The sequence below is a fragment of the Gnatocerus cornutus genome, chromosome 1 (assembly GCF_029298725.1).
Source record: "Gnatocerus cornutus isolate USDA-ARS CGAHR chromosome 1, icGnaCorn1.1, whole genome shotgun sequence".
Taxonomy (NCBI): Eukaryota; Metazoa; Arthropoda; class Insecta; order Coleoptera; family Tenebrionidae; genus Gnatocerus; species Gnatocerus cornutus.
In genome coordinates, this window is record NC_142233.1 from 24,341,709 (window position 1) to 24,485,000 (window position 143,292).

General features: G+C 34.6%; 11 protein-coding genes and 1 pseudogene across 17 annotated transcripts; 5 read left to right on the forward strand and 7 right to left on the reverse strand.

Annotated features, from left to right (window-relative positions):
* The first annotated feature begins 14,724 nt into the window (after window positions 1-14,724).
* On the forward strand, window positions 14,725-18,844 carry Erk7 (Extracellularly regulated kinase 7). The gene is made up of 5 exons (XM_088050102.1): window positions 14,725-14,855; window positions 15,012-15,293; window positions 17,424-17,627; window positions 17,702-17,982; window positions 18,035-18,844. Exons 2-5 carry the CDS (start codon window positions 15,034-15,036, stop codon window positions 18,745-18,747), a joined length of 1,458 nt encoding a protein of 485 aa, XP_087906228.1. The 5' UTR covers window positions 14,725-14,855; window positions 15,012-15,033; the 3' UTR covers window positions 18,748-18,844.
* A 1,838-nt stretch (window positions 18,845-20,682) lies between these two features.
* On the forward strand, window positions 20,683-27,460 carry Polr2A (RNA polymerase II subunit RpII215). The gene is made up of 7 exons (XM_088050101.1): window positions 20,683-20,831; window positions 21,205-21,625; window positions 21,679-22,132; window positions 22,295-23,364; window positions 23,415-23,713; window positions 23,773-25,527; window positions 25,583-27,460. The coding sequence occupies exons 1-7, from the start codon at window positions 20,754-20,756 to the stop codon at window positions 27,203-27,205; spliced, it is 5,700 nt and encodes a 1,899-aa protein (XP_087906227.1). The 5' UTR covers window positions 20,683-20,753; the 3' UTR covers window positions 27,206-27,460.
* A 100-nt stretch (window positions 27,461-27,560) lies between these two features.
* On the forward strand, window positions 27,561-29,424 carry LOC148180904 (uncharacterized). The gene is made up of 2 exons (XM_088037680.1): window positions 27,561-27,897; window positions 27,946-29,424. Exon 2 carries the CDS (start codon window positions 27,950-27,952, stop codon window positions 29,219-29,221), a length of 1,272 nt encoding a protein of 423 aa, XP_087893806.1. The 5' UTR covers window positions 27,561-27,897; window positions 27,946-27,949; the 3' UTR covers window positions 29,222-29,424.
* A 143-nt stretch (window positions 29,425-29,567) lies between these two features.
* Window positions 29,568-33,147, forward strand: Nsun2 (tRNA (cytosine(34)-C(5))-methyltransferase Nsun2). The gene is made up of 11 exons (XM_088044275.1): window positions 29,568-29,773; window positions 29,821-29,901; window positions 29,947-30,146; window positions 30,193-30,370; window positions 30,420-30,772; window positions 30,821-31,008; window positions 31,060-31,204; window positions 31,268-31,884; window positions 31,931-32,098; window positions 32,239-32,313; window positions 32,920-33,147. The coding sequence occupies exons 1-10, from the start codon at window positions 29,717-29,719 to the stop codon at window positions 32,301-32,303; spliced, it is 2,052 nt and encodes a 683-aa protein (XP_087900401.1). The 5' UTR covers window positions 29,568-29,716; the 3' UTR covers window positions 32,304-32,313; window positions 32,920-33,147.
* On the reverse strand, window positions 32,365-36,824 carry LOC148180906 (centrosomal protein of 104 kDa). The gene is made up of 11 exons (XM_088044267.1): window positions 36,580-36,824; window positions 36,369-36,533; window positions 36,096-36,319; window positions 35,834-36,041; window positions 35,574-35,785; window positions 34,505-34,806; window positions 33,974-34,459; window positions 33,791-33,922; window positions 33,520-33,733; window positions 33,173-33,471; window positions 32,365-33,122 (listed from the first exon to the last, which is right to left on the reverse strand). Exons 1-11 carry the CDS (start codon window positions 36,617-36,619, stop codon window positions 32,720-32,722), a joined length of 2,685 nt encoding a protein of 894 aa, XP_087900393.1. The 5' UTR covers window positions 36,620-36,824; the 3' UTR covers window positions 32,365-32,719.
* Window positions 36,825-36,885: 61 nt separating this feature from the next.
* On the reverse strand, window positions 36,886-52,776 carry LOC148180907 (uncharacterized). 3 transcript variants are annotated; one of them, XM_088044256.1, is made up of 14 exons: window positions 52,711-52,776; window positions 52,105-52,304; window positions 51,903-52,052; window positions 47,410-47,660; window positions 47,173-47,362; window positions 46,951-47,126; window positions 46,755-46,902; window positions 46,570-46,701; window positions 40,610-40,710; window positions 40,378-40,561; window positions 39,700-40,326; window positions 39,429-39,652; window positions 38,800-39,380; window positions 36,886-37,278 (listed from the first exon to the last, which is right to left on the reverse strand). In XM_088044256.1, the coding sequence occupies exons 2-14, from the start codon at window positions 52,292-52,294 to the stop codon at window positions 37,140-37,142; spliced, it is 3,093 nt and encodes a 1,030-aa protein (XP_087900382.1). In that variant the 5' UTR covers window positions 52,295-52,304; window positions 52,711-52,776; the 3' UTR covers window positions 36,886-37,139. The 3 variants fall into 3 exon arrangements, with proteins under 3 accessions (XP_087900382.1, XP_087900372.1, XP_087900377.1); XM_088044246.1 differs by lacking the exon at window positions 52,711-52,776 and adding an exon at window positions 52,455-52,571; XM_088044251.1 differs by lacking the exon at window positions 52,711-52,776 and adding an exon at window positions 52,455-52,570 and having other exon boundaries at window positions 52,105-52,400.
* A 248-nt stretch (window positions 52,777-53,024) lies between these two features.
* Window positions 53,025-55,551, reverse strand: CCT3 (chaperonin containing TCP1 subunit 3). Its single transcript, XM_088044285.1, has 7 exons — window positions 55,425-55,551; window positions 55,302-55,363; window positions 54,772-55,146; window positions 54,483-54,719; window positions 54,348-54,431; window positions 53,697-54,020; window positions 53,025-53,648 (listed from the first exon to the last, which is right to left on the reverse strand). The coding sequence occupies exons 1-7, from the start codon at window positions 55,459-55,461 to the stop codon at window positions 53,115-53,117; spliced, it is 1,653 nt and encodes a 550-aa protein (XP_087900411.1). The 5' UTR covers window positions 55,462-55,551; the 3' UTR covers window positions 53,025-53,114.
* Window positions 55,552-55,587: 36 nt separating this feature from the next.
* LOC148180909 (UMP-CMP kinase pseudogene) lies at window positions 55,588-56,182 on the forward strand (annotated as a pseudogene).
* On the reverse strand, window positions 56,182-62,264 carry Fancm (FA complementation group M). Of its 4 annotated transcripts, none has more exons than XM_088044228.1 (12): window positions 62,088-62,264; window positions 61,891-62,029; window positions 61,249-61,842; window positions 61,074-61,198; window positions 60,782-60,900; window positions 60,609-60,730; window positions 60,338-60,562; window positions 59,787-60,291; window positions 59,560-59,739; window positions 59,427-59,513; window positions 56,520-59,377; window positions 56,182-56,472 (listed from the first exon to the last, which is right to left on the reverse strand). In XM_088044228.1, the coding sequence occupies exons 3-12, from the start codon at window positions 61,792-61,794 to the stop codon at window positions 56,293-56,295; spliced, it is 4,947 nt and encodes a 1,648-aa protein (XP_087900354.1). In that variant the 5' UTR covers window positions 61,795-61,842; window positions 61,891-62,029; window positions 62,088-62,264; the 3' UTR covers window positions 56,182-56,292. The 4 variants fall into 4 exon arrangements, with proteins under 4 accessions (XP_087900354.1, XP_087900345.1, XP_087900339.1 ...); XM_088044219.1 differs by having other exon boundaries at window positions 60,782-60,894; window positions 62,080-62,264; XM_088044213.1 differs by having other exon boundaries at window positions 62,080-62,264.
* A 207-nt stretch (window positions 62,265-62,471) lies between these two features.
* On the reverse strand, window positions 62,472-65,972 carry LOC148180911 (DNA mismatch repair protein Mlh3-like). Its single transcript, XM_088044031.1, has 6 exons — window positions 65,883-65,972; window positions 63,431-65,837; window positions 63,112-63,381; window positions 62,881-63,065; window positions 62,704-62,830; window positions 62,472-62,656 (listed from the first exon to the last, which is right to left on the reverse strand). Exons 1-6 carry the CDS (start codon window positions 65,970-65,972, stop codon window positions 62,472-62,474), a joined length of 3,264 nt encoding a protein of 1,087 aa, XP_087900157.1.
* A 51-nt stretch (window positions 65,973-66,023) lies between these two features.
* On the reverse strand, window positions 66,024-67,728 carry Rbsn-5 (Rabenosyn-5). The gene is made up of 3 exons (XM_088037992.1): window positions 67,551-67,728; window positions 67,087-67,500; window positions 66,024-67,040 (listed from the first exon to the last, which is right to left on the reverse strand). Exons 1-3 carry the CDS (start codon window positions 67,684-67,686, stop codon window positions 66,286-66,288), a joined length of 1,305 nt encoding a protein of 434 aa, XP_087894118.1. The 5' UTR covers window positions 67,687-67,728; the 3' UTR covers window positions 66,024-66,285.
* Window positions 67,729-68,162: 434 nt separating this feature from the next.
* tup (LIM1_Isl and LIM2_Isl domain-containing protein tup) lies at window positions 68,163-113,344 on the reverse strand. 2 transcript variants are annotated; one of them, XM_088041524.1, is made up of 6 exons: window positions 112,275-113,344; window positions 88,401-88,593; window positions 86,644-86,951; window positions 80,763-81,067; window positions 73,018-73,218; window positions 68,163-69,067 (listed from the first exon to the last, which is right to left on the reverse strand). In XM_088041524.1, the coding sequence occupies exons 1-6, from the start codon at window positions 112,402-112,404 to the stop codon at window positions 68,900-68,902; spliced, it is 1,305 nt and encodes a 434-aa protein (XP_087897650.1). In that variant the 5' UTR covers window positions 112,405-113,344; the 3' UTR covers window positions 68,163-68,899. The 2 variants fall into 2 exon arrangements, with proteins under 2 accessions (XP_087897650.1, XP_087897643.1); XM_088041517.1 differs by having other exon boundaries at window positions 73,018-73,230; window positions 112,275-113,342.
* Window positions 113,345-143,292: the final 29,948 nt, after the last annotated feature.

Consider the following 143,292-nt stretch of genomic DNA (forward strand, 5'->3'; position numbering starts at 1 on the left):
CATCTGTGTCCACAAAGCACACTTACATTAATCGTTTATTAAAGTTGTTAATTGTAAATTATACGCTAAGAAAGTCTGCATTAATCCGCTTCGTTTCTGTTTTATTTACATCGATCTTCCCATTTTTCATTATCAAAGCAGACAAAGAACTCCGGATAGATCGTCGTGAAACGAGTATAGTCCTGAAAATTGTCTGTTGTTTTATGTCAGTTTTTCCCCTAGCAATTTCCGGCAGCCAATCGGAACGTATATTGGCCGACGCCGCAGCCAATAAGCGAACGCGATGAAACGATAAAAATACTCCGGCTCCATTATCAGCCATGATAGCAGGGCTGCCTCGCTCAGACTGATTCGTTTCATAAATTCAGCTGATATGCGCTCCGGAACTCTGTCAGTTATTAATAAGCGCGCTCATCGCTCCGGTGAATCCGGAATCCGGAAGGAACGAACTCGAACTTAATTGATGCTTTAATAACGATCAAAGCCGACGGAAGAGGATTTTTAAGATGGGTTTTGGCCTAATTTACTATTATGGGGTGTGAAGTGAGGGTTTTTAGGCGAAGCTGGGACGGATGCTGTCATGAGTAGGTATAGATTTTCTTGTATGAACTAGATTCGAGGAAATTTCGGTAAAAGATATTTATCGAACAAAAATATTATTATTGAATTAGGCCAAATGAAACTAATCAGAACTAGATAATAAGTATCTCTACTTAATAAAATTATTTTTACACAATCGATACATAGTCTATATGGGGTATTCCATACCAAATCGACCACTTTAGACCCCGACCCTTTTCGATTTGGGTGAAAGTTTTTAATCTTTTTCTACTCTATGAAAAACGGTTCTCAGAATTTTTTAAAATTTTTGTTCCCAACCCAAAAAAAGTTATAATTTTTTCCAAAAAGTGCCTTTTATACTTTCAAATAGCTATAACTTTTTCAAATCTTAACTTATTGGAACGTTTTTTTTTCAATTTTTGTTTTAAATGTACTTTTTAGAAAGAAATACAAAAAAAAATAAAATGATAAATTTTATGAAATTTAAAAAAAAATACAAAAAAAAAATAAAATGATAAATTTTATGAAATTTCTGCCTTTTTTGAGAAAAAAAGTTATTTTCTCAAAGTTCGCAATTTTTTATTTTTTATTTTATTTTCTCAAAAAAAAAAAACTTCAATTAATTATGCGATCAGTACCGCATATCCTAGAGTGGGTCAATTTTTTTTCAATTTTTGTATTGAATTGAAAAAAAGTTTCATTTTTAAAATTTTTATTTTTTTTAAGTTATAAAAAGAATAAAAAGAATGCAATTAAACGATTTTACAGGGTTATATACTCAATTTATAGTTTCATTCTACAGTTGTTATAGTTATAATAACTAGGATTCAAATTTAATTTATTAATAGGCTCGATAAGCTGGGGCATGACAATTACAGATTTATCTACAGCCGGTTTACTAGACCCACGCGAATGTTTTATGTTAGAAGTCTACGACTCTTATATTGTGAACACAAAATATGTAAAATATTTAAACGTCACAAAGGAAACTAATAAATGATTTGGTGCATTATTTTTAAAATCATTGTATGAATGTTAATTATATCCAACATAAAACCTAGTCATTATACAGGGTGTCCCAGAACTCGCGCCCCAGAGAGCAAGGGAGGGTGCCGACAGCAATACAGATGGTAAATTTCAAAACAAAAATTGACTAAGTTTAATAGTATTCGAGAACTGATAAAAAGTTGATAACCAATCCCAAAAGCTTATTCGAGAAGTGGAGTAAATGGCCATCCCAATTTCCTAGGCAACGAGAGTCTAATGCTTAACTGACCAATGGATGATAGTATGTGTCCATAGTTACCAATTTTCAAATTCTGTTCGACTTCGGGATTGGCTAGTTTTTTGGTCTTATCTCGGTTATTTTTTGAGTTAAAAAATTATGGTTTCAAAATTTTGGTTCAGAATTGTTGCCTGCATAAGCCTTTTCTCTCTGGGGCGCGAGTTCTGAGACACCCTGTATTTGTAGAATGAAACTGTTAATTGCGTATATACATAATTCTGTAAACTCGTTCAATTGCATTCATTTTATTGCATAAACAAAGCATTTAGAAAACAAATCATTTTATTAATTTTTATTATTATTTATTTATTTATTTATTTTATTATTATTTATTAATTTTATTAATTTTTAATTAAACATTTTTTACAATTAAATAAAAAAAAATAGAAAGAAAATCGGCCCACTCTCGGATTATGCGGGAATTATCGCATAATTAATTGAAGTTTTCTTTTTGAGAAAATAAAATAAAAAATAAAATATAGCAAAGTTCGAAAAAATAACGGTTTTTCTCAAAAATGGCAAAAATTCCAGTGAATTTATCATTTTAATTTTTTTTGTTATTCTTCTGAAAAGTACATTTTAAAACAAAAGTTTAAAAAAAAACGTCCCAATAAGTTATTTTTTAAAAAAGTTACAGCTATTTGAAAATAAAAAAGACAGTTTTTGGAAAAATTTATAATTTTTTTTGAATTGGGTAAAAAAAATTGAAAAAATCTGAGAACTGTTTTTTATCGGGTAGAAAAAGATGAAAAACTTTCAGCCAAATCGGAAAGGGTCGGAGGCAAAAGTGATCGATTTGGTGTGGAATACCCCATATGTATTTTGATTGTGATTTGATTTAATTTCGAAATAAATGTATAAGAACACGATTTTAAGCATCGGTGCCTAAAAGTGATATACGAGGGCGGAAAAGTAACATAAGAGTGCGTATAATAGTTATTTGTTACATATTTTGAATTTAAAGACGCAAAAACCATCTTAAATAAAAAAGTAGGGTTACCGTGCCTCGCGTTCCGTATCTTACTTTTTAATTGCTCCTTGCTATTTTCCTTAATAATAGCTTTTTTGCATATTTTATTTATCTTCTTTTTTCTTTGTTATTATCTTGTATCGATGTTTATTTAGTTCTGTTACATTAAGACAAGTATCTTTCATCAAAAAAAAATTGTTTACAAGTGATTGCTATATCAAGTTTTCGATCACAATTTAACAATTTGGTCAAGTGATGCTGCAAACAATCTGAAGCAATGTTTTCTACTTGGAAATAAAATCTGGAAAGTGTGTTGGTCATAATAAACAAAATGAACTGTTTCCTCCAACACGGAAATAAAGAAAATAAGTCTTATTCTGAGCATCCAAGAACTTAATAAATATTCTCCAGAAACCTCTCAAAATAAATAATTTGCTACTTCCGACTGACTTGTTCCTTATCTGAAAATTTCGGACGTTCTAATAAAAGTTTTCCGCTCAAAAATTATGTAAGTCTTATCATAAAACGCAATAAACCGAGTGAATTGCCTTCGAACCGTGAAACGCTTCATGTAATAAAGAGAGATAACCCCGCGTCATTCGTATTCTACCCCTATTTGTATAATGAGGTTAACATATCTCTATTATCATATAATGTAACGTCTGTTGCCCTTGTCACAACACACAAATAATAACTTTGTAATACACCCCGATATTTTATTGAAAGAAATTATTCATTGGTAATCTACAGATAAATCAGGCTAAACGAGTCGGACAGCCGAACGAAATGTTGAAATATAATGCCCAATCAACGACCAGAAGATAAATATTTTACAGTGAATTTTGGAATAAACACAAAAGGTCTAAACTTTTATTGCACTACCGGTAGCATCCGAAATTATGAGGCTATAAAACGAGAGTGAGCCATAAAAATATAAAATCATTTATACTTTCTTCTGGACGGTTTACCCGGGTTGTTAGCGGAACAAATGCGGAGCCCAACTTCCCAGAAGAGAACAGAAGAACAGTTTTGAGAAGGTGCTTTAGTTCTGGGGTTTCTCATTTTCGCAGGTTGGAAGCTTGTCTGCAGACCACAAAGCTGATAAGAATGATAAAACAGTAGCCATTATACTAGTCGACAAACTTTGATTTGGCTGCATTAGGTCTGAATTCAGAGATATTCTTAAAAAATTATGATTTTAGGTTCTGTTGTGTACAAAATTGTATATGGCTTCAGTTTTTCTTGAAAGCATGCAAAGATATAAAAAGGTGGACCAATGTTTATTGAATCGATTTTTTTAATGCATCATTGAAAAAACTGACATCTTGCTTTTTTTGGCAACCTGGCAAATGCATTTGTATCTCTTATTGTTTAGAAGTTAAAAAAAAATAACATTGAGAAATATTAAAAAAATTAAAAAGCATTAGATACCTACTTTTAAATTCGTAATTTCTTGGCACATAGGTATTTACTTTTGAAATGATTTTAATGCGAACGCAGCCTAGAATAAAACATTTTAGAAAGCTTTTTGATGATATAAAATGAGCAGAGGGTGGAATTCTTGGAAAAGAATTGTTTTGAATTTTCTGGAAAATTCAATGAGTGACTACCAAACACTCGCCAATCTGTTGAGAAGCCGAAACTATGTATTATCTTAATTGGTACGCAAACATCTTCAAATCTAATTTAAATATAAAAAGTTTGATTTTTTAACAGTTGCTGTATAATTTTTATCTATGGTCTTCCAATCTGACCAATAAAAATGATTTAGAAACATGAATTTTTTCGAAATATGTAGGTACTATAATTTTATGAAAAGTTAACGAAATGTTTTTTTTTCTAGAAATGAAATAATGTTTTTTGTCATGTAACTCCTAAATGACAATAGATAGATAATAACGTTGTCAAAACCGCGTTAGAAAGCAGAGAACGCAACCTTTATTATAACGTAATATGAGAAAAAAATATATAAACCAATTTAGGAATTTCATGCTAAAAACTATCAAAAAATTATTAAAAATCGTTTTCGAAATCATTAGTATTTTTCATATATCTATCATATATCACCTCCATAATCGTCTTTAACTTTAAAGTTAAGTAAAAGTAAGTACAATTTTGAAAATTTGCATATGCTCATAGTTGACAAAGCTCTAGAAGCTGACGCAAAAATTTGTTTTTTATCACGGTTTGGTTGGGGTCATTGGGGTTTTGAAGACAATTTGCGTTGAATCTAAAATGACAACTGAGATATTTATATTGACATTTATATTGAAAAAAAATTACATTAAGGGTTGATATCACAAACCCTCACAATTAACTAATAATTACATTTTTAAGGCGTCGCGACGCCAAAACTATCAGTGATAAAAAACAAACTTTTGCGTCAGCTTCTAGAGCTTTGTCAACTGTGAGCGTACGCATATTTTCAAAACTTTATCTTTAAAATTAAAGACGATTTTGAGGGTGGACACAAGTGTTGCCGAACCCTGTATAAAGTGATTTTGCAAGTTCAATCAAAACTGGAAAAAAACAAAAGTGAACGTGGTATAAACTAAAAAAAAAACTGTTTTACTGTAAGTCCCGACCTGTGGTGTAGCAAAACCGGTCTCAGAATTTAAAATTCTATTTTAGAAATGACTTTTGACTGCTTAAATTTGTTGACTAATTTTATGAGTAATCAACAGAAATACCTAACTACCCCTATAATTTTAATATGACCATGTTTTCATTTATTTTAGAGATTTTATTCTATCAATGTGAAAACCCGTATAGATTCCCTTCCCATTCTTCAGTTTTCTTAAAATCATCTGTAATAATTCTTAACAAAACGGCACGCTCCCGTCATTCTTCCCCCGTCAACAAGAACAATATTGTGACATTTCACTCCAATAAATCTCATCTTTACTGTTACTCTCTTTGAATGCGAAAGTGAATTAGGGCAAGGGCACTTTTTTCAAAAGCGAAACTAGGTGACTGTCATAAACTCAACAAAAGCAACCATAAACAGTAGCAAAAGCAGAAAATTTCTGATAAACTCCAATAATGAGTGGCACCGTTTCGAAAGCGGCGTGATTTGTCGTAAGGGGATGAAAAATTCTATACAAGTCGATATCAAGCGAGGGCGGATTGTCATGTTAGGAGTTAGTGGTGTCGGTATAGGATATAAAGGAGGTCGGATAAGACTTATTTACAGCTTAATAAGAGAACGCGCTGCCACCAATCTGGCGGCTAAATTAACTGATCGCCTCAATTTATTGAGGGTAAATTACGGCCAATAAGTCTATCAGGATAAACCGTTAATTCAACGATATAACGCATACAATATAGCGACTTTATTAAACAGAAAAAAGCGATCGGATTTTGATGTGCCAATTTATTAAAGCGGAAATGGCCAAAAATAATTCCTGTTGCACCAATAAATTAGTTTTCGAATGACGCATCTATCTGCAGTAGTTATCTGAAAAGGATAAAAGGAAAAACTTGGACGTTTGATAGTTTATAGGTATTTTGGAAGGAAAACGCTAGGGGTTGTAGCAGGGGTAGAATCGACCCAGCAACGTTTATATGCATGTAATCTAGTTCGCGAAATAAATAGCCGTAATAAATTGTGAGCTGTGCTCCCATCGCATCTGAGCAACAAAACTCCGGTGCCACCGCCTTTGCCTTTATTTAGATTTAAATTATAAAGTAGCAGCCATACAACTATTCCGATTTTGTACACACTTTGTAATCTCTTTAGAAGTTTAAATTATTTTCCTTGAAATATATCAGGTTTTTATGGTTAGTCGCGTTGCAAATTCTCAATTCTATTTCTATGCAACGAAACAACTGCTCTTCCAGAATTACAATGCAAGCAGATAACTACTCTCAATAAAATTTTAATCATTTTGCTTTACAACAAAAATTCGCCGTTCGCTCTATTTGGAAGAAGATGATTTACAACCCTAAAACTGTATCATAACTCTGTCACATACAGTAGTCCTCGCCCACAAAAACTAAACGATCCTTTAACAAGAACTCCATTTTTATAACAGGTGATATTAAATCATTACAAACTTCGTTGAAAACTCGCCCTTAAAGTATTGCTCCCTAGGGAAACTGTCTCTACAGATACGACACGGAGGCTGTTTATTTTACTTAAAGGACAATATTTTCAAACAGTGTCGACAGTTTTACAACTTAACTGTGTGCAATAATGTCGGCAAAGTAAAACGGTCTGGGACAAAACACCGGCCTGAGAGACGAACCCATTTCGTCACACTCGCTGGAAATTGGTCAATAAAAGTCAAAATACTCAAATATTGTCCCTTAATTTGTTACAGTAGCTACTCATCTGTATTGTTGCGATGTGAGGATGTCAACAAAAATTATGGCGATCTGATGAAGCGTTGTGGATTGAGAGGCTTTTGAGGGGCGCTAATCCCGGGAATAAATCAGGCACCTGATACCCGGTCCTGGAGCGTATGTATGTTTGGGATTTATAAATATGATGCTGTGAGTGTCGGGTTTATTATAAAGTCGAATCGTTTAATTCAGCTGGGGTGTGAACGTCAACACTCGTATTTTTTAAATTAAATTGTAGGTACATATGTTTCGTACATATCGTCGGCTTAAGTTGTTTCCATTTTGTAAAAAAGCTAACAAAAAAGTTTTGCGTTTGATCCTTTTATGTATTATTATTTCAGAATAAAAAAGCATCCTTTTTTCAGTCCTCAGGTTTTCCAATCTCATATTTGAAGACAAATATGCGAAAAATAAAAATTTCTCGAGCTCCCGTAAAAAAATTGAAAATGGACTTGGCAACTTAACAACTTAAGTCGATGATATGCATTTTAAATCTACTCAAACAGGCGCACTTTTAATTAATTAAAAAAAATTGATTCAAAAACATATTTTTCTGGTGATCGTTTCTTTCTGAGTTCTATTAATGCATGATTTTTCGGCTGAAATCATGCATTAAAGTGAACTATTAATGAACGTAATGGAATTATGATCTAGCCCCATGTTTGTTTACTAAAACCAAATCAAAACGACGGTTTTTAGAGTTCACATATAGACTCCTAGTTATTTAATTAACCATAGTTACTTATTTTTTAAATTACACTCAAATTTGACAACTACTTTTTTTACTAACTTGACACATCCATCATCTATCATACACCTAACCTCACTTTAGTCTCGTCTCGTCTCATCTTTTACCAATTCGGTAAATTTTTCAAGTTTTGTAACTAACTCTATGGTTAGTGGTCGATTAATAATCTCGCTTAATTATTAATATCTTATTAATATCTTAATAATTAATCGCTTTCATTAACCAACTTGTTTGAAAAAACGCCCGAAGCTAGAACGCTTGTAGGTTTTTTTTTCCCGTTTTAGTTAATTAATAAACTTTCTTTATTTGCTTGAAAATTACTTATGAGAATATTGGTGCGATCAAAATATTTTGAAACATTATACATATACAGGGTGTAACAATAATATACTTTTGTTTTTCAAATAGCATAATATTTTCTTGTATATAGACCTTGTTTTTATAAATTTAATTTAACAATATGCCACACCCTGGTGGCACACCTACCATGTAGATACTTGTGAAACTTAAACAATTCAATTAAAAAAACAATGTGTTTCTGGTTTAAAAATAGGTTTTTATTTCATTGAAAATCTCAACTAACCCTGATTTACCCTACAAATCTGAGTTACGCACACTAGCACGCGATACATTGTTAAAAAAAAACTGTGGCAACCTCTAGGATAGGTGGTCTTGACCTGAACAATGTCAAAAATGTCAATAGTCTTTTCTCAGATTTAGATTGTACATGATTACTATTACTAATATAGTTTATCCGTGTCGCAGTTTGATTTAATCCCTACCACCAAAACTGGTGACCCCGACGTGATTAATTGTTTGGTGGAAAGGATAAAATCATAGACAATATCCGCATCGGTACAAGAAAGTGACGCGAGTGAAGAGTTCCGCAATAACATCATGCCCGATACACCACCACCAACAGGACCAAATCAACAAACGACGACAGTTGCAGCTATCGCACTACCTCCATTTTGGGGAAATACCCCCGAGATCTGGTTCCACTTGGCCGAGGCAAATTTCGACTTAGCCAACCCTAAAATTACGAGAGAAGACACGAAATTCCAACACCTGTTAAAAGTTCTCCCGCAGGAGATCGCGCAAGAAGTGTTTGATGTCATTAAAACCCCTGACCCGACACGACCATACACAAATTTAAAAGAAACAATAATAAACAGGACCTCATTGTCGGAAACTCAAAAACTGAAACAACTTTTGTCCGGACTGGAACTGGGCAACAGAAAGCCATCTCAATTACTCAGGCATATGAGGAATTTAGTGGGTGATAGACAGTTCGTCAACGATGGTGTACTGCGCGAACTATTTCTGCAGCAGATGCCGTTGCAGTTACAACCAACTCTGGTATCTTTAACCCAATATGCCCTCGAACAAGTGGCAGACATCGCCGACAAGGTTTTGGAAACAACGCCGACCATCGTAACAACGGCAGCAACAGCAGCGCCATTTAACTGGCAGAAGCCAACGACAATGGCAGATGAGGGATATACAACCCACTATGACGTTCCACCCCGACCCCCAGTCATGGCACCATCTACCTTTCATGCAACCAACTGGGCAGCACCACCACATGTTTCGGGAAACGTAACTAACGAACTATTGCTCACCTTACTAAGAAAAATTGATACCTTAGAGACCCGAGTGCAGTCACTACAAGAAGACAGACGTACCCATTTTCGAAACAACTATCACAATAGACCAAGAAGCTTTAGCAGAGGACGAAAGAATACTAACATCTGTTTCTTCCATGCTAAATTCGGCGACAACGCTAGGAAATGCCAACACCCGTGTTCATATCAAAAAAACGACCACAGAACGCAGGAGTAAACGCTACTTCTGCAACATACCCAAAGAACTTTAGGTTGTACGTGTGTGACCGTGTTTCAAAAATCAAATTCTTAGTTGACACTGGATCGGACATGAGTGTGCTTCCTGCTAAATTCAAAGACAATACAACAATTATAGGGCAACGATTCAAATTACAATCAGCCAGTGGTTCTAACATTACGGTTTATGGTGAAAAGACAATTACGCTAGATATCGGTTTGAGAAGAAAATTTCAATGGACGTTTATCATTGCCGATGTAACAGATCCTATAATTGGTGCAGATTTTCTCCAACACTTTCAGATCTTAGTCGACATCTACAACAAGAAGTTGATCGACACAAAGACATCTTTACAAGTTCAGTGCCCAATAAAGAACGCTCCGCATACGGGCATCCGCGCCGTTTTCAGCAACAATCCACAATTCCAAGATTTATTGAAGGAATTCCCAAATGTTATGAAATCCTCCAGTGTCGTACAAGAGCCTAAGCATAACATTTTGCATCATATTGAAACGAAAGGCCCACCGGTTCATTTCAAACCAAGACGTTTGCCACCAGACAAACTAAAAATCGCTAAACAAGAGTTCCAAGAAATGTTAAAAAATGGTATAATTCGACCATCGTCATCACCTTGGGCAAGTCCACTTCACTTAGTGCCGAAGAAAAGCGGCTCGTGGCGACCCTGCGGTGATTTCCGCGCTCTGAACGCACAGACAATTCCAGATAGATATCCGATCCCACATATTCAAGACTTCAGCCATACGCTCAGAGGAACAACAATATTTTCATCTTTGGACCTTGTTAAAGCATATCATCAAATTCCAGTTTATCAAGACGATATACCCAAAACTGCAATCACCACCCCATTTGGTTCATTCGAATTCCTGAGAACTCCATTTGGTCTTCGCAACGCAGCGCAATCTTTCCAAAGATTTATGGACCAAGTTTTACAAGGGCTAGATTTTGTCTATACTTACATCGACGACGTACTAATTGCCTCCAAATCAACAGAGCAACATGTCCAGCATATCAGAACGGTTTTGCAACGTTTCAATGAACACGGCATAATACTAAATCCGAATAAGTGTATTTTCGGCATGCCAGAGATTCAATTTCTTGGAGTAAAGGTTTCCGCAACGGGTATTGAACCACTACCAGAAAAAGTAAAGATCATCAGAGAAACACCTTTTCCTCAAACCTCCAAGCAGTTACAACGTTTTTTGGGTATGGTAAATTATTATAGAAGGTGGTTACCGAAAGCTGCAGAGACACAGAAGCCCTTGAACAGTCTGTTAAATGGATGCACCAGGAAAAACGTGAAAATCACACCGCGTGAAGATGCCATAACAGCATTTCAGAAATGTAAAGAAGATCTTGCCAACGCAGCAATCCTTTCGTACCCAAAACCACACTGCAAACTAAGCATCGCAACCGACGCCTCTGATAACAGTATTGGAGGAGTTCTTCAACAAACAGAAGAAAATGCATACAAACCAATTGCTTTTTACTCGAGAAAATTGTCAGCATCAGAGAGAAAATACAGTACATATGATAGAGAACTACTAGCAATTCACCAAACGATAGTTCATTTCCGTCATTTCCTCGAAGGCAGAACATTCACAATTTTTTCAGATCATAAGCCTTTAATTTTCGCGTTTAAAAAAAATCCAGATAAATGCACACCAAGACAAAGCAGACAACTCGATTACATCTCACAATTCTCAACAGACATACAACACATTAAAGGCGAAGAAAACTGTCCCGCTGATTACTTATCCCGAATTGAGTGCATCAACACCACTGACTTCGACACGAAACATTTAGCTACAGCACAACAGAACGACATAGAACTCGAGGAACTCAAACTAAATAGCAAATTCAACTTCGAACAAACTACCACAGATCAGGAAGATATTTTAACATATGAGATAACTAACGGCAGAAGACTGTATATACCAAAGAGTTGCAGAAGAAATGTGTTCAATCTCACTCACAACAACGCGCATCCAGGTGTAAAAAACACAGTCACCTTGGTTAAGAAGAAGTTTTTCTGGCCAAATATGAAGAAAGACGCTGCAAATTGGACAAAAACTTGCCTTCAATGTCAAAAAGCGAAAATCAACAAACACACAAGAACACCAATCGGAACATTTAATACTCCTGATGCACGATTCACGCACATACATATTGATATCGTTGGACCACTATCACTATCCGACGATTTTAAGTACCTTTTGACGATAATTGATAGATTTTCAAGATGGCCTGAAGCCATTCCGATCAAGAACATTACGGCAGAAACCTGTGCCAAGACATTGGTAACAAATTGGATTTCAAGGTTCGGTGTACCAGTACAAATTACTACCGACAGAGGAACACAATTTGAGTCCGCTCTACTTACACAGCTACGAAACCTGATGGGCATCAGCAGAATTAGAACTACAGCATTCCATCCTCAAGCAAATGGTATGGTAGAGAGATTCCACAGGAGACTTAAAACATCCCTCAGATGTCACAATTCTAACTGGACCGAAGCTTTGCCTCTCATATTGCTGGCAATCAGAAATGAAGTAAAAGTAGATATCGAAGTCACAGCTTCCGAAATGGTATACGGAACAACGCTACGACTTCCTGCAGACCTAGTTGAAATGCCAACTACAATAAACACCACCATCGATCCATTAAGTTTCGCCTCCAGAATAAAGGAACATATGAGCCGAATACAATATTACAGAGCAAAACATCACGGAGAACACAAAGTCTACGTACCACCCGATTTGTATTCCTGCAAGTATGTATTTCTACGCGTTGACTCGGTAAAAAAGCCCTTAAGCAACCCATACGAAGGTCCATACAAAGTCCTAGAAGCGTCACCGAAATACTTCAAGGTCCTAATTAAGAACAAACCATCGACGGTTTCAGCAGACCGTTTGAAACCGGCTTACATCGAGGAAGAACCTGTAAGAGCCACAACGTCAGTTGCTCCACCAACTGTTCCCACCTCGAAAAGACAAACAAGCCAAACCGCCAAACCAATGAATCACCAAACTACGAAGAAAATTACAACCAGAGTTGGTCGGCAGGTCAAATTTCCCCAAAGATATGGCGACCTAGTGCAATTTTTTTTAAATTTCATTCAATTTTATTTCGTTAGACATAATTTTTGTTAACTCTTCTCGTTCGTCTCTCTCACTGGAGAGGGGGTAATGTGGCAACCTCTAGGATAGGTGGTCTTGACCTGAACAATGTCAAAAATGTCAATAGTCTTTTCTCAGATTTAGATTGTACATGATTACTATTACTAATATAGTTTATCCGTGTCGCAGTTTGATTTAATCCCTACCACCAAAAAACAAAGTTGAGTATTGTTTCACCCTGTAGATATACATACATATAAGGTTGATTCTTTTTTGACCACACCAAAATTGGTGTATTTACTTTTTGGAGTTATCCAAATCAGATGAAAACTGTAAGCTCGCGGCGTTTTTTTATCAAACATCCTGTATATTAGTCTCAAGTCTTATACAGAATAACCCAGAATGCTCGCACTTCCTTTTAATGGGAAATTCTCCATCAAAATCTGAGTTGATTGCCGTATCATTTCAACCCTGCAACATTTCAAAACTCTATCTTTATGCCTTATAGCATTACAACAGATTTATATTACCATTTAGGTGTTGTCAATTTCGAAAAAAAGTCAAAAAGACAATGACAAAAAGTCTCCAATTAAAAACCAATTCGACCTGTTGCAAAAATTTGTTTGATAATAAAATTATGAAATTTGTGCGGAACCTTACACTACGTATAAACTATTATACTGATTTTTTACATTTTAAATTAAAATTTTTAACCTTTTATATTAAATTACATATAAATATTTCTTGGACATTGCATTTGGCAGACCAACCGTTACCAACCAACAAAAAGACAATTACTAATTTCTAGTTTCTAAGGTATATGTATCTCTTTTTTTTGCCAACAAATTATATTGCATTTTGTGTTTGTAAAGAAATTAAAAAAATTCAAATGATGGCCCATAAGGTGTAAATCTCAAGATTAATTTCTCAACAGTTGCGTCGCTCATAAAATCCATAATAAATTAGAAGCATTAGGTATTATTTTATATAAACTCCCATTTAATTGCAGTAGAGAAAACCACTTAGAATTCCATTAGATCTTTTTTTACTACTCTTAAAAATAGACCTCGGCAATTAATTATTAGTAAATGTACTCAAGACAAATAGAATCATAATATATTAGCCTTAATGCGGCAGTGCTAACGAGCGAAAATTTTTCTCACGAAATAAAAACATGCCAATCTAAAGAACTAGAGACTGCTTCAACTGGAATAAAGATAAACTTTCTTAATCTAACCCCCATGAACGTCACCATAGCAACCCCTGCTGTCATTACTGGTCCTTCTCAAGATTGATATAAAACAACTTCTTCACAACCCTTCCCTTCAAAGTATGAAATTTTAACACCTTCATAAAAAAATGATGATTTCCAGGCCGTGGATTTTTTTAGTACTTTGTCGTGTTTCTTCTTATTTCCTTTTTATTTCTGTCAAAAAGTAGGGAAAAATGAGACGGCATACAACCTGTAATATTTACTTATTTATGGCAGAAAATCTAGACCGAGTGGCGGCCTCTAGTTAACTCAAGAGAAAGAAAATCAACTAGAAATAAACGTAGAAGTCTTTCCACTAACTTAAAATTAATTAGACTTCACTAGTTGTAGTTATGACAATTATTTAAAATAATTAAAAAAAATATATTAAAAAAAGATTTGTTATTTAACAGATTAATGAATAAAGAATCAATGAGCGACCTCTACGTGACAATGGCAAAAGCAAACAGTGGTGCCACCACTACTAGAAAAACTAGAGCTTCCACCGCTAGAATTAGAAGGGCAGATGTCGCCACACGATTCAAATTCGAATGAACTCCCCTCAGGTATAATATGATTGATTGTCGCCATAGCGACGATTACAAGTAAAATGTGACGAATAAACAAACCAATTTTATATTTTATTTCATTTAATTGATAAAACTTTCTGTGATTTTTGTGCTGGTTTCAACCATATCGTTTTTTCGACTTGAGCAGTAACTATCATTTTTTAATTATTTTATATTTCAAATTAGTTAAATCCAGATCAAGGATAACCACGAAATTAAACATTTATGTCACCCAAATACTGAAACGTCAGCGTGACATTTTTAACATCGATTTAGAACATGTTTTACTTTACTTGTTAACAGTTTGGTCTCCTCTCTGAAGAAGATGCCGCAACCGAAAGAAAAAATCTTCGAGATTGACGAACACATTTCAAAACGTTTTGACATTCAAAAAAGACTGGGAAAAGGAGCATATGGTATTGTATGGAAAGCAATAGATAGAAAAACTAGAGATGTTGTGGCTGTGAAGAAAATATTCGATGCTTTTCGTAACCAAACTGATGCTCAAAGGACGTTCAGAGAGATTATGTTTCTACAGTCTTTGAAGAATCATCCCAATATTGTCAAGTTGTTCAGCATCCACAGGTACGAAACATTTTTTTTAATTAATTATGATGATTCGTGAGGCAAGGGATATTTTATCGATAAAAGTGGGTTAAGGGGATGGTGATGTAGAACCACAAAGGGCTCGGGTTAATACGAAGTCGTAACGTGGTCGATTAATGGATTGATCAATAGTTACTTTCCATAAAGAAGAGTAATTATATTGACTTTTATTATCATTATGCATGCAACAGTTAGGCAAGTTTGAGTCATCTACTGTTGGAGACAGAAGTTCAATAGTTACACCTGCATGCAAATCAAGCAATTTATAAAGGAAACAAATCTTTGAGATGTTTAATTAAAAATAATTAGTTACCTATAAATCGTCGGCTTAAGTTGTTAAGTTGCTAAGCGCATTTATGGACAAAATGCATTTTAAAATTTATAAATAAAAAAAAAACAAAAAAGTCAATCGTTGAATTTTTTTATGTGATATGATTTCAGAATTAACGAATATTTTTTTTCATTCCCCAAATTTTTAAATCTCAGATTTATTTACAAATACAGTAGGGCCTCGTTAATCCGGAGAGGCAAAAACAAGACCCTTTCCGGATTATCGAGGCGTCCGGATTATAGTATGTCATATTTGACGGTACTAAAACACATGTTTAACTTTAGTTTCTTTAATCAATTTTTAAATGAAAGCATAAAGACAAAAATGTAATGTTCATGTAGAAAAACAGTAAGTTAAATTACATAAAACATTAGACTTTACATAAACAAAAGACTGACGACGCATTGGCTCATGGCAGCCCGCACCTACACCCGCCCCCGCAAAGCTCATTGCCCGGCCGGATTACAGCGATCACCGAACTAGCAGGAGTCCGGATTACCAAGGCTCTACTGTATGTAAAAAAATAAATATTTGCCGATCTCTGTTAAAAAAAATTCAAAATGAACTTAGAACTTAGCAAGCATAAGCAACTTTACTCGACGAAATATTAATATGAATTCCTACTAATCCTCTATACTAAAAATAAGAATTTATTAGACTGACAGTTAGAATTTCACATTCATTAAGTTCTATTAGAATGACTCAGTTGCTTAATTTTTTATGTTGACCTAACTCTCTAGTTCAAAGTCAATATTACAATAATAATACAATTATAATACTTTTGAAACCGAGGAATTGAGAACTTTAAAGCTCTAAACTTCCAAATTTTAAAGTCTGAATAAAATACAGAATTTTCTAGGTTTTTCAGATTTTAAAATATGTGCTCACTGTTTTACATATTACATTGTTCAAATAGTCAGAAATGTTTTATTCTGTACACAGTCTAGTTCTCAAATCTTGGATTATGGACTGATAGAAGAAAGATTATTATCAAGGGCCATTTATATTCTAAATCAAAAATACGAAAATGTATTGTTTATTTAAATCAATACAAATGATAATTTTTAGACGCCGCCGTCGGGACGGTTGACTGTAGGTAAGAAGATATCAGTTTTTGCATCAGATTCTAGAAACTGATAAACTATAAGGCTATGCAAATTTTTATATTTATCTTTCATGATTTTTTTATTTCTAACAAGTTTAAATCAAAATATATATTTGAAATATATGCGTATTAAAAAATAACAGACATCTCTTGAAACCCTGACATTTATAAATAAAAACAAATATACTACTCTAGTCAACAAAATGTTGTACTGGAGCAGTAGAAAATCACTTCCTATTTCTGAATCCGAAGCCCATTTTACTCCATCAGGTAAAAACTCAAAGATATTTGTAAAATAAGTATATTTTAGTACACCGTGTTTATTTTTATTTCTCAAATGTGGCTTAACAATTTACAAAATTATTGAAATGGTAAATTAAATAACAATATTTGAGAAAAACTAATCAAAATTTGGAAAAACGAAGGTTTTTTTCCATACTTTTTTGCATAGAACTCCTGAATTGATACTTTGATTTTTTAATGTTACCTTTACATCATAATAAAGGTTAAGATTTCTGCTTTCTAAAGCGGTCTAAAACATGTTATCATTTTTCAAAAATATTGCTGAATCCGGATCAAATTCATGAGGCTATTCCGCTTTAGAAATGACTTTCCACTACATCAGAACATTTTTTTTCCCAAATTTGTTGAGTAGTGCCATTATTCTATTCAGAGCTGCCAACAACAATGATATCTACCTCGGCTTCGAGTACATGGAAACCGACCTTCACAACGTAATAAAGAAAGGAATCCTTAAAGACATCCACAAGAAATACATCATGTACCAACTCCTCAAAGCTATAAAATACATCCACTCCGGAAATGTAATCCACAGAGACCTAAAACCGAGCAATGTACTTCTAGATATCATGTGCAGGTATGTACCAGAGATAACATGTTATCTCTGTAAGCTAAAGGGATTTAAAACGAAATTTATTTTGTTATGTATAGGTGCAAAATTGCCGATTTTGGCCTGGCGCGTTCTTTGAGCCAGACATCGGACGGCACCATTAATGAAACCGACCCTACTTTGACTGATTACGTGGCAACAAGATGGTACCGTGCACCAGAAATTCTTATAGCTAATAGGCGATACACGAAGGGTATCGACATGTGGAGCCTTGGATGCATTTTGGCTGAGATCACAGCCGGAAAACCCGTTTTCCCTGGGTCCTCAACAGTAAACCAAGTTGAGAAGATCATGGCGACTATACCAACACCGTCCCAAGAAGGTACTCTTGTCTATGTTGTTTCTTTCTATGATTATTAATACTGTTATTATAGATATTAACATGGTCTGCGTATCTGGGGTGGGTATGTCGATGATAAAGAACGCTTCGTCGGCTGAAAAAGTACCACTTCATACTCTCGTAGGAAAAAACGCATGTAAATCAGCAATTTCTCTCATCAACAAGTTGCTGGTTTTCAACCCAATTAAAAGACTGACTGCTGAAGAGGCTTTGGAGCACGATTATGTCTCCACTTTTCGTGATCCTGACCAAGAAATAGTATTATCGCACGACATTGTTATACCTTTTAAAGACGATGTGCGTTTATCGGTAGAAGACTACAGAAACAAGCTGTACGAGATCATGTCAACCCACCATACCAGAAACAACAAGAGTTCCAGCAAAATCAAAAGCATAACCCCAGAATTACCTTCAAGAATCTCAAGAACTTACATCAAACCGTCGCCTGTGACCAAAGAACCAAAGTCATGTGGAACTCTATCAGAACCAAAAATCAACTATGGGAGAAGCAATGGCAATATGGTATCGCTAATCAAATCCGATTCTAAAGTTATAACAAAGCAGAATATTCAGTTTCCTAAGAACCACAGTAAGGTGTATGTGAATGATAAAGAACCAAGGGAGAATGGGAAGAAGAGATTTACGAATGTGAAAAACGGATACTCAAGTTTTAATAATTATAATCAGTCGCATGGGATCATAAATCAGAGCACTCTGATGGGACTGAAAGCGTCTGGTTTGCGGTAGCAGTTTGATATACAGGAGTTTCAATTTTAACACTTTTACACAGTATTATTTACCGATCACTTTTTGATCTATAAAATATGCAGAAGTGTTATGCACTTTTCATAAATAAAGCGTTTTACTACAAATTTGCTTTTTATTAGATCAAAAAAGATCTACAGGTTCATTCATGATTGATTGCGTCAAGGTTTCCTTCCGTACGAAAGTAGCATTTATGCAACCAAATATACAACATACACCAAACAAAAATTAATTCCCACCGTCTTAAGTTTAATTTGAATGTTTATAGCGTTTTTGAGTTCCTAATTCTAAGTAAAAAAAATTACATTTATTTTAAACTCAAACCAGTCGCACAATATCAAGTTTTCCCCTTAGCACTACAAATTAATGTTCCACTCTTTTCGCCGAAAACTTTTACAGACATTACAAAAACTCTAATATGCACATATCTATAGATAATCAAATGTACTTTACATGTAACATTAAATGGAGTCTTTCTCTTTTATCACCTTTTATCGGCAAACACGAAGCCGCATCGAATAAATTTTTGGTTGGTGTCAAATCAGTAATAATACCTACGTTTGAACTTTTGTGATCAGTTTTTCATCCTCATGGAATTTGAAGAAACTCCTAACAAAGATCTGGTTTTTCTAAGAAAATTGTGCACGTCGCAAAAATAGCTTATCTTATCTACGTAGGAGGAGACGAATTACTACATCCAGAACTGGATGTATCTACCCTAAAACCACCGAACACAACTTCCGCCTTTTTATCTGCAGTACTGACTATCACATGTTTCCTAGCAATTGTCAAATCTTCGTTTTTTGATACACGTTATTGGAAGCAACTCATCACGAATTTAAAAAAATTTGATGAGACATTAGGATGTAGTCAAAATATAACGATGTCTTCAAGTTTTTACATTAGTTTCGTCGTCCAACAAGTCATGTTTGTTTTGATTGTGCTGTTCACTATCTACGTTAATCAGGTAATATTGAAAGTTCCCTTCTTCAAAAGCTCTGGAATAAGCTACATTCAGGATATCTATTACGAATTTATGATTATGGTTCTAATGACAACTATTATCAACATAATAAAACAACGATATGAAATTTTGCACAAAGAAGCTCGAAAAATTAGTGATGGACCCAAAGTGGTTGAAAATTTTAGAAATTTAGTTAAATGTTACACGGCCTTGGGAGAGACTGTAGAAGCTTTCAACGAATTATTTGGTTCTGACATTTTGCTTTCCATACTGCAATGTCTTGTGCGGATTTACCATTGCTTGATTATAACGTTTAGTTTTATAGGAACTGGTGATCCCAGTCCTTTTGCTTTACTTTCAAATTGGTTGTATTTAGAACTGGTTTCGGTAAGTCAATAACAAATAATATACAAACATTCGTTTATTTCTTCGTTGTAGTACAACTTCTTTTTGCTTGGATTTCCCATGGATACAGCAAGTAAAGAAGCCAGACAGTTTGTAGATCTTTGTTATAAGAATCAACTTGAACACGATGTTGGATCTAAAGAAGTTCAGGCCTTTCGACAGTACGTTAAGCATACAAAGTATTTCAACAGAAAATTCATAATTGCCAATTTCAACATTGAAAAAGTGGCATTCTTTGGAGGCTTAGCAACTATTATGGTCGCAGTAATATATTTAATGATCACGTTATAATAACTGTATCCTTTAAAAAATCGAGACCAGAATATGTATTATTTGTTTGAATAAAACTGCGATTATTTATTATAAATTCAATTCTCAAAAACACAAAAATTTAGTTGTACAGCGGTAAAATGTAAAAAAAAAACACCAAAAATCTAAATGTTCATTAAGATGAATAATTTCCACCTCCCAATTATTTCCATCAACCTACGCCACTGTATTTTCAACTACGCATGCGATCAGTTGGTGGAGGGGATGCCAAAGTCGGCTCCCGCTACAGCGCACAATGCAGCGCAATTGCTGAGGAAACGATCGCAGGAGGCTTGCTTTTGCCACCAAAATGGCAGCAAGTGACAGTAAAGCTCCGCTTAGAACAGTGAAAAGAGTGCAGTTTGGTATATTAAGTCCAGATGAAATAGTAAGTAAACGACTCCTAAGGTCATATGCTACATTTTGAGCATAAAATTTTTCGGAAAAACAATAAAATAAGCGAAAAAACCTGCAATATTGCAACGGTCTTTGGGAAACCATTCCGAATGTAATAAAGTGCGTTGTCGTACCTGGCTCACTAACCTCAAATTTAAGACGCAAAATAGAGTTTACTCTTCAAAAACTTCGTTCTCGACATGCACTTCGTCAGAAATGATAAAATCACAATATTATGCAAAATGGCTTTTTGTTGCCTAGAAAATTTCCCAAACATCTGACGTCGTTCAGTGCTGCCAACTGGCAAAGTTGAAAACTAAAAGTCACTTACCTTGGCACCAATTTTAAATGTTTTCTCCTTGTAGCGACGAATGTCCGTCACTGAGGGCGGCATCCGTTTTCCAGAAACCATGGAAGCGGGTCGCCCCAAAATGGGCGGTCTTATGGACCCTCGACAAGGGGTTATTGACCGTCATTCCCGATGCCAGACCTGTGCTGGAAACATGACTGAATGTCCTGGGCACTTTGGACACATTGACTTATCAAAACCAGTATTCCACGTCGGATTTATTACAAAAACTATAAAAATCTTAAGATGCGTCTGCTTCTACTGCAGTAAACTTCTCGTCAGTCCTAATAATCCAAAAATTAAAGAAGTTGTCATGAAATCAAAAGGACAACCCAGGAAGCGCCTCACATTCGTATACGATCTCTGCAAAGGCAAGAATATTTGCGAAGGGGGTGACGAAATGGATGTGGGAAAAGAAGGCGAAGATCCCAATCAAGGTACCCCATCTCAACCATCAACCAATTTTTGTTTTCACTGTGTCTTTTACTAGGGAAGAAACAAGGTCATGGGGGCTGCGGTCGTTACCAACCAAACATTCGACGAACTGGACTTGATCTCACAGCTGAATGGAAGCATTTAAATGAAGATTCACAAGAGAAAAAAATTGCTCTATCTGCTGAAAGAGTTTGGGAGATCCTCAAACATATCACAGATGAAGAGTGTTTTATTTTGGGCATGGACCCTAAATTTGCTCGTCCAGATTGGATGATTGTCACAGTTTTACCAGTGCCACCACTTCCAGTGAGGCCAGCTGTTGTCATGTATGGATCAGCCAGAAATCAAGATGATTTGACACATAAACTAGCAGATATAATAAAATCCAACAACGAACTACAGAAGAATGAAGCTGCTGGAGCTGCAGCTCACGTGATCTCAGAAAATATAAAAATGTTGCAGTTCCACGTCGCCACATTAGTAGACAATGACATGCCTGGGATGCCAAGGCAAGTATAATTTTACTAACACCACTTAGTTTTTGAGACTTCTTATTTTCACTTTCTCTTCTCAGTTTCTTATTTTCTTATTACGGCGTTCTAAGCTGTACTAGTTATAACTTTAACATAATACTTCTTTGATAAATTATTAGTTACTGTTATCCTCTTCAGGGCCATGCAAAAGTCAGGAAAGCCCCTAAAAGCTATAAAAGCACGATTAAAGGGCAAAGAAGGTCGAATTCGTGGCAACCTCATGGGTAAACGTGTGGATTTTTCCGCACGTACCGTCATTACTCCCGATCCAAACTTGCGGATTGATCAAGTTGGCATTCCAAGAAGTATCGCCCAAAACTTAACATTTCCTGAAATAGTCACTCCTTTTAATTTTGAAAAAATGTTAGAACTAGTCCAGAGAGGAAATTCTCAGTATCCAGGAGCCAAATATATTATTCGTGATAACGGAGAGAGAATCGATTTGAGGTTCCATCCTAAATCCTCAGATCTACATTTACAATGTGGCTACAAGGTCGAGAGACACATCAGAGATGGGGATTTGGTAATTTTCAACCGGCAGCCGACCCTACACAAGATGAGTATGATGGGGCATAGAGTAAAAGTGCTTCCGTGGTCCACATTTAGGATGAATTTGTCTTGTACTTCGCCATATAACGCTGATTTTGATGGGGATGAGATGAATTTACATGTTCCGCAAAGTATGGAAACGAGAGCTGAAGTCGAGAATTTACATATTACGCCGCGACAGATCATAACACCACAAGCCAATAAACCTGTCATGGGTATCGTACAGGATACTCTGACGGCTATTAGAAAGATGACAAAACGTGATGTTTTCATAGAAAAAGAACAAATGATGAATCTGTTGATGTTCTTACCCATTTGGGACGGCAAAATGCCAAGACCGGCGATTTTGAAACCCAAACCCCTCTGGACTGGAAAGCAAATCTTCTCTTTGATTATACCAGGAAACGTAAATATGATAAGAACCCATTCAACCCATCCAGATGACGAAGACGATGGTCCATACAAATGGATTTCACCAGGGGATACCAAAGTCATGGTAGAACACGGCGAACTAGTTATGGGAATTTTGTGCAAAAGAACGTTGGGTACCTCAGCCGGATCTTTGCTTCATATCTGTATGTTGGAGCTGGGACACGAAGTCTGTGGCCGGTTCTATGGTAATATTCAGACTGTGGTCAATAACTGGCTGCTGCTTGAAGGTAAATTTATTGATATAAGCAAAGAATTTTTGCTAATATTGGTATTACAGGTCACAGTATCGGTATTGGTGACACGATCGCCGATCCTCAAACCTACTTGGAAATCCAGAAAGCCATCAAGAAAGCCAAAGAAGATGTAATAGAAGTTATCCAGAAAGCCCACAACATGGAGTTGGAGCCCACTCCCGGTAACACTCTCAGACAGACTTTCGAAAATCAAGTAAACAGAATCCTGAACGACGCTCGTGACAAAACTGGAGGCTCCGCTAAGAAGTCATTGACTGAATACAACAACCTGAAGGCTATGGTCGTTTCAGGTTCTAAAGGGTCCAACATTAACATTTCTCAGGTGAGTTTTTCGTATTGGCATTATTTAACCTTTTCACATCTTTTTTCATTCCTTTATAGGTTATTGCTTGTGTCGGTCAACAAAACGTTGAAGGTAAACGAATTCCCTTCGGTTTTCGCAAACGCACCCTTCCTCATTTCATCAAAGACGATTACGGTCCTGAATCTCGTGGCTTCGTCGAGAACTCTTATCTAGCCGGTTTGACACCTTCTGAGTTTTATTTCCACGCCATGGGAGGTCGTGAAGGTCTTATCGATACTGCTGTCAAAACTGCCGAAACTGGTTACATCCAACGTCGTCTCATCAAGGCTATGGAGTCTGTCATGGTACACTATGACGGTACCGTACGTAATTCTGTGGGACAACTTATTCAGTTGCGTTATGGAGAGGACGGACTTTGTGGAGAAATGGTAGAATTCCAGACCTTACCCACTGTGAAACTCTCCAATAAAGCTTTTGAAAGGAAGTTCAGATTTGATCCGAGTAACGAAAGGTATTTGCGACGCGTATTCAATGAAGAAGTTATCAAGGATTTGATGGGTTCCGGCGAAGTTATTTCCGAGTTGGAAACGGAATGGGAGCAGCTACAGAAAGATAGAGAAGCGTTGCGTCAGATATTCCCGAGTGGAGAGTCAAAAGTTGTACTTCCATGCAACTTACAGAGAATGATTTGGAACGTCCAGAAAATTTTCCATATTAACAAGAGAGCCCCAACTGATCTCTCTCCTTTGAGAGTTATCCAAGGCGTTCGTGAACTGCTCAATAAGTGTGTTATTGTAGCTGGTGAAGACAGATTGTCGAAACAAGCGAATGAAAACGCCACTCTCCTCTTCCAGTGTTTGGTACGGTCGACTCTTTGCACAAAATGCGTCTCAGAAGAATTCAGATTAAGCACGGAAGCCTTCGAGTGGTTGATTGGTGAAATTGAAACTAGATTCCAACAAGCTCAAGCCAACCCTGGAGAGATGGTAGGGGCTTTGGCTGCCCAATCTCTTGGAGAACCCGCCACGCAGATGACATTGAACACTTTCCACTTTGCTGGTGTGTCTTCAAAGAACGTAACTCTTGGTGTGCCTCGATTGAAGGAAATCATCAACATTTCTAAGAAGCCCAAAGCTCCCTCTTTAACAGTCTTCTTGACTGGTGCCGCAGCTCGTGATGCTGAAAAAGCAAAGAATGTGTTGTGTAGACTTGAACACACTACTCTTAGAAAAGTGACTGCAAACACCGCCATCTATTACGATCCTGATCCTCAAAATACCGTCATTCCCGAGGATCAAGAGTTCGTTAATGTTTACTATGAAATGCCGGATTTCGATCCGACTAGGATCTCACCTTGGCTGTTACGTATTGAACTGGACAGAAAGAGAATGACTGATAAGAAACTGACCATGGAACAAATCGCTGAGAAAATCAACGCAGGTTTTGGCGACGACTTGAACTGTATTTTTAATGACGACAATGCAGAAAAATTAGTGTTGCGCATTCGTATTATGAACAGTGATGATGGTAAATTTGGAGATGGTGCTGATGAAGATGTGGACAAGATGGATGATGATATGTTCCTGCGGTGTATTGAAGCCAACATGTTAAGTGACATGACCTTGCAGGGTATTGAGGCCATCTCAAAAGTGTACATGCATTTACCACAAAACGACTCAAAGAAGAGAATTGTTATCACAGAAACTGGAGAGTTTAAAGCCATTGCTGAGTGGTTGCTCGAAACAGATGGAACCAGCATGATGAAGGTTCTTTCTGAAAGAGATGTGGACCCTGTCAGAACGTTTTCCAACGATATTTGCGAGATATTTTCGGTAAGTTCAGAATAATAAAAAAATAATTATCTTCTGAAGAATGATTTGTTTTCAGGTCTTGGGAATAGAAGCTGTCCGTAAATCAGTCGAAAAAGAAATGAACGCTGTACTTCAATTCTACGGTCTTTACGTAAACTACCGTCATCTTGCTTTGCTGTGTGATGTTATGACAGCAAAAGGTCATCTTATGGCTATTACTCGTCACGGTATCAACAGACAAGACACTGGCGCCCTTATGAGATGTTCCTTTGAAGAAACAGTTGACGTGTTGATGGACGCAGCCTCGCACGCAGAAGTGGACCCCATGAGGGGCGTATCTGAGAATATTATAATGGGTCAACTTCCTCGTATGGGTACTGGTTGCTTTGATCTATTACTGGACGCCGAAAAATGCAAAATGGGTATTCCTATCCCTCAAGCCCACGGTGGAGATATTATGTCCTCTGGAATGTTCTTCGGCTCTGCTGCGACCCCAAGCATGAGCCCTGGAGGTGCGATGACGCCATGGGCACAAGGCACAACACCTTACGTTGGTAGCGCTTGGTCTCCTCACAATTTGATGGGAAGTGGTATGACACCTGGAGGACCAGCATTCTCTCCTTCGGCGGCTTCCGATGCTTCTGGAATGTCTCCAGCTTATGGAGCTTGGTCACCAACTCCACAATCTCCAGCAATGTCGCCGTTCATGGCTTCACCGCATGGCCAATCACCGTCGTACAGTCCGTCGAGTCCTTCGTTCCAACCGACATCACCATCCATGACACCTGTTTCACCAGGATATTCTCCGACTTCTCCTGGTTATTCTCCAACAAGTCCTAACTATAGTCCAACTTCTCCGAGCTACTCTCCGACAAGTCCCAGCTACAGTCCTACATCTCCTTCATATTCACCAACATCGCCAAGTTACTCGCCGACAAGCCCGAGTTACAGTCCTACATCTCCGAGTTATTCACCTACGTCTCCGAGCTACAGTCCGACATCTCCGAGTTATTCGCCAACAAGTCCGAGTTATAGTCCGACTTCTCCGAGTTATTCGCCGACGTCTCCGAGCTATAGTCCAACATCTCCGAGTTACTCGCCGACTAGTCCTAGTTACAGTCCCACTTCTCCGAGTTATTCGCCGACGAGCCCGAGTTACAGTCCCACATCTCCAAGTTATTCTCCGACTTCTCCAAGTTATAGCCCTTCTTCGCCGAGATACACTCCGGCGTCTCCGAGTTATTCGCCAACATCTCCAAATTACTCTCCTTCATCTCCACAGTATTCTCCAGCTTCGCCGAGTTATTCTCCTTCGTCACCGAAGTACTCGCCGACATCTCCGAGTTATTCTCCAACCTCTCCATCGTTTGCAGGAGGCAGTCCTCAATATTCTCCAACTTCACCAAGTTACTCACCAACTTCGCCGAGTTACTCTCCATCAAGTCCCCAGCATACACCTGCTGCAAGTTCGCGGTATTCGCCGTCGTCACCGAATTATTCGCCAAGTTCCCCGAGTTATTCGCCAACGTCACCGCAATATTCTCCACACAGTACAAAATATTCCCCGACGTCGCCAACATACACTCCGACGTCACCAAGTTATTCTCCGGCTTCACCGACGTATTCACCACAACCACCTAGATATTCGCCGTCGAGTCCTAGTTATTCTCCTACAAGTCCTAGCCAAGATCAAGACTAAGGACTTGGTTTTGAATCTTTACGTTTTTATATTGTGTAAACTTATTCTTAGATTTGTAGTATTTAGTTTGGGATATTTATACGTTGGAGTAAGATTTTATAGCAACAGCACTACTGTAAGTAAAAGACTGTATTTTTAGATTTCTATGTTCAACATTTTGTCATCATGAGTTTGAGCGAAGGTCTCATGTATATAGAATATATTTTATTATTATGAATGTTAAAAATTATTCAATAAAGTTGGATATTTAAAGATTATTGTCAACTTTTTTAAGTTAAATGGATTTTACTCAAAAAATTTAATTACAAAGTAAAACATCCAAATACAAGCTGAAAATGGACTAAAATCAATACTCGGCGTAGTGCCAACTGTTCATTTTACATACAAAGACAAACAAATTTCCGAAACATTCTTTAAAAAGTGTTACAATGAAGAAATGTTTGTTAATTTAAGTTGCAAACATATTCAGTTTGATTTATTTAATTGGAAAATACTGATAAACAGTGCAATTGTAAGTGCTACCATCTTATAAGTCGGAAGAGTAGCATGTTACATAAACCTCAAAGCAAATGGTAATGTTTGTATGAAATCTGCAAAAATGTCTTTAATTTCGTTCTACAACGCCAAGTACTTGTTTTGCTCATATCATGGTAATTAAAAATACAACTGATTCTATTATTTATCAATTATAGGTAAGTTATTCATGCTCAATTCTTGGTCCAATTAATTTAGCCGTTTAGACACATGGGACCAGTCGTTGCTCAAAATGTCACAGTTTCAACCCCTGCTTCTTCGCCGTTTCAACAACGTCCCCATCGCAAGCCCGGGATGTTGGAGAAAACTGTTCCAAGCACAACTTGTGATCTTCTAAAATCTTCGAATTTACCTTTATATCAAAAGAGAATTCTTTCTCGGAATTGCTCTACTCCTCCGTTAGACTTCAGTATTACCGTGAAAGAGAATGTAGCCTGTCCACTTGACTTTTCTCTACATCCATCCTCTGCACAGACGTCTCCACTATGCGAACCATACAAAAGACGTTCAATAACACCTCCCATTGAAAGATATCAACGTATGTCTATTAGTCAGTCATCCACTTCTTCTATTTGCACAGGGTCTTGTACGAGCGGGTCAGAATCAACGCATAATTTAACTTCATCATCAACGGAATGTGAAGAAACTCCTTCATCGGAAGTGGATTCTTCTCCAACATACTGCTCAACATCTTCAAGTAGTTCGTCTTCGTTACAAACTTGCGCCTTTTCGTCCCCTAGCAAAAGTATAGCTTCTACAAATAAGCCTCGGAGGTATTTGCCACTATCTCCCAATTACTCACCATCTACATATCCAAGGAAACTGTTCTATGAAGATTATTCACCTCTTTCACCAAGATGTTGCTCATCTTCAACAATTTCGGTGTCATCTCAACACAGTTCCAGTTCCCCAAATTCTTCATTTACACTCCCTAATTACTCTGTTAGTACCGTTAAACAAAAACCTCCGACTATTGACTATTTTTTAACATCACCACAATCTCCAGTTTATTTGAATTCTTCTTTTTTATATTCTCCCTTCTCCTTAAGTGATGTACGCATATCACCGATATCGAACGATAATACTCAAAGATCTCCAACTTTTATTGATCATTCTCCAATCTCCCCAGTTTGTACCCCACCTTCGTCTTATCGCCCTATTTCTCCAGATTACTCTCCCAGTTTAATGACGTATTTTCACAGTCCTGAATCTCCCAAAAAGAATAAAGCTGCAACGTTTGGACAGTATACATGCAATTCTTCAATTTGTCCATTTGGGAAAAATTCAACAGACAATTATCAAAATTCTACTGGGTATTTTCCACAGTCGTTCCCTTACATAGAAAATAGATCCTCTCGTTATCGCTGTACATCCCCAAATTATTATGCCCTGTCTCCAGAATATATTCCGTCAATTTATAATGGGAATATTCCAGAAGATATACCATGTATATGCTGTTCGCCGTCCCCTTCAATGTATTAAAAAGGTGCAAAATATGCAATATTCACCGTCAATGTATTGAAAATGTGATTAATCAAGAATTTATCAGAAATGGGTATTTGATGTTTGTAATGTATTTTTCTGTGCGTCACAGAGCCTGTTATTGCATGTTGTTGTATTATCAGACCAAAATGTTGGAATATTTTTGTGATTTTTTCAATATTTAATAAAACACTATTTCACCATTTCTAACTTTCTATTTTTAATATTTAAATGTTACAAAATTTGTTCCTTTTCCGCCTCATTTTAAGTGAAACTCATGGCTACCAACAAATTATGCCCCAAAAAGTCCTAAAGTACATAGTTGATGTTGGTGTAAATTACGTTCTGCTATTGGTGCCCCTGCTGTACCACGTTTTGTCAATTTTTAAGTTTGACACTTGTGGAGGTTAGTTTTATTTTTATTAGAAACAAATATTTAGCAGTATTTCGGGGTATCTTTTAATTCGAAATTTGGTAAAAAGCCAAAGTGTTGTAATGGGGCGCAGAAAAGCCGGTTTTAGAAAACACCACAAGTTTTCTAATCAAAAACAGGTGAGTGAAAATTCTAACCTCATTCAAAAATATAATAAAATAATTAGGGAAATGACGATGGAAAAGACACGCGGAAGCCGTATTCGGATATAATAAGAGAAAATGAAAAATTCGTGAAATATTATGAGGTAAATAGACATTTTGATCTTCCGAAATTACGTTGAAATTTTTAGACCCAAAATGTTTGTAAAAAGGAGGAATACGACGATTTTATAAGTAGTTTAAAGAAAGATTTACCTGCAACATTCCGTATAACGGGATCCAAGGGGGAAGCATGCAAAATGTTGGAAATTGTACAAGGAGAATTTATCAAAGATTGTTTGAAGCAGCAGAACAGTGAAGGAAAACCCCCAAGCATATTCTCATTGCCTTGGTAATGTTCACATTTTGGCGTATTTTAAATTAATGTAATCCCTCAGGTACCCTAATCAATTGGCGTGGCAGTTGGAACTCACCCGGAATGATATCAGACGCTGTGAAGCCTATTACAAACTGCACAACTTTTTAATTTCTGAAACAGAACATGGAACCATTTCGCGTCAAGAAACAGTCAGTATGATTCCACCATTGCTATTGGATGTGCAGCCTCACCACAAGGTAACTTATTTCTTCAACTTCATTGGCATTTCCTAATTTCTATTTGCAGGTTTTAGATATGTGTGCTGCTCCTGGCTCAAAAACAGCCCAAATTTTAGAAATGCTTCATGCAAATGAGGAAGCTATTCCTTCTGGCTATGTGATAGCCAATGACGTTGACAATAAAAGATGCTACATGTTGGTGCATCAAGCTAAAAGATTAAATTCGCCTTGTGTTGCTGTTATAAACCACGACAGCGCTATTTTGCCAAACTTATCTGCGTCTTTGCCTGATGGTTCTGTTGAGCAGGTTCAGTTTGATAGAATTTTGTGTGATGTTCCATGTTCTGGTGATGGGACACTTAGAAAAAATCCAGATATTTGGATGAAGTGGACTCCAGCTAATGGATTAAATTTGCATGGGTATTGTTGCTTAGTTTGTCATTATCATGCTTGAAGAAAAATTTTCAGGATTCAGTCCAGAATTTTGAGACGTGGAGCGGAATTATTAACAGTAGGGGGGCGATTGGTGTACTCTACATGTTCCATAAATCCTGTTGAGAATGAAGCTGTGATTCACAGACTTTTGGCTGAAACTGATGGCGCCATGCAGTTGGTGGATGTCAGTACTTCATTGCCGGGGTTAAAATTTGCACAAGGTTTGTACTTATCTTTAAAATTCTTCAATTTTACTTACTGTGTCACAATAGGAATGGAACACTGGTCAGTGAGCAGCAGAAATTTGGAGTTTTATTCGTCATATGAAGAAGTGGACGAAAAGTGGAGGACCACCATAAGACCCCAAATGTTTCCGCCAAATCCTGAGGATAAAGAAAAGTATCACCTAAATAGATGGTAATTTATTTCATACTAACATATTTACCTGGAATTGCTTATTTTTTTATTTTATTTCACCAGCATACGAATTCTGCCGCATCACCAAAACACTGGGGCCTTCTTCGTTGCCGTCCTAGAGAAATTAAAGCCTCTCAGCTCCAAAGAAAAATCATTCAAAACTAACGAACATGCCGATTCTGCAGTTGCCAAAAAGCGAGAAAACGAAGACAACTTGCCCCAGAATCAAAGAAAGAAACGACGAAAAGACGGCTACAGAGAAGATCCGTTTGTCTTTTTTACCGACAATGAACAAGTATGGAACGATATTAAATCGTTCTATGAAGTATCAGACGACTTTGACTCGAAATGTCTTTTAACTCGTTGCCACGTCGGCAAGAAGAAGAATATTTATTTAACTTCAACCGCTGTTAGAGACTTGGTCGTTCAAAACCAGAGCGTTATTAAATTCATCAATACAGGAGTTAAAGCGTTTGTTCGTTGCGATAATAAAAATATGAGATGTGCCTTCAGGATTGCTAATGATGGATTAGAGAGTATTTATCCATATATTGGAGAAAGCAGGAAAGTTGATATTCCTAAAGAAGATTTGGTTACCTTGTTGATGAACACGAATCCTGAAAAGTCGCCGCCGATATCTTCGCTATCGGAGGTGATACAGAAACAAGTGGAAAATTTAAGTAAGTCAAGGAAACGCGTGAAAATGGAAGCTTATATGAATTTTAGGTCCTGGAAGCTGCGTGTTAATTTATAAGGAAGCCATTGAGGGCAGTAATGTTCCATTGGTTATTCACATAAGTGGGTGGAGGGGCACTACGTCTTTGAGATGTTACATGGCACAGTATGGAACTGTGCACCTCTTGAGGCTGTTGGGGGGAGATATATCCCAATACGGTACTGATTTTTACATAATTTATATTTTTTTATGATTATGACGCAATTTCTATTGTCGCAAGACAACTTGAATTTTAAATTTTGTCTCCAATAGTGTTGACATTTTTTTATTTATTTATTCGTTTTTGCTCAATTTTCAGACGTGAATAAGTTTAAGAAGACGGAAATGGAAGAGGACAAGGAAGAAAAAGCAGAAGCCGAATAAAACCAACCAGGTTAGTAGTAGTTTTAATTATGTATTTGGAATAATAACGAATTATGTACAGAAGAAGCATAAAATCCTCCGAGAAGGTTACAAAATTGCGTATTAGTGTCTCACTTTACAGTTATCTCACACAATATCACAAATAATTTGATTGGTATTTAAAATTTAGAACATGTACCCTCCAGATCCTTAAGAGCACTCCAACACAAAAACAAGTACAGTTAAAAATATCAATTTATTTATTAATATGCAGCGAACGAGTGCAAATAACATCTCTAACAATTTTCAGAATGGACGAATGCTTTTTAATTGACTAAATCTAAATTGGTATTTTACAAAAAGGACGGTTAAAGTATAAAGGAAGTCGTGAAGTGAGTCTACTCGTAATATTAAAAACGTGCGGGAATAAATGAGATTTAAACTTGAATAGTGACTTGTTTTTGGACTTGAATTTTAATCCTTGTGTTCTTCAAACATGGTTTGTCTCCCGTAAGGTGCTTTTTCCAACAGAGTTCTTCGTCTTCGAGGTTTTCGTGACAAAGAGGGCACCGGTTGTATCCTTCTAGCATTCCGCGACAGCTATTAACATGATGTTTGATCTCTGATATTTTTACAGCTTCAGAGCATTGAGAGCATTGGGTGTAGCCCTCTCGACGTTCGCATTCCATGAGAAGGTGCTCCGTTAACATAGCTACTTCTACCACTTGGCTGCACTCTTTGCATCTTACCAGCATGGGACAGGAGCGCCAATAGTGGGAGTTCATGGAGTTGCACACGGCTAAGATGCTGCTCTCGGGCTGGTTGCAAAATATACACTGTCTGAAATATAAAATACCATCAGAAATTTCTTTTTCTTTCTTTCAACTCACTTTTCGTCTTCTTCTTTTTGGGAGTTGTTACTAGGGGTAGAAATGCCACTAGCCGAACTGGAGCTCCCGTTTTTAGCAGTGCCGTTGTTGTGAATGTTACCACCACTCAAGCTTTTGGAGAGCGTGTAATTCTTTGTTTGATTATTGACGTTGTCGTAGTTAAATATGTTTTGGATGTTAGACGTGCTCGGGCACTTGTTTATTTCATTAGGGGTTGGTTCAGGGCTTAAAAAATCTGAATTGGCAGGAACAGTACATTGTTGGATGACGCGTGTTTTCTCCAACATTTCTTTTTTCCTCTGAAATGGGACGTCCAGTCAGTTTTCAGACCCTTTTGTTTTGCTCACCTGGAGATCGATTTTATCGAACTCGTGAAACAGTTGTCGATACAGAAGATTTCTCCTTGTGATATCATCGTCTGGTGGGAGCTGTTTCCTTACCAATCTCGGATTGACTTTGTATACCAGCACCAGAATGCGTTCTGAAACTTTCCTTACAGCTTCTGCAGGGTGATGCAAGCCGCTTGCACCAAATTCAGATAGGGTTCTACAGGTTAAACCGCTACAATGCAACAACAGAACTGAAGCTCTAGTTTCGCCAAGCGCTAGATTTTACTACCTTTGCTTATCAGTCGAAATCCCGTGATTAATAATGAGCTGTTCGACCATCTCTGCTCTACTTAAGGCTAGTCTAGGATGAGTACTGCTGCTAACTGGCCTACTCAAATGAACAGGGATAATATGAAGATCTCTACAATTAACTCGTTAAGCGAACTTCTAAAGTTTCGTGACAAAAACTCACCTGACATTCTTGCAGTCAGCCATTGTTAGAATAGTATGAACTGCCATGTGATGTATTCTAGCACTAGTATCACCTGATTTTGTGAGGAGTTCTGGGAGGAGTTTGTCCACACTGCGCGAAACTTCTGCTGGAGAGACTCTGCCAGGGACGAACTGCACGAAGAATAATCTAATCACCTCGTTGGCCAAGTTGTATACTGAAAAAACTTTATCTCGAAGGGTACGATGCAGCAAAAATATCGCAGCTCGCGCCGTTTTATTCGCAGTGTGCATTCTGGAGTTATCATAACTCAGTAACTCCTCCTTCAGAAGATTGAGGCCTTCTTCTTTGTCACAGTAATGCTTGGAGTAGTACTTCTCCACTAAATCATTGCCGAAAACAACAATCGGGAGTGCAGCTTGTTTCTTCTCTCTTTCAGTGAGTTTCGACGTTGCTTTGAAGTCGTTATCCATTTGGCATTCTCGAAGAAACTCGTTGGTTTGCGAGCTGAAATGTTCAATCAAATGGGCTCAATTATATTAAAAGCCGTACTGTCTTAACGCTGGGAGTGGTTTCTCTTCGTACATCTCATAAGTCGATTTAACTATAGCTCCCGCAGACTTGTTCCGACGACGGAAGGAGCCTCTTGTGGTGATGTTTGTGGGGCTTCCGGTGCTTGGTGAGCCTTTTTTTGGACTTTGGTGTCTTGGCACGTGTAGAGGAGAGACTTGTGATTGGTTGGTTTGGGGGGAATTGGCTCTTTTGTCGTTGGCGACGCGAAGAAGGGTTGGGGAAAGAGGGTTTTTAGAGGGGGCGTCAGGTTCGTCGTTGCATTCGTCGTTTTTAGGGCAGTGCTGTAACATTTGAGGTTGTTTATATCCAAACTTCTTTGCTTTTTAGTAATTAAGAGCAAATTATTGGAAGTAATAATTAAAGTATTGATCTTGACCCAACTAAATGTGATGAATTAGAAAAATAGGTAACACGATCCAATCAATAAAAACAGCTAGAGCAGACTTAGCAAACAGCTCTTAATGGTTTTTTAATGTCGTGTTTGATTGTCTATTAATAAACTAATTGACCCAAACGAGTTCGATGCAATTTTGTAAACTGACTGTTTAATAGATCGCTTGACAACTGTTTCATACAAGTGGATACAAACATATTGAATAATTGTAGACCACGTAATCTAGACAAAAAATCGTTGTTGAAAATCGAAAAAAATGAAGCAGAAGTTTTTTTCTGAAAATATGTAAAGGAATAACGAAATACATGAATTCTTAATACTGCAGTTATTGATGTATTTCAAAATCAATGCAACACATTCAAAGATAAATATGTCAAATAAATCTGACAATTGACAATTTATTTTTGAGAATATCAGAGCTGTTTTTGTATTTTAAAACAATATCAAATTAAATCAAACTATTGTTTATTTGATTTGCTTTTGTATCTTAACCCGCCGAAAACTCGCATTAAGTACTCGTGGGATTTCTGTTGCCTTGTCCAACACGGCAGTTTTCGTGCTCGTTATGCAATATACTGTTGTATAAAACTGAAACTTCCGTAACAGTAACAGGAGAATTTTACAAAATTTCATGACTTGATATAACATACTTACACCGTCAGTTTCTAGGAGTTGTTGAACACAAAGTTCCTGGTAAATAGTCACTCTATAATCATCCATTTGATTCTTTTTATGCCGAGCGCGTTCGTAGTCCTCTAATTCGATAGCATGTCTCTTTTCAAGCTCGTATTTGCCGAGTTTTTCACCAGCGGTTCGAAGACTTTCCATTGCAAGTTTAAGCTTGCGTGCATATTCGAATCTCTCATCTTGAAACAGTGTTTTAAAAGAGAGTTTCCTCTCATGGGACAACTTACTTATCACAGCCAGACGCTTCTTTGTTTCCATTTCCCGAATAATTTTAGCTACATCAACATCCACATACATTTCAAAGGCCAAGTCATCATAAGGCGACCAGTACTCTGGATCGTTTACTAAATCGTTTAGTTTTTCAGCATTTTCAGGGCTCGAGTGGCGTCTCGCAAGGATTTCAGTCCCGAGGACATTCACAGCTATCAGGCTTACCTAAAGTAATATTACTTATAGTTTTGTGAGCTTCTAAGTTTGACGGTGGTTTACCTGGTTGTTATTATTGTGGGAATTTGAGTGGTTTTTGCCTAGTTTCAGCCTAACATATGAAGCGTTGGTAACGGGAACGTTGGCAGACTTTAATTCTCGACTTTTAAACCCTGTGCTTTGATTATCTGAGAGAGTTATGTAACCTAAGTAATCCCAATTGATGGTGTCGACATCGTCCACGGTGTTCGTGTCTTCATTGCTCGAGAAAAGCTCGATTTTAGAAGCTGGAAGGAAACCTTGTTATCGGACAAATTTTCTCGTTTATCTTCTTACGAATTAAATATTGGTGAGCTAGAATCTGTATTTTGTTAAGTGAGCACCTCTTCTCTAGCTGTATTACTACTTCTTGGGGGTACTCGCAGTTTTTTGCCGATTGCCACCCTTTTACAGTGGGGCCATGTGCGTTTAATTCAATAGCCCGAAATTTGGGGTCTTCGCCTATAACAGTACATCTTCATTTTGTTCTTTACTTCCGCTTACTTACTAGTGACGTGGATGATACTGAAATCAATCTTCTTGGGCATTTCCGCAGCGGTTAATTCCTGTCCTATCTACCTACTTTCACCATCTTTCTTTAAAACGCACTCGCCCGGTTTTTTGTTAAATGATTTATACGTTTTCACGTTTTATTGATTATTTTCTGGAGGATTCTCACGTGGGTCGGAAAATTCCCTATCTATTCATTTTGCTTTCTACACGTCTTATTGATTTTCCACAAACGTTCGCGCCGCTGCTCTGAGTTTCAAACTCGGGAAACTGACGGCTATTGTGTTTGTTTGAAACGAAAAACTCTTACAAACTTTTTATTCAATATTACAAATCTTCGAAATTATGTCACATTCACAAAATGCGCAATTTCTTAAGAACACTTTAGTATGGCACGTTAAGATTACATCAATGTTAGTAAACTACTGGAATATTATTTTATAAGTTCACGCATGTTCTCTGGTTAAAATCCAAAGAAAATAGTGCAGACATCACTCTACGTACACAATTGTTATCACAGAAAACACATAAGTACAAAAAGTTGGTGTTAATTTATTTTTATTTGTGGAGAAGGCGATCATAAGTTTCATTGTTCACGCAGTTTTCTTCGCATTCTTCGAACGGCAAGGATTCGTAGACATTTTCTTTGTTGTTCTCGTGTTGTCGGGCTTTTCGATTGTTCTTCTTTTTGATATATCTGAAATGTTGGTAAATTAATAAGTGCGTAAATGGAAGTTTTATTTTTGTATTGTTTTTGTTAGAATATTTGAAATAATAATAATAATTCACATGTATTTTGTAGCTACGAAATCTTGGTCCCAAGTTTTAGAGATTTAAAAATTTCTAGCTTCATATTAGACTTTAGACTTTTTAACTTTACGTTTTAGGTAAATCAACTTCTTAAATCTCTATACAGAGTGAACCCGAATAAAATATGTACGAAGCCCAGAAGGGGTAATAGTTTACCACCAGTTTGAAATTGTGGCCGAGTTTCCGAGATTTTTTTTTAAGTTCTCTGCAGAAATCGCCCTGTGCCACTGAATTATTGTTAGGGTAGGCTAGTTGGAAATAAAAACGCTAATAAACAAGTGGCAAAAAAATGTTATCGAGGTTCCCGAATTAACAATAATTGTGGTAGAGTAAGGTGGGCTTTACAGTGCCAAATTCTTCAAATTTGGATTATTTTGAGTTTGGATTTTTTAATTTCTTTGCTAGTGGTTTCTTCAAAAGTGTTGTCATGGGCCTAAAGTTATAAAAAGAGTTTTGTTTACCGGTGAAACTGAATTTACGTGGGATGACACTGTGGATGTCTAAAGCAACATTTGATAATATTTTGTAATAACTTCAGGTAACTTTTTCATTTATCTTGTTTATAGTTAAAATTTTAGTTTGGTCCACTAAGCGAGTCGAAAAAAGTTACCTTGCGAACCAATCATGAAAAAAATTTGATTATTTTGAGTCTTTAAGTTGTAATAAATTTTATAAATCTATATTTTTAAGATTTTTTAAATTTCCTTAGACTCATTTTGGTAGATTACTATTATTTCTCTAAATTTCGCAGATTTTGGAAATTTCCTACTTTACTATGTTTTACTTAGATGACTCAAACTCTTCCAGGTTCTATGCGTTTTCTATACTTCTGTTATTCTTTCAGTTCAATAGATTTCCTGAATTTTTAAAATATTTTGAAATTTTTGAAATTCGAATTAAATTCTTTATATTCCTTCGGTTCCATGGATTTCTTGAAATTTCTAGATTTCCGACATTTCGTTAAATAAGCCTTCAAAAATAAGAAATTAAGATGGCAAAAGTAACAACAATTTTACAATGCAATCTAACAAGAAAAAGAAAAATTCAACACTGAGAACTGAAAAATCCAAGAAAAGGAAAACGACTGAATCGAAACTTTTAAATCTAAAAACTGGAGACGAAGAGTCCTAAACTAAGTTAAGGGAGTTTGGAACCATGAGCTTGAATTCTCGTGAGAGTCAAAATTTTCATAACATAAGAAACGAAAGCGCCTGTAGAAATTTGAAGCCAGTAAAAATCGGACAATTTGAAACATTAATCAATGATAGTAATTTAGAAAATTAGAACCTGAAAATTTGAGAAACCAAAAACTTAATTTTCCATAGGTTTGTTTCTCTGTTTTTAGTAACAGCTTTTTTCCAAGTTATATGATGCAAAAACTGCTTAAAAACCGAGAATTTTTACTCACCTGTACGCCAAAAATCCTATCGGAATCAACAGAAGCAACACCAGCAAGATATACAAATGGTTGTTACTTCCACTCTTCATTACAGTACTCGCCGGCGTTGCCAATTTCTTGTAATAAACAACATCATGTTCCGTCCCTTTATACTTATTAGTGACAATAAAAGTAAAGCAATATTGAGTCTTTGGTTTCAACTCTTTATCATTTTTGTCCCCAGTACCAATTTCTAACGTTCTATCAGCTTTTTCACGTACTTCAATCGGATCCAAAATCCACGTGTCACCAAAATTATGGCACAAGTGATCTGCAACTTTGCTATTCGATGTAATACCAAAAGGAACAATTTTTTCGCGATCAAAGTCTTGCACTATCACTCTGAGACTGTACGAATGTAATCTATGATCAAGAACAGGAAGCTTGAAAGTTACAGACGTAGCCTTTGTTGATAATACTGCAGGACTTTGATTAATATGGTCTCCTATATCGTCAGTCTTTACGTGGGTGTGTCCATAAGAACTCTTATATTTTGCGTTTTTAGCTTGAACGTAAAGTTCGTAGTGAGTACTGTACGGTATATATTTAATCTAAAAAAAAAGAATCAACAATGTTAGATTGCTATTTCAACGACTTACTTGGTACTCATATTTGGGTAAATAAAACGAAGAATTGGTAATTTTCAGAATTTCTTGGATGTTCTTAGTTGTGTCATTATCAGTACCATTGAGCACAATATGGAAGGAATCAATAGTACCATTCTGATCATAAGGATGCGCCCAAGAAACATTTAAATGACAGTAATCTAAAGCATCCTTGCAGTCAACCATCTTGTAAGTTATGTTACTGGGAATTCCCGGTACTAAAATTCAATTTTTTTTTATCCAACACAAATAACAAAAATAGTACCTCGATCCTCCATGAAGGTTTCAATTTTGACTTCATCTCCATAAAACTGGGTACCCTCATTTCGCACACTTATCTTAAAAGTGTACTTCTGATTTGGAATCAAATTGTTGACTTCGATACAGTACTTCTTCGGCCAGAGTTTACATGGTGCTATAGCTAATTGCGAAGTTTTACACTTTGTAAAACTTAGGGCACTGCATCTTGTGATTTGAACATATACAGGGACACCTTTGGAAGTTTTAGGTAAATTGTATCTGAACGACACTGAACTAGGATCAATGGAATAGAGTTCCAAATTTTGGATGGCCGAGGCTCTCCCAGGTTGCGTGGTGAAACTACTTCTCATATCAACAGTGTTCTTGTTCCTTTGAATGCTTTCAAAGTTTCTGGCAGTTGCTATTCGCAAAGTGTACGCTGTATAAGGTTGTAAATCGTTGATTTGGACAGTGTTTTCGGTTTGGACATCAATTTCTCTGGTGATATTGTTTTTCAGATTCGTAACTGCAATTGAATACAAAACGGGACCGTTGACGGATGAGCAAGGAATTTTGTCCCACGAAACAAACGCTTGGCTGTCTGTCACTTCAACATTGAGCTTTGATGGAAGTTCTTCCAAACTTGGTTGTTCTGTAACGTTTAATTAATTTCGGAATTGTTGACACCGGTGGTACTTTCTACCTGATTCTTGAGTAGTTATGGCAATTTTCTTTTCATTCTCATGAAGCATGCTCGAAAAAGTAATGTTGTATTTTGTGTACGGTATCAGGTTGTTGATTGTGATTTCGTTATGTTTGGTCATGAGGAATCCGTTTGATTTTACTCGTTTCAAGTTGGGAGACTCTTCAGGACAAAGATCATTAGCCTAGAAGAAGGTATAAGAACACAAATGATGATTTCGTGGTATAAGTACCTTATACGTGATGAAGTAGTTTATGCGGTTGTTGGTGTCTTCTTGAGTCCAGTTTAAATAAATAGATGTTGAATTCGATGAGTTATTGATTGTTGGAAAATCTGTTATAAATAAACAACATTAATTGGGTTTATTTGGGAAGGCTAAGTACTTGGTTCCAAGAACAAATTACAACAATATTAATTTTATTAGTTTGTTATGACGCAAATTGAAATTGCGATGCTTGAAATTACTAAAAAAAAATTGACTCCAGTACATGGTTGAAAAAATCGTCGTGAAAATATTTTGTTACTACTTTTTGTCAGACACATTTTTTGCTGGAAACTTATTGGTGGAAATTATTTTTTGTATTTTTGACTAGATCTGACCATAAGCAAAGATTTGATACCAATTAATCATTGAAACAAATTACTTACACTGCAAAAAAAGTTTTTTTGCGCTTCAGTATGACTGTAAAAATTGAGATTGACGACGAAATATGGTATTGCTTGAGAGAGTGCTAATTACTCTTTATTTAAATTGCACATTATCACAAAGCAGCAAAGTGAAAAATAAACTACCAATATAAAAGGTTTTACAAAATTTAACAAAAATATTGTACAATGCAGACTGCACATGGTACATTATTGCTTTTATTTTTATTTCTGTCGTAAGTCCGACACGTGGCCCACAACCTCATTTCTTAAATATTTAACATAAAACGGAAATCATTTTCTCATTAACAGCTCGTCATCAATATTTTACATAGGTGTTGATGAATTTATGACTTTTGACAGAAGTTAATTATAGTTACAATAAGTCTATTATATAAATATTTCAATTTATGACCTAATGCAAATTGACCATACGGTCAATAAATTTGGAATTTTATGATTATTACCTTTGTATCAGCGTAATCAAGTTTTTATTACGGTTTAATAACGTCAAAAAATAAAAGTGACATTATTGCTTGTTGAGAAAGATTTTTACCAAATTTGTACACGCAGTAATACATTACACCACGCGTGCGGGAAATTACGTACTAATGGAAATATGTATGTATGTATGAGTTGCACGAGTACTAGTAGTAAACAAACTGTTCACATCGGAAGGTGAATTCTGAAAAAGTTGTCCGGAAAATTGGTACTTTTATACCTTACGAGTTCTCACTCCAATACCAGTTTATAAGATTGTAAATTTTATACAGAATATACATACAGAATCCGGCAACACTCTTGCCCATCCCCAAAATCGTCTTTAATTTTAAACATAAAATTTTGAAAATTTGCATACACTTGATAAAACAGCGTTTTTTTCGCAAATTTGAAACACAATTTGCATTAGATTTAAAATAAAAACTCAAATATTTGTATCACAGTTATGTTGAAAAAATTTTGAATTCGCGAATATTACCGCAAAAACTCAAAAATCGCTAAAAATTATACTTTTTAGGCGTCGCGACGCCACACAAACCGTGATATATATTTTGACATTACAATAACGGTATTCTCTTATTTGACACCACGCACCTAGATTTTATTAACTTTGATTGCCTTTTTTTGATATTTTTTTTGAAAATATTTTTTTGTAAAAGTAAAACATTACACATTTCTGACTCAAGAAAATTAATATCTTCAAAATTATGAAAAAAAATATGGGTCACAATTTAAAATAAGAAAGTTGAATTTCGCCCAAAATATTCCAAGACATTTAGAAACATTCTAAAATTATCAGCTTATAGTAAATAAAAAGCCATTTAAACCCAAGCTTACTAAAACTAACAGGTTTGCTACGAAGTTTTGAGCCAATAGGAGCAGACCTCTTGAACTGGCGCGAATACGTCATCGGAAAGCTCTTTTAAATTCCAATTGAATTTTTTCATTGCTATTATTATTTAAAACAGCAATATTTAGCACTCTGATGCTTCCTCAAGAACTTTGTTAAACAACATTGGCGATCAACAATGTTTTTACACCCCAAACCAATTGACAGAACTTTCTTGTGACGTCATTTATGGTCGCACGTCCCTAGCAACCAAAAGAGGGTGGAGTTTCAGCCTTAGTAACGAGCAAACCTGCTTAAATAATTTAGGAACCTTGATTTAAACCATTCTTTCAATTTTTGAAATCGGCTTATAAATAAAACTTCTACAACGCTTGCCGTTTTTTAAAAATCACCCGTATTTATTTTGTAATTCCGTTTTTCTCTGCAAATATGAATTATGAGACAGACTGATAATTGTGCGAAGTAAGATAAGTTGTTTGTAAGTTGAACATGTGTTTGTAAAATTGAGCAATTGGTGAAACAGAAACTACAGAATCTATTTCAAGTTTGCTCAATAGATTGTTTTTTACACTCTTAATTTCAAGTCCAAGTTTCAGAAGGTTTAACAGCGTGCATAATTATTATTTTAAATAAGTTCCCTAGCAAAATTTTTAGATAACATTTGAAAATTCACAACAATAAATTGAATTTAATAACACAATTATATTTGAAGAGGAAGACAGTGTAGAAAAGATAAAAATAGAAACAAAAATTAAAAAAAACAAGGAAATAGGCTCCTCAAAATAGGAAAAAAATTCGTTCTTAAAAATAAAACGAGACACCTTGGCTTTTAATCAAATAGAACACAATTTAATAGAAAAGAAGAATAATGAGAAATGCTCTGAATGCAATAAATTGCAGAGAAGCAGACAGAAATAAATAGCGGTCGTATTATAAAGGGCTAAAATTAGATAGAAAGAATTCTAATACACCAAACCCAACATAACGAGATTGAGAGAACAAATAATAATGTTAGAGGCATAAATGTCATATAGAGTAAGGTAGTCGTGTAAATATGTCTAGAAAAAGATTTGACATGGAATAATTCTCAAGAGCAGAAAAAGTAGTAACACAAAAACCATAGTTATGAATACGAGTGATGAACTAAAACTAGAATAAAGTTTCAGCAACTTTTCAAAGTAAATGAATAGTTATTTATATTATAAGTGACAGAAATGCAACATTATAAGCGAGTGAGAATTTCTTAGAATAAGTAATAGTTTATATACATTAATGGAATTTTGCTCACCAAGATAGATATACGACGTTTTATTTAGACCGCTCACGGCTAAAATTTTTTTTTACAATTTCATAGGTGCACAATTTTTTTTTCACAAGTCGAATGTCACCAAACTGAGTTGTACATACAGGGTCCGGCAACACTTGTGTCCACCCACAAAATCGTCTTTAATTTTAAAGATAAAATTTTGAAAATTTGCATACCCTCACAGTTGACAAAGCTCTAGAAACTGACGCAAAAATTTGTTTTTTATTACCGACAGCTTTGGCGTCGCGACGACTTAAAAATGTAATTTTTAGTTAATTGTGAGGGTATGTAATATCAACCCCTAATTTATTTTTTTTTCAATATAAATGTTAAAAATATCTCAGTTGTTATTTTAGATTCAATGCAAATTGTCTTCAAAATTTGAGAAAAAAATGCTGTTTTATCAAGTCAGTTTCCAATTTCATTACGTCAAAGTTGTGAACTACGTTTACACCCATCTGTCAGCATCTTGTGTCACAAATGACATCTATCCTTTGGCTCGCTTTAGTTTGTAACAAAAGCCTTACTTGATAAAATTGTGGCTTTGTCGATGTTAATTAACGATTTCTGGTGTCCATAAAGTGCAACATGCCCGTGTTAATCAAAATTAACCTTTATAAGAGTGAATGAAGTGACTTGTGAAATTTTGGTGTAAACGTAGTTTGCCGCTGCGCTGTCATAATTTTGAAAACTAACTTGATAAAGCAACGTTTTTTTCGCAAATTTTAAACACAAAAACGCAAAAATCGCTAAAAATTATACTTCTTAGGCCTCGTGACGCCAACCAAACTGTGATAAAAAAAACAAATTTTTGCGTCAGCTTCTAGAGCTTTGTCAACTATAAGCGTAGGCAAATTTTAAAAATTGTAACTTTAAAATTAAAGACGATTTTGGGGGTGGACACAAGTGTTGCCGGACCCTGTATAATGAAAACTAAGTCATGTAATGCAGCTCCATTATATGTATAGAGCGATGAAAAAAAGGCCCCTATCACGTTGGAGCTAATTCCTGGGCCCAAAATTAAAAACTAAAACGAAATTTGTGCTTTTTTAACTAACATACAGCCCGTGCGTTTTAGGTGGCGAGAGCGGTAGATGTGCAGTAAAATCTCACCCACAATTTTTGAACGTTTGGCCACTCATGGGCGATGAATTCGAAACAATTTGTCACTTTTCGGTTGCCCCTACTATCGCCATCTTCTGTATAAAAAAAGGCTTAAACGCTTAAAAAAAAAAAAAAGGCTTAAACGCTTAAAGGCGGTTTTAACTAAAGGTCATTTGTTAAATTGTTGCAACAATCTGTTTCTATGGCAAAAATTCACTTTAAATTTTTTATGATTGTGAAACTGGACCTTAATCTTTAAAAAGTACCATTTCTTGGCTTTGTCGAAATTTTTTTAATGTTGCAACATTGTAAAGCCATTGGTATTAGTTGCTTAGTTACGGAGTAACTTTACGAATGTAAAATCTTATTAGAAAGGGTTGAGCAGCATTGCCAAGTGGTAGGTACTTCCACTCATGAGCGCCTTTTTTTCATTACCTTGTCGAACTGGTGGTGTAATAAGTGAATTATTTTTTTAACAGTGACCATAGGGATTACTATGCCGAATTTTCAACCCCATGTTAACTTTTAAGGATGAAAATACACAATATAATTTAAAAAGTCTGGTTTCAATTGTACCAAAAAAACCTTGAAATTAAAAATGAAATTGTATTTTCAGTTTAGCGAAAAAAGAAGCTTATATACATACATATGTATAGCTACACCTGCGTGTTTCTTATTATGATTATGACTAATGTCATCACGTAAAAAGATGCTGAAAAACACTTTCACCTATAGATCGAATAAGCGATAAACTTAACACAAGATGAAAAAGTTACAACAAATACCGACGCGAATCAATTTTTTAATTAACGTCCTCTATTTCCTGTGACATTTCAAAATAAGATTTACTGTTTATTTATTGGATGCACCATTTGGCAAAGATTTCAAAACAAAATTACTAAGTAGGTGCCAGCTTTGTTTTAGTACCCACTGTTAAACGAACAGTTTTCTTTGTTTTAACGAGTCTTCCCATAGTTTTAATTTTTAAAGCACATAAAAGATTTGTTTTTCTTATTAAATATAAATAATTAAGCAGTAGTAAGCAATATTATAATACTTACATTCACTTAAACCATTGAGTATAAATCAGACACGATAATTTTTGGTATTTTCCAAAAGTTTTAAGTATCATAGAACCGACAGAGAATATCATTGTACATCTTTTTCAGTCTTTTCTAGGTCAACGGATTAATGTGCATACGATAGAAATTAATTTATGGTGACCGTTAAATTAGGCAGACCCTGAAGACAAACCTAAATAGGCATGCCTCAAAACAATGCATATTAAGAGTTGACTAATTTTATATACACTACCAATGGATACTATTAATTTTAATTGTGCGCTATTAAACTTTAAATTATTATTTTTGGTTGAAGCCGGAAGAAATCCCGCATCCAGCTGTTACGCAACTAACTAGCTCAATATCTCGCAATAAAATTTAACAATCAAGCTGCGGTTATCTTTTTTTTTTTAATTTCAATGCTTTTTTTTCGTCGGTCCACAACAGTCGAGCGCACCAAAAAATCCGTACAAATAAATCAGATCAATGACTCACAAAGCAATAAAACGCAAATTTAGATTTTCCATAGAATGATTAAAGTTCCGTCAATATTTGCAACCTTACCGAGCATCACGCGCTATTTCCAGCTGCTGCACATCGAGGTTAATACCCGTTAAATTTAGATTTAATTGTGCAGACTTGCATCATCACACGTCTTATTAAACACTCATATCAAATATCATAAATGCAGTACTTCCTGAAGATGAAAGAAATCAAAAATTTACCTTCAATCTTCGAGTAGACCAATTTTTTGGGTCGCCACTTCGGATGTTGAACGACCTGACAGGAAATGTGATCAACGGCGTCGGAAGATTCCGTCATGTCATCTTTGTATTTCAAAAAAGTGACTTTCACTTCTGTAATTCATAAAATTTTATTGGGCCGTAAAGTTATTAATAAAAAAAATTACCATTTTCGTGACACACACGGACGTCGTCCACCGCCCAAAAGCCTTCGGTTTGGTTTGTTTCTTTGGTGAATTTGGTTTCTATGAAAATGTTTAGTTTGTCAGCTAAAATGTGGTCGTCTTTTAGTTTCACGAGTCGCCACTGGAAATTCTGAAAATACATGATCACAAGGTGCAATGAGTGGTAAAATTTAAGTACTTGAGTGGGCTCCACGTCGGCTAAAAATTTCTTCTCGTTATTTTTTATTGCGAAAAAGCTCATAGCACAAATAGGACATGTCGAAACATACAAAGACACACACATATCTCGTGAAGGAAGATTCAGAATAGGTCCTAAACGGGAAGTCTGGTTCGTTTTTGTGTAAATAAACTGATCTAGAATGAGAATGTTTGAAAAAAATAGGGAGGACGCAATATTTACTTTGGTGAATTTTCCATAACGCTGGTTGTTGGCTTCTAATGAGAATATACATCGGTTTCAAAACATCCTTATCTTCATATTCTATTACAGTTCTGTTAACGCTGATATCCACCAAACTCAAAATTCCTTTGTTATTAAGATTTACGACGAAGTTTCGCCATTCATCTCCAGACAAAATATTAGCGAATGCCTAGAAAGTAAATGTTAGCATGTGTAGGCGTTCAAACAGTTTCTTACATTATATGAATCCAGAAATTTATCACCATTTGAGATATTTTTCGGGAACGTCATATATTTTCGCAAGACAATTGCAGTGGTGCTAATATTGAAGTGGTAGCAAGGATAACTGTAGGGATTCCAACCGACACAAAGTAATAATTCCACGCTTTCGGACGCTCGGACAGAAAATCCTGCTTTGAAGACGTTGGGAATTTCGATTCTTTCCTCGAATTCTTTGGTTTTGTGGTCCGTAAATATCGTAGGGAAGTCTAGCATAGATAAAAATGTATTAAAATTAATAACAAAAATATTAATAATAGGAAGTTTTTTTAAGGTAAACATATCTTTTGAACTTCCTGTTTCATTGAAAAAGTAATCATTTTTTTGTTTTAGTAAAAAGTTAATATTAACTGCAGCTCAACCATTATATGATGGTTTACACCGTGTGGAGGCAAAACGTTTATCTCCCATAGAATGTGGATTTAATTCTCCGGAAATGTTAAAATTATAATCATTATTAACCAAGTAAAAAATACTAAAATTATAATAATACAAATAAACGGTGATGAAGCAAGCATGAACTGTGTACTTTGGAATTATCCTTTCAAAAAACATACTTAATTTAATAGTTTTGTCCTTTTATTGCTTCACCTGCACATTATCATATTGTATAAACATGTTTTTTTAAAGTGTGACCATCAACACCTAAAAAATTAGTATTATTTACTAATTTATATAATTTGTTTGAATTTGACATGAACGATTTTGTGCACATATTGTATACACTATTATAAAGGTCCGAATGATCATTTTTATATATTTTTTATTTTGCATTAACAATAATAAAATTAAATAAAGAAAAAGTTTTTGTATTTTGTTCATGTCTTAAGGGCCCCACAAACGAAACGGTCGAAAAAAGCGAGGTCTGTGGGTAAAACTGTCGGTTCAACACGACGGTTTTTGCCCACAGACCTCGGTTTTTCCGACCGTTTCGTTCCAACCGTCGAAACCGTCGTTCAAAACTGTCGTGCAAGAACGACGTTTGTGGGGCCCTTATAAGTTTATAGACCACAAAGGAAAGTCATTTGTTACTGCTTTCAGGTCTTTTAATTCTTTTAGTGCTTTATTGCAATCAGCAGAGGCTTTTAAAAAACTATTGTATTATATTCTGCGCCTAGAGTATAATCGCATTTTCTCCACTTCAAAAAATTAGAATCTCTTGTTATATAAATTATGTTTAATGAAGACGTACACCCACCTAACCCTAAAATCTTTATATTGTGCGAGGTGAAGAAAACATAATTTTGAAATGTTTTTCTTGGGGCAAATAAGAAGTTAAGTTATTAAAAAAAAAATCTAAACTCATAGATTTTCAATTCGAATTCACAAGAAAGATCGTTCTGTTTTAATTGTGTAACTTACTTATTAAATTTAAATTACAGTCATGGAAAAGGAGCTCAAAATTTTCTCAAAAAATGACTTAATATCCATTTGGTTATTCAAGAGTTAAGATAGTTACACTATCAAGATATTAACGAAATTATATCCGACTTAAAAAAAGAAAAGTAGTGAAATGTACCTATGGTTTGTTAAACAATTTGTTAAAATAAAATGGGAAACCTTCTTGGTTTAAATCGTTTAATTAATTTAAACAAATAAATTGGGATGGAATAATTACCTAATGAAATAAATGCAAAAAAAACGTTTTGTGTCCATACTTTTGTCATATTTGGATCTTGTCAGTAATGTTGCAAATTGATAGTACAGGCGCATCATATATACAGGGTGTTAGGTAACGTTATAGAAAAAGGGGTGATGGAGGCCGTGAAAAGTAATGTTTCGAAGTTTTTTTCGGGTTATCTTGAAGCGTTTAAGAGCTGGAAGGCTTTGAATGTGACCAATCAGGGAACAATTTGCATAAGGTTACAAAAATTTGAATCAGAGTTACTGAAGGAAATTTTTTGTTTGATGTCAAACTGACAGTTCTTATTTTTTATCAGTGGCGTACTTGTTCTATTTTTGTGGACATCACAAATCAAGTTCGTCAAAACAAAAATGTGTTGGGTACAATAAAGGAAACATTGCTGCGTCGTTTACAATTATGTGTTCAACAAGATGGTGGCCATTTTGAACATCTAGTGTAGTGTTGCTTTATTGTCTGTTTTTTGAATAAAATTGCGTTATTGTTTTTCCCTTTTATTGACGCCACTGATTTAAAACTTCAAATGTGACGGGAAAGTGACAAATTATTCATTTGGTCCGAAAGCTACTTGGATTTCTGTAAAATTGAAAAATTATTTGAAGCCATTCTATTGGTCAACTTTAAAGCCTTGTAGCTTTTTAACTAAAACGAAAAAAATAAAATTAATTTCGGATTCCAAGACAGTTTGCCTTCCTTAATTACCCATTAGTCTATGGCCGTAACGTTACCTAACACCCTGTATATCGTATATACGTTGTAGGTATAATATGTAAGTAATTCCTTATAACATGGTCATTGATACTACCTTTAGATATGGTCGATTGCAGCATTTCATGGTTTAGGAGTCATATAATTTATCGCAGAAAAAGTATCATTTTATGCATTTTTGGAGTTTTGGGATAAAATAAAACGTATTACGAAAGCTGTAATGTTATCAGGTTTTACATTACTCGGAAATTTTAAAGAAGTCAAGGGCTATCGCCCCTTGTTCTTCAAATATATTTCTTCGTAATATCAAAACTCTAATAACGTTACTTATATTGTAAATATCTATACACGAAATTAAAGATAATTTATTCCCAAACACCAAATTTTAACAAAAAATGCTATCATCATCAGAGCGATGATTAAACTTTAAATTAGCATTGCTATCGAAACGCACACGTCAGCATTTTTTGTTAAAATTTGGTGTTTGGGAATAAATTGTAATTTTAATAATTTGTCAACACCAAGAATTGATCCAATAAATTTTCTTTGACGAAATTAAAGATTTAGTTTAGATTTTGAAAACCGGCCGTTATGTTATTTATTTTTATTATAAATCTGTTAATCACAATTATTGTGTTCAACATTTTTGTTCCAATTATAAATATCTACCAATGGCACATATTATTGTTAATGTTTATATTTTCCACATTCATACCCACTATTGGCGATACTAAGAAGTGGTTGATTTTTTTGTTGTCTTGGATTTTTCTAATAATTTCCATAATGTAAATCAGGCTTTGAGCAATGGTGTTCTTTCTGATTTTTCTCTAAAATTTTTATCATAGCAGCTATACAACTTTTGGCTAATTAGCAGTCACTGCTCTTAGCGACCGGTTTTCTTTTAATTTTGCAATGGCTCTTGTTTTTTGACTACAGTTAAATGTCTAGGTACTTAGTTAATCTAGGCATTTTTAATTAACTGTCCTTAGTTATTGTCATAAACGACAATTAGAAGTACGCCTTTGATATAATTTTTTTTTTATTTTACATTAATTTTTCACAAAAAGTGACTATTTTTTAGTCGTTTTTAAACAGTAAATTAGGCAATTTTGTTATAAGTAATGAAAAGCGCTCGTTGACATCGGCATAAAAAGTACTTTTCCCGGCTACCTCTATCACCCCTTTCGCTATGGTCGTAACGTTACCTAACACCCTAGGTATAATAGAACTCGTACTGTATATAAAAGTAATTACAGGCGGCGTAAAATAAAACAGTGCTTGTTTTTGGCTTGGCATTTTAGAAGCATTTGAGAGATTTCTTTGTTTTGATTTATTATCCAAACATTCCCGGCGCTAATTACGCACCAAAATTTTACATTAGTTAGCGGAAACTTAGATTTATGATATCTAAAGCACGTCATCATCAGAGCCATTTACAATCTTTCAATTTTAATCATTTTGTGACATGCATTCGAACATTTTAAAATTTCTTAATACGCAAAAAAACGTTAAATGGGCGTTACCAAAATAAAAGTTAAAAACATGAAAAAGTTAATAAGTTTAGTTGCCTCATACGAGAGTTTCATTTATGTAAGTAAGCATATCAACATATTAACACCATTTTTCATATTTCATTGGAGTTATCGTAGGTTCAAAAATTTTACTTGCCGATGAAGATAACAATTCAACTTTCATTTAAATGGTAACCTGCTTAAGTTGTTAAATTGCTAAGTCCATTTTTTAACAAAATGCGTTTTCAATTTTATAAAAAGGATAACAGAATGGTACAGCGCTGAATCGTTTTTGCGTTATTATTTCAGAATTAAGAAACATTCCATTTTCATTTCCCAGATTTGACGACAAATATAAAAAAAATAAGATTTCTCGATCTCGGTTACAAAAATTCAAAATGAACTTAGCAACTTAACGACCTAAGCCGACGATAGCTTGCGCAATTTTATTACTCTTTTTGATTGACATTCAAAGTACATAACAAAAACAAGAATGTGGTGCCTACTTACTATTAATTATTCGTCGCACCCTATTTTATTGTTGTCGTAAAAGTTTATCTGCGCTTTTTATTATGAATTCACTCCCTTACCTTCCCATCGTGTGTCAAACAGTAAATCCAGCGTCCTCGTTGAATTTTCATCAACTTCCCAATTTTTGAGAGCCCAAATTTTATTACACTTTTCACTTTTCCCGAATTTACAGTTAAAATCATTATGAACCGTCGGCACGAACTTCGTGGCTGAAACCCAAAATTTTTTATTATTTCTTGTCTTTTTCTAAGGGCAACTTACTTATTTTGGGTTCCTTTTCTTCATTGGTGGGCAGAGGATAGACCCAGCCTATCGCCGAATACCGCTCATTCTCTTCAGCGATACAATTGGGTTGCACTTTTTCACCTTCTTTTTTAACAATATAAGTAAGGTTGATTGCCGATTGTCCGACGAAGACGGTAACCGTCAAGAGAATGCTCAAGATGAGCATCTTGCTCCGTCTGAAAGAACACCACAACACTGACTGGTGATTTCAAAGGTGATAAAGATAAGGTATTTATTTGCCGAGGTTCAACATCACGTAAAGTGTGTTAAGTCTACAGAGAAGTCAGTATTATGCAAGGTTGGGAGGAATAAAAAAAAGGACTTACTTATTCTGCACTAATTTATCGAATGAAAACATTTGAATGTGTCGTGCACGCATTCATGTTGAAATTGAAATGCTTATATAAATAGAAAAGTCCTTGAATCGCATGATCGTTCAGCCTAAATATTACGATGATGTGAACAAGTTTCTCTTTTTAGTGTTAAACAATAGGCAACTTGTTAGGCATAATGAGAAGATAAAGCAACAGGTAGGTTTACCTGACTTGTTTGTTTTTATTAAGATAGATGTAACAATCTTACCTTTGATTATGATAAATAATTGACTCACTTTGAAAGAACGTTGCTCATTAAATCGAGTGTGGGCACGGAAAATCAAAAAGGAAGAAGCTGAGAAACAGGTTTATTGAAAACCCGAAAGTATCGTGTAATATCTTATTCCATCTTGTCGAACTCTTTAAAATTGTAAGAATGAAGTTTGTCAACTGTAAAATTCACGAAAGGAAGAAAAATTAATTGTTGCGATTGCATATTTTGTGAAGAGGGGAATAATAAGTAGATTAGCATCCGCGCTACGCAATTAATACCCGAGGCGAAGAAAATAAAACAACATCAAATCGTGTAAATAGATTTATTAGCAAAACGTGTAATACAATGTGAGTTAAATACTCCAGAAACAAAGCCACTATTAAATCGCGTTAATGAAATTATTCTTGTTGTTGTTGCTCTTCTTTCTGCATTTCAGCAGGTCTAGTCGGTTCCTTATCGCCCTTCTTCTTTGATCCAGAAACAATATCATCGATACGCAAAAGCAATATAGCTGTTTCAACGGCAGTTTTGTAAGTTTGTAATTTGACAGCGAGAGGTTCCCACAATGAGTTTGACGCTTGCTCGACTAACTCGCCACTTTCCCCGTCTATACCCCACGAACAGGGACTATTCTGGTCAGTGTGATTCGCGTGTTTGGCTCTTAAAGCTGTCAAAGTTCTAATCGTATTAGCACCACAATTCTGCGCCAAAGTCTTCGGTATGATTTCCAAAGCATGAGCGAGGGCCCTGTAAGGTCCATGAGTCGCTTTCTGCAACAATTTTTGTGCTACTGCCATCTCAATCGCGCCTCCTCCTGGTACTAAACGTGGTAGCAACATGATGTTTCTTGCAACTTGTAAGGCATCTTGTAAGTTACGTTCGGTTTCGTTGAGGATGTCTTTGCTAGCCCCACGCAAGAGTATGGTACAAGCCTGTAAACAATACTATTACCTAAAAGTCAGTAATGAAACTAAACTCACTTTAGGATTTTTACATTCAGTAATGTAACAGAAGTATTCGTCTCCTAACTTCTTGATTTCGAAGAGTCCCGCTCCTGTTCCGATATCAGATTCTTGGAGTTCTTCGGTACGATTGACGATGGTGGCACCACACGCACGGGCTACGCGGTTGTTATCAGATTTTCGGAGACGACGCACTGCACTAATGCCTGCTTTTAGTAAGAAGTGTTGAGCCAAGTCGGAGACGCCTTTTTCGGTGAACACCACGTCGGGTTTGAGTGCGATGATTTCGTCGCATTGGCGACGGACGTGTTCCTCTTCTAGTTCCAGGAGCCGCGTGAAGTCCTAGGAGAAAAAAAAGATTATTTAACTTCTGTGGTAAAATTTCATTTAATTTAACTGAGTGTGAAGTTCGTACTTCGCGTTTAATAGGACATTGAAAACGGTATTTTATAAATGAATACGAAAATAATTTACAAGTAAAGTCTTTATGATACTCCAATTATTCAATATTTCTACTCCCGTGACTAAAATTCATTTTGACAGCTTTAAATAATAATTGTTGAAAAAGTATAGTAGGTAACACATGTACAAACATCTCTAAACACTCGTTTCGCTTATGCGTAAGCAAATTTATAACAATTGTTATATAATATGCTGTTTTAAACTCACCGTTTCAGCTGTTATTTCAACGTTGGTCTGAGATTCTCCCTTCTTATATTCAAGAGAACAGTCCAGCAACATTATTCTTGGATTCTACAATCGATTTCAATTAAAATTATTACAAAAGGGGTACTAGTCGTTTACCTGAATATATCTTTTCATTTTTGGATGTGTAACGTCTTTATTGATCATTACACCCCTCAGAATCTGAGATTCCTCAACTGAGCCTCCTGGAATTTTCTCGACCTTGGCGTATCTTTTAATATCAACTTCAGTGCGGCCATTCTCTTCAATCAACACAGTGTTTACAGCATCCAAAGCGATATTGACTGCAAGATCTGACCAACGCCCTATGAACTTGGTTCCTATACACCCTTTCACCTTGAAATAAATGATTCAACTCCTTGTTATGACTTTAGTAAAACAAACTTACCACATTAGCTAACGCAGCCTTGTCGTTTCTATCAATAGGAATGCTCAGTGGCCCTTCTAGCAATGTAACCATGTCTTCAAGAGCCTCCTTGTACTGCCTGATAATGACTGTAGGATGCATATTTTGATGTAAAAACTGCTCCGCCGCCGCCAACATTTCTCCAGCTAAAACTATAACTGAAGTGGTACCATCTCCAACTTCTTCATCTTGAGTTCTTGCAATCTCAATCATGCTTTTGGCTGCTGGGTGCTGTACAGTGATTTCGCGAAGGATAGCATTTCCGTCGTTTGTCATCACAATACCTCCCATTGGGTCCATTAGCATCTTCAACATTGCTTGAGGCCCCAGACATGTTCGAATAACGTCGGCAATTTGCTATTCCAACAAAAAACAGGGTGTGCTTAATCTAACCTCAAAATCGCAACAAGGTGTGCTTTTCCGCATTGAGTAATCAACCCCAATTGTTAAACTGGTGTTAATTAGTCAATTTAAGCGAAAATTTCACAATGAAAAACACGTGCTCATCATACCTTTCCGGCGTTTATATTCTCCACCTGGACTTTGCGACCGGATTCTCGCTTCGTGTTTTGGCCTGGAAGAATAAAATTCAGCGTGATTAAACGAACAATGATAGAAAGAACGAAATTACTTACTTAAAACTAAAATAGGGGCACGTCCACCACCGAACATTTTAATTTTTTTTCTAGGAAACACCGGGACAATGCAAAATTTTCTGTCAAACTGAGATGGAGCGCATGTGGTAACTACAAAATCTGCATTACCAACAGAACTTTAATTTTCGCGGTGACGGTTCGAAATGACACCCAAAAAAGTTGTCTTTGTGCTCGGGCCGCCTGGAGTGGGCAAAGGCACGCAGTGTCGGAAAATTACTGAAAAGTACACTTTTCTTCATATTTCTGCCGGAGAGCTGTTGCGGAAAGAGATTCAACTCGGAAAAGCAAAAGAAAGAGAGCTGATACAAAGTTACATCAAAGACGGGAAAATCGTTCCTGCTGAAATCACCTGTGAGTTGTTAAAACGATCTATTGAGAATTCACCGGAGGAATTCTTCCTTATTGATGGCTTTCCAAGGAACCAAGAAAATTGCGAGAGATGGAATAACATTATCGGTGATAGATTCGCGGTTTTGTTCGTTTTGTTTATCGATTGCCCGATGGAAATCTGCGTTAATCGGTGCTTGGCAAGAGGAGCGGCAGGAAATGATCGTTCTGATGACACGATCGATGTTTTAAAGAAGCGTGTTCTCACCCACATTCAAGAGACCGAGCCCACTATTAACTATTTTAATCTGATGAATCTGGTTAAAATTGTAGACGGAAATCAGACCGTAACCGCGGTTTTCGACAGTATTAAGAAAATTTTTGATTCTTTTAATTTACCCAAGAGGTAAACATTAAATGTTTATTTAAAAAATTATATAGAAAAAATAAATCGATTTTCTGTGATGAAATTGTTTCTTCTCCCAGGCTAATTTGTTAAGAAATATGTCTAAAAAAATCATTAATCACTGTCGTCGCTCACGATGATAATTCTTCTTCGTTTTGAGTTAGCATCCTCACTCAACTTCTTTCGTTTTTTGTTTTTCTTCATTTCTTTTAATCGTTTTTCTAGCAAGTCCAACTCTGAAACATCGCTATTTTCACTGTGCACTTCTTCATAGTCGTTTACACAAAACGAATCCTGAAAACCCAAAATATATTCGTCTCCGAAAAGAATTGCATACGTACATTCAAGTAAGTGTTGTCTTCATTGCTAACTTCTTGCGAAAAGACATTAGAAATATTGTGTTTAAATTTTTCAGGTATCTTGAACACCCCTCTTCTCACTGGACTTTTAACCGACTGCAAATACTTCGCTTGCATGTTTGTCGCATTTAAAACATCTTGCGTTTCGTCGGCCACAAAACTTGCTTCATAACAGTCTTCGTCACTGTCTTCATCTTCAGATATAATGACAGATTTCTCTATGGAAACATCCGCTTCTTCCTCGATAAAGTTACTAAATAGTTTCTTGCGCTTCTTGTCTTGCGGATTCCGCACTTTTTGTTTCTTCTTCGCTTGACTTGACACTGGTTCAGGCTTTGTAAAAATTGGACTTCGGAACGAATCTTCAAACTCATCATCGCTATCGGTAGGTAATGAGATATTTAATGGACTTTTCTTCGTTTTAGGCGTAATAGCATCGTGCTTCTTTGGTTTTTGAGACTTAGGTGTCTCTACATTTTGTTTCAGTTGTAATATCTTCTTTTTAGCAGAATGACGCTTTTGGGTCTTTGCTCTAGGACTAAACGTGTTTTCTTTTTGACTATTAGTCAGGTCGTTACTTTTCGCTACTACACTCAGCAGTTGAGTTATTGAAAGTTGCGTGAGTGGTTTATTTGCTTCGGTCTGTTTAGTTTTCAGAGGACTAAATTCCAAATCACTGTCGGTAAGGTCAATGATGATTTCTTTTTGAAGATCTTTTTGTTTGTTTTCATTATTTTCAGTATGTGTTGTTTTTTTCATGCATTCATCTTCGGCATCAACATTTGATGCTGAACTATTTTTTGTAGATTTTTCAGACGATTTGTTGCTACTGTCGTCTTTTGTATTCTTAGGTTTATTTTTTGATGTATCCGCAAAAAAAGACATGTCACAAAAATCATTAAGATTTGCTGCTGCACTATTAGTAGGTTTTTCAGACGATTTGTCGCGAAGATTATTTATTGTACTCTTAGCAGGTTTCCTTTTTGTTGTATTCGTAAAGAAAGACATGTCACAAAAATCATTGATTTCCATTAGTGTACTGTTAGTAGATTTCGCAGACGATGTGGCGCAAAAATCATTTGTGGGTTTCGTTTTGGGTGTATTCATGAAGGACATATCATAAAAATCGTTAAGATTTGTTGCTGTACTCTTCTTTGTAAGTTTCTTAGACGATGTGCCGCAAACTTCGTCACTTTTGAGTTTCTTCTTCGTTGTATTTCCAAAAGGCATGTCGCAAAAATCGTCAACATGCACTTTTGTGCTTTCCGCAGATTTCTTTTTTTTGCTGCTCATGAAAAACGACATGTCACAAAACTCTTCAAGATCTACTCGATTAACTTTCATGTCTTCTACTTTACTTGTCTTTATAGCCTTTTTAGCTTCAAGTGGTTGTCCAAAAAAGCTTGACAGGTCACATATATCTTCAATTCCTAATCCCCCCACTGGACCCGTTTTTGATTCCCGGGAAAGCTTTTCACTTTGCTCGGCTTTATGAACTTTTGTCGTTCCACTGTGTTCTGAGTTCTTCTGAACAGTATGAGTACTACTGGGCCCTGGCAACCCAAAAACAGACATATCGCACAGGCTATTGATATCTAGATCATGTTTCTCTTCAATTTTTGAAAATTCTTTGCCACTGGTCTTTACAAGAAAACTACTCTTTTCTTCTCTTTTAGATTCCTTCTTTTCCGTCAAAACGCGACTCTCATAAGGTGGTTCTAACTGTGCCTTTTCTTTCTTCTTATCGGGCTTCATAAAACTATCAATATCACAAATATCGCTAATATCCAAGACTGCCGTTGGTCGTTTAGGACTTTCAACAGATTTACGTCTTGTCGACTCAAAGAAGCTCTTTCGTTGAAGGTTCAAATTTGATAAACGTGGTTTCTTTCGAACTTCTTCCTCCTTTGTTTCATTAAAGAGCCTCTTCTTGGCTTGTAACGCCACGACTCTTTCATACGAACATAAAGTTGGAGATTCCGGTGTTCTGTGATTCGACTGTTTCTTTTCTGACGGTGGAGATGGAAATAAGTCAGGAGATTCGCCAAAAAGGTCCGAACTAACATTACTGGGTGATTTCTGGGGATTCATTTCTTGCGTGAAAATGACGGTTGTGTCCGAATCTTGGGAGCATGGCGGTTCTGTGTCTACGAACATATCAGCTAAAGATGCTAGTTTGAAGAAGGCTAAAACGCCTTCATGTGATGTTTTGTTAACAACGATTTTTTTAGCGTGATTCGAAACATGTGATCTTTCCAGATCCACCATCTCATCGTTGTCAAACTTCTTTGCGAGAGAGTTGCCCAGAAGATTCTTAACTTTATCAAAACCATTAGGGTTTTGAAACCCAAACGATTTTTCTTCAATATCCTTCGCAAAAGTTTCATCTTCCTCATCTTCACATATTCTGAACGACTTTAGAATCTTTTCAAAATTCCGAGGAGTTTCGTATGTTAAAGACCTGTTATGGGTTAATACAGTTTCATCTGCAAACTCGTCATTGAAGATAATCTCATCAAAAGCTTCAATATCATCTTCCAGGAAATCGTGATATATGTCTTTAGATTTGGGACTTAGGGAATCTGCGAAAACTTCCCAGTCTTTTGACGAAATACCATCCAAGACAGATAGATCAGGTATAACGATTGAGGACAGATCGATTTTCTCAGATTCTGGTTGTCCGAATTGTGGACATTCAAATAAATGATCACAGGTTTTACACGTCCGTTTTGTCGACATGTTAATTGATAAGTATGTAGAAATCTCTTCAAAAAATTCGGAAGGAAACGACTGGGTGGCGTCTTTTTCTTTGCTAAGATATTGGCTTGGAATGTATGCTTCTATAAATGCGGCATTAAGGTGGAAATGAAAACAGGAATAATACAATACCTTGGCTTAAAATGTTACCAACTGGCTTAGAAAACATACTCCTGATATCACCTTGTTTTAAAAACTTATTTTGAATACCGAATTTACCTACAGAAGACAAGTTATAAAGATTATTACGATGTAAATAACTTACCGCTTTCTTGTGTGATCGGAAGATTAAACCGCTTAGAATCAGCAAACTGAAGTAACGAAACAAATATATCAGTTTGTTTTGAATGCTTGACATCGCCGTGGATTTGAGCTTTCCTCTGCTTTTCAATGTGTTTCTTAAAATTAATTTTGGGTTCTTCAAAGTTGAACTCAAGGGGGTATTCTAAAAGTACAATACTCTTATCACTCATTACCTTAAAATGCTACAACCTTTATCCCATAAGTTCTCAATTTTATTTTTGATGCGTTCTGTAATTTCAATAACGTCAACATCCTCGCTATATTTCGAACTTCCTGACGCAATGTTTTTTAACATGTTCTTCAAATTACCACTTTTCTTCGGAGCGGTGGGTTTTTTAACAGTGATGTACATTTTTTGGCACTTTGGTTGAATATAAGAGGGAATCATTTTCGGATTATCTTGATATTTCCCCGGTTCTAGATATTCCGAATTTGATACAAAGTTCCCCAAATTGTTTTTGTAAATTAAACATTCTTTCAGTGTTTGTTGCTCTTTTCCTTCAGTGACTAAAACAACGACTCTACCTTCCTTTTTTCTTCCCGTTCTCCCCATTCTTTGGATCATTCGGATCGGAGACTTACTGGCTACGTCAAAACAAACGATTAAATCCACGTCGCCAACATCCAATCCTTCTTCTCCTATGCACGTTGATAAGAGAGTATTACAGTTGCCATCTCTGAAGGCTTTGATTGTCTGAAATACTAGAATGATTTCAATTTGATTTATATATTTCACGTACATTTATTTGATCTTTTTGTGTTACACCAGGGCCTTGTCCGACGAAAACTCGTGGTTTAAGCGTTGGGTAACTTTGCGTTAGTAAAGCGTAAGCTTCTGCGGCACTTTCGCGGTATTCAAAGAATACAATGACACGAGTAGAACAATCGGAATGTTTAAAATGGGTGAACAGAATGTCTCTAAGTTTATAGAGTTTGGGGTGTCCAAATTTTGTAGACGCAGGGACCTGAAAACATGTAATTATATTTTATGATAAATAAAAAAAAAATTACTTTTGTAAAAGTTCCGTCTGGTAACGACTGAACCTCAGCATTTGGTCCTAAATATTTCCTAAGATCTTCCAAAATTTGGCGAAGGCTCATATTGTTACTTATAAGGGGGTTATTTATGTGCTCTGCAAGGTTTTACATGGAATAGTTATTCTAATTTATAATAATACTAATACCTTCGTAAAAGTTCAGAAAAGCTCTTAAACCACATCGAATTAATGTCTCATAAGCATGATAGAGAGTAACGCAAATATTAAGACTCTTCATTATTTCGGAGTAGTTCGGAGTTCTGAAACTGGTAAGATAAGTGCTCGGACTTAGAAATGAACTAAACGTTTAAAAAAATTACGTTACCTCACAAGTGTTCTAAATTTTAAATTACCGCACTGAATAAGGTGCGGTAATGCACATTAACGAAAAAAAAAAGAGTTCAATGTGAAGCTTCAAACTTCCACATAAAAAACGAACCTGCCGCCTGAATTATTTTTCTGGAACTCCTTCATAATCATAAATATTTTCCCCTTCGTTAAATTGATACAGTTGCCATAAATCACTTTGTACTGAATCAACGTCCGTGTGTATTTCTCTAAAATCTAATAAAACGATGACTGAATTAAAATCCTAAATTACAAAGAAAACAAACCTGCACATATAGGTCTTTTACTTGTTGCAACTTCTCTCCAAGGGGTACCACAACAGTTTCCAGAGCCCTTTCAAAAACATAAGGTTTAACATCTGAACTTTCTTCGCTACGAAACTCAACATGAGCAATCAACAAATTTTGCATCACATCAATCACATCTTTTGAGCTATTTCCGGGAGTCGCGCTCAACGCAAGCACCCGAAAAAGTTTGTTTTTTGGCAGTAGTTTTCTAATAACTTCGCAATAAGCGTGATTACCCTTAGCTTTGTGCGCTTCATCAAACACCAAGCATTTGATTTTAGCCCCCAATTCGATGATTATTGCTAAATCATTTTGTAGGACTTGTGGTGTTATAAAAAAGACTCTTTGATTGTACCAAATTTCTGTGCGTGATTGTTGTGCTTTTGTTCCTGTCAACTCGGCAGTCACTTCTTGAGGTATAGCTGTTATGTTGTAACAAGCGTCCATTTGTTGTTTGACTAAGGGACGTGTGGGGGCCATGAAAATTACTTTGCCGTGGGGATACCAACGGTAGAAATTGTACATGACAACTGCAGCGATGAAGGTTTTTCCTAGACCAGTAGGGAGACTTACCTAAAAACGTTTCCTAAGTAAAAAGAATTCAATCAGTGTTGAGTTTACAAGTGTGTTCTTGTGTAGGGCTTGTTGGATGATGTTGAATTGGTAGTCCCGGACTGGGTAATTGGTGGGGTAAACCCATGACTGACCAGCTTGTAAATCAAACCCTTTTGTGTCGGGGTCTTGGCACAAAGTTGCAGCACTAAAAGAATTGTTTGCTCGAGAACTAGTTTTTAGTTTAAGTGTTCTTACTCGTTTACTTGTTGTGACACGCTCATATTATTATTCAACTGACATTTTTAAATGCAATAAAGGTACAATTTATATTATTTTATAAGATATTCTTATTCTTTTGCACGTTCAGATTTTATTCTAGCAGATTTAATATTTAAGAAGAAAGTGAGGTTAAAGGTTTTTTGAAAACATCGCAGGTTGACCAACTTACGGCAGACGTCCACTAAAGTCCCAATAAAATTCAAAAAGTTGCAAATTAAACAAACTTGTGGCCCAAATTATTTAAATCAGGTGGTTTAACTGAAAAAACTCAAAATTCTGGTTTATTAAACTTACATATCTCATAAAGTGTTAACATTTAGAAGAAATATTATATTTTGTTTGTTTATGAAGATTTTTCTTGAATTAAATTAGTATTTTAGATTTATTAATCTTGGTCTTGGATTCACTTCTTCGTAAGATTTATTAAGATTTATTAAAGGAGTAAGTGTAGGTCTTCCATGAGCACATTGAAATGGCAATTTGCAATCTGCTACTCTTTTCAAATGCATAATACACTCGTTTTTTGTCAACGAATCGCCAAATTTTATAGCACCTACAGAAAAGCAAATTATCGTTTAATAAAATCAACCAAAAACTTACCGCGACATGCTTCTGAATTGACAATATTTTGAATAACTTTAGGAGTGCTTACAATAACCCCATTATTTATTTTAATAGTTTCTATAATTTCTTGAATAAGAGCTTCAGTCAGGATAACAATATTAACCTTGAAAAAAGCTCGTGAAGAGAGGAATTACGTGTAATAAATATGGGTACCCCTTTTTTGGACTTGTTGAAAATACATAAAGGCACCCCAAAAACAGTTATCCCATTAGCAAAAAAGTCCAGGTTTAAGCCTAGTAGTTTGAGAGTCGATTTCTGGCGCTGAAGCAAGCACAAGTCGGTTTGAGGTATAAAGATTGTTATAGTTTGATCAAGCTTCGTTGAGGCATTTTTGTAACCTACAGACAAACTACAAAAAATGTTTTTCAAATGGAAGAAATATACTTTCAGACAGCTCTTCCAGCCGGACTCTTTCATGAACGGCGTGCTGGTCGAATAGCATTATAATTTTCTTTGTTTTCTCCATTGCTACTATAAATTTACAGTCGAGTTGTCCAATGACTTCCAAGTTTTGAAACAAACTTTTTGAGAAACTCATGTTTTCAAAGCCTTTAAAAGCATGTTTCAAGTAACCACTTTTATGGATGTTTGGAATAGAAGTTTCGATGAGTTTTGACTTTTCCAAGTACATTTCTTCGAAGAATCTTCTAGGATCTAGAAAATTTTTATTAGAAATTAATTTATAAGACCAATAATATAGCACCTTTGTCGATCAAACAGCTCTGCCATTTAATCAAGAGGAGTTCGTTATCATATGATTCGATAATGGCATTTTGCAACTGTTCCTTAGACTGTGGACTCATGTTATCCACTTTTCCGTAGTTTTTCAATATTGGCGACAATCCTTTAGGCACAAAATCAATGCGTTCCATCATTTCAAAGCTGATGTCTTTAGGTTTAGGTTTTAAAGTATCGTTCAGAGTTAAAGTGGGAGCTATGAAATTGCCGGAAAACCTATTTTCTGTACTTATGTTCTCTTTACCCTCTTCCATGGTTATAATAAGTTGGCTCTCATAGCGATCTTCCGACGAGTTAGAGAAAGCAAACAAGTCTTTAGATTGCTCAAACAACACACTTTGTTTGATTTCGGGGCTGTGGGGTTTAACGAACGGGGTGGGATGTTTCCTAAACACTTTCGGTCTCTTTGGTGTAAAGTATTTACTGATGCTCGATTCATTTAAGCGTTTCTTGGCATTTCCTTGTCTCATGAAGGTCATCTTTACTTGGTCAAAATTTTTGGTGGTGGTAGACTCCATATCTTCACAACATTTACTTAGCCTGTTGTGGCAAGTACAAAGTATCACATCTTGGGGAGGTTTCATGGGAGACGGTCTGTTCTTAACTTTTTTAGTAAAATACGGTGACTGAATAACACCCAGTTTAGACGTGAAGACTCTGCTTGGGTTCTGATTAACGCTATTTGTAGTGAAATCTTCAACGCTCATATCGGCTTGTAAATAACTTTTCTTGAAGTCTTCTAGAGGTTGTTCGAAATTTGGAAGAATATTGACAACGTCTTTGTTACGAAAGTCAAATAACTTTTTCGTTTGATCCAAATTCAGGAACACTGGCAGTGTTGTGTCACATTTGTTGAAATTAAACGTGGGTAAAGCCTCTACTCTTGAAAAGTCAAAATCGTAATCCGACACATATTTTTGCAGTGATTTTCTTGGGAATAATGTGAAGTCGGGTTCTAGCATGGACCTGGTTTGTACGGCTACAGAGACTTTACCTAGTCCTTCCAGACTTGGTGATGTTTGGACACCGAAAGATTTCTTATTTGGTGGCAAAATCGAACTAGCCGAACCTTCGTTACGAGTTGGAAGACTTTGGTCACTTATATTCTCTCTAGTTTCTGCCGGGAAGGTTTGTAGGGACATTATGAACTTGTCCATAATCACATCTTTCCCTCTCTGCTCGTTTTCAGGGAAGTTAGTGAAAAGAGTATTGTTGCATGGATTTTCCAGCTCTTTTTTGTCGTTCTTTCGAATCACTATAGGCAACGCCATTTTTGTCTGTTTCGTGGGTATTTTTGGTTCTTCACACACAGGAGTATCGTCGATAATTTTTTCCGATCTGTTTGAAACTTCTTCGAGCTCTTCGTTTTTTCTCTTTATGGCAAAACCTTTGACAGCTCCACCAATTTGGGAAACCCCAAATTCACTTGTTGCTTTCTTTTGGCGTCGATTTCGCTTAACTTCCTTGGGAAGGTTTCCCCCTAAGAATGTGCTTAGCATCTTTTCTAGACATCGCTTCACTGTTTCAAACTTTTTGAAGAAAACTACGGTTTTCGAAGGTTCCAAGTTAATATCAATGTGTGAGTAAGGACATTTAATGTGAACCACAAACACGGGAAATTTTTTCTTCTCGTCACCTTTGTTTGACTTTCTCAAAACTGCATTCAGGAGATTTTGTACTTTTGAACAAACTATGAATCTCTTGTTAACATAAATGTACTGCAGGCGCTTATTTTCGTGGAACTCTTTGTGGATAAGGCCTTCAACATTGATCTTATTCTTACTGACTTTGATGAATGTAAAATCTTCGACGTTGATATCAGTGTGTATAGTTTTGAAAGAGCTAGCAATATCCGGACACTTGATGCTCGACAGGATTAATTTCGCCCCTAAGTCGTTGCGCAAAGTGAATGAGACGCGGGGATGGATGATTATGAGACTTTCAACGCTTCGTTTAATGTTGTCCAGTTCGTTAGTTTTAACACATTGTTGCCGGACCGGCAAATTATTCAAAAAGCCGTCGACTGTAACGGTGGTCCCCCAACTAGCTCTACTTTTCGTGGCTTCAATCTTAGGCGTATTATCAATGATTTTCTCGTACGTTTCCTCGGAGTTTTCTTCTCTTGTCGTTACTGTGACTTTCTGAGAGATCTTTGAGATGTTAGCTAGGGCTTCGCCTTTAAACCCGTAATATTTTAGATGTTTTTTGAGATCGGCCAAAGAGTGGCATTTGTTAGTCATATAGCGAATACCCACATTTTCTAAATTAGATCGGGAAATGCCCTTACCATTGTCTACCACTTGAATACGAAACGTGTTGAGGTTCACCCTAACCGCGATAGACGTCGATTTCGCGTCCAAACTGTTCAAAACCTAAAAACAAAGATTAGAATCAAGAGTTAATATAAATAAATTTACCAATTCAGTGACACATTGAGTAACACTATCAATAGAAGACGAACTTCGTATTTGGGCGATCAAATTTTCATCAAGTTCTGCGATGATCATTTTGAAATGTCAAAAAGCGTTTTTAGGGATTTTCGACATCAAATATGAACGTCAAATTTTTGATTTAATAAAAATAAATACATTTGGCTGAATAAATGCGGTAATACAACAGGAACGTGACTAGTTAGAAAGTACATTTAAAGCGTAAAGTAATAATAACAAATACAATATCATTATTTCGAGAACATAACGGCCTTTCCCATTTCATAAAAACTTCATTAGTTAAAAATTTAGAATTTGAACGGATAAAAAGCACAAGTTTCCTTCCCAAAATTTGAATTTATAGGCCGCAAGTTCGCCCTTCGCCGGCGTTTTAAATGTCTCTTCTCATTTGTTGTTGCCTGTAGGTGTCTTTCAGCATCTTTAAATTTTCTTGAAGAGAGGCGACCTCTTCAAATCTCTGCGCTTTTCTCGCTTGGTCAATGTAATTTCTGACAATATTCATCTGCTCAATTAAGGGGTCTTCAGCTTCTGTGTTATCACTATTAACATTTGCAGGTGACCATCCTGTTGTAACAGTCACCTTCTTAATGTTTGTTCTAACTGCAAGGTGGCTTTCTTCTTCTATGTTCTTTAGAGAGCGTTCTTTCTTAATTATTTCTAGCTCTTGTATACTTGGAGGTGCAGGTAAAGTTAATAAATAGTCTTTGATGTAGTGAGAAGTGGCTCTTCTGATACTATTTTGCAAAAGAGCAACTTTTGGTGTTTCTTCCTCCACAGGCAAAGAAGCAATCTTTTTACTCAAAATATCTATAGATTCGGCTTTTTTAGCTATCGTGGCTCGCAGCGATTGAGTATCTTGTAATTGGAATGTAGTTTCGCCAGAAGTCAGAGAGTTATACATTTTCAAATACAGATCTACAGAGCTTTGGGTTTGTGCTTTAAGGTTCTGTAAATGATTGTATAACTGACAGATAATTGGTTGCTTCATTTGTTCTATTTGGACGCGTCTACGGCTTTCCAACATCTCTAGACAGTGGTTGCAAATGCGCAAACTGTCGGATTCTTTACCAGAAAATGGCTCTCGGTTATTCACGTCGACGTTGTGGACGGGGGCGACAATAGCCTCTGTAAAACTCGTATTATCACATATTGATGAAATTTGTCAACTTACGAGCTGTCTCATATGGTAGAAAATAGGAACATGAATTGCACATAATGCTACCGCATAATCTACAATGATGCTGACGTCTCGTAATGTTAAAACTCGACGCACAAGACGGACATCTCGTCACTGTAGAGCCATCTAACCAAGCTACTAACTCCTGCTCTTGCTGCTTTCGATCAGATCCATAAAATCTCAATAATCTATCCAATCTAATAATGAGTTTATTAGTTTCAGTAGTTCGGTGATCAAGCCGCTCTCTCCGAACAGCCTTGAAATAATCAGTGTGGCCTCTAGTTTGGCCAGGATCTTGGGGTTCACTGATTTCCAAGTAGTACTTCTCTAACGTAATTTCATTTTTAAATGACTCCAAATCTTGTTCATCCAATTTTAAAATCTTCTTCTTTGCCTTTCCGTATAAATCTGTTTAATTAAAGAAAATTAAATTTGAGTGACAGCTAACATAACCTCACCTTTGATGGATTTTAGGATGTCTTGCTCTTCAGAATGTAAATCCTGAAAGTGGGCTATTAGATTATTGGGAGAACGTAGATCTTTGTGGCAAATGGGGCACAAAAACCCTTCTTTGATTGAATTTGCCTCGGCCATTACGGGTAATTAATTTGGCACCATTATGGACGTCAGAAATGTCAAGTGTCAAAGGATTTTGACAAATGAATGACAGCTTGACGCTTGGCAGCTGACAGAGAGTGGTCAATTTGAACAGAGGGGTATTCAGTTCATTTTTGATCTTTAAAAAGTGTTTTGAAATAATCTCTCAAAATTAATTCAAATGTGTATAGAATTTGTTTATTGCAATTATACCATGTTTTAAAGTAAAGTTTTTGATTTTTACACTTATGTAAAATTAATTATATTTTTGCAAAGTAGGTTTTTTGCAGCTGAGAGTGTACTCAAATGCCCATATAATATTGGCATGTTTTATATTGCTTATTGCCAGTTGAAAGAAAGTTAGAAAGAAAAGAATACTGAAAATTTATTTTAAATCCCTACAAAACAACAAATGTCAGTTTGAATATTGATTTAGATATAAGATAAACAAGGAAGAAAAAAAACTTGCGTGATTATCTCATGTATTTATTTACAAATTAATTTTTTAATGTAACATTATTTACATATAACTTGCTGTTTTATTTCTTATCAAATACAATTTTTTATAAATCCATTGCAATAAATAATGTGATACAGAGCTCTGTAAAAATATCATACATTCGAATGCACAGTAGTAAATCTAAAATTAATAACATCTACAAATTAGCGACAAAGTTAGATTTTCATAACAAATTGTACAATCAAATGTTACATTATAGATATATAAATTTTACAGTATGGTACAGTGTTAGTAGAAAACTGCTTCACGCTTACCCCGACAATAACAACAACGAAACATCAAATATTAGTTAATGAAAAAGTCAGAACATTGCAACTCAATCGGGACTACGAGAAACAGCCAACAAGACAACCTCATCTATCAAATTCCTGTTGATAGTGCACGAATACACCAACAAAAACCAAACCGAAAATTGCGATATGTGTTTAAAAATTTTGATTTTCGAGTGTTAGCACTGTTGTGACGATGAAATTCTCCTTCTTGTTGGCTATTTCCACTCAACAATTAACAATTTAAAAAACAAAGAATCTGATTATTCGTTATCTCTCTCCTATATACGGATGGTATCCATGGTTACGGCGGCGTACCCAACCGCCTGCCGAGTCCTCGGCCGTGGTAGAAGAGGAAAGAGGCGAGAAGGGGTGTTAGAGCATTCAGGGGCGGAAGCGGCGGCGGCTAGTTGTGGGGGTGTTAGGGACTGGCGGGAAGGCTCTCGTCGCTTTCGAGGTAGGTAACGTAACTGTCGGTGCTATCGGGGTGCGTCATGACGTCAGACGGCGGCGCGGACGAAGGCAGCATCCCTGGCGGCGGACCCGTCGCGGGACCCATCGATGGCGGCGGCAGATCGTAACCGTGCATCTAGAGAAAAGAAAAACTGTATAATTTATTCATTCAAAACAACAACGGTTCTTTAGGTTTGGTACATTGATTTATTGTATCAATCGTTTTCGTTGAAAAATCAAGTGGGAATGAACATTTTGAGGCACAAATGAAAATAACAGATTATTTTATTACATAATACATTGATTTTTGTCGGCTTATGTTAAGTTGTTAAGTCCATTTTTGAACAAAATGCGTTTTCAATTTTATAAAAAGGATAACAGAAAGGTACAGTGTTGGATCCTTTTATGTGTTTAAAGTGTTTCCATGTCAGCGAGCGCTGTTTATTAGTTATAACAAAATTGCCTATTTTACTGTCTAAATAGTGACTTTGTGACGTTTGAAGAAAAAACACATTTTTAATAAATGTTCAAAATGACCACAATTATGAATAATACAAACATGTAACCACCATAACGCTAGCCTTATTGTGTTGCAAATAAGGCTATTTTCAGAATTATGAACTAACTACACCACTGGTATAAAATAATAACTGTCAGTTTGACGTTAATAAAAAAATTCTAGGATACCTTTGATTGAAAATTTGGTGGTACTTTGCAAATTGATCTCTTGATTACTCACAAGTCTTCCGATTCCTAAACGGTTAAAGAAAATCCGAAAAAAACTTCAAAACATTACTTTTCAGGGCTGGTGAGTCCCTCACATAAATGCTAGAATTGATAATTAGCCAAATTACATTCAAACACATGAAATCTAGCAATTTTACACTTTCTTAAATAAATACACATAGTTATCATAAATATGTCAGTCTTAAAACACCCAAGAAATTAGTTTATCAATGACTATTTTCCTCAGAAAATTTCAACCAATCACATTACAGAATTTGGCAAAAATAACCTAGCAACGAAGAATATCAGCGAATATTTTCGATTTTTTTTGTTTCTAACAAATGATTTTGTCATTTTTCATCTCTCTAGGCATTTTTTCAGTGTTAAAAAAATTGAAGTATTTAATGTGCAACATGTGTAAAGTGGTAGGGTATCACAAAGTCAGAAATAAACAACACACGGATCGTTATACTTTTTCTAGCAATAAGTTAGAGCATTGAATGTCGAAGCGACACTTTTGGGATGATCAATATACAGGGTGTCCCAGAACTCGCGCCCCAGAGAGCAAGGGAGGGTGCCGACAGCAATACAGATGGTAAATTTCAAAACAAAAATTGACTAAGTTTAATAGTATTCAAGAACTGATAAAAAGTTAACAACCAATCCCGAAAGCTTATTCGAGAAGTGGAGTAAAAGGCCATCCCAATTTCCTAGGCAACGAGAGTCTAATGTTTAACTGACCAATGGATGATAGTGTGTGTCCATAGTTACCAATTTTCAAATTCTGTTCAGCTTCGGGATTGGCCACAGTTTTTTGTCTTATCTCGGTTATTTTTTGAGTTAAAAAATTATGGTTTCAAAATTTTGGTTCAGAATTGTTGGCTCCATAAGCCCTATCTCTCTGGGGCGCGAGTTCTGGGACACCTGTATGTCTTTCCCCGGGCAGGTGATTTTCTTGTAGTTTGGTGGAAGATTTATTCTTAGTTTAATTATAACACAGCTCAAAAAAATTTTTTTGTTGCCCTGAATATCTCTGCGGATTTCTATGTTTTCAAGACCATAGTTTTCGAATATATTTTTGAAAGTACTGAATTGGCTCTGGTTTTTATGATTTTGGCGTATTTTATATTTTTAATAATTTAGACTTTGAGTCGGCTCTTCAGAACACGAATTATAATAAAGTGTTTATTATCATGTTAAAATTCGCTTTTGTGCACGCCACGTGACCAACAAAAGTTGGAATGCTTCAAGATTTTCAGTAAATAAGGGCATAAAAAATATAAAATGCGTTTCATTTACATTCACAAGTTTAACATAAGTTTTATAATTTTTTTTCTTTATCAACTTCTATGTACATTAATTAACCATTCAAACTAAACAATTTGTAATAATTTCAAAAAAAAAATATTTGAGAATATACTTGCTATTTCTTTCTCAATTTTACAGTTTTTTTGTAAAATATGAAAATCAAGATTGAAAAAAAATCAGAGCCAATTTTCCAAAACCATTCATAGTTTCGTGAATTGTTGGCATAGAAGTATTCGAAACCACTCTTACATCAAGGGCAACAAAATCACTGATGACCAGTGTAATTGATAAAATGAACAATATGTGAAAAAATTGAATTAAAATAAACTTAGATAGTTATCTAAAAATTTAGGTACATCGAAATTTTTCTCCCTTAGCTAGCTAATTACAAAAATGTTGATTTAGGTATATTTGTGTTGTTTTTTTTAATGGCACAAATGTGTGTAATGTGTGTAAACTTCTGATCCAAAACATAGCTGCGTCGAAGTTGTATTTTTAAAATTACAGATTTGTGAGCAGTTTAAAAATAAAAATTTTGAATAATTTCCCTGCTTATTTATTACTTTTTAATTTTTCAAGGGATTTATTTGGTTTTTGAGGCGTTTGATAGACGACAAAATTCTCTAGATCTCATTTTAATCAAATTTTGATAGGATTTCCTATATGTATAAAGAGGTTCGGATTAAAGAGATTTTATCATGCATTTACTAAAAATTCAAATTTTTATCGGACGCGGCCCTCTAAAATAGAGTCGTAATAAGTATGTCTTGTAACGAGTGATCAAAAAGTTTTCAGATTAGGGTAGGCTTTGGGTTGTTTTTTTATGTGTCTGTATGTATTAGGTTTAATTGTAAAACTTCAAACTTATTAAATTAGAAAAAAATTTTAGAAAGTTTAGACATTGGGGTGAGGGGGTTGTTTATTGTGTTTAACATAGTTAGTATGATTTAATTACAGACGGGAAAAATTGTTTCATGGCCTACCCTACTGAAAATGTTTTGATTACCCGTTATTTATTCTAACAAGACAATAAACTAAAAAAAATATTAATCTATAATCCGTGACTTTTTGAAACTTTCTAATGATGAAAAAAAGTTGCAAATGGCAGATTTTATCCAACGTATAGAGGTGTCCCAAAACACTCGCACTTCCTTTTAATGAGAAATTCTCGATCAAAATCTAATCTAAGTTGATTGTTGTATCGCACTTACAGTTAAAAGCATTTAACGTTGACCATTTACAGCGCATCTTCGCGCAATTTAAGAAAAAATATTTGTAAACAATGTAGCATCTGAATTCTATCTAGCGATTTATGACCTGAAATTGGCCAGCTTAAAATACTTGCAACTCGAAAATTATAAGGGCCTGAAAACACGAAAATCAACTCAGATTTTGATGGGGAATTGCCCGTTAAAAGGAAGTGCGAGCGTTATGTACACACCTGCATAATTCTGTTCTTTATGTTTGAACTACCCAAAGAATTGAAAATCTAATTGAAATCTAATCTATTGTTAAATATAGGGAGATTTTGAAATAGTAACGGAAATAAAATCACGGTTTTCCGGAAATACGTAGAAGACGTTTTCGGTGATTTATATTAATTTTAAGATAAAGGTAAAAATTCCACAATCCTGACCTTACTCGGCGCCACTGATATGCACAAAATAACCTTAACAACAACGCAGAGCATTTTGTTCGTTAATAATGTCCTATGCATAGTAACCTTAGGGGTCAATTTTAAGTTTTAAGACTTGCGTTACTGCAAATCCAATTTGCAACATAGCAACGCAAATCACATTGCTCATACTATGCGTCGACGCAGTGACTTGAAATCAGGCCCTTACTAACCTTAGTAATCATTGGCGTAGGATGAAAATTGGAATCGATTTATTTAAATTTTTTCTTAAAACTGAGACAGCAATTTAAAAAACGAATACTGCCAACTTCCTTCATTTACAATAAGCTGTAATGGATTTTTTTCCGCCTCTATTTCAAAATCAGCCTGTATATCTAACAGGATAAATAAATCCTGATCTAACAGGAGTTTCTTACCTGATTGACAAGTTGCTGAAAGGCCGGCTGATGGGGTTGTTCGAGATCAGCGTGAAGGGCGAAATCTGATAGGGCTTTCCATGGAGGTTGGTATGCTTGCACTTCTAGAGGGAGAACTCCTATAGGAGAATCATGTCGAACTGGTGAAGATGCAACCATCGGTATTCCTTGCATAGCGCCATAACCCAACTTTCGACCATCCTGTACGTAATACTGGGTTATGTTAGACATTTAGACGGGTTGACACCAAAAATTGACAGATTTAGTGGAAGATGGAAAGCTAGTCTACAGGTATTTTATTAGTATTTATGGATTTTATTATAAAAATGAGACGGAACGTTATTCTCGAAATTTGTTGTTTCTTTGTTATTACCGACGGCGTCGTCAAGAGTACATAGGATGAAAGTGACAGTGATTGGATTAAAAGTGAACATTTTTTATAAGTTTTTTAATATCACCATAAGCCATAGTTATTTATAGCATGGATTTGTTTTAGAAAATAGGTATATTACTCACAAAAGGCAGGTAGGTCTACCTACCTAGTTAAAATACGAGGGTTATGAATACCTCAAGTATGTAATAGATGTACTTACCATTCCGGCCGAAAGTCATTCTGGCAGTTTAAAAAAAATCTAGCTCTAAATCAAGCTTTAGCGTCAATGTCAAAAAAGGACAATTTGATAAATATTAAATTTTTCATCTGCTCTTGGCTCTTGAAAGAATGTCTTCTTCCCAGTGAGAGATTGTTTTTAGGGCAAATAGCAACGATTGTCTACTAAGCATATCAAAAAGTATGAGACCATTAGTTTAAAATGCATGATGACAACGTTGACAGTAGTTATCAATGAGTAAAAATAAGGTTAATCTTTCTTAAAGCTTTGTTTACAAATCAATGTCCAAATACTTTTGGCCGGAATAGTTCCTACCTAATAGGTTTATCCAACACGTCGCAATTTTCACGCAATTGCAGTGATAATTTGATAAAAGATCCGAAAAGAAAGACCACGTGGTTGGCATGGTTGCTGTTCAGAAAACACAACAGTGTGTTATTTGCGTTGTAATCCTAGATAGTGAGTTATAACTAAGTATTCTAACTCACGAGTAAGTTCTAAACCACTTTACTTATTAGAAATCACTATAGTTTTATCGCTTTTATATGTCCCACACGTCTTGAAAAAATAATAATTCACCGACTGCTATCAGTAGATAGAGTGAACTTACCTACATAGAATATCTATGAATGAATGAAAATTGCGTCATAAAAGCATTTAGGTACATTTTTCGTACAATTTTCGCATTTTATGATAGGTGATAAGGTACCTGAAATTGTCTATGACGTGAAGCGTTTTGAAATGAATACCTAAGCAAAGCTACCACCTACTACATACAAATTCCAATGTCTAATTATGTATTTGATGCCGATTTAATTTCATTTTTTTAACAAATACTTTAACTGTTAGTTCATATTTTTCAATTATAGAACTTCTTAATTATTAACTTACTTTTCATCAATCAGCTGACATTTATTAATCAATTATTTCGATATTTTCACTTGTTTGATAAATTTTGTTACTTATGCCTACTTATTTTGTAATTAAATTGAGCTATCAAATGAAAACAAACACATCCTCAGTTACCTTTGGAATTCCGTAGCTTGCCCTTCATTGTTACGTTGATAGCTGTCAATTTTGTTGCATTTCAAGACAGTTTTCTTAAAAAAAAAACTCAAAATTGACAGCAAGAGTAGAGGCGTTGCGCCAAAATGAGCAGGACTTTTAACAAAACTTGTATTAAACATGAGGGCTTTCCAATGTTACAACATGTTACTTTACAATTTTGTGAAAATTCTCAGTTTGTCAACGTCAAATTACTTGACAGAAACAAAAAACTGTTTTTTCAATCAAAGAGATGAGTTCAAATTTCAAAGCCAAAGGATGATTTTTTTGAATCGCATGATACAGAGTAGATAAGTAAATATTTATCAGTACCACGGTTCATTTTCTGATCATTCGGTAATCTTGATAATTTTGGATACATACATCAAGGTAGGTACCTACATATAGGTGTCCGGAAAGTCGCGCACCACCGCGACTGTATCATCGGACACTGCCATAGATCACCGGAAAAATGTTAAAATAAATCCATGTCTTCAATTTTTTGAGATATGATAGATTAAAAAGAAAAAGTTTAATGCCAAAATTAACAATTTCTGTACAATAATTTTAGGTTCAAATGAATTTGTGCGCCTCCGTCATTTTTCATGGCATTTGTGATACTCATTTGCGGCAAGAAAATCACCTTTTGAATGTCTAGGCAGTCAAATATGACATTTCGAATAGTTGGTTTTATTTTGCAAGTTGCCATCGCTGCATAAATGTCAATTGTGTCAATTTGTGTGCCGATTTGGAGGCCAATGACCTTCGAAAATAATAAAGGTAAATTAATTAAGTAAAGATACCACAAAAATTTGCTGAAACACATTTGAATTTAAATTAATCTGCAATCGTTTGATTTGAATGGAGTACTACCAACCTATTTCCCAGATGATGAAATTCCCCTAAATAAGGGAATGACGTTTCAAATTCAAACTAAAGTCAAAATAAATAACTATTAATAATTGTGGGCGCACAAAATTTCGTGTTTGACACGCCTAGAAAATGTTTTGGAAATACTCGGAAAATGACCATTTTCTAGCCTAGTGAAACAAATATAATTTATTATAAGAAAAAAAATTGTTTGTTGGTACCTATACAGACTGTCCGGAAAGTGGCGCACCACCTTGAAAGGTGGACCCCCAAAATCCACAAACAAATTCTAGACTTTCTGTTTTTGCAGGAGTACCAAAAGAAAATTAGGAAAATGGCAACATTGCTAAGTGTTCTCCCAATAATTTAAATTTCTAGTATTCAAAGCCATAGTAACGTTGCTGTTGTATTGTTGGCGTTAGTCAGGTCGGTTCATGAGTAACTATGGTTTCAAGTGACTATGGTTTTCAGACATTTTTTACAGGATTTTTTCGTGTTTTTTTTGCACCATGCCTTTGCGCAAAATGTCCTTTAGGTAACAATAGTTATTTATGTACCTACTTATGATAATTGGATATTCAAGAGAGAAAAAAAAAGTTAGTTATCTGCGATAATTCCGATAAATTATTACCTTATTATTATTAATTTGGCGAGTTCTATTCAATTAGGGCAAACAATGCAAATTTTCCCCAATTTTTATTTACAGGGTGAGTTCGGGAAAAAATTTCTGAACAACCGAACAAAGTTTTGTTGTTTGTTTAATGTTGAATAAAAACAAAACACTACAACCGTCGCGTCGCATCACCGCCTTCATGTCCTTGGTTGCATGAAGGTTAAAAAACTAGTTTAACATGATGAAAGTGACGTCTCGAACAACATAGGGTACAGTCAGTGTTCGCGAACAGTGGCAGTGGCTGAAGTTACGTTGTTTAGCCAGTGCGGACGAACTCGCCTCCCTCTACCCCCTCAAAAAAACTGAAATCGATGCGACGGGTCGAGCTCATGTGTGACGATGACGATTGGTTAGCGACGGGAGGCGGGGACGAGCTACAGCTGATAAGAAACGCCTCCTGAGATTTACGACGTGAACGACCTGAGAAGTGGGGGGTATTCAATTATAGATGGGGCAATCTGTTGGGATGATGCTATGCCACTAATCAATAACACGTTTTGTGAGTATGTGAGCGTGCGACTTTACGATTAGGTCTGGACAACGGTGGATCAAATTTAGGTTCAATTGATTGGACGAGAGGGCTGTTTTCGGATATAGAAGTTTGCTTTCGAAAGGAGGTAGAGCTAAATTTAGGGAGGTTAATTCAATATTTAGGGTTTACGTTGTTGTTTTACTTTTGGTTGCTTGATTTAGAGATATTGTCAAAAATAACAAAAAAGGGTAAAATCTTTATGAAAAGCAGTGAGGCTTTTATTCATGACAATAAGTCTATAAATTATGTGATTAATTAATTAATTAAATTTCTTGCTCAAATGCACAAATATTTTTTAAGCTGCGATGGTGTCAGTTACGACATAATATGATTTTTTAAAGCTAAATCCGAATGGAAATTTATTGGAAAGAAGGCTGCATGAAAATTTGATGTATCTACCACATGATCCACAACATTTTTATTTAGGGTTTAGCTCTGAAAAAACTAAAAATATTTTTCCTATACGACTCCATAAGAAAGTGGCATTTTCCACATCGTTAAATGACTCCGAAAGTTGATGATTTTGTATGTACATCCATTTACGAAAGTAAAAGTCACTAGTGTAATATGAATATATCCGCACAGACCTGTCAAAATTGACAGTTAATTTAAAATACATATGTAACTCCTTGAATTTTAGGCTCAAATATCTAGACGATTCACTGCAAAACAACATGTATTAAGGTAAAAATGAATTGGTTAGGTCGTTTCTGACAAGACAATTTTGATAGATTTGTGCGGATATATTCATATCATATACGAGTGACTTTTACTTTCGCAAATGGATGTATGAAAACATCAACCATCTAACTATGTGAAATACTTCACACGAAAAATGACATTCTGAACAGGTAATAAATGAACTGTCAAGACTTATGGTTTCTTCCTGATGATGGAAGGTAGTAGGAAAAATAGTGTACTTAACTCGTCGAAAAGTGTCTTTCTTGCACTTGTTGGCGCCTCGTATATCTACATTCACCCTCGTGCGAAATTGGTTACTTTCCGTACTTATCATGTAAATACCTATAACAGCACTTTGACATTTGGTATTTAATTTATTTTCAGTTCATTTTCAACACAACATTACAAAATGTTACAACATATTATTTCCCTTTGTAATTTTATATTTTTTGAAGAATTGTGTTGTACATATAGAATAGCTTTGTTGTGGGCAAACTACCATTATGATCCTACCATAATATCTCAAATACAACTTCAAAAACAAAATCTCAAAGCTAACTAGACCACAAACTAAAATGAACACAATATGATAATTAATTAGAACGAAATTATAACAACTTAGGTAAAATACCCAACTTATTTTTGCAGTTTCCAAAATTTAGGAAATTTTGTGTATTATTTAGGTGCAACCTACGTTTTTGTTTTAGTGTACTAGTTTAAATCATGTAGGTAAGGGATAAAATCGAGCTTTCTAATAATGAATTCGTGACCGAGAGAAAACAGGCACATGCAGACAGCCACACGAAATCAAAATTGTAAAACTAAAATTGTTTACCTAAGTTAAAAAATAGTCGAATTTAGAGAAAAATACGGTAGCCAATCATGATTGCTGAACCGACGATGGCCAGAGGTATTGCAAGAAGTTTTTTATAATTGCTAGCATACGCAAAATAGGGAGTACTGTTGTATAGGAAATTGAAATGGCCTGTTATTTCACCGCCATTCTACTTATGCGAAAGCTTTCGGTATTTGCTTTCATTTTTTTTTGTTCGAATACTATTAAACTTAGACAATTTTGGTTTTGAATTCGCAATGTGTATTGATGTCGGCACCTTCCTTTGCTCTCTTGGTCATGAGTCTGAGACAGCCTGTATAAAGCTCCTAAATTATGCTTATGCGGAAATTTCTCAGAAATTAGAAATTTTCTAGAACAAAGATAACCGAACGAATCGAAAAAAAAATTGACATTGTTGTGTTACCTTCGGTTATACCGGAATTAGTAGTCAACTCACTTATTTAAATGAAACACCCTACATCTTAAGTATTTTTTAGATTCTACACCGAAAATGAGGATCGCCTTATGTAAAATGGCCTACCTACCTAAATTGTACAGTTTCAGAATATCTTAATTTTTGTAAAAAAAAATAAGTTAACAAATACTCCTAACATTTTTATTTTTTTAATTGATTGTTAGATTTACTGACGGTCAATAAAAATTGTATAGTATTATTAATCATTAAAACATTAATAAGAGTCGGTTTATACAATAATTGAATTGAAATTAAGATATCTCGCAACCAATTTGACGATTGCTGACATTTTATTAGCGAAAAAACGGTCACATGTTACTTTAATATGATGTTAAATATTTAATCGAAATTAAAGATTTAATCCGTAAACCGGCCTGTAGAATTTTATTTTCCCAAACATTTAGCAGACTTGTTCTTTAGGTAATGTTTTGTATTGGCTCCATAATTTTTTAATGAATCTAAAGAATAAGGGAAAAAATATATGAATTCTAAAATATACATACAAGGAAAATGTTTATTTATTCGTAAAGAAACTCGAAGTATAAAAAGGTAAAAAATACCACATAATAGAGCTCAAGCGTACATTTATTAATTTTTATTTTATTTTATATTATTGGTATTAGATACACTCAATAAAACTACAATTTTGGACAGCTCTTTCTGCACTATTTATATAGCTTGCCACGTTCTCATATTCTCTTTGAAAAAAAATCTATATTACAGTTCGGAAAGTATCTACAATCTACCTATTTATTAATTACCCCTCATACGAACACTTTAAGCAAAAATGCATTTTTACTTATAAAATGCTCATTTTAAATATTAAATCTCATTATTAAAACAACACTTTTATCAAAAGGACTATTCACACTGCTATTGACAACACGCATAAAAAATATAAAATTAAAAATCGCATTACCATTGAAATTGCATCGTTGCTTGAAATGACTTGTTTATAAAACCATGACACTTCACGGAAAATCTGCAATTTGCCGCTTTATTAGTTTAAAATTGTGTTTGAAATGATAAATATAATAAATATGTAATAACATAACCCGGAAAAAAGCATCAACAAATTTTAATCACTCAAAATCATTATCGCTCTCGGTATCGTATTTTCGTGGACAAAATTTGTTTTTATTCATTTACAGCATAAATACCTATTTCCTTTTTCAGTTGCAAATTAACGTTTAGTGAATGGTTAAAATACACGGAAAACTTATGCGAAAATAAGTACAGATATATAAGAAGTATTATTTGTATTGTATGTATTACTCTATATTAATAAACGTTTTACTGCTCACATGTTATTATAATCATTATATAAAAAATATTCAAATTATGAGCGCTCAAAAATGATAATCCAAATTAAATCTGTACGTAATCTGTAGCGTAACATGCAAATAAGGATTATTATAAAACTTGATTGGATGGGAGCTAAACATTTTTATTTTGGGTCATATTTTCATTAAAATTATGATAGTTACCTACGAATTAACAAAAAAAAAATAAGAATCTAATTCGTCTTTGGAGATCCAGTCATTTTGAAGCTAATGCAACACGTCTTCTAATTGGGAATTTTTAATTATTATTAGGAATACATTAAAATATAGAATAGCTATGTTTATCAAATTTAAGACATTGATATAAGGGTTAAGCATAATTAGGTCAGAAGTGGATAGATAGTTAAATAGTTTCAGTTATATGTATCTTTGTAAATCGGCCTAATTATTTTTTATTTGTTTTAATTCTAGATTCCTAACACCTGTAAGAAAATATTTCAAACTGATGCAATCAAGAAACATTAAACCCACATTGAAATCCTTCCGGTGTTTAATCTTGAACCGAGCCCCGCCTCACCCACCAACAAATTACCTCAATAATCATAAATCATACCCCGTAAAAACCACAAGTTAACGAACCATCACACTAACAAATTTCTCATTTTTTCGTCCGTTCAGCTTAATAGAAATCATCAAGAATAACGTTCCGCTTTTTCCTTGGATTTACAAGCATTAACTAACCTTTTCCTGTTGCATCTGCTGCTTCATCAAAATGGTCTTTTTTTTGTCTTTGCATCGTTTGTTCTGGAACCAAACCCTGATAACTCTCGGCGAGAGTCCCGTCATTTCTACCAGCTGCTCCTTCATAAGGGCATCGGGTCGAGGATTGGCTGCGTAACACGTCCTGAGCGTATGCAACTGCTTCTCATTGAGCACAGTGCGCACACGCGTTGGTTTCCCGTCACTGCCACCACCACCACCCCCGGAACTTTTCCGGAGGCCGCCGCCGCCGCCACCCTTGTGCGAACCACTCTCCGAGCCGGAATCTGCAACAAGGGTTTCAAAGTTAGGAGAGCTTTTTTCAGTCGATAATGCGGGGATTGCACAACAAATTATACATCAGTTATCGATAAGGTTTTCTGGAATCTAAAAGCACATTTGCATGTTTGTTAATGATCCAAATTGCGGTGTGTTTTTAGATAATTTTTTATCTGTCGCCGGCTTTTGTTGATATCGCAACCTTCATGGTGTTTTACAATTTCAACTATTTTTAATAAGTGGTTTCTGAAAGTTTGTGGCGATAAGAAAGTTGATACAAGTGTATGAAATTGTGGCAACAATCGAAAGTTAAGATTTTTGCAGAAATTTTAATTTTATATAGAAAACAATAAAGAAATAAAAATATTGTTGTCAGAGTCACAGCAGAGAGAAATCGTAGATAATGACAGCGGTCTACTGATCTAAAAGGTTTTTCATTTGATTTAAAGCTGTGCTTCTTATTTCACGTCCGTTTTCTTGTTTTCATTCCGCTAATTGTCGTTATTTTCCTTAAATGAAATCAAATCAAGAAATGACATTTGTACTCCTTTCTGCAAAAAGCGCGCTTTGTTCTCTTTTTCCATAAGCAAATACAAAATTCCCTTTGTGTCCAGCATCCAACCGTATATTCCTGTTAATCCCTGCAATATTACTCCGGCAAGTTAATCCTATCGGGAGTCGGACTGGCCGGCGTCCATTAGCAAAGTCCGGTAATTCCGGAGCCGACTCCGGGGATTATCAAGGCGTGAAACACTGGTCAATGCAGATTAGCCGATTAAAGCGTCATCCTTTGTGAATGGGTGATGAGTGGCCGGCTTTACCTTAAGCCCGTAAATTAACTAGACTCCTCACGACAAAATGAACATGCAAAATTAACTAATTATTCCCCATAATCGATGTTTGTTTTTTCCTATTGAACACGTCTGTCCATAAAATTCGTTAGGGTTGTTTAAACTGGTCACCCTCTGGCCGGAACCTACAGACGGTCAAGCTTTGAAGTTAAACCCAATGCAAATATTTAAAAAGTAAAAATGCTCAACCTTCGAGATTTTAAACTAAATAAAACCTTTCTAAACATATACTCAAGCGACCTTTAAAACACTTCAAATGTTCCGTGTTTTGTCCGTGGACCCCACAGGTTTCGACGTTTAGAAAAAATAACAAACGGAGTTCAGCACGTCCGTCGTGTGCGTTTTATATTTTTAGGACTTTTTGCGCATAAAAGTCCAAATAATGGTGATCCGGTTATCATTATCGCACTTGAAACAATCCGTATATCGTAAATTTTCCTGAACTAGTTTTGCGACGCTGTATACGCTGATTTGCATTTCTTATTTGCATATTCAAACGAATGCAGTTTTTTAGTTACATCATTTTAACGCAATTAACGTAATAATTGTTGGCATATTTATAGTAGATTTAAACGAGTTGAAATTAATTATTAAATATTGAAATTGTGGAGACGGAAAAACTAGTATTTCAATATTTATAACTTGCAATATCTGATTTAGGAATAATTTAATAAAGACACACTTAATCACAGTACAATAAAAATTATAGTTTATAGTGTTTTGTTTTTAAAAAAGCACATTACAGCGTACAGGTGTTATAATAAATTATAAGTAAGTAGTTAATATTAATTTCTTGCTTATGTTATAGTGAATAATAAGTCTATTATTTTGGCATGTTTATTATGTAGATAGATAATAATAGTACATTATGTCATTAAGAGCCAAAATGAAGCTTTGTGTGCTGAGCCTGTTCGTGTGTCTGCCAAAGGTAGTGGCGAAGTACACAAAGCCAGTTATGCTCTGAATGGCATATACGATTTTTTTCCAAACGATAGAAAATTAGTCTATTTTATTTTAAAAACATTAAATTCATGCAGAATCATAGTGCAATGGACATATTTTTATGGTTACGATGGAGCCCAAGCATAGATATAAAGTGCTGTGTTCTGTTTAAGCATACATTATGACGTTTGAAAAAAATAAAATTTATTGAAATGTATTACTGGTTGCCTCCAGCGTATTTTTTATTTACTGCCTTTTTAGTTTTTAGTTACTAGAAAGTTAATTCTAAAGTGGAACTCCCGATTCGGAATCTGAAGTTTGTTTTGCTCAGGGCCGGATTCAGAAATATTCTTAAAAAATGATTGTTAAGTTCTTCTACTGAACAAAAATTTATTTTCTTCAGTTTTTCTTGAAAACTTGCAATGTCCGACAGTGTTTTGGAAAGCCAATTTAATATGCTTTTCAAAGAGCTATAAAACCCATCGCTATGGTTGGTACTGCCCATGATAGTTTTGAAAACTGATCTTATGATCTAAAAAAAGTGATGATTTTCAAATGCAATTTTCCATTGTAACTCAATAATTATTACATTAATTTTTACTGTAAAGCATTGTATTGCTATCTCTTATCGTTTAGAAGTTACAAGACAAAAAAGAAAAATTTTTCAAAAAATTATAACTTTTTGTTATTTATTGTCGATTCCATTAAAAAATCAACGCCATTACTAACAACATTTTAATTTCGGGAATCGTGCAAAGTTTTAAAGTGATTTTAATGCTAAGGCAAGCCAGAATAATACATTTTAGAAAACTTCTTGACGAAGAATACTTCTTATGACATACATAGTTTCTTTATAGAAAAAGTGGAGATCTTTGAAAGGTGCTGTTCAAAATTTTCTGGATTAAACATAAATACTCGTTAATCTGTTGGAAAGGGTGGATGTCATTGAAAATTTACTTTTTGCATCTATAAATGATTTCTTTTTCTTTGAATTCGGTGGCAGTAAACCGATAAAGATATCAATTATACGAAAATTTCATCTTAGGCGAAAAAGTTATCTACATATCCATTTATCAATCTATCAGTTTCGTATCAAAAACGGCTTCAAATATATTTAAAATAGTAAAAATTTGACCAACAACTGTTTAACAGTAGCTGTACATATAATTTTTATTTATGATCTTCTTTTCTGATCAGTGAAATAATTTATGATTTATCGAATAACTATACCTACTGTTACGAGCAGTTAAATTAATTTTTTTTTAAAATAAAACGATTTTTTTCTAAAAATGTTCATATTCTTTGTCATGCCCCTTCTAAATGACAAGAGATAATAACGAGTTTAGCACTACATTTGAAAGCAGATATCTTAACCTTTATTATGGCGTATTACAATTTTGGAATTCCGTACAGACAAGTACTAAAAGTTTTTCAAAACCGTTTATTTTCGAAATTTTCATCAGTCAGATGAATCATCACAAAACCATCACTTTTTATCAAGATTCAACGGCTGAATTGCAAGAAAACAGCAGAATTCTGCACGAAATCATCAAAATTCTTAGAGAAAACCGCATATTTCGATGCAAAACGACGATTTCTCGCCGATTTTCGTTGTTTTCAGGCTTGAATTCGCAAAGAAGCGCACGAAATCTACAAAACCATCACTTTTTATCAAGATTCAACGGCGAATTGCAAGAAAACAGCAGAATTCTGCACGAAATCATCAAAATTCTTAGAGAAAACCGCATATTTCGATGCAAAACGACGATTTCTCGCCGATTTTCGTTGTTTTCAGGCTTGAATTCGCAAAGAAGCGCACGAAATCTACAAAACCATCACTTTTTATCAAGATTCAACGGCGAATTGCAAGAAAACAGCAGAATTCTGCACGAAATCATCAAAATTCTTAGAGAAAACCGCATATTTCGATGCAAAACGACGATTTCTCGCCGATTTTCGTTGTTTTCAGGCTTGAATTCGCAAAGAAGCGCACGAAATCTACAAAACCATCACTTTTTATCAAGATTCAACGGCGAATTGCAAGAAAACAGCAGAATTCTGCACGAAATCATCAAAATTCTTAAAGAAAACCGCATATTTCGATGCAAAACGACGTTTTCTCGCCGATTTTCGTTGTTTTCTAGCTTGAATTCGCACAGAAGAGCACGAAATCTACAAAATCATTACTTTTTATTAAGATTCAACGGCTGAATTGCAAGAAAACAGCAGCATTCTGCACGAAATCATCAAAATTCATAGAGAAAACCGCATATTTCGATGCAAAAGGACGTTTTCTCGCCGATTTTCGTTGTTTTCTAGCTTGAATTCGCAAAGAAGAGCACGAAATCTACAAAATCATCACTTTTTATCAAGATTCAACGGCTGAATTGCAAGAAAACAGCAGAATTCTGCACGAAATCATCAAAATTCTGATTCATCAGATTCATCAGTCATCAACCGAAAAAAACAAAAGTGAACGCAAATATACTCATTCAATTAATGGAGCAAAACAGGCTTCAGATTCAGAGCAGAGGCAATTGTACTTTAGAAATGACTTTACTGCTTCAATACAAATTTCGTCCAAAATTTTTTGTCTAGTGTAATCATTATTTTGATTTTTATTATACTCGTATTTAATATACAGGTGTCTCAAAATTTGCAAACTCCGAGTTTATAGCGTTGTAGAGAATCACTTTAGTAGTTCAAATATGAAAAAAAAGATTCGAGACTTTCCCACAAAGACACATTGATCCGAATGCACTCTTTGGATAAAAATTCCAGTGTTTATTGTTATTTATGATGTAAATGATTGTGGATGATAATAATAACGTAAAACAATTTTTGAAGAATTTACTTTATTTTGCAGTAAAAAAATCTTAGATTTTTGTAATTTTTCTTAAAGTAGAACGGCAACACGGCTATAAAGTAGTCTGTTACTATACAGGTGTCCCAGAACTCGCGCCCCAGAGAGCAATACACATGGTAAATTTCAAAACAAAAATTGAGCAAGTTTAATAGTATTTGAGAACTGATAAAAAGTTAACACCCAATCCCGAAAGCTTATTCGAGAAGTGGAGTAATTGGCCATCCCAAATTCCTAGGCAACGAGAGTCTAATGTTTAACTGACCAATGGATGATAGTATGTGTTTATAGTTACCAATTTTCAAATTCTGTTCAGCTTCGGGATTGGCTACAGTTTTTTTGTCTTATCTCGGTTATTTTTTGAGTTAAAAAATTATGGTTTCAAAATTTTGGTTCAGAATTGTTGCCTCCATAAGCTCTTTCTCTCTGGGGCGCGAGTTCTGAGACACCCTGTAGATGCAAGCAACTATGAATTTTGTCAAAATTTATCACCCCGCTAAAAATTAGATTCAAATAATGAATATGCAGACACGAACAGACCTGTGGTAGTTGCTCGCTTATACAGAGAGCGATAGCTCAATGGACTGCGTTATCCAATTCCAGGACTCTTTCGGCGCTGGACGCGTAAGCATTAGAATGATTCCACATATGGAAAAGCAGATTCTTACCGCTACCCGTAACGATCCAAAAATTAGCACATGAAACTCGCCGTCAGTTAGGTGTGCATCTTTCTTTACTGGGCAAGCTGCTTAAGGTAGCAAAATTGACACTATCTACTTGACAAAATCAGTTATTTGGTTTCGAACGTATCCAAGCAATACAAATAGAAATCATAAAGATAGGTCAGTATGTGAGTTTTTGAGACACCTTGTATTTTTGTTATTCAGAATTTTAGAAAAATAACATTAAATTATAGGTTTCATCTTACCTGACATACACCCGAGCTCCATCGAATTGCTGTTATGATTATTATTACTCAAACTCGTGTTGTTATTACTCTCCGCCGATGGTAAATGTGGCGGCGTCGGCACCGATGTCTTTTCCATGTGATCGTGATCTTGTTTGCAGTACAAATCGCCACCGTCCCTTAACGCGAACTCATCCCCGGGTTTCAACGGCCGAGAACAAGCACAACAAACGAAGCACTTTATATGATAAATCTTGCTTTTTGCCCGCATCACGAAATCGTCTTTGCTAAAGGATGACCCGCACCTGTCACACTTCGTCCCGAACAACCTGAAAAAGAAAATCTTACGTGAGAAAACTGACCCAGTATGTGTGTGGTTGAGTGACGTGTGTGTAATTCGAGAATAAGTTTGTATAAGGGGCATCAGGATGAGACCCAGCTGGGCCACCGACGAATTGGGGAGATTGCCAAAATCACATCGGAGTAAACATGGGATGCGTTGCTTGTCAAAAGGTGAAGAAGTTTTGACGGGAAAAACAAACGATGGTGGAGGTCTCGGTGAAAGAGGTTTTTTCTTGGTGCTTTTAGGTTAATAGAGGTGGGGAGGGAGGAAAATAGGTGGAAAGGGGTCTCTGTGGAAAACAGGGAGGATCGATAATGAGGAAACTTTTGGGATTTATGACTATGTAATGTGGGCACAGGGCGGATAAAATTGAATAAATGAATCTGAATTCATGGAAATGAAGCGTTGTGTTCAGGCCAAATTTGTTTCTCGTTGGATGTAATTTTATCATAATATTAGCATTCGGGGCTTTGATGTGATATGAACCAACAAGAAATAGATAACACTTCATATAAACAAGGCAGGTTTAAATGTTTAGATTTTGAGTTCTAAGCGCAATTATTATTGTTTATAACCGTTTGTGAGACTATAATAGGTAGACCTAACTCTCCAGAAATTCCCTTTCAGGACTCGTGGGATTGCGCCACTCCGTCTGTGGTCTCGCATGTAAAAAAAAATTCCCTTCAAGAAATCTATGTCGTATTTAAATTTTTTATTTTGGTCAAAAAGTGTCACGAAAATATTGCAATTAAAACTGAGCAGAAAGCTTAGGAAAAAAATCCGCATAAATCACACGTTGTTAGTGCGGGAAAAAATCTGATTACACTAGCTGCTTTTTATTTTAAGTCTTATTTACACAAGTTATTTCGTTATTTAAGATGATGTTTTCACCTTAAAAATCAAAATAAAAATTAATTTTATTGGTGGCGCCATGGTTTATTGGCCAAAAAATACTGTAAGAATTTTATGAGTTTCCAGCAAATGCGGCTAACATTGCTGTTAAGCCGTAATAGGTACAGTTCACCAAGCGATCTAGTGCGGTTATAACTTTGACTTTTTAAATCGTTTACAGCCACCTTATAATAAATTATATTACCAAAGATTTTTTTATTGCACCAGCAATGATCAGTCACAACATTTTTATAAGAATTAGAACAATTTACCTTTAAAATTAAATGAAAATGAAAGAAGAGCGGAATTAAATAAATAAATTAGTACTGGTTGTATTGAAAGTGTAAGACAAAATGAAGACAGAAAATATGGCTTATAAAATAAAGAATAATAATCAAACTAAATAAAATAGTTCCTTTCGTGTCCACTTCATATTCTACTTCAATATATTTTTTAATTTTTTATTTACATTGGTTAGGATTTTTTTTTCTAGACTCTCTGAAGAAAACGTTCTAATAATAATAATAATGTAAGTATTATTCACCTAACATAATCTCCTTTGCAGTATGTTTTCCCATCTCGAACAAAACACGTGCAATGTTCATCCAGAAACTGGCGACACTCCTGACATTTCAGACATGCCGCATGCCATTCCAAATCAGGCGCAACCCTCAGGATGTATTGGTCATGGATTTGCCCACCGCAGCCCACACAGTAGCTAAGTTGTCGAGGTTTTTCTGGAAGTAAAAAAAGACATTTAAAAAAATGCTCGAACCGGAAAAGAGCTGTGTTGCGAAAATATTGCCACTGTAAGATGAGACAGGAATCGAAGAGTTTTTGCATAAATTTCGTTTTTCGCGAAGTTGGCCTTTTGTCGGTCGAATCCCTAATGTAAGCCCGGCGTTAACAGAAGTCATCTAAATATTAGTGGCTGTAACACGTGTTTCCATCAATATTTACTGGCGGAGTGGAAAAGCGACGATGCATTAACTCTGCTTGTACGAATGTTTATTTCTGTTAGTGTTGCTGTCAACGCGTTAAATGCATCACATGAACACATATAAACACGCGAGTTTCTGTGTGTGAAATTCCTGCTAGGCAGCCTCACATCCATCATACCGGCCAGACCCATAAACCAGCCACAGTTTTACTGCTTAATACGCGATAGTTGTGCTCTATAAACGCGAGACTAAAAGGTTCTAGATGGATGTATGATTTATCGGATGATCCTTTCGCTCAGCTGATGATTAGAAAGTTTAACGATCGATGTATGATGCTTTTGGATGTAGGTGCTGCTGATGGATGGACGCCATAAATCAAAATGGAATGTGAAACGGGAAGAAATTCAGTTTTTCACATAGAAAGTTATGGGGATTATTGACCATGTCCAGATTGCATTTCGATGAATTTGGAGAAATTCTATGTCAAGGTCTGCAATAAATACCTATGTGGTGACATTTTTAAGATGGAAATGCTGTGTGAGCTGAGGAGTCGGTTCTGGCGTTTAGCAAAATTTATTGCTTTTTAGATCCTGGTTGTATACAACGTGGAAACAGCAATCATTTCCATATTTCAGGCTTAAAGGATTAGGCCGACTCTTGTCAAAACTAATTTATACATATAAGGTAAAAGCTGCTAACTACATGTATGCAGTCCTTTTTATAAATTGGCACATTTTAGATTTTAATGATAACAAAGTGTTTTTAATATCAAGATATGTAGAATAAAAAAGTTGGCATCACATCGCATTAATTACATTATTTACTCTTCACTGCCAATGAAGTCCTTTACTCTCAAACGGAATTAACGGCAATAACTTTTATTATTTAAATAATAATAAATTAATATAGTAATTATGTACGAGATTTGAAGGATTGAGGGATTTTAGACAGCGAGGGCCAGAAAACTCTTCTCTAGTTTATATTAAAAACTCATCCTCAGTTGGCTTTAAAATTTCAAGTCATGTCCTTGATTGAAAGGACAGTCTTTTGTTTCTGTCAAGTAATCTGACATTGTCAAACTGGAAATTTTGTGAAAATTTTAATAAACGATTTTGACAACGCTGTCAAAATTCATATTGCAAAAAGTTCTCTTATAAAAAACTACCGACAACACGTACTTTTGGTTTACATTATTTGCATTTCAAAACAGTTTTCATCTTATAACCTCAAAATTAGCAACTGTCAAAGTGGCAATTAAGGACACACTGTGGAATTCTAAAGGTAATTGAGGATGAGTTCTTATTTGATCTCTCGATACAAATTATACACTCTACCCTGTTTCAAAAAAATTTTCATCCAGTCACCTCTGATTTCCCGTACAATTTAAAAAATGCCGCTTTACGAAGTTAATGATTGAAATGTTGGTTTCATAACCTTAAAATACTTTTAAAAAATTATTAGGTAGACAGTGATCTAGGACGGCTGGATCGCTGAGGGGAAACAACTGACTCAACCTTTGCTTAATTTTGGTGTTGTTTAAATTCTTGCCCTATTGGCGATTTTAACGTTTGACAAGCAACACCATTGACAGAAGTCTAAAGTGACAGGACTAAATGCGAGCGGCACAAAAAGATTTCTTTCTAAAGGCAATTAGATGAAACTCATTTTGAAACACGGTGTATTTACTTTTTTCACTAGTAGCACATTTAAATGTACAAAGATAGGTCATTTAAAAGTTTCATAGATGATTTGACGTCATTTTTGACAACTATTCTATTCTTTATTTAATTGTAGGCGACAAATTTAATTTCTTAGTTCGGAAGCAGATGACATAAAGACATGTTCTCAAACTATTAGTGGAAAAAAATAAAGTCGTATCTATTTTTTCATTAGTAAATTCAAGTAAAACCCGGTAAAATAGCTACGACGTGTTAAGTTCAAGCCAATGCCAAATCAACTTGTTCAAACTGATATGAGAAAGGCATTCAAATCCTCTGTATCTTGTAGGTAAGTATGCATTAGAAACCGTAATCTGCGCAAGTCAAGAATTATGACGTAATTGGTTCAAAATTATAAACTTTAAACATTTTTTTTGACATAAATAAGGATTATATACCTATAAAATAAAAACAAAACAGAACTATTTTAACTATTTACGTAGTATTAAAAAAAGACAGTAACAAATGATCCCATTGCATAAACCAAGAGAGCAAAAAACATAAAAATCCATTGATTCCAATAGAGGTATACAATTAGATACATACAATTAGAAACGAACAAGCCATTATTTTCCAAGATCATTATAAATGCTAATTAAATTTTGTAATTACAATCTCCGAGTAAACCGAGCTCGATATATCAATCCCAACTGATGCACTTCTTTCACTCTGCATATAAAGCAGATCAAGGTGGATGACATCACTTAAGTTGAAATTGAAATTGGGACTCTTAATTACCAATTCGGCCAAAATTGACCAATTTATTTAAATTTAACGATCTTTTCAATAAATTTTTCAAAATGGTACATTGATGACGCCGTTGGTTGAGTAAGTGCAAATTTCGCTGGTGATTCATATTTTACCGTAGATGAGTGCAGTGTTCCATTTTCGCCTTGAAACAATTAAAAATGAAACAACTACTTCGGTTTTATCTCCTAATTGTAGTTTTTTACTCGGGTTCAATCTGATTAACTAAAACAAATTTACAACCGTAATAGCTGAGCTAATTTTTCGGAACATGCCGCACTAAATCATAGTAATATAAATTTAATTGTTGAATAAATTAAGTTAAAACTTCTTTAATTGCCCAAGTTTGAGATAAACAACAATGATGCTCATCATAATTGTGAAACTCTTTGTAAGTGAAAATTCTTCACGAATGCTTACGTTTCATCATTATAATTTTAATTACCGCACCATGAATAAAGATTACGTAGCCAAGTGTCAGATAATAATTTATAATCGGATTTTTTTGGGAATGTACGGAGGTTTTTTCGACGTTCAATAATACAGCTGATTCGTTTGCTAACAAACAGCTCAAACAAGATTAATTAGAGATGATAAATTCGAGTAAATCAATAATGAAAAACTGCCATCTCATTTAATTAGCTGGAGCACTTTGTAATTACTTTATTTCCATAATTAAGAACTCTCGTGGTAATCCAGTCGATTCGATAACATACAGAACTTGTGTAAACGTAATTTATAACTCGTCTGTCTATAAATTATCTTGAGCCAACAGGATAATTTTTTAACTGTCAACAATATGTTAGCTTTGGCGCCAATTCGTTTAATCAACAATATGAATAATTTTAGCTGGTTTATGCGATACTTCAGCGGTGATTCTTGTTTATAAAGGCCATTCTTCAACTTTTAGAATATTAATCGAATGACAAATTCGATCCAAAAACAAACCACTAAATCAAATATGTATTGGAAAAAATCAATTCGAAATAAAACATCATGAAAATTATTTCAATTTCTTTGAACTATTTTGTATGGGCGTTACTACGGGATACTTAAAATTTATTTTTTGTGACTACAAAGCCAGTTTTTAATTAATTTATTAATCAATTCTTAATTAAATTTGAATTGTTTCCGTTCGCGTTACGTCGAATTTTGCGAGTTGCATGCAGGCTGGATGCTGCTCCACCGCCGAGATGGTCAAATTACTCCTTTCGCTAGAAATTGGTACCAAAACATCCCCAATGCGTCATCAACCCCGTAATTAATGTCAGTGGTGGTATCCAGGCGACAGCAGCCACCGCCTTATCTGCCAGCATTGGTGGCAGCGTCAGGTAAACAATGGAGTCCTATAAAGTGTCTGCAAACAGACATGAGTGTAGCCGTTTCGGCGTTAATTGCCCAGGTAAAGTCAGTGGCGGTGTCAGTGCAGGCACAATGATGATGGCATCCGGTAGCAAGTCGGCGAGACGGGGGCCTATTAACACCCCGGTGCGAACTGCGGGGTGTCCAGACAGCCCTCGACCACCACCGACTGAAAAACCGCAGCGGAGACTTATTGATACCGCGGAAGTGGTCAAAGAAACAATAAATAATAATTAACAATTCACTTGTCAAAATAATGAAAAACATTTTAATTTCAGCCCACTTTCGAGCCACTAAATTTCAGACTTTACAACCTGTCGATATTAATTGTTCTTCATGAAGACGTAATCGGCTGAAAGTACGCCAACCTGTTCCTTCTTTACCATTTCGGAGCCAATGGTGCTCATTAGAGACTTTCTGATTTGCATGTTGGCCTGAAATGATAGTCTGCTACCTGCTATGGAATAAATAAAGTCCAACAAGTCGCTAATTGTTTACTTTATCTTAACTTATGATCTCCGAATTGTCCACATTCCCGACGAGCCGACTCCTCTCTTTGGCGCTCTTTCTTTATAACCCCGTCACCTACGATGCCGTTTGTTTATATAAGCGGACCGCAAATGACCCATCGTAAATCCTCACCTACACCCTCGGCCTACTAAAAGAGGGAATTAGATGGGTCCTGGCACGTTTTACTACTGTATTATTTTTATATTTTTTCCGAACTGTTCAGACGCTATTCGAATAAAATTTTAGAAAACATAATTATAATCAAATTGGCCTTTTCTTAGTAATACAAGATTTTATTAAGCATTTTATTATTACTTTTATCGAGTCGCCTATAATTTTCTCTAATATAATAATTGAATAATAATAATAATATAATAATAATTGAAGCGTTAATTACATAACCGCAAAATATATTAGGTAGAACTGATCTAGGACAACTACAAGGTGTTTATAAGTCTAGCATCAAGGGTGGCTATGAAATGTCAAAGAAATTTGCCGCTCATTACAAATATGGGTTTCGATTTGCAACTGACATTTGCAGTTAACCTCAAACATGAAGTAAAGTAAGTTTTGAGAAATAAACTGTTCCAGTTGTGGCTTAAAACCTAAAAATCGAAAACTTGGGCTCAAAACCGTAACTAAAACGTCATTGAAGTAAGTAACATTAAAAATAATTTTCAAGATTGTTCACTATGAAAACAAAGCGGCAAAATAGTGTACGACAGAAATTCCAAAGCCACGCTTGATGCTAGAAACATTTATAAACACTTGTAGATCGCTGAAGGAATAAAAATGAACTAAGCTATGCTTAATTTTTTTGTTTGTTGTTTAAATTGTTTCCCTATTGGCGATTTTGACGTTAACAAGTGGCACTATTGACAGAAGTCCGAAGTGACAGAACTAGTTCAAACACAGTATAGTGCAAGCGGCACAAAGGGAATGATATTCTAATAGTACTAACTAGATGAAAATAATTTTGAAACACGGTGTGCTAACCATATTTAAAAAAATTCTAAGAAAGTGTAAAAAATACAATACATACCTAAACAATATTGTTGAATTTTGACAATACTTTACATGAGTCCGGGTGCTTGAAAGAACAAATGCTTTTCAGTTGTTTATGCTATTTTTCCTAATTTTTCTATTAAATCCATTACTAGCAGTGTTACCACAGAAATTGGATTTTTTTTTTAATTATAGATAACCGCACAATTCCAATCTGTCTTTCAAATATTTTGGATATGCAGGGTGTCCAAATAAGTGGTAAAAAGTGTTTTTTTTTATTGTTTGAAAAGTATTAAAAAATAGTCAAAACTTTGTGTTTTGACAGAAATCACACACATACTTATGTCTTGTAAGATTGGTGCAGTCTACATGTGCCCAATTGTCACAAATTTGGCAAGTAACCCAATTCGTCTGACAACAGAACATACAATTTATTTATTCTTAATTTTTATCGTTTTTCACAAATTCTTTTTTCATCTCTGAACACACAACTTATAATTTGTTTCGTTGAAATTTGTCTTTAGTTTCGGTTAGGTTTTATCACTTTTAGTCGTTTCTTCTCAAAGATCTGTTCGACATTAGACGACTAACAATTTAAAATTTTTTTTTAGTGATATTAGTTTGTAGAATAAGACGAAATCTATACATAACACTTCTACTAAAATAGTACATAACATTTATGTATGACGGAAAATTTTTCAAAAAAATGTCACTAAAACACCATCAAACAAAACGGTTCTTACAATTTTGAGGAATCTACTGACGATCGGTGTTTGATAATATAGTTCAGCCCAGTTGGTCTGAGCTACCATAAAAGCATAAAAATTTGCGGGCTACCGCAACGGGACAGCTTCAAAAGATTCTCAAGTGCACATAATGAGGGTTTATTTGCTCAAGTTTGCACAATGCGATAAGAACAGCATCCCTAAACAGGCCAGATGTTTCGTCATAAATGACAAAATACCGCAAACTGTCCGGTTGCGGTTGCCGTCTAATTTTCATGATTTTATGGTGGCTCAGACCAACTTGGCTGAACTATACACCATCTATCGTTTATTGATAAAGACTTCATAGTTATTAAATTTTTTCTATAATTTCTTCTTGTAGAAATCTACTGATTTTAATGGCATTATTTTAAAGTACATAATTTAGGTAAAAAACTCTGTGGCCATAGAGATAAATATCAAACAAGTAATTATTATTACTAGAATACCGTCTTTAACTTTACTGTAAACCTTAGGGTTCTAAAAATTGAAATACATATACCCACTACATTCATAGATATTTCCTGGATTTTACGAGTAATCATTAATAAAATGACCATTTGGCATTTAAGATAATTACACGAGACAAATTATATTTGCGTTTTATGGCTACCTAACTAATTAAATATAATATTAATGGCATTATTTTAAATGAGTCTGCTGTTATTTTTATCTGAATCGCTGATAAACGTGTAGTCCGCATGCGTACTATGCATAGGTAACAAAATTAAATTAAAAACTCAAACGCCTCAATAGTTAAACAAAAAAAAATTGAAAAATGAAGTTATAGATATTATATTATAGGTCGGTACATGGGAAGTAAAAGTACAAATCGGTAATTATTTTGATTTCCCAATTAGTTACACTTCACTAACTCAACTTATTTTCTAACACCTATGCATTTAATTTAAAATTATAATAATTAAGCGATATTTTCCATTGGCAGCTTACTACTTTCGGTCCTTGGAGCCGTATACGCTAATAGTTAATCTCTGACATTCCGTTATTAGTATTAGCCTCGCAGGATACACCTAATAACTACAAATAGCCGACACGTTAATTTATTAAACTTTTATTATTATTTCTTCTAACGGACCTCATTACTCTCATCCACGATCCATTTTTCATTTTTCTAGAGAATTCCTTTATTTCTCGCCGCTTACTCATCCTCCTAATTGGCACAATTAAGTGCAATTTTTCTTATTTTTTAACAAAACTGCGTTTTCCAGCGGTGGAATCTCGCTTAAATTCGTAATCGGCACCGGTAATTGCAACTCTTCCCATTTTCCAACGTGATGAGCAGAATATGATTTTTAATTTTCAACGGAGCCGTGATGTTAATTGTTCATATGCCAATTTAATTAGTTATTTTTATTGTAGATGTGCAACGTAACCAATATAAGCTGTAATTAAACCATCCACTCACTATAAATATAGTTCCTCCAAGGAGAATTGACTTACGAAACTCACTGTTATAAATGAATCTATTCTATTCTGTAGCGTGGCGAATGACTTGGCTTTTTTCTCTAGACCTCGCGGAGATTTTTTTCTCAATTAGGATTTAATACTGTTTAGTGTTCTGTATGGGTTTATGGCGAGCTAATTACGGACACGTTAATTGTTATCTGGAATTGCTGGCTATAGCGTGTGTGCATTAACATTAAGACAAACATAATATTAATTTACTGTTTGCGAGTGTAATACACTATTTTTGCTTTCTCGCAATTGGTGTTTGTATACCTTGTGGAAAGTCGTAGGATAAAAGGTGTGAATTATTGTTTTCTAAAATTAAATTAGCGCCCCATAATATTTTTCTCTTGGATGAGAGCCTAAGCATCTTCGCCCTTTCACAGTATCTTTGCAAAATGGATGGTTGAAGAAAGTATTTTCAATCACTTTCAAACAATTTAATGATATTAATGAAGGTGAAACCGATCTGTGCTTGACATTTATGAGAAATTAAAGTCAATGAAACCATCCGAAACTGATGGTGTTCTCAATAAAGAATATTGGAAAATTTCTGCTCGGTTCTGGAGACCGAGCTAGTGAAGGCTATATCGCTTCCTTCGTTTTTCCTGTCGCAGATTGTCCGCACTCGCGTGTGTACTTTCAACACCACCTGTTTATTCAGTCAGCAAACTAGCAAAAATCCGGTGCGTTGCGCAAGGAGGTCGTTGTTTGCTCTTTGCTTTTAATAATTTACAATTGTGTATGCAAATGCCTTGGTGGTTTCGAAGATAAAGTCGGATAAGGCTCCCAGCCGCTCGTAATCAAACCGATCGACATGTCGATAGCCGACGGAGGCGAGGGTCTCTCACCATCTACCTGAAATGAAATGCAAACACGTCTTCACCGACCGACCGTCACTTCACTTTCCAAATGACGCTAATGCCAATTTTACCATAAATACGCGTCCGCAAATTTGCATATAGAGTAATTCGGCCGACTTCCTTTCGATGACGATCTCGATTTTTTTATAGTCGGCATGAGGTAATTCGGAAAAAAACGGAACTGGAGGAGTTTGGGCGTTGCATGGTCAGCCAGCTGTTAATGAGAGTGTTAATTATCGATGTGGTCAATGTGGATGCAGCATGGGGGGGTCGGGGAGACCCTGAGGTGTACTAATGAGATCAAAGGTGCCGACAAGAGGTGTACTGCCTGTAGCGGTGACGTGAACTCGCTGGGACATGGGTGTACTATACTGTTCTGTGGTCACCGACATTCGATAGATGGATTCTGACATACTGTTCTGGCGGGAAAAAGTCACGAAAATCGGAAGGATTTTGTTCGGACAAGTGAAACGGAAAATTTGTGTTTTTCAGACAAGCGGAAAAACCACACACTTTACAGTTTTATCGCAGAGTTTTATCGTTACATGGCCCTGTTTTTAATTGTCCATTTAATTGAGTTCTACCCCTTTAAACTATAAAATCTTAAACCAACTTATTGTACATCCTGTCGAAACTACTTGAAAGGCACTAAAGTTTCCTGCAGATATTGACCGTTCTTCTGTGAGTACTAACTTGGTGGGTAGATACATTTAATTTGCAGCTAATACAGTTAGGTTTGGAGTTGATATAATTTACACAATTAACGCTAAATTTGAACAAACAAATAGATAATATTTTTTAGAATTTCATGAAACATAAATAAAGCTGCTAATTTATTATGACTACAAAAAAACTTTAAATAGAACAATCAGAGTGTCATATCTGAAGCACGAGTTAAACTGTTTGATAAAATAATTTGACATTTAACACTTATTTCTTAAATTTACAAAACCATTTAAAATTTAGGTCTACTATGTAGAACTTCTTTTAAATTTAATTATTATTTTAGTTATATACCTACATATATTTTATTAGATATTTCCGCGGAGTAAACTAAGGGTTTAAGTAAACTAACTATTTAAGCCAAAGTTGAAAAAATATGACTAAATAAATAAATAAAATAAATGCTCTGAATTTGCGTAAACTGCTTTTGGGCCACTTCAACTAGTTTGAAAAATAAATAAATAAGACTTAGCTAGATTAAAATGGACTTACAAGGACTAACTAAGATTAACTTGATTGATGGTACCAAATTTCACTAACAGTAAGTTGGAAATTTAATTGACTTAAGATTTGAATTCCAGCTAGTCAATATGCGTTAAAGGATCAAAAAGAATCAAATTAATCTATTATATTATGAACAAACTGAAATAAAACAGTTTGTGGCAGACAAATGTAAATTGTATTATTGTTAAGTATCTACCATCAAGGACATTGTTATTAGTCTGTGCGAAACTGCTTGAAGCTAATCATGAAATATCTAATAAGATTCCTTTAGTTTGGTAAGCGTTCACAAAATTTTTCAAAATTTAATCCGGTTAAAGCTTTAAAACAAATTTGTGTTGATCTATCCATGTTTATCTTTTCCACAATGGCCATGTAAAACAGAACAGAAAATAAAGAATGAAGATTTAGAAGATTAAGAGTTTATTAAATGTGCTGGTAGTGAAAAAAGTAAATACTTAATATAAACCACGGAAGAGAAAACTTTTCTGAGTCTGATCCGTTGGTCTTTGGAAAATAATAGCGCGGATTAGAAAAGTATAATAATATTATCAATATGTCTATTGTTTTAAAAAACAGTCTAGACCACAGGTTCCCGAACTTAAAAACGTATGTGTTATCGTAACGACGTAGGCATTCTACAGACAAAATTTTTAAACGGTTAGAATAGAAACCCCGCCAAAACAAACAAGAAATAGAGAACGGACGACTACGAATCCCAAAAAAAAAATTATGGTTGTTGAAGCTGTTGCAAAACTGAGCATAATTTTTCTAAACCTCCTCATTTTTCATTTATGCTTTCATCGCCCCTAAATGCACCCGTAGCCATCACCGCCCCTCTGGATTGCTGCAGCACTGGTTTAGATCAAATAACTTAAATTTAATACTAATTTTGTAACTAATAAGGTAAATATAGTTTTGTTGTCTAAAAAAAAACTTCCGGGATTGTAGCTCATAACTTAGTAGTACAACAAGGGTAATATAGTTAAGTAGGTGTGTAATTGTGAGTTTAAATCTTACTGAGCATGTAAAAACATTTTACTAACAAATTTATTTATTCTCAAAAAAAAACAAGAAACAAAGGACTATACATATTATATTATGTAGGTATGTTGACCCATATGGACCTTATTCTTTAATTGAATTATTATAAGATAAAACTCTTTTTTCATTACCTACTATTAATCCGATGAATTTATTTAAAATGTAGTTATGTATTTACCTACATGCTTGAATAATTAACAATCGTAACAATTAAATTCCCATTAATCTTCTTATGGTTAAGTCAGATTCATAATGTAATACATTTTAACATTTTTTATTAATGCACACAATCAAAATTTGTTAAAAAATGTAATTTTAGGCGCACATAAAAAATGATATTTTTTAAATAGCTGCTGGATATAAAATTTTAATTCGTCATATGGAAATTACAAAGATAAATAGAAACATACACGGTCAAATTAATGTACCGGTGCATAAACACACCAGAAAAAAAGTTCCGGTTTTACATTCTGATCCACATGTAAGATAAGCGTACATAATAAGAATACAAAATTTTTTTATTATTACCAAAAATAAAACAAAACTCACTCGTTTGAAAAATTGAGGGGATCTACAAATTTTGATAAAATCTGAGATGGTAAAGAATGAGTGCATGGTTTAATTCTTAGAAAACTTGGAAGTGATTTTTCTGTTGACACCTTTCCATCAAGTTGATGTGACATTTCTTAGTGAAGTAAAAATTGGAATTAGATCATTTACTTCACTTGCTTGCACTACAATAAAGCCCTTTTCCACGGCTTCTGATTACAACGTGAAGTGCATAAATCCTTCCTAGAATGGCTCAAATTGACCAAAAACAATTCGAACCAGTAGTCACGCTTGGTGATTTTTCATTTTATTAGGTGTCAGGTAGCCTTGTACCATGTAATGACTGTGTTCTGTATTTTATTTCGGATAATTCAACGTAAATTGATAGTCATAAAAGCTACGTCCACTGTTATCTCTCCATACATCTACCAATTTTATTATCTGTCGGAGATTTGTGTTACTACTTCTTTTATTTGCCAATGAAACAATAAAATTATACTAGACGAAAAACAAAAATCCTTTAATTGCCAGCTGGAATGGTTCGGGTCGTCATGTTTAACGACACAGTCCTTTTCGTTAATTATTATTTAAACAAATATAGCATTCTAGTGGTGTTTTATGTCTGGAAATGCCAAGAATATTTGTTGGACACATTAAAATGTAACAATAATACTGGGCACGACCAATCAAGAAGATCGTAAAGTTGATAAACTAGACTTGTTTGCCAATTTTATAGAAACAATTTGGGATGAATTTGAAAAATGCATGGCCACGGATGAGGTCAGACCAATTTTCTTGTTTTTTATTTAATGGGAAATGTCACAGAGACGGTGAAGAGTGGCGTTGAATTGGAGCAATTTTATTGTTTACAAGTTTTAGCGGTGGAAATGGTCAAAAAAATGAACGCAAAATCTTTATTTGCTTCTTTCTTGAGTTTGCAAAAATCATATTCTACATACACACAATTAAAAAAGTAGATATTGATGTAAACTAAATTATTGTGTTTGGGTATTAATAACTCATTAATAAATTTTTAGTATAGAAACATTTGTCCTATTGTTTTTCAAAAATTGTTCATTTTTAACTATAATTTTTACTAGATAGATAAGTGTCGGTATGCACGTGTGCGCTTTCCTATCATTGTCCTTTAGATATAGGCTTATAATTATCGTATTTTAGTTAATGGTTTTTTGTTCCATAGATAACTAGTGTCACCATTTTCAAAAGTAGATTAATATGGCAAATTTTATTCGTATGATAGACCCATTTTATATGTTATAATTCGGCCGTCTGCATTTTTTTTACATAAGTCAACAAATTTTAGACAAAATTTTAGACAAAATTTGTATTAAAGCAGTAGAAAGTCATTTTTAAAGTAGAATTGCCTTCTGATCTAATTTCCGTTTCGCTCAGAACTCAGTGACATTTGTATAATATTTTTTTCATGTACACTTTTATTTTTTTTTGCTTAACAATTTGCAAAATCATAAAACTTTATAATTGCTATATTATTGAAACGGTAATTAAATAAGCTTCCTAGCGAAGTGTAGAAGTCGAGAGAATTTGTCAAAATAAAGGTTGAGATCTTTATAGATAGATAAAAATTATGCAGCAACTGTTCAAATTTTATTTGTCAAGTTTTTGATTGATTTAAATAAATTTGAAGACACCAGATCATCATTTTTCAAAAATATCTCTGAATCCGGATCTGATAGAGCAAAACGTATTTCAGATACGAAATCAGGGGACCATTCCGCTTTAGAAATGACTTTCTACTTCTCCAGTACAATTTTTTTCAAAAATTACTAGTGAAATTAAGCGTAGGTACTTATGTTTTCATTGTGACGCAGTTTTGTTTTACTTTTTTAATAATTAATGTGGCGTGAAATAGCCTGCACTAAAACTAGCCATTAACTGGTCAAATTTTAATTTAACTAAAACACGGCATAACCATTACAGCAATTAAGTTTTAAAGGGTATTAACCAATTAATTTTGTTCGCTAATAATAATCAGTAACCTATCTCACGTTAAATAAATGTTAATACACTTCAAATCTATGCAGATAAAATTTCCTAACAGGTCATTTCACAACTCATCACTGAAATTAGGTAAACAAAATATATTACAACTAAAAAACATGAATAAATAGAAATGATTGTAACATGATATTATACAAAGTTGTTTGAAAACATGGAAAGCCGACTGCAAAACGTAACTGTAAACGCTTGTATCATCACAACCAAAATAAACAATTTGGGTTACAATGTTCGAAAATTTAATTCCGAATTATTAGATATTAAAATTATTTATGTGGCATTTATGTATGTTATCAGTGAAGGGTTCAATTAATGAAGTTGAAAACTTTACGATAGTCTTAGGCGTCACAAACTGAATGTGACGATAGATAGCTGAAAACCCTGCACTTTTCTAATTCTAAAACCGGCCCTGCATTTTTCATTCATAATTTCTCTGGCACATTTTCGAGAATTCGTACTACGCGTGGGCCGGAACGTTGCTAAACTCCATTGACCGGTGATTTATTAGGACCCCTTGGTTGTTGGCTTTTTGTTGTCACATTTGTGTCGGATTCTTCATCGCATCCTCGTGTTAGCCAGTGGCGACAAGACTAGGCGCCGGCGTTTATAACCTACAGGACCCAGACAGGCTTAGTGAGATACCCTGACTGGTTTATGGGTGCGGATTAGGTCCGTCGAAGGTCTCCAAGAGATAAGTCCAGTGAAGAAACTTGTCAGGTGCGTCACGACCACCTCACACTAAAAGGAAACAATTTAACGAATTGGGAGGGAAACCGAAACGTGGAAATGTGGAAATCAGGAAGTAAAGATTTTGAGGCACTTTTTTGTTATTTTCCACTTTTTGAAATTACGCTGTATAAAGTTATCAAAAGCTATTGTTAACAGCTACAATAGAAATTAAACTGAAAATTATTCTACTGGCTTAGTTGACCATCTAGATGCAGATATTCTTTTTCAATTCCAAAAGAGAAACCAAATACTGATGTCCATCACGTCAAGCTTTGTGGTTCGATTTGATCACTCCTATGTTTTCGACTAACATTACAACAACGCTAAAAATAAAGATCCTCAAATTTGACAAGAGTGTAATTTTATGCAAAATCTACTTTCTAGAATTTGTGAAATTGCAATTGGAGAACTACGATGAAAGAAACGCCAGTTATTTATGCAAACTCACTTAAAGAACTTAACCCAAATGAGATGAAATGAGGATTTCGAATTTTATCCAAATGAGCTCATTTTCGGTCCTGCAGGTTTGGAGACCCCTGCGCGAAATTTTATATTCCATTAATTTCCCAAACACGTGTAATGTCTTTCAGACAAGATGTCTTCTCTGCAGGTGAGCTGTAATCTGTACGGTGGTCCCGAATATCTTGGTCTTTATTTAGTGTAAAAATGTCCCAATATTTTGATGTTGGCGGGCGTCAAAGTTAAATATAACGCTCGCTCTCTAATTAAATAAAACTAACAGATTCCTGTTGCCTAAAAATGCAATAAAACCGTGGCCGAGTAATGTTCAAAGCGACCGCCGACTCCTCAAGAGAAATGACCTCCGATTAAGGGAATCTTGTGTCTCTCGCCGCGGAATTTTATTGAAAAAGACGTTTGGTGAATTTCGGTACAGTTATCCAATAGCTAGATTAATATGCACGCTTTGGAGAGATTAAGAATCGACAAGATTCCTTTCACTTGAGAAATACATGGCTTGAAGTAGCCATAAGTTAGTATTGACGAGCGATTTGCATAATTTTCTGGTTTTCGGCTGAAATTAGTATGCTTGATTGTGGTTTTGTGCCACTTGTTAAAATTTCGTCGGCGCGATGACATTTTTATGTGGAAATGCTCACACTTCTTCGTTGCCCGAATTTTCATACAATTTTAGCAGATCAACTGCTAATTACTTCTAGGTCAAACATTTAATTTATCGCTTGTACCGTTCGTTTAATTGAATTTTCGTGATGACGAAGACCGGGTTCGGGATTTATCAGAGCCGGGCTATAATCCGACATTCTTGGCCCTGGCCGGCGCCTCACTTATCTCCAGTCTGGTCCTGGTATGCCTGCCATAAAGCCCTCGAGGATACCGCAACAAGGCAGCATTTGTTGGAGCGTTTTACTCATGTCTGCCATGTGCACTTATACAAAAAAAAACAGAAAAATGACAAATCGTCTCCGTTATGACAGGAGGTGGGTGTTAAGGCGGCGGTCAGTGGGATTTAGGTGGAGGAATTATTTTGTACGTCAAGAAAGAAAAAGTGTCGTGGAGAATTTTATGTTCACACGTCGTAAATCTTGTGCTGTGTGTGACTAGTAATTCTGAAGTACAATTATTATTGTTTGTACTTATGAACTCACAACTTCTGTATATTTTGTACGAATTAGAGACTTTCGTAAGGTTAAATGGATCGATGTGCTAATAATAAAGAATTGATAAAAACTAATGTTGTAACAGTGCTGTTCAACAGCAATAACACCTTCACCTCTGTTACAGTATCTACTTGATATTGTTTTTGTTTCTAGAAACATGAACAAGTCGCAAAAACTGTAAGTTTACAAGCTAATAAGATCTGAAATTTTTGATCACAAGATTCATAATGAAGCTCTAAGAAAATATTTGTGTTCATTTACTGGTTTTCTCTACTATCTAATGCATCAATTTAAAAATTTCTCAAACGAGTCTTTATTGCTATAAGCAAAAGTTTATTAAAATAAGTCTACAATGCGGTATTTTTTTTGTATTTTTAACGTTAATTACTGGAACTAGAAAAACCCAAGATGTAGTAGTAAGATGTACAATATGTAGTAGGAGCACTCTAAAAACCGGAAGTATTAAAAAAGTTAAATCGCGACGTGAGAATTATAAGGTTCTACTGGTTCTAAGTGATTTTTTCTGAAAATTTAAATTGTCTGTTTTGCGATTTTTTTTAAACATTTTCGATGAAGTATAAAAAAGAAGTGAGTTAATATTTTAACAAGCCAAAATGATTTCAATAGATTCTGCTATTTTTTTAAATAAATGCTTAATAAATTAAAGAGATATCACTGACAACGTGAACACTGATCAATTTAATGCAAATGTTAGTTAGAACCTTATAGTTCTCAGGTCGCGAAATATGTAGTATGTATATGATTTAAAAAAAAACAGATTTCAGTTATCCATGAAAAACAAAATCAATGAAAACGCAGGGTTTAGTTTGAGTTAGACGTTTGACAGGTACTGAGAGTTAGAGGTAACATAACGTCACTTACACCGTTGGGGATTGTTTTGTGTTTTAGAAGCATTTAAATGGAGTTTCCTATAAATGGTACTTTCACGTATTTTGAATAATTGTTAAATACGTAATGATAGTGGTGATATTTGGCCATTAGCTTTGGCGAGCTTTGATGAGCTTCGACCGTGTAGTTTGAACCAATCCCTACGTTTTCATTTTTGTTTTTCAATACAACTAAATCTGAAAATCTTATGTAACGTGTGTTTTATAGAATTTTTCTGTTGATGCATTATTTTACCATTTTAAAGTTGTTGAGTGACAACTGTCAACAAATGACTTTTATTATTGGATCAATTTCATAAATTTGACAAACAGGGACAGGAGTACCAAGTCACTATAAGGAGTCTTTTAAAGCATCAAAAACAATTAAAAAATAATGCTATAATGTACCTAGGCCATTCTTAAAGCCTCACTGAACCAGAAATAATAATAATTGGAAACACAAGAAAATACCCAAAAAATCTATTAAATCTGAAACAAATTTAAATATTTGGGATTCTAGAATGTGTCCATACAATTAAAATTAAAGTAGATCAACAAGTTGATTAAATACAAATAGATCCACGCGATGAGACCTAAAATGTATTGAATAATTGAATCCTAACTGTGGGGAATGAGATTAAATAAATTATTTCCTCTGACCCAAAAGAGGAATAGAAATTGTTTTGTGCTCATTTGATTTTATTAATTAAATTATAATATGTATTGTATATTTTTAGTAGCAAGCTGTAGTGACAAAAAAAGCAAAAATTAGCATTCTATATTTACTACTTTAAAAATATATTTTTGTTTTGATTTGTACTTTAAGAATTAACGGTTAAACTGAAGAAGTCGATTAATGAGGGTCGATATTATAATAAAATACATATCTAAATAAACTTGGCCTGATTACTCTATTTGTATAGTATTATTGGCTTTAGGTGCTTTTGTAAACAGTAATTACCATAAAAAAATACAAAGTACAGTTTTAGCACTTACCATTGAACTTGCAATTCGCGATAGCAAACAGTAAAATAATGATAATTATAAAATGATATTCCTATCAATAATAATTAAATTAAGTATTTATGAACTATTTGTAAAACTGTATTTTAGTCTTCATAATTTTTTCATATTATGTAAAATAGCCTGTTTCGACAGAAAACGGGAATTAATGTAGATATAAAGAATGCAATTCCAATGAAACATATATACCTATAAACGAGGTAAATAGACAGAAAATACGACTTTATTTCAGTAGGTAGACAAATATGATACCTATAGTAAAAACTTGATCTAAATTTAGGTAAAAATAAAAATTAAAGAACATTTCATCTACTTAGGTAATGTGCTAAAATTTCAGTAGGTACTAATTTGATTTAACTACATACAGATATCGCTAAGTCTAAATGTTTGAACAATACAAAACAATTCCTTTGCTTCAGCAAAACAGATTTCTAAAATATTTCAAGTGGGGCTGTTCCATTGATAAAAAAAACAAAAACAAGTCACAATTAAAGCAAAGGTGCCAATAAAATACAATAAAAAATAATGACAACATCTATTGCACTAAACTGCAAAACAGATGCCTTCCTCCTGCGCAATAAAGCTTTAACCACCTTTAACAGGAAATAAAGTTTAATTGAAACGAAATTCTATAGCGAGATAAACACTTGAAATTTAGATATCGTACGATTCGATTTAACTCGTCGCTGTAAACGTAGTCTCTGTAATGAGCATGACAGTTCGAGGTTAAAACACATAAACGATAATCGGCACCACCTGTAGCGTATAATTTTTAATTACGTTAATTTGCGGGGAAAACTAATCATCCGGAGTGAATTTCCTTCTAACAACCTCTTCCCACTAACATTTAATTAAAGTAAGATTTTTAAGCAGATGAATTCGACGTGAATTTAATTGGGTTCCGCGGCCATGAATTTAAATTTGACAAATAATTATATGAATTATAAATATGTAACATTAATTACATTCTCGTTATAGAATTTCATTTTTCACGCTTCAAAATGCGATGAGCTATTAAAATTAATTACGAGATGGAAATGAATTTACGACTCCTCGACGCTACTCTACTCGTATCGTTAATTTTAATAAATCAAAATATTACTCGGGTGGTCATAATAAACCGATTATAGAGCCATTTATCAGAAAATTTATTTTAATTAAATAAAAGGCGAGAAACGTGTGGAGAGGATTGACATCAGTTGAGATTAATAACGGAAAAACCATCTAAAAAAATGGACATAACTCAAACTAGCGTAAATGTTAACAAGCCTTTTAAACGAGATAATAATCAGTTACTGTTCCAACCAAACCACATACACCTGCATTAAAAATTGACAATAAAAATTTGTAGTAATAAACGTTTATTACTCGTTTTTGTCATTTTATTATTCCAGCGGGTGTATTTTAGTGCTTTTATCTTTATTTTTATTGAGTTTCCCGATTTCTAATCAAGTTTTAAAATTACTTTTATTATTCTGGTCTAGGACAATGTGGGTGAGGGTTTCACTACCTGCATGCTCCGACGGATAGAATAAATCATGTTATGTTTGTTCAAAATTAATCATTAAGTGTAGAACCTTAATCACTGTAATAATTTGATTAGGTTTATATTTTAAGAAAGGATGCACATAAAAATGTTCAACATCATAATAAGTGACAACTTCTTAATTTTTTATTTAAATATTTGATGATAGATACAAACAAGATGATTCAACTTTGGCATTATGGAAAAATAAATACAAGCCAAATCATCCTTTTGTCCTTTATTTGATTACGAAAATGACACCTTGTTAGTAATCGGGAATTTTACAAAAAAAAATGTCATTGACAATCAAGGATATTGGAAGATTTTAGTTAAAAAATCAATTTTGACTTTTAGTAACATTCAAGTTATTGTATTCTAGTCTTATATTTATGTAAGATATAAGTGATATTGGGCTATGGAACTTAAAAGCAATTGGTACCTCTGTGAGTAATCTCAATTTCTCAGTTTTTAACAGTTTGAGATTTAACATTAGTAACTGATATGTCAATATGTCTGATCAATTGATGATCCACTTGAAGATCCAAAGCCTATTTTGTACATTATTTGCTATTATTATGCAAATCATATTTTTGGCGACATGGCGACTGTAACCCTACTTTTGCGCGTCAATGCAGAAAAGCTGTGTAGTGTCAGACTACACTGCCCTCTCAGAAGCATTTACAAGAAACGCAACCTTTACCACAGAAAAGATTATACACCAAAATATTAATTTCACACGTTGTTTCTTTATTTAAGATCTTTAAGAATCGTAAATTGCAAGAGACGTTGTGAAAGAATTGTCAGATGTGTCAGATCAACATTTTTAATTCAGCTTTATATGGCTTATAGGCTAAAAAGCTTTTTACACGTCTCACCAGCAAATGCCGCCTGAGCCGTAGGCAAACAGTGCTGCCGAGCCGTAGAGTTCTTGCTCTAACTATTTGGAAATATTAGTAAATAAGCGTTTAAGATGGCAGTGTCCTAATTAAATAAAATTGTACAGGACAATAAACAGATGTCAGATGTCGACCAGAATTAAACAATCTTCTCTTACTAAACGGTAAAAAAAAATCTATAATTTTGACATTGATCGAAATAGAAAGAACTTTTAGCTTGATTTTACGTCCTTAAAAATTGGTCATTTTTATTGAACAGACATAGCCTATACAGAGCTTTTTGAATTCCTTCACTACACTCTGTCAGCAACATGTTGTCTTATTTGCATTAAGCGGGTGCAGTAAATAAATAATGAGAGACCATAATTTTTTTTTTTGTTATTTATAAGTACAGTTGCTTCAACTACCTCTTGTCACACCATCTTCCTACTGCAGTTTATTTATTTTTAAAACTATAAACGAGGAATGAGAACTGCTTTTAAAGTGTTTATATTTATCGATAATTATCTAAATTGTTTTACACTTGGAAGTAATAGAAACCGTGATTTTTAAACAAACACGCTTTGAAAAGATGCCGACTCGCGATTTCAAAATGAAAGCAAATTATTTGAATTATTAAGAAATGTGGAAAGTCTGTCCCTAAAAAAAGTGCTAAAAATGACATCACTAGTACGTACTCTTGAAAGTGGATAAAATCTGATAACCGGATGTTCGTTATACAAATAAGAGATAAACAGAAAATGATATTTGTTAAACATTGTGCAACGCTAGTTTCAACTTTCTTGAAGGTATCATTTTCTGATTTTTCGGCCGGCCACTGCAGAAATAAATTAGCACTTAATCCCTCACTGTAAGAATTCGAAACTTTCCAGACATCCACTCGATACTATTTATACCAATTAATTACAAGTCGAGGTATTAAATTTGATAAGTTCATAGCTTGATTTTAACCGCCGATATGAAATCCAAAACCAGTTAATCCTCAAAGTTATGGCATATAATTTCATGCATGTAACGAATTCTTACGATATAGTAAAAATCTTCAAGAAATTTTGCCGAAAATGTCCTTTGCCTACATTTGACACCTAATCCGGTAGAGATAGCAGGTAAGATTTAAGTATAAACTATCATAAAATGCAAATTAGGTAATCTCAGTCCTCTTTCACCACGAGAAATGCGTTTGATTGTTGCCGGCTAACTGTGGTTGAGATTTTTCGTAGTCATGTGTTATTATTTTTGGATTTCAAGAGTGTCGTAAAAAATGGACATTATTTGGCTTTACGGTTTCGAATGACAACGACGCTTCGAGGAAACGTGACAAATTCTGAATCTTGTGGTGGAAAAAGATGACGGCATAAACCACAAATAGTAAATAAGAAGAAAATAGAGAAAACAGATTTGGGGAATTTTTCAAGTTGCGTAACTAATTAAAATTTTAGAAAAAAAAAATTCCCCAGTTTATTGTTATTTCCATTTGCGTTAGGCAAAATTATCTATTAAAAAAATATGATGTAGAATCTTTGTCATTTCAACTAATATTTTTTAATACCACTATGAATCCAAAAAAAGTTTTAGTTTTTCTGAAATTCAAGCTTTAGGCAGGATTGTGGCTTAAATTTTTACTTACTGTTAAATAATTAGTACCTAGTCATAAATTTAGTAAAAATTAGTTTAGCTCAAAATTACTTTTTATAGATTTTATTAAAATACCGATTAAGTACATATATCCAAAAGCATAAGATTTGTTCAATTAACTCCAAACAAAAAATTAAAATCAAACGGATGATTGAAAGTTGATAGGGTAAGTCCGGGAAAGATCGACTCCTGGGAGTGATCAATTAGCTGAACGCAGCAGAAGTTTCCGTCTAAATTCTTCAATTCTTCTATGTTTTTGACAAATTAGAAATATTTTTCAGAACCAGTATCAATCGGAAATAATGGACTGATAATCAAAATGAAAATGTACCTTCTTAGAAATTTCTAACTAGATTTTGCCGACCATTCATATTTTGACAATTTAGTCATAATTCTATAAAGCAGTTAGTAGCATCCAAAGCTTACACGAATTATTGCACAAATTAAAAAAACACAAAAAAAATTCTTTGGATTTTCCCCCCAATACGTAGCAGTTTTGATATTATCTTTACTGAAAACGAACAATTACTTTTTTATTTCATTTATTTGGTTTAAGATAATAAAAAAAATAAATATCTTAAGATAAAGAGGAATTAGAATGCAGTTAACGTTTTAGTTTTCAGTGATAAAAAAATTGGTTTCTATTTCGGTTTAGGTATAGGTATAAATTGATAGGTTTAATAAATATACTTTTTGCTAACTGAAATTTACTATGTACAATAAAATGTGCAGTTACCTTGAACGTTTTGAATTACCTGTAATCTGTCACATTAATCTACCGGTAAAAAATATTTTCAGGTGGGCAATAGGAAAAAATTAGGTATTAGCGTTTACAAGTTAGTAAAAATGCAAATTTCAGTCGACGCAACTCTGATTTACATTGCCGCAAGTGGATTTGAAATGAATTAAAAATCTAATTATTATGATTTAAATAGGTCCTACATTCCTAATGCCTATCTAAATAAAAAATTGTAAATATGTCAGAAGTGTAGAATAAGCGTTTTTGAGAGCCCTAATAATTTTTCTAATCAAAGACAGATTTGAATACGTTCCTGTGAAGATATAACATCGCTTTTAAAATTAATTTTTGGGGCCAATATTTTTTTTTGGCAATTGATTTGACCTTTTAGCTCCACATTATTATCAATAGTTCCTGCAAAAGTATGTCCGCTCAAAAATAAATACTTTGCATTTTAGTAAATAGATGTAAACATTTTTGTTTGGCAGTTTTAAAAAAATATGGGAATTAAACTTGGGTGTCATTTGGATCTACAGGCTATGTACTTAAATTAACTTGTAATCTTGTAAACTTCCTGTTTAGCAACAATAAGAGTCAGTGTACCTAGACAGTAACGAAAGGACCTTTTATACCAAATAATAGGCACTAAAACTGTAAAATCGTAAGTACCTAGGTATACCTACTTAACATTAACACATCCAAATAAACATCAACTTTTTTGAAATTGCCAATCAAGATGTCAAATTTTGTTGCTACCTAACGGGTGATCAAAAAGTTTTCAGATTAGGATAAGCTATGGAACAATTTTTCCCGTCTGTTATTAAGTCATAGGTACTAACAATGTTAAACTCAGTGGCAATATCTAAACTTTTGAAAAATTCATTCTAATTTGACAAGTTTGAAGTTTTACAATACAACCTAATACAGTTTTCAGAAAAAAATCCTCCCATAGCCTACCCTAATCTGAAAACTTTTTGATTACTGGTTATGTATATACATACATTAAAAATAAATTTCTTTTTAGTAATGACACCTCTCTTGGTGTTTTTTTAGCTCATTGTTTTGGTTCAATTGATGATAGCCCTATTTCCCTTGCCACCCATTTTTTGGACTTACTATTTTGAGAATCCACCGAGCAAGAATTGTTGATGGGATGCGGGTTCATCACAAGGCTGGGTTGCACCAAACCCCTGTGATGCATCGGTAACTGGTGCATGGCCAGTCCGCCTTGCTCTGACATCACCATACGAACCGCACGTTCAAGAACTGTCCACCAGAAGTACTATCACGGCACAGTCCGCACCGAAAGCTAAGCTTTATAACCGGTTCATCCGTATTGACCACAACTTTATATTCGCACAGAGCACACAACCACGAACTCCGAGTTTTACAGACCGACTGATGGTATCGTGCTTACCGTCGGGCGAAGTCGGTCCAACGATTAGTTTTTGTTCGATCCCTCGGTCGACACGCCTACCGCGTTTGCGTGTTCTGCTCCCCAATTGGTCCATTTTGTTGATAGCACGGAGCCCGGAATCACAAAATGGTCGGCAGGTAATCAATAACTGAGTCTCGTCCCCTCACGTCATGGTAAAATTCGCTCGCAGCGTTTTCGTCAGATCTTGGGTTGATGCGGCGAATGGGTTTTGATGGTTTTTGGGAGTATGGAGTGATGGTTGTGGTGGCCGTAGTGGGGGGGTGATTTGCAGGAATGCGTGGTACCTACTCTACACACTTACCGGAACTAGGAATCAAGTGTTCCTTTTTTTGGGTTTATCGGAAACACGTACATACGCATGTAAAGTTATCTTATCGGCGATAAAAAATACAAGTACGTGAATGTCACACATAGGCTCATCAGTATGTAAACTAGATAATGTCAAAACACAGGTTGTGAGCAGGTTAGACGGTCATGTGATGATAAACTTAGAAATCAGGTTGTTTAAAAAATAAGCTAAAACTCTTTACACTAAAATTAGCCTACCTTCAGCAAATTAGTACCTAGAAGAAAATCAAAATATCTACGCTGACTGGCATCTTTGATCGCATAGATACAACTTTACCCTACCCTCAAGATTTATTGACTCTAGGATAAGAAAAAGATAATGGTTTTCTTAGAAAACGTCCGAAGATTTGAATAGATTGCGGCTAAAGCAGATTTTTGATTTTTTTTTTAAGACAATTCCATCTCACATCACCTAGGCATAATTTTTTATGAGTCAGGTGCAACTCTGATGAAGAAAATTAAGCATCCTATTGATTCTTGTAAAACATTTTATAAAAATTGTAATAGCAATTAGAGGATTTCTGAAAGTGGTTTGTGTTAAAGCTTGTTGAAATTAATTCTTTAATGATGATAGTATATCTGTAATGTTCTTAGGTATAGTCACGATTAAAAAATTGTTGCAACAAAATTGACACAACGAAGTAGAATTGCTTTCAAAATTGAGAAAAAATTACTGAGCCGTCATGAATTTTATTTTGGTGTTTATCTTGGAGTTTTGTTACTTACAGTTCACCAAACGATCTAGTGCGGTTATGGCTTTGACTTTTTAAATCGTTTACAGCCCTCTGAACCGCAATAAATATTTATACCCAGCTGGTCAGTCTTACAAATCGAAACAATGGAATTCCCCAAAATACGTCTAGCCTAGCGCTTCATTTCAATGCAGATAAGACCCAACCACTTGAAGATGTTTATGTTTATGGGGTTTTGCGGTAAGGTGGCTGTAAACGATTTAAAAAGTCAAAGCCATAACCGCACTAGATCGTTTAGTGAACTGTATGTATACTATAGTGGCTAACATTTACAAATTCAGTTTTTATCTTTATGTCTACCTATTTGATTTTGAATTTTGTAATCTGATCATTTTGTTTACAGATTTGGGGAATTTTTATAGAATTCAGTAATGTTATGAAATTATGATGGACATTTTTTGAACATTTGTAAAAGGTTTTCATCTAGGTATTGGGATACCTCTTGTGAACAATATACAGATGTCCCAGAACTCTAAACCCAAATAAAAAAAAAGGTTATGGAGGCAATAATTTTGAACCAAAATTTCTAAACAAACATTTTTTATCTTAAAAAATAATCGAGATAAGACAAAAAAACTTTAGCCAATCGCGAAGCAGAACAGAATTTGAAAATAGGAAACTATGGATACAAACTAAATATCAATCATTGGTCAGATGAACATTACACTCTCGTTGCTTAGGAAATGTAGATACAATCAATTAACGAATTATTCTAGGCACAAATCTTTTTGAAAAACTGAATTGCTTTGTTGTATCTATCTGTTGTATGTTTTTGTCCAACGACTGTGTCAAATATACCTTTAGGTGTACCTACTAATCTTAGAAAGAATGAATGAATAAGATGTACCTATTTGACTATACGGGCTGTGCACAATCAGTAAAATGTGCTACACCTCAGTAAATATTAAATCATAAAGTGTTAAGAGTACATTTATTAGCAGAGTTTATTTAGGAGTTTATTTTTATCTTATCTGTCATCATCATTTTTATTGAAATTTGTAGAAAAAACATCAACTTGTCGAAAACTATCGTGGGATTTCCCCATTGATCTTGCAACCTCTATTGTCAATACACAGTAGAACACTGAAGAAGAACGGAATGAATCTAGTTGAAACTCATTCTGTCAGTTGGATAGGTAGTAGTTTTAACATGTGTAAAAACCTACAGGTAAATTTACTTGTTGATATTTTTGACCCCTGGCGTCGTCTTGGTATCCCAATATTCACCAAATTCCCCAATTTGAAATCGAAGATTGTTCAACCCTTATAAATTAAAAAAAAACGGTTTAAAGAAAATTACTTAAGTAAGAATAGGGTAGCCTGGTGCAGGAGTAGGTACGCACCCGATAAGAATACGCAGTACCAGAAGCCGTGAAGTTGTTTACGATGCGCGGCTAACTTCGGCCACACTTTGATGTCAACTGTGATAGAAGTGCCATACAAAAAAAAAACAAATCCAAAAGAAAACACAGACCATTACGTAAGTTTAAAAATATTTGCTTAAAATCACAAATATTTTTACCATTTTTATTTCCAAAATCTACGTAGACCCTCCCGGGGAAGACATAGGATGCTCAAAATGCTCCGAATGGTGGGATGAGGCCTGTACGACTTATGAGGGTCAAAGAAATTTTATTTCCCACCTCTGGAAGTAAAAAAAACATAATGCATCACCCGCGTACTCTTACTCAATAGTACCTACTTGTAACAATTTCTATTCCTCTGATTATTTTGAAAGATATAATGAATTTTTTTTTATGTTACTTTATAAGAGATGTTTAAATTGCAGACGTAATGCCTAATTGATTTCATAGATTTCATTTTTATTTTTTTAGAATATTTTGAACCTTAAAGTGCGTACTCCTAGACCAGGTTACCCTGTAGTTTAGGAATAAAAAACATTTTCGAAGGTTTACCTGAAAGTTTTTCAATGTATTTGCGAAAAAATAATACAGTACCACCTCGATTATCCATGCTTCTCGGAACCAGAGCCTGCACGGATAATCAAAAAACAGGGATAATCGAGTTGTTAAATAAATATACGCAACAAAATTATTTGTCCTACTGCTCATGTTCAATTGATTCAAGAGGCCTTTTAAACCAAATTTCGACCACAACAAAAACATGCTAGCAAAACCATTTATGTTATGTAGGTACCTATATTCCACCGATTAAAAAAGGATAATCAAATATATTTACTGTTTTTTCCTTTAGGTATTTATTTACAAATCTGTTATGTTACTCATACGTTCATAACAATTATTAAAACTTATAAAAATATTTGCGACATGAAACAATTAATTTAAAATAGACGATAACCTGCTATCCCTAGCCGGAAGCTTATTTAATATTCATTAGATACAAACATAAAATCAAACTCTACATCCTCTTTTGGTAGTAAATTTTGATCCAACACACATTTTCGTATTTTGTCGTTATTTCGTATCTGTAGAAGCCGATATGAAAAACAAACAATGCATTTTTACAATACCTGTCCGTGTTTACTTTAAGCAAATATGTATTCTCCGATATAAATTCGAATCAATGAAAATAACACGCGGAGATCATCCAACCCTCCCCAAATCCCCCAAGAAAAAACCACAAAAGACATACAGAAATTTTATTAACCTTGACAAACATATAATTAATTGAAACGATGCGGGGCGGGGAAATAGGGTTAATTTCGTTGATTGCTCGAGGGGCTACAGTCCAATAATTACTTTTTTTTATCAGTATCTTTACGTTATTAGTATTATTGAACTTTCATCTAATCGATCTGACGTAATCAAAAATTGTTTACGGGTCATACCACGAATTTAAATATTTGTTTGTTCTTAATTTCGGCTATTTTCATGATGTGATTTCAGCACTTGATAAAATTGGGAGCACTTGAAAATTAGCACATGCGACTTTGAATATGCCGCTGGCCAGAAACTGTCTTATCTAATCTAAGACTTAGACATGACACTTGAATCAGAAAGGAAAGCCGACAAATGTGAAAAAAATACATGATTTTTGCAACACGTTTTTTTTCTCATTATTGTCTGAAAATTTGGCGGTATCTAGAGATAAATAACTGTTTTGATGATGATGCATTTTGTCATTAAAACGACGAAACATCGAAAGAAAATTCTACAAGATGAGGAAGTTTTGTGCCGCAGCTCATAATTAGTTAATTCTATGTACCTGTAAGAAAACAAGTCGTAAGAAGTCAACGTGTAATTTTTTGTCTGTAAACTACTTAATTATCTAAGTGAAGATTAATATGAATCATAATCATAAATCAGACTGAATAATTACGTGGTTTTTATATGGAACCTGATAATTAACTCATTGTTTTTACTAACTGAATAATGGAAAAGTTTTCGCATAACTAGTGTACCTAGTTATGCAAATTCCAATTTTAAGAATTTGTATTTTTGCTGTATTTTTACTGTGTCAATTGTAGCCTCCTGCCGCATTAATCAAATTACCTTGGTGTTAACCGAAATGCTGATTGTTTTACCCAAGATAAGTTCATGGAAACAAATCAATTTAAGTCACAAACATCACTTTCAAGTCTTCGCTTCTATTAAACCGTTCCAGTGCAAACATCACTAAGAATAATCCTCAAAGTAGTTGGACACGATTTCCAATTATCCCTATATCGCTAAACTCTTGTAATCGTACCTTCTAAATCTCTGCAATTATTCTTCATTACCCATAACAGGATTAGCTCGCCACAAAAACAAACAAATCCTTGACAACTACTTAATTACCCATTCGCAGTGATGTGCTGAAATAAGTTTCATTTCATTTCAAACTTATTTCATCTCATTTCATCGTAAACAGTTTGAATAATTAAGTAATGTTGGAACTTATCTCCTTCCTTAGCCACCTGCACCAGCATGTCAAAACCAAAAGGGAAAAATTACCTCCACCCGGATAATAATTAGCGTGTGTGGGAGCTTTAAGCTCGAATGAATAATTAATGCAGCTTTCTTGAAGCTCAGGTGTATTTCGACAAATGACGATCGTTAAAAGTCTGTCGCTAATGTTTGTACGACGGTAATGTGCTTTTTACAGTGCCGTTATGCCAATTTTGGTAAATAATTAACAATAAAGAATCTCAAACTAATTTGTAAGTGAAACTTTTTAGAAGTTTTTTTGAATTATTCATGAGACAGATGGGGCTATAGTGGTGGTGTCCATTAGAGGGGCAGTAGAAGTTAAGTCAATTAGTGTCACGTAATTACAGAAAGAATAAATTTGTGATTGGAAAAGCAAAGCAGATTAGGGACAAGTAGGAAACCATGACCTGTAAAAATCGTGAAATTAATTTATAGAGTTAAGTAAATTTTTGGTTTGTGTTGCACAGATCTATAATAAAAGATGATCATGGTCTTATTAGAACGCTATAAATTAATTTTTTCTCCAAACGGCACAAAAAGTTACTATTTTTTAGTCGTATTTAGACAGTAAAGTAGGCAATTTTGTTATACCTAAGTAATGAGAAATCGCTCGCTGACATGGAAACGCTTTCTGCCTAGACAGAAAAAGTACTTTTTGTGACGGTTACTATTTGAGACTTATACATTTTGTATGGCACTTGCACGATCTTAACTTTAGTTTAAAAAGTAGTATTGGTTATTTGGCCGAAAAGTGGCTTTTGTTGTCTCACAATTTTGCATACATTCCGTTACGCTACGTTTCGCCTTACTACTGCAATTTAATTGCTCGACAAAAAGTACCACATTTCTGCCGTATAACAAAATTTACTATTTAATCTCCTAGGAGGCACTAAAATTATTGCTATCATTCGACAATTTATTATTTCCGATCTTAAATTTAGAGCAATTGGAAAAACGATGATCGTCTTCAACTCTCATTTTAAAACACCTGTAGATAATTTATTTGAGTGCGGTACTTTAAAAGGTGAATCAGTTCATACCGATTAGCAAGAAAAAAAAGATAGCACAAACATCGATTACGCATCGTTCTAAAAAATGCAGGCGTAAACACTTGTACTAGAATTTTATTATTATAGATATCTTACAAATAAAGAGATATCTATATTTGTGCCAACTTTTTGACTATGATTTTTTTTTAAGAATGTTACAAAATGCTGACAATTTGTGACAGTTTTATTGTTGGTCGTAAAAAAAGATAGTCTGCTAAACACGGTTGGAATGACTATTCTGCACTCATGGATCCATATTACTCGCCTACTGCTCGTGAGAGGCAAACCATCCACTCGAGTAGAGTATGGGCCATTCCTAACTCGTTACAGAATATACTACAGTGGAACCCCGTTATAACGAGATATTAAAAGCATACTAAACGGTCTCATATTTGAGTAGGTACACAATAAAATGTTTGTAATTATTTGCATATAATTTTTAATAAAACAAATCATAAACGATATTGTTAGTCCAAACAAAACCAAATACAATAAACATCAAAAAATAATATCATGTGATCCACAGTATTTTTATTTCGGGTAGGCCATGAAGCAGAGAAGACAGAGATAGAGAGAACATAGTCACGTCGGAGTGAAATTTTGTTTTTGACAACTTCAATTCTTTGATGAAAATTTCATTACGAGTGTGCAAAAATGAGAAAAAATATACGTAGTGTGTAATCAAAGAATCAATAATAATTTATTTAAAACCAATTGAAATTAAATCAAATGACAAATGTCAATGTATCTAAATATTGCCAATTTTTTTCTCGATTTACGTAAAGAAAAATTTTGTGGATCACATGTTATAAAATATTGAATTACACACAGACCACCAAATAAACTCAATATTGAAAAACAGCAACTGGACTTCAGAACCTACTTTAACAAAAATTTTCAAAAAAAAAAGTCGTAAAGTGTGTGTGGTCTTTCGTTATAACGAGGTTTTACTCAATTGATTAGTCAGTTTTGCACAATATTTAGTCTCTCGTTATAACGGGGACCCACAGTATTTGAAAGTGTGACGTAGAACAAAAATATCGATAGCGCCATCGGTTTCAATAAAAATTGCAGAAGCAACAAACAGTTGGACAAAAGTTCCGCTATCACCTAAGCAGATAAAATCGTTCTTTTTTTCTCTCAATACAATGTATACAAGTCCACAAGTGTCGTATAAATTACAGCACGGTCGATCACAATCTCTATTTCTATGTGATTACGGCATTACGTAAATCCAGCTACTATGGGCTGCTCTTATTCAGTTTAGGGACAATCGTTAATCCTGCTGTCCCAACAATGGGACCAGTAGGCGTAAACTTATCTATTCTTGCAGTAGCGTTACGTTACCTCCACAAACAGCACCTTTGCCGACGGATTTTTAACGCTACATTACCTCCAAAGTGGCTATTTTCAACGCCGCGCTCTTGTATTTTTAGTTCGATCTCATGTTCAGTTTTATTTATTGGCCTATCAGAATTTGATCGATCGATTTGAAAAACTGGCTTAAGCATTTATCGGGCTTAGAAATGCTTAATTCGGTGGGGACAGGGTCATGGTTGTCAAACGAGATCATTGTTAAGAATCGAGTGGTTTATGGCCGGACTTAATTTGTAATTATTTGATAATTTGATTTGTATCGATCGGTTATTAAATACTCGATAATCATCGAGATTTAGAAAAGCTTGACGTATTTATTACTGATAAGATTGCCGCGAGCCATAGAAATTCTAGACGCGAAACTTTTGAATATTTGGATACAATATTTGGTAAAAATGTAAGTCAATATTTGAATATTTGCAAAAGGCTTATGATAACGTGAGAAGGTGCAACAGTGATAAGATTTGCAAAAATAAAATGTTGCTTTATCACGCCATATTTCGTCTAGTTTGCTCATATGCTTTTTGCCAAATATATATTTTCATTCTACATACTTCAAATAATTTAAACCAGTTGCGGCTTAAACCATAAAAAGATAAAGTCTACGTAATAAATATGTCAGCTCGTGAAGGATTTTATCAATCAATTTGATTTTAAATTTAGGATCCAATCTCTAATAAAATTTTAAGTAGAAACACAATACTCCCATAAGCGCTTGTTTTTAATTATTTTGAACAAATAAACCGAATTAAATTAAATGAGTGGAAATAAAATGTGAATTGTGACTATTTTATTGCAATTTCACGCAAATCCATATTGTTTTTAAACAAAATACTTAATCCTATTGGATTATGATAAAATGTGTTTTTTAAGAGTCTTAATATTCTCAGATAACCGGATCAATTACATTTTTTCATTGAGTTTTGTCAAAACTTCATAACACATAAATTATTTCGGACAGGATTTCTTTCTTTTTTGTCCTTGTTATCCGAGTTAAGATCGACCATCCATTTAACATGAAATTTCGTAAGTTGAAAGTGCCTCGTCCGCGTGCAAATTTGTGCCTTTTCAGATCGAATCATATGCGCCCGTCAAAATATTGTCTCCTCTTCACCCATCCAAAACAAAAAGGGGAAGCGCAGCATTATCGCATCACCATCTTGTCCATAACTCCGACAAGACAAAGGCAAAATCTTGAATAAATTACGTTCGATTGTGTCAAGTCAGCGTCCCTTTTAAGTCCGGAACCGCCCCCTGCATTTGGCGGCGTTCGTGCATCCTTGATTAACACCGCTAATGTAACAACGACTTGCATCTAGTCATCTTGCGGTTCGTCCTTTGGCACCGTCGCCATGTCCACACCACTACTGATAGAGATCTAACCAATGATGATGACTCTTTTAACATTACGAGATTATCATGATTTTACTTCTACTTCTGCTTTATCAAGATGAAAAGACGACAGTAGCGGCGATAATAGTATAGTCGGTAGATCTATTAAGAGTTCCACAGACATTGGCTTCTTTTATTCTACTTGTCATGGGTAACGCGTGGTGATATGACGATGGATTCTTAGAATGGGAACGGTGTGATTGATTTCTAGGTGGGAAATGGACGATTTGAAAGGTTTTTTTTAATTGGGTTACGTGTGATAATTGGAATTGTCTGCTGTCATGCACGTTAAATGGCTCACTAATGTTTTATTAACGTGAGAGATTAATAATAATCGGAGACGTAATGATATAATCATAAAATAAATGCTTCGGTTTAAAATCTAAAATGTATTTATTCGTATGGTAGGTATTATTTTATTGTGTAATAATTGTCACAGTTCTGCACGAATAGTTATCACGATAATGACGAAAGTTATTTCAAACTTGTATTCTTTGTCGACGTTAACACCCACAAATGACATGCGAAATTAAATTAAATGTATCATGCGACGGGCTCGTGTAATCAAAAATGTTTGCATTGATAGGTATGCAAATATTATCTTTTGGTACTAAAATGCAATACTGGATTTGCAGTTCCGGTTTAAAATCAAATGGTTCTTGGTAAATCCCTTTCATAGGCACTATTGGCGCCAACGACATCGGACCATTTTGATCGTTTTAATTTTCAAAATGTTAATCAAGCTTCTTATAGTGGCGGTAATCGACTGCTTTTCATGTACTTTTCAATTTTTGATGTCTGTCTGAACAAAAACGAAGAACATTAAATTTGTTAATTAAAATTTATCTATCGACAACTTTAGCTGTATGTATAATTCAAATCCGACATTTTGAAAATTTGTTGTGATTTTCAGCCACCAATTCTCGAACTTTTTAATTCACCGATGTAAAATCAGGGTGATTTTGAAATAGAAGCGGAAAAAATCACGGCTTTTCGGAAATACGTAAAAGACGTTTTAGCTGATTTTTATTAATTTTAAGGTAAAGGTAAAAGTTCCAAAATCCTGACCTTACTCGACGCCACTGATATTCACAAAATAACCTTAACAACAACGCAAAGCATTTTGTTCGTTAATGAATGTACCTTCGCATAGTAACCTTAGTAACTTTAATAATCATTGGCCTTGCATGAAAACTGGATCAATTTCGTTAATTTTTTTTTACATTGAGACAGCAATTTAAAAAACAAAACCTGCCAACTCCCTTCATTTACAATAAGCTGTAATGGATTTTTTTCTGCCTCTATTTCAAAATTACCCTGTATATTGCCGTTCTTGAAGAGTTGTAAAAGTAATCAATTTTCATCATTTAAATCGTGCCTGTTGCAATGGCAATGTTTTTAAGCAGAAGACACACTTGAGGAAAATTTCACTTTACTTGGAACATCTGAATCTATCTACGTAGGTAATTTAAATTCATAGCAACTTTACGTCAACATAGACCAACTGTCAAATTTTGGAATGATGCCAACTTTCTCATTTTAAAATTTCCAAAATTAAATTATCAATAAGTACATTATTCCACAAACAAATAACTGGCAAAATAGACATTTGCAACCGAAACCAATTTTATTAACTTACCAAGGATGTATGTCATAACACTAACAGATGTCATTTGTCAAACCTCGGATTTTAAGGCATCTAGTAAAAGTGTTATAACATGACTTATGACATACTGGGTGTTCTGTGGATTGCTGAACAGAATTGAGAAATAACATGGGACTTTAAATTTTATTGTTTCCAGGTCTTCCAAACCCCCAAATAAAATTCGACTAATCGTGAATTGTGTGCATTAAGAGATTCTTAATTTCCGAGAAAAAAAAAGATTAAAGTCCACTGAATTTGGATGCCAATGTCAAATTCAGCATAGGTCATCGAAAAAGTGGGAATTAAAACGCTAAAAGTGGCAAAAATGTCTTTTTCGGAGTTCTTCTCAGTTGAACAATAATCATGGTAGAGAAATGTGGGTTTTTTAGTGCCAAATTGTTCAAATTTTGATTATTTTGAGTTAGATTTTTTTATTTTTTGACAAAACTGTTGTGTCTAAAATTTTAAATAGTGTTTTATTTACGTGATCAATTTTTGTAATAACTTCAGGTAACTTTTTCATTATTTAATCTCTAATTAAAATTTTAGCTTGATCCACAAAATAAATCGGAAAGTCATTTTACAAACCAATCGAAATAAAGATTGGCCCTTTTGAGGGCCTAATTTACTTCAAACAAATTAATTTTTTGCAATAGCCACCTTTAAAAATGATGTTTTTAAAACCAGTAATGAAGTGAAACAAGTATGATAAGGATAAGAAGCAAGCGTAAATGTTTTTTGTTCGAACGGTTTTTAAAGTCTTTAGAAAAGCAGTTGTTTAATTCAGTGCCATAAGCGTCGAATACAAGGGGGTTTTGCCACATTCGAATTTCGATTTTTTTTGCAAAATCATTATCTACAGGGGTGTCTCGTGCGAAATTGGTCACTTTATGTACTTGTTATGTAAATATCAATTCTTAGACGTCGCGACGCTAAACAAACTGTGATAAAAAACAAATTTTTGTGCCAGATGTGTAGCTTGAACAACCATAAGCGTATGCAAAATTGAAATTTTTTATCATTGAAATTAAAGACAATTTTAAGTGAGACCAATTAGTGTTGCCGGACCCTGTATAACAATTTAAATAAAAATTCTAAACTGCAATTCCGATTCAATGTGACCTAGGATTTCATGATCTAATCTGTTTATTCTTTAGGCTTAAGGCGGAAGTAGATTTGCGAGAAATCTTGCGTGAGTTTCTGCCTCTTCCTAGTTGCAAGTTGACTCTCAGGAAGTTGCGAACTATTTTCTCTCCAGTATATACAATCATTTTTGATCTCGCGCGCGTTCTCTTAACTCTTCCAAATTAGAGGACTGTGAAAAATTGCAAAAGAAAAAACTCACCAGATTCTCGCATGAGAAACTTGCAGTATTTCTCGCAAACAGTGTAAACACGTAAGCAAGAACTCGCGCGAGAACTCACGCAAGTTTCTCGCAAGTCTATTTCCGCCTTTATGCTTACTCTTTTTTAAGACATTTTAACACGCGTTTGTTGCAGAATTTCAACAGTTTATTTTAAGAGAAACTGATTTGCAATACAAAACTACAAACTTTCGCAAAATTAGTTTCGAGAAATATGTTAAGAGTGTGTATAGATATCAACGCGCGATGGCTTTTTTGGTAGTTTTTTTCGAACTCAATTACCCAATTAACCAAAGTGAAACTCGATCTTCCCCATTTCAACAACTTTCCCAAATGCGATCCCTTAATCCAAAAATAAAGCCTTATAAAACACCCAACGACGCGGAAGAATTCGCCACATGTTTATAGGCTGCCCTCCAGGACGTAGAGGGCGCTAATCCTGTCGATAGTGTTTTATTACTGCACTTGCAGCCGCCTTGATTTTGTTTTATTGACGGGCCATATGTTGCACCCTGTCGATTATCGATTCACTAAACCGTGTCTTCTCAATCGGAATCAATGTTTACATTTGAATTAATTACGCCTGTTTATTTTATTTCAATGAATGAGGAGAGAAATGTTTACATGAGTCGATTGGGGTGTTTGTTTTTATTTTAATTAGTGGCTTTTTGTTTGCCGAGCTATGGATAAATCGCAGATTCGAGAGAGAAAAAACGGCAATAACGATGACATATTTGTCCTGTGTAGATGGCCGTTCAATTCTCCAAAAAAGAAAAGAAGAGAATTGCGGTTATAACTAAAGGCAATTACAGGGCGACAGTATTTTTTTATTTATGGAATAAAAACGTTTTTAACAACGGATTTTCACATTTTTCATTGTGATATGTGGGATCATAAAACTAGTGCTGGGACGATGAATATCTGGATTTCAGGCCAAAAATGATAAATGTATGAACTCGAAAAAATTCTTTCTCACACACTTTCTTAGTTTAATATCCTAGAAAATTTGCGTAGGAATCAATTGCGATTAAAAAGAAGATTTACTTTCGGGTTGCTTTATTTATAATATTATGAAAAACATAATTTTTCTTAGTTTATTTATCAACTCTTTTATATTATGTACCTATTATCAGTAATTTATAGATTGTGAGAACGAACTTACAATATAAAAATGCGCTGTTGCATCACCGTGGACAATAAATCAATAACAGCGCTGTAAATTTTGTTGTAAAATGTTTTACCGCTGCGTTTTAATTACCCGAAGCTCTACCGGAGTTGTAAGTGCAACTTTTCCGGGAGCTTTGCTGTATTATTCATGACGCCAGATGTGTCCGCATCACGAGTCCTCGCAGATAAACAAGCCAATTAATACCTTCTACACGATTAGACATCGAATGCTTTTTCATGTTATTTATTTATTGGCCGCTTCGCCATTAAGTCCCTCCGAACACGTGCAATTATCCCATTTCGATCCAATCTGAGAATGACAAGCTTCAAATGCAAATTTTCTTTGTCTCGCTTCTTGTTCAGCAAAACCATAAAAACGTCTCTCCCAAGATCTGATAGGACAGTAATTAGAGTTATTTCACCTGTAATTGTTGTTGATTAGTGGTAATTATAAACAATATCGAATTTCTGCTAAGACATGCTGTGCTCTAATTGGACGACGTTAAAAGCATCAGTGAAGGTGTAACATGGTGGTAGAAGAAGCACTCTGATTCCGACAAAATAACATAATAACTATTTTCAGGGACCGACCAGATCACACTAAGAGGTTTTAGATTCAAACAATAGCCTTGTTCCATTTCACAAATTGCCGCCAGACACACCTGAACTTCTTTATCTAACATAGGCGGTGCTTTGGAGAGGGAGGCCCCAGGCTGGGCTGCAAACATGCAAATTTTACGGCGGGATCTTCGGAATACACTTATCGACGAGTCGTAATAAAATGTTCTTCAGTGGTTGTGGCGGTTTACGTTCCATAAATGTGTAATACACATACCTACTTATTAATATACAAGTGATAATGCAATTAGCGTTTGACCAAGGAAAAACGTATATATTTTGACTTTTATACTAATTACAATTTACCGAAAATGGATGCAAATGGTCTAAATTTTACTTCCAACATAAAATGTTATATCAGGGGTGGTTCAACTGATCCTTTTTCCGCTTTGACATAGTTTTGACATTCAGCGCTGAGTGACAAAATTAATATCAATATAAATTCGATAGACAACATTTTTAAAATACCGGGTGTTCCAGCGATTGCTGAACATAGGGAAATAACATGGGAAAATGAATCTTATTTTTTTCCTGCTCTCTCGAACCTCCAAATTGAATTTGGTCAGCGGTGGATTATTCTTTGAATGATTCTCAGTCAGACCGTAATTTTTTAAATTCGATGCTTTTACGGCATTATAAAAAAAAACAAATTAAAAACAGTTAATTTCAAACTTCCCGCCGAAATGTCGGTACAATTGAAATTGGATATTTGTCATTGTGACAGCAGATTACCGTGAGTCCAAACCAACCTCACTTTTAAATATTTGGAGATTTCTTTCGGAGGACTAACAACAATGTCTAACGTTTCAAAACTCTTGTTCTTAGCCCAGATTGTTGGTTTCCGACATAAGGTAACTTCATTCTGTGCAAAATGTGGTTAAATTTTAACAAAATTTTGCGAGAAATTTGAACCTTTTAACTCTTATTAAAAACAAAAACACCGATGCTTGGCTGTGTTCTTCTGTTTGACAATCCCTGCCATATATTTTTTGTCGTTTCAAAAATGTATCTGGATTCTTGGTGAAGCAAATAAACCAAACATCGGTGTTTTTGTTTGTAATAAGAGTTCAAAGGTTCAAAGTTCTCGCAACATTTTGTTAAAATTGAACCACATTTTTGCACAGTTACCTAAAGTCCGTTTTTTTTATTAAAAAACCACCAACACCGCACTCTTCCACCACTTTACAACCGGCAACGTCGACGATGGTGACTTTTTGGTGATAAAATCAAAACGGTTAGCTGCCTAATTGACAATTTGATTACACAAAACGGTCTTTCAGGTTGTGCCGAGTCTTTTCACTATTAAATCATTTGATTTGCAATCCAACAGGCTGTAAAAGAAACGTTTTTAACGGAAACACTGCCTAATTTTTAGAAATGTCAAAAAAAAATTCTCACCAAAAATCTTCCTAGGCAACGTTGCCGATTGTAATGCAGGGGAAGATTGCGGTGTTGGTGTTTTTTTTTAAAAAAAACGGACTTTATGTCTTAAACCAACAATTTGGGCTAAGAACAAAAGTTTTGAAACGTTAGACATCGTTGTTAGTCCTCCAAAAGAAATCTCCAAATCATTAAAAAGTGAGGTTAGTTTGGACTCACGGTGATCTACTGTCACAATGACAAATATCCAATTTCAATTGAACCGATATTTCGGCGGAAAGTTTGAAATTAACCGTTTTTAATATGTTTTATTTAATAATGCCGTAAAAGAATCAAATTAAAAAAAATACGGTCATTGAGAATCATTCAATCAATAATCCACCATTGACTGAATTTCATTTGGGGGTTCGAGAGAGCAGGAAAAAAATAAAATTCATTTTTCCATGTTATTTCCCTATGTTCAGCAATCGCTGGAACTCCTGGTATGTTTTTTCATAAAAACATAATAATTTTATAATACGCACGTATATGCACAGTACTCTCGCAAAAAGCTTGTAGCGAAAGCTCGCTTACATGCACCTCGTTTCGCTATGAGGTCTTTTCGACGCTTGAACTGCAAATAACTATTTTTCTAAACACATTAGATTTGAAATTAGAGCAATAAGTTAACCAATCACAAACGTTTTATTAAATAATTTTCAACATTGTTAGGTACGGATCGTAGACATCGACTTTTCACCCTGTATTTGAAAATTTCAAAAATTATAAGGTATAAATTAGGTTTTAATCAAGGGTCACAATGTCACTGTCAACAGAAAATAAACCAGAGTGTCCCAAACATCTTTAAAATGCCCCAACTCACAGAATTGCAAAAACTCTGATTCTAGCTCGTTTGATAGATATTGATAGATATAGCAAATAAAGTTGGTGTCAATAAGAATACGATTTTACGTGCAAAACGTTAGTTTCGAGAGACGGGAACCATCCGAAGAAGGCAAAGAACTGGTCGAAGAAAAATATCAACCCCGGACGAAGACGTGGTATTAGCAAATTTTCTTCGCCAAAACCCCTTTTCAACTGCAGTCCGAGCCCAGTCACCAATTTTTTACAGGACAATAGGGCGCAAACATTAGCCGGCAAAGAGTCTCGACCTGAATCCTATTGAGAACATTCGGGGTATCATGACCAAAAACATAAATGAACAAATTTTGCCCAATAATCGCAAAAAATTGATCCAGAGCATTTCGGATAGCTGGCAAATGATACCTGAACATTTCGTTCAACATGCTATTATGTCGATGCCACGAAGACTTGAAAGTGTTATTAATTCCGGTGATGCAGCAATAAAATATTAATTTTTGTTAACAACATTTAATTTTATTAAATATTTGAAGTTTGAACTAAAGTTCTTTCTTCTACAACACTGAATCGTCCTGTCTCAATGACAATCGAACTGACATTTCAAAAACTTCAACCATAGGTGGTTTTACAAAGACAAAATTGAACTTGTCATTTTGTCTTACTTTTCATCCGCCGCACTGTACTTACTTAGCTTATTTTAGTCGGAAGAAGAAACGTTTATGATTGGTGAATTTTAAACTGTAGCGTTTGTAATTAGTGAACATTAAAATGCTTCAATTTAAAATCTAATAAGTAATAAGTTTAGAATTTTTTCGGTAGATTTACTCTCACAATATAAGACAGAATCTGTTGTTTATACTTTTAGACAAATAAAGGTGACCACAATTAAGTCTTATATAACAATGAAATTGGTTGGCTCTAATTTGCTAAAATTCCATTAATAATTATTTTTAGTGTAATTTTTTTTTGAAATATTTTTTGAACAATTAACATTAAAGTATCGTAAGTAAACAAATTGACAGTGTTTTTGTTCTAAGAATTAAATTAGTCTCCCAAAGAATTTTGTGAATTTTATTTAATTAATGTTGTTGGTATATAAAATACACCGCCATAATCGTAATCATCATAATCACTTGCATGTTTTTATTTTTGTTTAAATATGGTCGTAAATAAAGCATAGTATTACACTCCCATGTTATGGCCCTCCTAACATGCTCGTATAATAATGTAGGTACTATTAAAGCAGTTTTATTTCGCTGTGCTTTTTAATCTAGTTAACTTGATTAATTTCCTGAATGCCCTGCTTTGATCATTTTTGAGTTTCCGTTTGGCCCTATCTGTTTCAGGCACCCTGCAGGTCTGAGCTGCCATAACAATATCAAACTCCAATAATTAGTCACTGCTTCCACTACGAATTAATCCTAGTTGTTGCATTCGGATTGTAAGTTGTGCACTAAGTGCCCCTCGGCGAAGCTGTCAGTTCAAATAAGTTTTATCAGGAGTCCCCTGCCGTTCCAGCCCTGTAATCCCGTCTCCTCTCGCTTATTATTATTAAATTATCCCATTAGCTTCCCGTGTCTTCTGACCGCCCTTGCCTATTGCGAAAAAATGATTCGATAAAGACGCGAACAACTCAAGATGGCCCTTTTTTTATAAGTGATGGTGATAAATCGATAATGTATTGTGTCGGAGACCCTCGAAGGGCATTGTTGGAGTGACCGAGACATGCACATTAAGTCCTCTAACGGTGATTAAAGCTCTCTCTTGATCGGCAGTAATAAAAGCTCGTGCACGCCCTGATACAAATTTTCACGAACAATTGGAAATTGCACTCCAACACAATATCATTGTTCGGTTTAAATTGTAATAGAGGCAGACGAAAGAGCGACAGATAGGGAAGAGAATAAGAACAAAAGGGAATTTTCGAAAGGAACGTTGCGACAAACGAAATTGTGTTAAACAATATTGACACAAGAACGAAGTTGAGAAATTCAGTAAAACGAGCAAAAAGTAAAAGCAACATATCGTTGAAGGAAGGGAAAAACCTGCTGGTAAAAACAATACTGCAATTATACCGATGGACAAAAAATGTATTTCGCGCCCCCGCAATGACGACACAAAATCGCATCGGGGGTCAAAGCACACATGACTTTCGTTCCGTGTCCAGCAAACGAGCCCAAAATGAGATAGTGCCCTAATAAATCGCGCAGATGTTATCCACACTGAGACCATCTGCGGATAGCATGATTCAGTACAGCACACTCTATATATTTACAGGTAACAATCAACAATAATCGCCACCACCTATCTGTCATCTGTTGATTGAAACAAACGAGCGTCGCCTTGATGGAACATCAATCTTGCATCATCCGAGCAGCGATATTTCAATTTTTCAAACTGTGGGGTAATGTTCGAGACAACATGTATATACGTATGCATGTTCTACTACTTTTTCAACATTTTTTTTGAATAATGGTGAGCTGTTTTCGCAGAAAGGGTGTGCAAATGGAGCCTTAGCATGATGGATGATGCTTTATAGTTTTTTTCATACAATGCGCAAAGGAAATTGATTGGTTGCGCTTCGGGCCTGATTGACAAATGATCTTACGTGGAAATAGATGTTTCGTGAATGGTCGGTCATATTCATTTATAAATGTGCCGGATTTAAAGGGTGAAACGCGGAAACGACCTCTATTTCCGAAAATTTAACACAATTCTGCGTAAAAAGACAGATCACATTGAAACCGCTAATTTTCTATTGGGTAGGACAGTTTACTAAACGCTCTAGTGCAGTTATGGCTTTGACTTTTTAAATCGTTTACAGTCTCCTTACCGCAAACTCCCATAAACATAAAAACCCTTAAGTGGTTGGATCTTTATTATCTGCCTTGAAATGAATCGTAATAAAAAAATTTACCCAACTGGTCAGCCTTACAAATCGAAATAATGAAATTCCTCAAAGTAGCTAGCGTTTATCATTTTGATAGAGCAGTAATTTGAGACTTTAGATACAATTATTCTTAATCATATGAATACAGGAAAAAATTCTTTAAATGATTCTTTTTGAATAAATCATCGACATCAATTTATCAAATTTTTGAAACTATCTAATTTCAGACGTCTATTTATTGATTGCTATACTTAATAGAGCTGACCGATAATAATAATCAAAACACGTCTAGGAATTCTGGATTACCGGGAGTTTCTATGTTTTTTTCGGCATTTTTGAACCTCATAAACTGCAGAGAAAGGGCTAAGGAGGGTATGAGATTTTCTTGAACAGTGGATGAAAATGGATGGTATAATCTGATTATGTCAGGTATAAAAACTCACCAAGACGCCAAATTTTTGGGACTTTCCAGTTTTTTTTATCATGTCGGTTTCAAATTAAAGTAAACGGGCAAATTTGGGAGTGAGAGTTCACTTTAGTGCTTACACTTTTGAAAAGTTTCAGTTTCTAGTAATATTCAGCCTTGTCAACGTGTGTCTTCCCCTTTTTTCTGTATTTTCTTTGGTTCCTGAATTTCGAGTTCAAATTTCAAACAGTCTTTCTCAAGACTAACAATAGCAGATCCTTATATCATAAAGGTAGATATGTGTTATATAAAATTAGAAAATCTGTTGTCAGTAAACAAAAGTACTATTATAAATTAATGGCCATGAAGGGATGAGATGTTTTAATTTTAAATGTTATTAACAAGATTCTTATTACTATAGTAATTCCAATGGTAACAAGATTTACTACATTTGCCTCCGCCTTAAAAAACAAAAAAATATGTTGAAAAATTTTGAATTTGTTGAGGTGGAAAAGCTAAAATACACATGGATTGATAAATAATTGATTGACTAACATGTTGTGTATTCCAGCTACTAAAACCACCTATCTTTTCATCTCAATGTTTACAATATTTTTCGACCTGAATTGAACAATTACGGAAAGCAAGAGATAAATTGTCTTTTTCAGTATTTGTTGAGTGAAGGTCTCTCGTCGTGGTTCCAGATGCTGTGAAGTTGTTCCTCAGGAACAAAATGCATTCTGCACAGGAAACTCTTGACGAAAGGTCGGCTCAGCGATTTTGGATTGGCTGGACATGGAAATCTGTTGCATTTCCATGAAGAATTGCCATATCTGTTATGAAAATAACATAATTGGGGAAATAATGGTTGAGGTTGATGTTGGTTATGATTAAATGAGTTAGTGTAAGAATTTTGTGTGTAATTTCTAAATGGTTTTTGGTAATTACTCCTATAATTTTGTGGAGTTTTATATTGATTATTATAATTAGAAAATGATGGTTGAAAAATACCATCGTTTGAATTTGTAGTTGTATAATTTTTAATTTTATCTAAACGAACAGCTAAATCCATTAAGGTCATTTGACCAGATTTTACTTGATCTATCATAGTCAAATAATACGGTTTTAAATAAGAAGGTAATTTAGCAAAAAATAAACCCTGTAATATAGAATCCGGAATATTAATATCAAAGGTTAACAAACTAATATTTTTTAACATATCGTAACAATTATCATTAAATTTAACTTTATTCATTAAATCGTCAATTCTGCTAAAACTATCCTCAAGATTTACTACAGTACATAATAAAGTTTATAATATTGACAGCATCGCCGGGAAAAATAATCACCGGGTAATAAGACTGCCACTGTATCACTCCAACTCTAATCCGATTGAACTGATTTGGTCACAATTAAAACATTTAGTTTGGAAGAAGAATGTTGGGTCCAAATTTGGATCTTCCACATTGGCTTTAATTCGCGGAGGAGTTGCAACTTTACCTGCCACGAACTGGTCAAACTGCGTGCAGCACGTAATTAAAGGAGAAGATATTTATAGGCAAAATTTTGTGCTGGTGCGAATTGTTGATTTAGACGAAGATTCAGATAGTGACTGATACTTGAGTTTTATAAATTTTAACTTTATTTTGTTATTTTGAAAAAACTTTCTGTTTGTTATTTTATTCTTAGTATATCACATTTATTTCTAAAACTGTTTTTATTTCTACCTATTCCTTTTTTTGAGCAATTAATTAAATGAAACAGAATAATTGGCTATCTTGTTATAGTTTGCGTGAGATAATAAGATCATTTCACAAGTTTATCGAGTTATAAGATCATTATTATAATTCTATTTGTAAGTTTCATATAATTGCATTTCAGGTCGTATTTTGAGGAATTTCATTGTTTCGATTTGTAAAACTGACCAGCTGGGTAAAAATATTTATTAGGGTTCATTTCAAGGCAGATGAGACCCAACCACTTGAGCGTTATTATGTTTATGGGGGTTCACGGTATAAGGTGGCTGCAAACAATTTAAAAAGTCAAAGCCATAACCGCACTAGAGCGTTTGGTAAACTTGAATATACTTTTATTACCTAATATATCCCTATAATTACAGTTTTTGTTCTTCTTTCAACTCCATAACTGCTTTTTTATTTCACCCCTGATGAAACCCTGCTGATGTATTAACATCAAAATCGATGCAAATGCGGCCTAATTAGAATTTATGTTGTGTTATAATTATGATAAGCGAAAGCATCGGGTTTTTGCAGGGCAGATGGACGCTTGGCGTGTAGGTGTCGAGGGTTGCGTGACCATCCACCACCGGAGGCCCGTGTTGGGTGACTTGACTGCAACCCTAATCACCGCCGAGTCACGCTCATCAACCACTATCAGCGTGCCATCCCCGTGCTAACGTCAATGTTAACTAATAGTAATAATGATGATTGCATGTGCATATGACGGAATCGCTTCACGAACAAAAGGGTTGTATTTCGTGGGAGTGACAAAAAATCGCATTACGATGTATGCAGTGACAAGCTTATTTTTTTCAGATAAAATGATATCGACATCAAGTCGTGTCTAGTAAAAAAAAACAGTCTCGCCATGACCTTTGTAAACAATTCGATAATTACCTACCACAAACACAATAACTTTTTTTTTCATTTAATTGTCGACCTTAACGTCGAAACTAGTTTTAGTAGCTCCCATTATCGGTAAGCAGTTAGTAAATCGCGATTTTATTGAAATGAGCTTGTCACCGATTGGTCGAAAGCAGTAGAAAATGTGTCCTGATATCTCTAGCGTGTCACGAGCGGCTCACCGACCAATGTCAACAATTTCCGGAACATACAAAGTCAATTTGCCGGGCATAACAAGACACAAGCCAAGAGGAACATGTCGCCTTGTACCGTAAACTGACTACTACACCCCGTGGTACCGTAAATCACCATGAAATCTTGCCGGAAAGAGGAAACTTTAAAATATGAATAAGTATCGGCACTTCAGCGTTGCTAGTTCTTGCGAAAAGGAAGCGATTTTTCGTTAAAAAATTTAGACGGATGTACAATATTTACTGTGCTGTAAGTAAAAAATATATTTGAGAGGAGAGGAGCAAATATCCAAGAGTGCAACAGATTGAATTTTATATGAAGTTTGAAAAAACAAAAATTTCTAGTGATTTTGTTATCTGGTTATCTCAAAGTGAAATATATCCGCACCTGTGTAAGTGCAAAACGCATTTTTGCTAAATTAACAGGAAATACCTAATTATCACAAAAAGTGCCTAAGTAGTTAATACTTGGAAGCATCTAAGATTTTATATTGATTTGTATTAATTTAATCAAAGCACTAAAAGTTATCAGGCTTCACTTAAGAAACAGAAAAATCGATAAAGTGAAAATGCACTTATAAATTCCAGACTTCGAGAGCTGTTTCACCGATTTTTGCATGGTGCTTACAAGTAATATAACACTAGTCAACAAATTTTGACAAAAAATTGTACTGCAGAAGTGGCAAGTCATTACTAAAGTGGATTGCAAATCTGAAGTTCGTTTTGCTGCATCAGGTCCGAATTCAGAGATATTTTGTAAAATGACCCATAAAACTTATTGCTCTAGAGTTATAGTACTTCCCAATTAAATTTTTAAAAAACTTACTTCATGTTTTAAAAAAAAAAATAGTTTTTAATTTTCATATGCAATTTTCATGTAAATCAAGAATTATTATAACATCGATTTTTCATTGTAATGCTTCTTTGAAAAGACAATTCTTGCGTTTTTGACGCAGCGTCCTGACAAATGTTCTTATCTTTTATCGTTAAGAAGTAACAGGAAACATTAGGAATATTTAAAAAAAATTAAAACTTTTGTTATTTTGTCGATTTAATAAAAAATCAATGCCATTGTATACCTATACACAATCGTAATTTTTAGGCACATATTAAGTTTTAAAATGACTTTAAAGCCCCGAATTATACATTTTAGAAAACTTCTAAATGATGAAAAATTCTTAGGTATACAGGGTCCTCCAAAATCGTCTTAAATTTTAAAGATAAAATTTTAAAAATTTGCATTTGCTCATAGTTGATGAAGTTCTAAAAGCTGATGCAAAAATTTGTCTTTTATCAACGATGGTTTTGGCGTCGCGACGCTGTGAAAATGTTATTACGAATATTACCGAGAAAACTATTAAAATTGTCGCGACGCCAAACAAACCGTAATAAAAAAACAAATTTTTGTGTCAGTTTCTAGAGCTTTGTCAACTATGAGCGTATGCAAATTTTCAAAATTTTATCTTTAAAATTAAAGACGAAAGTGTGGCCGGACCCTGTATATGTAGTTTGCTTATGGACTAAAAAAAATGAAAGGGTGGAAATATTTAAAAGGATTTGTTCAACATTTTTTGGAAAACACAATAGGTCACTACAAATATTCGCCAATCTGTTTATCACAAATTAGGGAGGTAGATGTCACAACATTTTTGTTTTGCATTTTCACTTTGCACATTTGCACTTTTTTCCGAACATTTTGATGATAGTAACTTTTATTCTGACGTATTACATTAAAAAATCAGACCACAAATTTGGGAATTCCTCGCAAAAAAGTATAAAAAAAACAAAAACATTCGTTTTTTGAAATTTTCATCAGTTTTAAATATCTTGGCAAATAATGACTCTCCTGGCGACTTCTTTACTTCGTTGGAAGCTAATATACCGATTCAATGATGTATTATAGTTACATGATTTTTCAAATGAAAAAAAAACAAAAATGAAGGCAGTGTACTATTATAAATTATTGTCAAGACTCTCTTATTACTATGATAATACTCAAAGGTAATGAGATTTACTACAGTACTTGTTTTACAAATGAGGCCTGCCATTCCAAAACGTTTTAGAAGAAACGAAAAAACTGTTTTATTTTAAAGTACCCAATACCATAAACTGAATTAAATTTATGTGTTAGTGCCATGTTTTTTGAAACCATTCCCGCAAACAAAAATCGAAAAAAAATATCATCAATGTTTAAAAAAATGTTAAAACTCGGCAAATTTCTAAAACGTAAGTCCATCTACTGATGCAAGTCAAAACATTTTAAGACCAGTTAAAAAGAACACTTTTTAAAAATCGTTTTTCCAAAAGACATTTATATTGTGTATATTTCGACACATATTGAAGAGCTCTTCTACACTTATCTTGGTTTCTGATTCGATTTTTACCTCGATTTTTGCTAAGCATATATTTGGGACTTACAACCTTTTGACTTTCACACTTGTTTAATTTCAAATGTAGCAGACGATTAGCAAAACTACTTGCAGCAAGACAGATTTGGCAAATCCAAAGAAATCGTATTTTTGCGAAATTGGCACTTACGTTTTAGAATGGCAGGCCTCAAATATCTCTGTCCTGATCTGATGAAGCAAAGCGGGGTTCGAATTTCAAATAACGACAATTCTACTTTTAAAATGATCTTCCATTGCTCTAGCATAAAATTTATTAACTAGTGTACCTAATTATGAAGCAATTGGCAAATGTTAGAAATCAAAACTCCTCAAACACCTAATTAAGCAATAAATTTAATCTACCGATAAAAAATGGACACGAGTTTACCGGCACATTCACAACATTGTTTACTCAACATTCCACCTATTTACAAAAGATAAGGGCGATTTATGGCCTTCCGGTAGTTGCAACTTGTGATTTTTCCCACCGTGCATCACTGCAACTGCAATTAATTATAACACTGCAGTTTGGAAACTCACCACTTTCCAAACATGACCGACAAAAAAACAGGAAGGACACCAACCCATCATCAGTTAAGTGATATGTAGCGTGCGGTCGTCGCGACGCCCTGTCACGTGACCGCCGATGCCTTTTAGTCCATTTCCGGTGGTCAATTTTGATTACACATGGAGTTAAATTCGGTGAACATTATTAATAAATTAGAAAGTTGTGAATGTGGTCGAGAGTTAGGAGTTAGAAGTTAGAGCTCATGTTGTATTATTTCTCCCATAATGTTTTCCATTTCGTAGTTACACCATTTTGCGTACTTTGTTTTTACCCCTAATTGGGGAAAATTGTTCCGGGTTTACTCAATTTGAAGAAATAATGTGGACAAATTCGCCAGAGACGAACGAGGTGGACAATTATACAATCTGAACACTTCATTAATTCAGATTGTTATCAGACCATGTTACTAATTAACATTGCTTATTAATTCTTTAAAATTTTGAAATAATCTCGCAATGACTGTTGAAGAGTCTTTTCTTTCAAATATTGCGCCAGCGCTTGCCAAGAGTCTGAATCTTGTTCCTTCTCCAGAAAGGCCCCGCAAGTTTACTTGGTCGTTTTCGCAACAGTGTCGTTATTTACAAACATTCCGTGGTATATCAAACAAACACATCGTCATCGTTTAGGGTGACGATGTGCCGCGAAGGGGTGGAGGGCTAAATCACATTAACTCACACCGAAACGTATTAAGTGGAGTAAGTTTCTAAAAATAAGGCTTTCAGGAGAGGGTTGTAAAAGAACGGATGACAAGTAGTTACAACACGACGACATGACACCGTAATAGCTCCCCGACATTACTCTAAAAGCACTTCCTACACATACACAAAAAATATCGGTAACGGCGACCTATAAATAAAGCTCGCAAATGGAATCTAAATTATATTTCCTTTTAATCTGGTTTCAGTGATGTCGCGAGAAAAGTGGCGGTTTTTCGGTGTTTGTTCCACGAGGTTTCAATGGGATTGAGCTCGGAAAGTAGAAGCAGCTAATTTATATCTGCGTCCGAGGACGATTTAGTGTTGTAATGAACCATTTCCCGGTGAAACATTAGTGAAACGAAGAAAACAAAGCCAAAACGGAAAGAATAACATTTTATAAAACTTCGGCTTTTGTCATGATTAAACAATTTGGGGTCCCAGATGCGCACCATAGACGTTTATGCCAGTGGCGTAAATAATTTAGGAGCTTGTTCCAGTCACTCCAAATTTAATATTCCAAACGGATGTCGAGGTTAACATCGTCAAAATGTTTTCGTGAAGGTGGGTGAAGTGTCGACTCGGTCTCGTGCCTTGACAGTTAAACGGCAGGATTAGTTAGATGGTCCCATCGATAAGTAGATGGACAAGCTGATACAACAGCCTCTTGTCTCCGTCCACCGGCAATTACTCACTAATTCCTCGCCGATTACCATCACTGCATTCCATCGACATCACTGATCTTTTCGTTACATCGAACTAGAATAATGGATGAGGGATGTGGCAGATGATTGAGGCGAAGAGTCGTGAGCTTTTTTCAAGCTTGGGAGTTTGCCATTAGCGCTGATTAATTGCGAAATCTTAAAAATAACGAGGAGGAACTGTTATGTAATGTTAAGTAGTGGGCGTTTATGGTTTGGAATTTTAAATGGAATGAATTTGTCCTCTGCTGTTACGCCTCGTAATTGCACCACGTAAAAATTAAAAAGTGGAATTTCATTAATTATGATCAGGTTTTGGCAAATGTTTCTTCAAAATAATGTTAATTCGGTGTCAACTAAGTTTCCAGTTTTAACGTTACATAGATCTCACGTTGTTTTTATAATGTAATTAATAGGAAGTTGTAACGATCAATTTTCTCATAGTTTTCCAAAGAAAAAAAATGTTGCAGAAATAATAACTAGAACTAAAACTAAAGAAGTTGAAAATAGTAAAAATTCAACAACACTTTGTGTTGGTGAAATCTTTTATTTAAAAGCTCAAAATAAGTTTTAGAAAACTATTTATACAAGTCAAAAATTGTCATCACTTAATTGTAAAAAATCGTCAGATCAGTATCCACTCGTCTCATCACTTTAAACTAGCTAAGACAGTTCCTCCGATTTTTCTAGATTCATCAACAGGATTCGCAAGCTCAGCATTGATTTAGAGCTCATTAATGGCAAAGGAGCAAAAAGGAACAAACAGGCATCAAAGAAAAAGATACTAAATTCTAGAAATTATTCAGCGTCGACTTCCTAAGTAACATTTTATTTCTTCTATTCCAACACAACAGTACAACATCAATTATGTATCGTAAAGAAGGATTTACTCTCCGTTCACGTCAAAGCGTTTATACCTTGCTTTGGTGTGAACCCTCCTTTTGAATCTTTTCGAATTACCAATTTCCTCTGATTTATCAAAAATAGGTAGATTTAAATAACTAAATTTTGCACGAAAAGTAGTAAATAGTTATTTACATTCGAACAACTGTAACTAGGATTTTGCGGTCAGGCGGCAATTCCTGGAGAGACTTAAAATCCATACAGTGCGACGTTTGTTAAAACCTTTTTGGTTGATAAACCATGTAAAACTGCATCAAAAACGTTGATCTGACAACGTCTTTTGCAATTTTCACATCTTCCAATAGAAACTACCAATAAAATTAATGTTTATTTTAATTTTAAGGTAAAAATAGTATATTAAAACACCGAGTTTCATAAGGCAAATTTTAAGGCACGAATCCAAGTTTTATAATGGATGAGTGCATGGTCTTATGAGCGAGGTTTTTATACTATTTTTCCTAATTTGTTCTTGTAGCAGAGCTATTTTCGCTATTTCCTCATTCGTTTTCAGTGCTATCATATCCCATCTCGATACGTGATGCTATAATAGCTTTGTTTACATAGCAACTTGGGAATCTTTAAAATACAAATTAGGAAGATCATTTATCTTACATAAAAAAAAACAAAAAACAACACGAAGACATTTGTTGTGAAAACTTTAGATTTGTTTAAATTGAAGTGCCCCAGAATGTAGAATTTCATGGAAATTCTCTATGCTTTCTTAATTAAGTCTAGACCACTAAATTCAATTTAAAGTCCTCGTTCTACGTTCAAAATTTTGTAAAGTGAAAATGTGGCCGTTTGAGAACACATTCCTCACTTGTTCTAAATAAAAAAATTAAATTCTTTCGGACTCTACCCAACTTTTATTGTTTAAAGTAGATACGACAATCAAATTGACAAGCTATGATAAAAAGTGCAACTGCCAGAAAGAAAAGAAAAGGGAAACCCGGAAAATATGCATAAATGGATGGAGTGCAAAAAAACAGTAAACAGAATGCAGACGGAAGTAAGTAGAAATCGATGGAAACAAAAATGTAGAAGGTTAAAGAGGAGTTAATGGCAAAAAGACATAAGTAGAATCAATTAAGGAAGTCAGAAATTAATTCAAAGTGTTATGTAAATTAACACCTATAGTGATTTTTCTCCAGTAAAAACTTAAAAAGTTTTCATAATTTTCTTTACCTGCATGTATTTCTGCATTACTAATTTATACTTACATCCATGTTCTTCTTTAAAAAATTATTGTTTTAACGCATAATACGTAGAGACACTTTAGCTCCTTTTCTCTTACTTTCGTCAGATTACTGACTTTTCCATAACTCATGTATTAGCCAAACAATTTCTAAATGCTTCTCCTCGTTCTATCTCCCTTACACATCTCCACACAATTTAATTTTTTCAGTGTTTGTCAGGTGTCGAGGCTGCACTCTTGGCATCAACAATGAACGGTGCAAACCAAATATTTGCAGTGGCGTTGTCCTGACATCAGCAGTTAATATTTCAGCATATTCCCGTTAAATCAACACCATCGTCAATAGCATGATTACAATGGTTGTACAAACAGCATTATTATTCCATATGATCGCAGTGCAAGTTGCACCGCAGATTGTCGCATCAGTATGTATAGTTGCCACTTAGGAAATTACATCTGTATATTCATGAATGTCGGCGGCGGCAATTTCATGTATGATCGAGTCGATTTGTTGGTCGATGTTTGGATAGACGCGTGCAAGAAGATCCATTGTGTTCCTCCACATTCTGCTGATTTATTGTATGCGTTTGCTTTATTCTCGGCTGTGTGGTTGCGTGACTGGCAATTCATAGATGGGACTCTAGCTGAGTCGATGGGGATTACGCTTGGACGAATCCTTCCGGAGGAGGACTACTCGGGAATTAATATTTGCGACTAGCGAAACGGCCTAATCGTTGCGTGCACGCGCTCAGGGTGACGATTGGGGCTTTGTATTAAAGACAAACTATTCATGTTCGCTTATGCTCACATTATCGACTACAATAATTGTGAGACTTGGCTTCAAATCTATCAATTCAATAACATAGTGTAATATAAAAATTTCTACTAATAAAATGCTCATTTTATACAGGGTCCGGCAACACTTGTGTCCACCCCCAAAATCGTCTTTAATTTAAAAGATAAAATTTTGAAAATTTGCATACGCACATAGTTGACAAAGCTCTAGAAGCTCACGCAAAAATTTGTTTTTTATCACCAATAGTTTTGGCGTCGCGACGCCTTAAAAGTGTAATTTTTAGTTAATTGTGAGAGTTTGTGATATCAACTCCTAATTTATTTTTTTTAGTATAAATGTGTTAAAAATATCTCAATTGTCATTTTAGATTCAATGCAAATTGTATTCAAAACTTGAGGAAAAAATGCTATTTTATCAAGTTAGTTTCCAATTTCATTACGTCAAAATTGGGAACATCGTTTACACCCAATTGTCAACATTTTGTGTCACAAATGTTTTCTATCCTTTGGTTCGTTTTCGATTGTAACAAAAGTCTTACTTGGTGAAATTTTCCCTTTTCGATGTTAATTAACTAGCGATTTCTGGTGTCTAAAAAGTTCAACATGCCCGAGTTAATAAAATTGACCTTCGTACGAGAGAATGAAGTGAGTTGTGAAATTTTGGTGTAAACGTCATAATATTGAAAACTAACTTGATAAAACAGCGTTTTTTTCGCAAATTTTAAACACAATTTGCATTAGATTTAAAATAAAAACTCAAATATTTGTATCACAGTTGTGTTGAAAAAAATTAAATTCGCGAATATTACCACAAAAACTCAAAAATCGCTAAAAAATATACTTTTTAGGCGTCGTGACGCCAAACAAACCGTGATATCAAAACAAATTTTTATGTCAGCTTCTAGAGCTTTGTCAACTATGACCGTATGCAAATTTTCAAAATTTTATCTTTAAAATTAAAGACGATTTTAGGAGTGGACACAAGTGTTGCCGATCCCTGCATAATAATAGCATATTATTATACGAGGATGTTATGAGACCTCTTATTTACGAGGTTGAGTTTGCAACACGAGCGAGTGGAGTAAATCAACCGAGTGCATAAGAGCCATAACATGCGAGTGTAATAATATGCTTTATCTACGACCACAAAAAAGTAGACACAAACCTTGGATTTTTTCGGCAAGAGATTTAAGGTTACGGCTTTGCAATGTCTAGCGGAGAACTCATTAATTTGTCAGAACCACTATCACTTCTATCATTCATGTTGAAACACTGTTTTCTTCTTCAAAATACACAAACTTTAATAACTTTTGTGAATTTTTAGTTGTAAAAATAAAAAAAAATAGTTGTTTTCATTGAATTCTAGGATAAATTGATGAAACATTGGGATATAGTAGTCATAACTAAATGACTTTCCGCCAATCAAAGCCCGCGATGAGTTCATTACTACACGGGTTCCAAGCGAACTACATTATGAACAAA

Excerpts from the sequence above, each read along its gene's own strand:
- Rbsn-5 (XM_088037992.1), bottom strand. The coding sequence starts at position 67,686 with ATGGCCGAGGCAAATTCAATCAAAGAAGGGTTTTTGTGCCCCATTTGC. Across the intron at positions 67,501-67,550 it reads CATCCTAAAATCCATCAAAG|ATTTATACGGAAAGGCAAAG; the intron begins GTGAGGTTATGT and ends TTAATTAAACAG. Across the intron at positions 67,041-67,086 it reads TCTACCATATGAGACAGCTC|AGGCTATTGTCGCCCCCGTC; the intron begins GTAAGTTGACAA and ends CGAGTTTTACAG.
- LOC148180906 (XM_088044267.1), bottom strand. The coding sequence starts at position 36,619 with ATGCCCAAGAAGATTGATTTCAGTATCATCCACGTCACTA. Across the intron at positions 36,534-36,579 it reads CAGTATCATCCACGTCACTA|GCGAAGACCCCAAATTTCGG; the intron begins GTAAGTAAGCGG and ends GTACTGTTATAG. Across the intron at positions 33,123-33,172 it reads CAAAAAGAAGAAGACGAAAA|ACAGTGTATATTTTGCAACC; the intron begins GTGAGTTGAAAG and ends TTTATATTTCAG.
- Fancm (XM_088044213.1), bottom strand. The coding sequence starts at position 62,105 with ATGAGCGTGTCACAACAAGTAAACGA. Across the intron at positions 62,030-62,079 it reads GTGTCACAACAAGTAAACGA|TGCTGCAACTTTGTGCCAAG; the intron begins GTAAGAACACTT and ends CAATTCTTTTAG. Across the intron at positions 59,740-59,786 it reads TGAGAACTTATGGGATAAAG|AATACCCCCTTGAGTTCAAC; the intron begins GTTGTAGCATTT and ends TTGTACTTTTAG.
- tup (XM_088041517.1), bottom strand. The coding sequence starts at position 112,404 with ATGGTGATGTCAGAGCAAGGCGGACTGGCCATGCACCAGTTACCGATG. Across the intron at positions 88,594-112,274 it reads CTCGGTGGATTCTCAAAATA|AAAAACCTCGACAACTTAGC; the intron begins GTAAGTCCAAAA and ends TTTTACTTCCAG. Across the intron at positions 69,068-73,017 it reads TTCAGCAACTTGTCAATCAG|ATGCACGGTTACGATCTGCC; the intron begins GTAAGAAACTCC and ends TCTTTTCTCTAG.
- CCT3 (XM_088044285.1), bottom strand. The coding sequence starts at position 55,461 with ATGTTCGGTGGTGGACGTGCCCCTATTTTAGTTTTAA. Across the intron at positions 55,364-55,424 it reads TGCCCCTATTTTAGTTTTAA|GCCAAAACACGAAGCGAGAA; the intron begins GTAAGTAATTTC and ends TTATTCTTCCAG. Across the intron at positions 55,147-55,301 it reads AGAATATAAACGCCGGAAAG|CAAATTGCCGACGTTATTCG; the intron begins GTATGATGAGCA and ends TTGTTGGAATAG.
- Erk7 (XM_088050102.1), top strand. The coding sequence starts at position 15,034 with ATGCCGCAACCGAAAGAAAAAATCTTCGAGATTGACGAACACATTTCA. Across the intron at positions 17,628-17,701 it reads CTTCTAGATATCATGTGCAG|GTGCAAAATTGCCGATTTTG; the intron begins GTATGTACCAGA and ends TGTTATGTATAG. Across the intron at positions 17,983-18,034 it reads ACCAACACCGTCCCAAGAAG|ATATTAACATGGTCTGCGTA; the intron begins GTACTCTTGTCT and ends CTGTTATTATAG.
- Polr2A (XM_088050101.1), top strand. The coding sequence starts at position 20,754 with ATGGCAGCAAGTGACAGTAAAGCTCCGCTTAGAACAGTGAAAAGAGTG. Across the intron at positions 22,133-22,294 it reads GACATGCCTGGGATGCCAAG|GGCCATGCAAAAGTCAGGAA; the intron begins GCAAGTATAATT and ends TATCCTCTTCAG. Across the intron at positions 23,365-23,414 it reads TAACTGGCTGCTGCTTGAAG|GTCACAGTATCGGTATTGGT; the intron begins GTAAATTTATTG and ends TTGGTATTACAG.
- LOC148180907 (XM_088044246.1), bottom strand. The coding sequence starts at position 52,507 with ATGCGTGCACGACACATTCAAATGTTTTCATTCGATAAATTAGTGCAG. Across the intron at positions 39,653-39,699 it reads AACCTTCATGGAGGATCGAG|TACCGGGAATTCCCAGTAAC; the intron begins GTACTATTTTTG and ends ATTGAATTTTAG. Across the intron at positions 39,381-39,428 it reads TACCCAAATATGAGTACCAA|ATTAAATATATACCGTACAG; the intron begins GTAAGTCGTTGA and ends CTTTTTTTTTAG.
- LOC148180904 (XM_088037680.1), top strand. The coding sequence starts at position 27,950 with ATGGGACCAGTCGTTGCTCAAAATGTCACAGTTTCAACCCCTGCTTCT.
- LOC148180911 (XM_088044031.1), bottom strand. The coding sequence starts at position 65,972 with ATGATCATCGCAGAACTTGATGAAAATTTGATCGCCCAAATACGAAGT. Across the intron at positions 65,838-65,882 it reads CTCAATGTGTCACTGAATTG|GTTTTGAACAGTTTGGACGC; the intron begins GTAAATTTATTT and ends CTTTGTTTTTAG. Across the intron at positions 63,382-63,430 it reads GAGCTGTTTGATCGACAAAG|ATCCTAGAAGATTCTTCGAA; the intron begins GTGCTATATTAT and ends AAAATTTTCTAG.
- Nsun2 (XM_088044275.1), top strand. The coding sequence starts at position 29,717 with ATGGGGCGCAGAAAAGCCGGTTTTAGAAAACACCACAAGTTTTCTAAT. Across the intron at positions 29,774-29,820 it reads AGTTTTCTAATCAAAAACAG|GGAAATGACGATGGAAAAGA; the intron begins GTGAGTGAAAAT and ends TAAAATAATTAG. Across the intron at positions 30,773-30,820 it reads AATGGATTAAATTTGCATGG|GATTCAGTCCAGAATTTTGA; the intron begins GTATTGTTGCTT and ends AAAAATTTTCAG.